Source organism: Pseudonaja textilis, chromosome 2, assembly GCF_049901715.1.
Source record: "Pseudonaja textilis isolate UNSWEBS1 chromosome 2, rPseTex1.2, whole genome shotgun sequence".
Classification (NCBI taxonomy): Eukaryota; Metazoa; Chordata; class Lepidosauria; order Squamata; family Elapidae; genus Pseudonaja; species Pseudonaja textilis.
Genome location: NC_141991.1, coordinates 6,757,500 through 6,887,943, shown reverse-complemented (window position 1 = coordinate 6,887,943; position 130,444 = coordinate 6,757,500). Strand labels below are relative to the sequence as shown.

At 40.3% G+C, this 130,444-nt stretch overlaps 4 protein-coding genes and 2 long non-coding RNA genes across 7 annotated transcripts; 3 read left to right on the top strand and 3 right to left on the bottom strand.

Moving 5' to 3' along the window:
* Positions 1-24,024: 24,024 nt before the first annotated feature.
* Positions 24,025-24,362, bottom strand: LOC148126631 (uncharacterized). Its single transcript, XR_015742489.1, has 2 exons — positions 24,246-24,362; positions 24,025-24,097 (listed from the first exon to the last, which is right to left on the bottom strand). It is a non-coding gene; the product is annotated as an uncharacterized LOC148126631 (long non-coding RNA).
* Positions 24,363-45,047: 20,685 nt separating this feature from the next.
* Positions 45,048-112,138, top strand: LOC148126628 (vomeronasal type-2 receptor 26-like). 2 transcript variants are annotated; one of them, XM_087928134.1, is made up of 5 exons: positions 45,048-45,302; positions 46,270-46,561; positions 51,770-51,982; positions 52,353-52,479; positions 110,971-112,138. In XM_087928134.1, the coding sequence occupies exons 1-5, from the start codon at positions 45,079-45,081 to the stop codon at positions 111,879-111,881; spliced, it is 1,767 nt and encodes a 588-aa protein (XP_087784260.1). In that variant the 5' UTR covers positions 45,048-45,078; the 3' UTR covers positions 111,882-112,138. The 2 variants fall into 2 exon arrangements, 1 of the variants encoding a protein (XP_087784260.1); XR_015742448.1 differs by lacking the exons at positions 51,770-51,982; positions 52,353-52,479; positions 110,971-112,138 and adding an exon at positions 49,201-49,292.
* On the top strand, positions 53,460-54,535 carry LOC113451939 (vomeronasal type-2 receptor 26-like). Its single transcript, XM_087927646.1, has 3 exons — positions 53,460-53,520; positions 53,605-53,804; positions 54,144-54,535. The coding sequence occupies exons 1-3, from the start codon at positions 53,460-53,462 to the stop codon at positions 54,513-54,515; spliced, it is 633 nt and encodes a 210-aa protein (XP_087783772.1). The 3' UTR covers positions 54,516-54,535.
* On the bottom strand, positions 68,990-78,849 carry LOC148126630 (uncharacterized). The gene is made up of 2 exons (XR_015742496.1): positions 78,787-78,849; positions 68,990-71,926 (listed from the first exon to the last, which is right to left on the bottom strand). It is a non-coding gene; the product is annotated as an uncharacterized LOC148126630 (long non-coding RNA).
* LOC113451937 (vomeronasal type-2 receptor 26-like) lies at positions 75,541-78,742 on the bottom strand (the record flags this gene model as incomplete). Its single annotated transcript, XM_026723328.2, has 2 exons — positions 75,541-77,751; positions 78,616-78,742. Coding segments are annotated over 2 exons (1,098 nt in total), but the record flags the coding sequence as incomplete, so codon positions are not given.
* Positions 93,434-96,351, top strand: LOC148126629 (vomeronasal type-2 receptor 26-like). The gene is made up of 3 exons (XM_087928336.1): positions 93,434-93,933; positions 94,566-94,851; positions 95,533-96,351. The coding sequence occupies exons 1-3, from the start codon at positions 93,722-93,724 to the stop codon at positions 96,346-96,348; spliced, it is 1,314 nt and encodes a 437-aa protein (XP_087784462.1). The 5' UTR covers positions 93,434-93,721; the 3' UTR covers positions 96,349-96,351.
* Positions 112,139-130,444: the final 18,306 nt, after the last annotated feature.

Genomic DNA, 130,444 nt, shown 5'->3' with positions numbered 1-130,444 from the left:
CAAAGCAGCGTCGTAGGGAGAAACGTGAGCAGCAATGTAGGAGGCGTGGGAGGGTCAGAGAGTGAGCTGAGTCATTGAGCCACACCCCACAGGGGGTAAAAGTGGGTGTGTTTTCTCCTTAAACTTTGTATGGGACAAAGTTTAAACTTACTTCAGATTTTCTTCATGAATGATTATTTTTGTGAACTGCCTTGTGATTTTCGGTGAGCAAAACTTTATTTGTTATCAGTTTGGACTTGGCGGGCAGGACATGTTGGAATGCCAAGAATACTATCAGTTCCAAAAAATTAAGTCTGTGAAGTCCGAGCCAGCTTGTCTGCCTGTGTTTGTGTGAGTGTATACTCTTTCATCTTTTGGAAAAGAGGAAAGGCGAGACAGAACATGAACAGTTGGATTATCCTCCTTCTTGAGTCCAACACTGCAAAGAACAACAACTACAGATAAACCATGATGCAACTAAAATAATGACATGTTTAGAGAGCCTCCACCAAATAGCTTTCTCTTTTTTTTTACATTTTTATTCTATTCAGAAGATTAAAATACAAAATACAAAAGAAAAAGAAATTAAAGACAGAATAAACAAAACTAGACAAAACATTAAAGGTATGAATTAAAATACAAAGGACATCCCTCTGGTTGAACCCTGACATATCTATGGCAACAGGAATAGCTTCCCTCACCCCTTGCAAGGCAGGTTCAAAACCTATAAGTGTCACCATTCCAGAAAACCTCAACTCCAATCAATAACTCCGAGACAGACAGCTTCTCAAAGGTTCTTTTTATTAGAGTCGTAAACTGGCATATCTGGGAAATCCCGAATCTGAAAGTTCTGGGATTCCCTTCAATAACTAAAACATTACAAATCCATCTCCTGCACCCTTCATTGCATCACATGCCCCAATCCCCATCTGTCCCAACTTGAGATGTCCCCTCAACAATTCCTCAGCCAGGTGCAGAAATGACTGGACCTTGATTTAAAAGAAGAATGCCATTATGTCTAACCATATACCCTCCAAGAAATTCCCCCTCCCATTTTCCCAGGCTCAAGAATGTGGCAGTGTGGAAGCGTCCAGTACTAATATGGCTTCCAAAGCTGACAATAAGCTTGTACAACTATTTACAATCCAACTGACCTTTCACACATTACATATATGAAAGAAAAACTAGTTAACAGGCTAAAGAACAGCAAAGTTAAGGTTCTTAATAAAACCTTTCCTTAGATTTTAATTGGGAACTTTCCTAACAATTGCCTCTCATTTTCAACGTTCATGCGTCTCTGCTGTAAATATCTCTGCTATGTTTTTGCCATATTAACAGGACTCTCGATGCCCAAGTGCCATAGGTTTCTAGGTTTGGCCTGTTGGAATATTGTTGAGACTTGAATTTCCTCTGTCAAATGTTTATATTTCTTCTGGTTGTAAGCTGCTCCTTTGTATTCAGATCTGGCCTCAGAAGGATAATGCAGCACTTGGGGATAAAGATACAGCCCAGCAGCCCAGCATTGGAGGCCAAAATGGAGAAGACCTGAACAGCCACCATATATTTCCCTTTGGTGCTCAGATAAGTGGGCACAAAAGTCACCCAAACACTGCAGAAGACAAGCATGCTGAAGGTGATCAGCTTGGCTTCGTTGAAGGCCCCAGGCAGTTTCCTTGCCAGGAAAGCTACTGTGAAGCAGATAGCAGCCAGGAAGCCCATGTAGCTGAGGGTGATGTAGAACATGACCACAGACCCTTCGTTGCATTGCAGGATAATCTCTCCAGGCTGGGAGTGGAAGACAGAGTCAGGGAATGGTGGAGAAACTCCCTGCCAGATGGAGCAGATGATAATTTGGACTGCAGAACAAAAAAGGATGATGGCATTGGCCAAGCTCTTCCCCAACCATCTCCTCACTCGATTGCCTGGTTTTGTGGCCATGAAAGCCAGCATCACAGTGATGCTTTTGGCCAAGAGAGCTGAAATGGCAACTGAGAAGATGAGGCTGAACACTGTTTGTCGCAGAAGGCAAGTAGTTTTCCTTGGTTGACCAATAAAGAGAAAAGGGAACAAGAGACCAAATAGGTGGGAGACCAGGAGAATGTAAGAGAGGTCCCGATTGTTGGCTTTGACAATGGGAGTTTCTCGATATTTAATGAATATGATTAAAAGAAGAGCTGTGGTTAGGAACAGAAATAGGGCAACAGAGACCAGGATGAATCCCAGATGTTCTTCATAGGACAAGAAGGTTAATCTTTTGGGGATACATTGGACTCGGTCCTCATTTGGATATTTATCATCTGGACATTTGGTGCATTCTTCCGTATCTGTTAAAACCAAAAACAATATTAATATAAGATTCTTGACTTTTACCTTTCAAGAAGTACTTCTTGTGAAAACAGCTGATACAGGGACCAAGAAAATCATTTTCTTAAAAGACACATAGCTAAGATCTATGAAATATGGGCTGAAAGATTTCCCATGTAATGTGCAAAACCTTCATAGCAACCTAGATTATTAAAGTAATTAATAAGTCAGTTAGTCTTTCTAGGCAAACATCCTGAATACTGCCACATGAAACTTTTTAATAAAGTGAACTCAGAGGATGTCTCTCTCATAAAATCCAGTTGGCTGACAGAGAAAGGTTTTAGCTAAGCTACTGGATCCTCTGCCTGCAAAATTCTTAATTGGAGAATCTGATTTATGACACATCCAGTGGGGAGTGGGGAAACAGTGTCACAGGTGAATGTAAATTACGGAGGCTAGAGTTGGCTTCATACAGGTTAATGCCAATCATGTTGCTCCTAATAATCTTTTGGTTTCTTTTGAAGCTTGGCTCCAGGCTGATGATTCAATTAGGGCAATCACCGGAATCCTGACACACATCCTGCTAATAATCTGGAATGGCTACTTGGACCTGTGGTAATATGGGTGTAATGAGGTACACCCGTATGTGTCCAAACCACTTCACAATGGACCAGTGATACCTTTCTAGTAATCCTTAAGAAAAGACTCATGTAGAATGCATTGCAATAATATTTTCAAGAGATCAACTTGAGACAGTTCCACAAATTTCAAAGTCCTCTAATGTTCCTAGGAAAGTAAATATAGAAGGGTCCATAAAAAAGTGAAAAACAGAGGAAATGTTTTCTCTGGCCGAGTTAAAGCTTGCCCATTCTGCCACAATTTCCCATCTCTTCCCAGCCCTGCTCTCAAGATCTTTTTGATAATTTCCCCATAGTTAAAAGAATTGGGCATTTTGATAATAGATAGGAGAACAGTTGAGCTTCAACACATCTTTTAACATGCGCTGTCATCAAAGTGCTTTGGATTAGTTCATTTCTACAAGGTTTCCAGTGTCACCCACCTTTCTGAGTGGAGATGGTTCCTTCTGGACAAGGAACACAATCATAGCAGCAAACTGGCTCTTCTTCTCGAGCCCTCTTGACAAATCCAGAATGACAATTTTGCACACATTTGGACTGAGGAACAGACTAAGCACAAAAATAAGGAACACCAGAGAAGATATATTGGGACTCACTACCCACAGAAAATTGAGGTAGACGAATCTTTGGGCTTCAGTGCAAAATACCACCCAACTGGATTGGCCCATATCACTTGCTGAAATTTTATAATTAAACTTATTTTAAAAGATTTATTAAATATTATTGCATTATATTTACTATAATAGAAAAAAATTGTGATGAAATGAGGAACTTCTTAGCAGTTAGGTTCTAGAGTAGTTTCTTTTAGACTATGTCATACATTGCCAAGCTGCTCTGCAGCAGTGAATCCACATCTAACAGCCTGGGCATATGCCAAAGCCTCACGTAGGCAAAGGAGTTTTGAAATATGCCAAGCCTCACGTAGACAAAGGAGTTTCGATACCTGCAAGACTTCACGTAGGCTGAAAGCAGGTATCAGGAACAAAAGGATGCTGCCCACCTTGGGCTACTGGCTGGACTGCAGGCACGGATTGGTTACTTTGTATCTCTTAAGCACTGTGATTGGGCGCTACAATGTATCCACTGAGACCCCCCACTCTTTTAACATGTAAAGTAGACTGTGTTAGTGTTTGGGGACAAACCCCCAAAAAACAGAATGTGCAGCAGCAGTCAAGCCAGGCAGCCAAATGAGAGAGGAAGGGCCCTAGGGTTTACACACACTGATGACAAACACTGTTTGTAGTTTAAATAGTTGTTTAATCCAATTCGAGTTTAAACATTGTCAATCAGTCCATATGTCATTCACAAATATATCCATTCAGTAACTTAGTCCATGTACTAGTCAGTTCTATATCCTTATCTGCTTGTAAAGATATCTTCTCCTCTGATACCTTTCCTTTTGAAGACAACGCTGAATATTCACAGGATATCAGCACATCAATGAAGTAGTCCTTTCGTTCAGGTATTCAAACAGTTGTAGCAAATAGTAGCAAACAAACAGTAGCAAGCAGAAATCAAGCAGAGATCAAGCAGAGAGATTACGTTTCTCTTACTGCCTTTTATTGCCGTTTGTAACCGCACCCTTAATTAGTTAATTACAAGCAGTTTGGTGCTTAAAGCTACAAGTTACAAACACCCAAACCTTGGTTTATATATTTATTCACCCAAACTTAGTTGGTGTATCATTGTTATACCCAACATTCTCCCCTTTTGGGTGATATAAATATATAATACCCTTACAATCTAAAACCATACTTTACACAACTCTCTTGGTGCTTAATGGCACCTTGGGCTTTAGTAAAGTTGTCAGCTATATTGTCCTCCGACATACAGCACTCCAGCTGTATCATATTACTTTTTACAGATTGTCTAACGTTTAAGTACCTTAAATCTGTATGCTTGCTCCTAGTTTTTACTGCAATATTTGTGGCCATTTGAATTGCTGCCTGATTATCTTCATGTACAATTATAGGATAATTTACAGTTAATCCCATGTCACTCATCATCTGCTTATACATGATTAATTCAGTACATAATAACGACAAACAGGAGAATTCTGCTTCCATAGTGGACAAACTTATATGCTGTTGTCTTATTGACTTCCAACCTATTAATGTTTTACCCAGCATTATGGCTGTTCCCGAAGTCGACTTTCTTGTGTCTCTTTCTGATGCAAAACTAGCATCTGCATAAGCACTTAGTATTAGATTACCTTTTGGTTCTAGATACAGTGCATGGTGTAATGTTCCTTTAAGATATCTCAAAATTCTCTTTAATGCTTTCCAATGACATTGTAGTGGATCATTATTATGTCGTGCCAGTTGATTAACACCATAAGCTATATCTGGCCTTGACCAATTGCTAATGTATGATAAGCTACCAATCAAAGATTGATATATTACCTTATCAAACTTGGGACTTTGAGCATCCATTTTGCAAATATCCTGACTCATTGGAGTCTTTGCAGTCTTACAAAGTTCCATCTTATAATCTATTAGCAATTTAGATATCTTATCCTCCTGAGATATCTTAAAACCTTTTTGTGTTTTCAGTATATTCAAACCTAGATATTTCTTTATCTCCCCTAATTGCTTGATTTTTATTTTCTTAGCTAATGATGCTATTATTTTATTAGCTTCATCATTAGTTTCTGTAATCAAAGCAATATCATCTGTAAATAATAGTAATAATGATATTTTCCCATTTGTCTCCCTTTTAAATAGACATGGATCGGCTAAACCAGCTTTAAACCCTATATTGTTTAGTTCCTTTACATTATACTGGTTCCATTCATAGCCTGATTGTTTAAGACCATAGAGGCTCTTTTTAAACAACCAATAATCATTATTATTTTCACCTTTAAATCCAATAGGTTTTTTCATGTATACAGTATGTCTTAGTGGAGCGTGCAAGTAAGCAGTTTCTACATCTAGATGGTTGACTATATATTTCTTACTTGCTGCCCACACTAAAGCTGCCCTTAATGTTGCTGCTTTAAGGCTAGGTGCAAATACCTCGTCATAGTCATTGGCATTTTGTCTAAAGCCTTGGGCTACTAATCGTGCCTTATAGATTATATTACCATCTTTTTCAGTTTTTATCTTAAAAATCCATTTGCAGCCAATGGGTTTTATATCAACAGGTAATCTCGCATTTTCATATACTTTCATATCCTTTAAGGATTTCAATTCCCTATTCATTGCTGCATACCAACTTTCCTTATCTTTAGTAGGATACATTTTTATTTCATCTACAGTATATGGAACTTTATTAATCTGGCACACTGTGTTAGCCTGGTATCTATCAGGCGGTCTAGATATTCGTGTAGTTCTTCTGGGAATTACAGGGCTTGTATGAGGACTTTTTGAATTACTACCTGTTCATGTTCCTCAGCTTGCTCAGCTATTGGTACTATTTCTTCCTTTATGGGCTCTATCTCTGCCTGTATTTCTCTCTTTACTTTATTCTTAAAGTTACAGGGATAATTAATGGGATTTCTATAGGATTCAATAATTACTTCTTTATTGTTATCCTGTTCTAACTTATCCCATCCTACGTGCTCTAGAAATTGGGCATTGGCACTGCATAACACCTTAGATGTGCCTTTCTCCCAAAATCTATATGCCCTATGGTTTGCTTGGTAACCAACGAAGAATAATTGTTTAGCTCTGTGTTGCCCTTTACGCCTGAGTTGTGTAGGGATATGCACCCATGCTGGTGCACCAAATGTGTGCAGGTAACTCAGATCAGGCTTCCTGCCATGCCACATGGTGAATGGTATTTCACCAGTAGTTGTGTTAACAACGTTGTTCAATATGTTATTAGCACACATTACAGCCTCCCCCCACAAAGAATCAGGTAATCCAGAATCAGTTAACATTGTTCTAACCATTGCCTGTAGTGTTTGGCCTCTTCTCTCAATAAATGCGTTGTGTTGTGGTCTGTATGGTGCAGATTTCTTGTGCTCTATTCCAGCTACCTTTAATCTATTCTGGAATTTGCTGTTAACAAATTCCATACCATTATCTGTCACTAGGGTTATCAATTGCCATTTAGTCTTTCTTTCTGCAAATTTTAACCAGTCGAAGAAATGTTGATATGTTTCAGTTTTGCTTTTCATTAGGTAGCAAAACCCATATCTAGAATAATGGTCCATAATGCTCAGTATATATCGAGCACCCCCATACTGGGTTTCTTTGGACCTATAATGTCTGCAAATACTACTTCTAAAGGTTCTTTAGTTTTGAAACCATTTAGCCTATTTGCAGGCAATATTTTACTCTTATCTTCACAGCAGACATTACAACGCAAATATTTATCACACGGTTTTAACCTTATTCCATCAGATAACTCTACTGTACGTTTTAGCATTTTAAAATTTACATGCCCCAAACGCCTATGCAATAAATGGATACATTCATTATGAGGCTTTATATTGTTAAATACAGTCTGTGCCTCCCCTTTCTTACTATCATGTAATACATACAATGTTCCATTTAAAGCTGCAGTTACCTTTTTGTTATCTTTTTCAATTATGCAATTATTATCCTTAAATGTAATTACATAACCTAGTTTGTCTAATACCCTTACAGAAAGCAAGTTCACCTTTAACTGTGGTACATACAACATTTTTATATCCTGGTTTAAGCATGGACAGTATGCAATACCTTCTCCCTTGGCCTTGAGGTTCCAGCCATTAGCAAGTGATATATGTTGAGAGCTTGTAAACATTTTTATAAATTTTGTCTTATCTCTCGTGATGCAGTGGGATGCACCACTGTCCACCACCCATAAATCATTCTTCACATCACAGTTGCTAAACATGGCTAGTTCAAAAGATTTCTTTGGCTTTTTTACATTCTGGCTTTTTTCTTTTCTGCAGAATCTTGCCAAATGTCCTCTGCCTCCACAATTAAAACACCTTTTAATTGTGTATGCCATCGAAGATAAATTCTCTTCTTCCGGGTGCTTTAATTTACTTAGTTGGTTTCTTTCAAGCTTTGAAGATAATTTCTCTTCTTTATTAGGTTTATCTTCTCTCAGCTGGTCACGTTCACACCTTCTTCTGGCTTCTTCTAATAGCCTGCCTGTAATCTCAGTTAATGATAAACTATCTTTTGGCAATACTTCTAAAGCAGTCACATAATCATCATAACTTGGATCTAATGAAGACAGTATGATGTATACTTGTTGCAACTCATTAAATATAAGCTCTTTTTCTTGTAATTCCTGAAAAATGCTCTTCATACAATTTAAATGAGTTAACATGTCTCCATTCTTCTGAAGATGTGTTCGAAATAGTTTGCGTGTAAGATATATATGAGCTCCTACACTGTCTCGAACATATATCTTCCTGAGGTTCTCCCAGCAGTTCGCAGCGTTTTCCTCTCCACAGATATGGATAAGTTGTGGTCAGAGAGAGACAGTCCTATGATGCATAAAGCCTGCTCATTCTTTCGTTTATAGTCTTGTATCTTTTTGTTATCCTCCTCAACATCAGGATCTAAGTTAGTCACATCTGGTGGGTTTGATATTATGTCCCACAAACCTTCTCTTCTCATGGTTTAGCTCCAACTAAAAAGGACCTCATAGCCCTTTTAAAGTACATCCACACGCAGTGTCCGGCTTATCTAGAAAAGGGGTCCTTAAAAGTCTCCACATGGCAACGTTTGGGTGACTTTTTTCATGATACTCGCAGGGCTCCGCCAAAGATTTTAACCACCTGGCGGATAATTATGGAATGTTTAAAAATTCACAGCTCAGCGCTGACTAACACTGGCACCCCCCCCCTTGCGGGAGGTCCCCCTCCCTATGCTGCTGAGACCAAAACCAAAGATGCTCTCCCACTGGAAGCCTCTCCCCCCACAGCTCCTGAACCCTCGGTTCCTCCTAAATTAAATCCTGCGGGGGATCAGACACCCATGGGAGCAGTTGCACAAGCCATGGCACAGGGGTGCAAGGAGGGCTCTCTTACCCTAGAGGAGCTCTCCCTCTGCCCCATAGAATATGTGGGGGATGGAGCTGGGAATATGGTGCCTAGGCTTGAACCCTTATCCATGAAATTAATTAGAGATTTAAAACAAGCTGTGGCCATGTATGGCATTCAGGCACCATATGTCAGAGGTCTCATTAACACCATCAGCACCTCCTTTTTTATGCTACCCCAAGATTGGAAAGACCTCTTCCAAATGATACTGACAGGACTGCAGTACGTTGTGTGGGAATCAGACTTTCATGCCGAAGCTGAGAAAGTTGCTCACGATCATGGCTCAAAAGCAGATCAAATTTTTGGCATGGGCCGATTCGCTGACTTAACATCCCAGACAACGATCCCACAGCGAGTTCTCGCCCTTGTCAGTATCATTGCTATCAAAGCCCTTGATAAGATCGATGATCCTGCCTCTGGGGCCATAGGCTCCTTTTCCAAAATTACCCAGGGATCACATCAGCTTTATGCTGAATTCATAGAGGAGCTCCAAAAGGCTGTCCAGAGGCAAATTTCAAATGGAGAGGCCCGCAGAGAGCTTCTGTTGAAATTAGCCTTTGAGAATGCAAATGAGGATTGCAAAAGGATTCTGCAGCCTCTGGCTGCCCGAGGGGGGCTTCCCTCTCGGACTATCTAAAGGCTTGCAGAATCATGGGGACTGTTTCCTACAATATGGAACACCTGGCAATGGCCCTGCAGCAAGCAAATTCTCAAAACAGGCCGGCTGGGAATTGCTTCAATTGTGGGAAACCAGGCCACTTCAAAGCACAATGTAGGGCTAGGGACAATCCACAAAACAACAACAAGCCAAAAACAATTTGCTCAAGGTGCAAAAAAGGGTACCACTGGGCAAACCAGTATCGCAGCAGCACCCCCCAACCGCAGGGAAACAAGAGGGGGGGCAGTCAGCCAGCCCCACTCCAAAGGCTGACACCATATCTTTCCAATTAGTTGCTTCTGAAGATATGGAAATTGACATCCCAGGCACTGTGTACTTTCTCCCCACATGTCTGAAAACCATCCCTCCTGCCATGACGCCCCTCATAATTTATCCCATCCAGGACCTCATGGCAAAAGAAATTATTGCATCTCCATTTCTGAGAGATTCCGATGACTTTTCCTCAGTTGCCATAGCAGTAATTGGAAATACTCCCACAAAATTTAGCAAGGGAGAACTAGTGGCAACTGCTGTTCCAGTACCTGTTAAAACTGAAGATGCCTGGGCATTCGCTGTCCATCAATCTATGGAACGAGCCAGGCCTGTATTACAATTCACAATCAACGATAAGGTCTTTTCGGGTCTCTTAGATACTGGAGCTGACGTTAGTGTCATCCGAACGGCTGAGTGGCCGGACGATTGGCCCCTGGAAACTGCCCCGGCCGTTCGGGGAGTGGGAGGAGTTCAGCACGCCCACCGTAGCAAACACTGGCTACCGGTGAGTTCATCTGACGTCTCTCGCACTGCCTACCTCCAACCCTTGGTGCTTCCACTACACACTAACCTGTGGGGCCGTGATCTCATGTCTCAATTTAATGCAAAACACATCATAGACTAATGGCATCTTCCACTGAAACCCCACTGCGGCTGCAACTAAAAACCACAGAGCCTGTTTGGGTGGATCAGTGGCCCCTCACTATAGACAAATTAGAAGCCTTGCAATCACTTGTCCAGGACCAAATTGTCAAAGGGCATGTTGAACCATCTGTCAGCCCATACAACACCCCCATTTTTGTTGTAAAGAAAAAAATCAGGGAAATGGAGGCTTTCACAGGATTTGAGGGCCTTGAACATGATTATAAAACCAATGGGGGCATTACAATGTGGTCTGCCAAATCCCAATATCATCCCTGAAAAATTTGATCTCATGGTTGTTGACCTAAAGGATTGTTTTTTTTTTCTATCCCACTGCATGAACTTGACCGCGCCTTGTTCGCCTTTACTCTGCCTTGCTTGAATAACTCCTCTCCCTCCTCTCGCTTTCAATGGAAAGTCCTACCTCAGGGCATGCTCAACAGCCCCACCATGTGTCAGCACTATGTAAATAAGGTCCTGTTACCCTATTGTTCTGCCTATCCACAATTTCTGGTGTATCATTACATGGATGACATCCTTGTTGCTGCTCCTGGACCCCCAGGTACAGTGTTTGCTTCGTTCTCTTTCTTGAAAGCCATCCTCGCAAAGGGAGGCTTGCACATAGCGCCTGAAAAGGTACAAGTGCTGACTCCCTATGCATATCTAGGCTATAAAATGCTCTCAACTACTGCCTATCCTTCATTCCCCTCACTCTCTCTGCCTCCTCAACCTACCCTGGTTCAGCTTCAACAATATCTGGGCACCATTAATTGGGCCCGACCTTTCCTGTCACTAACCACTGACACTCTTTGTCCACTGTTCGAAGCCCTTACTTGGGGAAAAGGGCCCGCTGACAAAATATCCTTGCAGCAACCTCAGCTTCAAGCACTGACCCATATAGAAGAGAACATATGTAGAATATGGGTGGATAGGGCCGCTGCCAATACTCCTCTAGATATGGTCATTCTAACCACCCCAAGGCTCATGACCGCGGCAGTGACCAAAAGCTCCACATCTTAGAGTGGATCCATCTCTCCCACATGCCCCGATGCTCCATCACTTCCAAACCAGCTCAATTGGCTCAATTAATCGTAAAGGGCAGGAGCCGCACAAAAGCACTCATGGGGATAGATGTCTCCACACTTTTTATCCCCTTCTCGCTGCAAATTTGGGAACCTCTTTTCCAAAACTCCCAGGAGCTTCAGTTGGCCTTATCCGACTGGCCTGGGCTAGTCTCCTGCCACCCACCCGCTGACCCACGTTTTCAGATCATTCAAACCATACCCATCTCCTTCTCCTCTCCCGTCAGCAAACAACCTTTGGTCAGTGCCCTGACTATATTTGCTGATGGCAGCAGGGAACGAGGGGCATGTGCTTGGCAAAAGAATGGAGCATGGCACACCAAAACCACCCCTGTGCAGACTTCACCGCAAAGGGCTGAGCTTGCTGCAACCATACTAGTCCTCCAAAATTTCAGCGAACCCCTCAACTTGATCTTGGACAGCCTGTATGTTACCCAAATAGTCTCTACCATCCATGACTCTTACCTCTCTCCCGCTATTGACAAGAACCTTCTCTCTCTTTTTGTTACACTGCAACAGCTTGTTGCGCAACGACAACACCCTCTCTTTGTAGCCCACATTCGCAGCCACCAGCCTTTCCCAGGAATTCTCCAGGAAGGCAATGACATGGCTGATCAAGCGGCTTCAGGTATTATGACCACGCACACCCTAACTCCCTGGGAAAGCCATTCTTACTTTCATCAAAATGCCAAAGCCCTCATGAAACATTTTAACCTTACCATGGCAGAAGCCTCAGCCATCAGACAGCAATGCCCCACCTGCAGTCAGCAAGCCAATTCCATCCCCTTAGGAGTAAATCCCCACGGGTTGAAAGCCTGTGAAATATGGCAAATGGACGTTACTCAGTTTCCTCCATTTGCCCCCTGGAAGTACCTGCATGTCACAATTGATACTTATTCAGGGTTCATAATGGCAACCCCGCAGAGAGGAGAAGCCTCTAAACATGTCATTAACCACTGCATTCGCACCTTTGCACGAAATAAAAACAGACAATGGTCCTGCATACACTAGTGCGGCTATGTCAGAATTTTGCTCTAAGTGGCAGGTCACCCACAAATTTGGGATCCCTTACAACAGCCAGGGACAAGCCCTGGCAGAGAGAGCCAATTTAACTTTAAAGACAGTGCTAGAACGACATCTGACCAAAGGGAAAAAAACCCTTGGCCTCCCGGCGATGCAAAACACCCTTAATCTTTGCCTTTATACGCTTAATTTCCTCAATCTCTCTGGCACCCCTGCTACGACAGCAGCGGAGCGACACTTTTCCTCCCCCCCCTCTCCTGATTCTCCCAAACCACAGGTATACTACCGCCAACTGCCAGACCCTGCTTGGAAGGGTCCTGCTGATCTCCTCACCTGGGGTCGTGGCTACGCAGCTATCCAGCTTCCAGATCGTGTCCTGTGGGTTCCTGGATGGCATGTCAGACCATACCACCCCAAGGTAGCAAAACCACCAGCTGCAGACATATCAACATGATCTGCCCTGCTGCTTCACTGACCCTCCTCCTCCTCCTCTTCCTCCTTGCTGCACACGCCTCCAAAGTTTCCATTCCATCCAGAGTAACATACTTCATGCCAGACACCCCCCTCCTGCTGACCTGCACTGCATCCTGGGACATTTTTCCCCCTTATCTCAGATGGTCAATGCTTCCTCAGCCATGGTCCTACATCTCCAGCAATGCCTCTTTCCGGGTCAACACCTTTGAACAACCCCCTCGAGCTACACTCCTCATATCCCATCCTACTGCAACCACCTACTATTGTTCAGGTCGACACCTCCATGATTCTACGCGCAACACCTACAGCTCCTGGACAATCCTCGGACCTCGCTCACCTCATCATCATCACAGACAATTCATGAATCAGCCTGACACTCATATTCAGAAGCCCACTTTGCTGCATAGGATTAAAAGATCACAAAAACCCACCAAACCAGATGACTGCACCCCCTGCTTGACCAAAACCACACAAGCAGACTTCACTCGACGGACTCTCATTTACCATACCCAGCAACCACAGAGATGCCTTTCTACTGGGAAAACTTGCCAGAATAACGGGACTATGTATCAGTTATGCAAAATGAACTCAAAAACTATTTGCTATGACCCCAAGATGGCTGTTCGCCTCAATGTTACTTTGTGGGCTGGACTTCCAAAAGCCTCTGGCAGAGCCGATCCTGAAGGGGAGGGAAAACTTTACTACCTAAATCACACCACTGTGCTTAAGGATGGTACTGACCCAATTGTCTTAACTTTTGATGTTTGCATTGCTTGTTCCAAACCAGGGGGATATCCTTGTGGGTCAGATGATTGGAAAACCAAATATGCTCATGATCATAAGTATTTGCGTCCCACGCCCATCAATTGGGCCATAGGAAACCCTAATCATTGGATCCCTTGCGGGGGCTCCATTGAATGCTTGGGTTGGTCTTGTGTCTGTGATTACACTGGGGGAGGGTACTCAGGCTGCAATCATCTGTCACATTTTAAACGAGTATCAGGGTCTACCAAGGACAACAAGGTAGAGATCACTATCTCCAGACAACACCCCACCATGGATACCTATGGTATAGGGATCGATGGCATAGGAGCAGATCCAAACACCTACATTACTATAAAAACAGAAGTGATATATGAGGGTAAGGAAACATCATTAGGCTGGTCGGTGTATAATAATTTAAGAAAGTTAGATAAAGCCCCTGATACCAGCATAATAGCAAAAAACCTATTCATGGACATGGCAGAAAAAATTGCAAAACAACTTGCAATAACCAATTGCTTTGTCTGTGGGGGAACCACCACAGGAGAACAGTGGCCATGGCAAGCCTTAGAAGCCTCGCCATCACTGTTCAACAACATGTCTTCTATAGGAAACATAACAGCCGGAACTGCCCCCGACCCCCTTATCTGGACAATTACTACCAATCTAATCGGTAGAAACTGCTTCTCCCGAAACGGGTCCATTCCGGTAGGACATCTCCTTTGTTTAGGTACGTGGGACATCTCCTACCGGAATTGGACAGCACCTGATAATGCTACTACCACACCCACAAAATTCAACACAACCCTCCTCCCTTATCTCAGGGACACTTCACCCTCCCAGAACTGGACTGCACCCAATGACATGTATTGGATCTGCGGCAACCTAGCCTACCCATCCCTCCCAGCAGATTGGCAAGGGTCATGTGTATTGGGATGGATAAGACCTTCCTTCTTCCTCCTTCCAATCTCAGTGAAGCAGGAACTAGGCATCCCTGTTTATGACATGTTGTCTCGCAAAAAAAGGGAAGCCGACAATGCTTTTGCAGGCTTCCCCTGCCAATCAGAATACACAGGGGACACCTGGACCTCAGAAAGAATAGTCTGCACCTATGGCATGGCTACTTGGGCCCAAGACGGGTCTTATGGGTACAGGACCCCCATATATATGCTTAATAGAATCATTCATTTGCAAGCTGTCTTAGATTTAGCAGGTCAATGAATAGATAAGGCTCTAAACACTCTTGCAACTGCTACAGACAAATTACGCACAGCTGTCTACCAAAATCGCTTGGCTTTGGATTATTTATTAGCCAAGGAAGGGGGGGTATGTGGGAGGTTTAATCTCACAAATTGCTGTCTTCAAATTGACAAGGTTGGCAAAGTCGTAGCGCAGTTAACTACTGAGATGCGACAATTAACCTACAATCTGGATCAAGTATGGCGAGGTATGGACCTCAAAAATATCTTTGGCTCCTGGCTCCCAAAACTGCCAGGATTACAAGCTATAGTAGCGCTCATAGGTATTATTGCTGCTGGGTGTGTCATTCTTCTATGTATATTACCAATCTTTGTTCACACCATCTCCAATAGTCTGTCACTGCTAGCAGAAAAATGCGCCATTGCACAGGTCAATGCCCTCTGGGAAAAAGAATCTCTGTACAAAGCTATACCCTCAGAGGACCCCGATGAGAACATGCGCACGGGCTTCTGTATGGGCTATAGCGAAGAACCAGAAGAAATCCCTCCGCGTAAAACTAAAACAGAGGAGATGCAGCAGCGAATCCACATCTAACAGCCTGGGCATATGCCAAAGCCTCACGTAGGCAAAGGCGTTTTGATATATGCCAAGCCTCACGTAGGCAAAGGAGTTTCGATACCTGCAAGACCTCACGTAGGCTGAAAGCAGGTATCAGGAACAAAAGGATGCTGCCCACCTTGGGCTACTGGCTGGACTGCAGGCGTGGATTGGTTACTTTGTATCCCTTAAGCACTGTGATTGGGCGCTACAATGTATCCACTGAGACCCCCCACTCTTTTAACATGTAAAGTAGACTGGACTTTCTCTTTTGTGACATTTAACAATGTGTGTTCAATAAAAGAGCTTCCCTGAGCGCGTGTTCGGGGCTGCTCATCCAAGACTGAACTGGCTTGGTCTCTTTCTTGATGCATTGGACTCAATGAGAAGCCCTCCTAATGCGGAGCAAAGCCGCAGATTGGGGGCTCCAAGGCTGCAGCCATGGCAGGTATGGGGAGCTAACAAACTTACAGAAGATTTTGAGAAGGAATCCAAAGGGGAACCATCTCAACAGATTTCTGCTACAAAAAGCCAACAGGTTTGGCCAATCTAATTGATTGGGAGAGAAATGTCCCAAAATGTGCACATTATGAGAAATAAATTTTGATATTATGCACTGCTAATTTTAAAATTGATGTGTCCTGAATGTATGATTTTGTTACAATATCATAGGATTTTACATTTTTATTTATTTATTTTATTAAATTTGTTTGTTTGCCACCCAATTTACCATAAGGTGACGCATTACAAATTTGAAGGTGACTTTGAGACCATGTAGTCCAAACCCTCCTCTTTGCAAGGATCCCAGTTAAAAATTCTCTGACAGATGACTCCATGATCTTGTTCTGACCTAGGCTTCCCTTTTACTGAGTTTAAATTCTTCTATATTTCACAATTACAGACCTTTATCAGGCTTGGAGAACTGCCAGGCCAATATCTTCCAAATGCCACTCTGTAGCAGACATTACTTGGCAATAAGTCAGGAACAGATGAATTGAACTAATGTCTCCTGCAAATACCACTCCCCTTTCGCTCATCTTTATTCCCTATGGGAGGGGCCATTCACCATCCACCTGTGGCTTTACTCCCGAATCGACCCTTGTTCCTTAGCTGTTCCCTTCTCCTGGCAGTTCTACACATATGCACACTAGGAACAGGCTCCAGCTGTTCTTCTGCCCCACTAATGTCCGGCTCCAAAGGCAGCTGATAACTGTCAGATGGCCCTGCCCCCATCTCTGCCTCTGACGCAGAGCACTCATCAGAGCCTTTCCCAAACTCCAGGACTGGCCCATGTTCCTCCCCAACCTCCTCACTGTCCAAATCTGCTGCCAGCTCTGTTGGCCACTGGTGGGTCACAACAGATCATTGCATTAAGACAATCAGGGAAGGAGAGTGTGAACTTCTATGATTCATTGGTTCAGTTCTAACATTCCTTTTCCTTTAGGGTGTATTTCCTTTAGCCAGAATCTCCTCTCTTGTGACTGAGCTCATTTTTCAATGTTTGATTATCTGCAATAACAATGAGCTGGTCTTAACCACCTGTGTAACCTTTGTAACCTTCTGTGTAGCCTTTCAATTGTTGGGAGAGTGCTGTATCTTTTCTTTTCCAACCAAGATATTGTGACGGTTGGGAAAGGTCCTTCCAGGCTCCTTCTGTCAACTCATAAAACAGTCCTATGCTTGTTTCTGAGTTGCTATAAGCAGGGGGTGGGAAAACCTGAAGGAGCAGATTGGCAAATAAAAATTACATCCCATGCTTATCTTAAAAAGATTGTAGCCTAGGCACCGGACCTTCTACCATGAAAATCATTCATTGGAGAATGTGATTGATGACACCCAGCCAGTGAATGTGCTTTGTTGGAAAATTTCATTGATGACACCTGGGGGGAGGGGAAAAACAGGATCACAGGTGACCGTAAATTACGTGTGTCAGAGTTGGCTTCATTTGGGATAATGTTGGACATGTTGCTACTAATACATCTTTTGATTTCTTTTGAAGTTTGGCTTGAAGCTCATGATTTCATTAGGGCAGTCACTGGAATCCTGACACCTTCTGTGCTTTGGCTCCAGTAGTCCAACCTGGCTCTTCTTGATAGTCTTTCTTCAAGGCTAATAGCAGCTCCTGAAATCATTTCCTTGGCTTCATTGCCCATCCCTAAACCTGATTCAGTTTCTGTGAAACGTCTTCTCCAAATGAGATGCCAACAGAAGGTTTTGGAGTGAGGGGAATTTGCAGCTGCATAACAAAAAGATCTTGACTGTGTATCAGAATGGTCAAACAAATGGCAACTTCAAATCTCAACAAATAAATGCTCTGTCTTACATATTGGCAAAAAAAATCCGAAAATAAAATACAAGCTGAATAGTCAAGATCTTGTTGATGATCCAAGCTCTGTAAAGGACCTTGGAATACTCACCTCTAATGGTCTAAGTGCTAGGGCCCACTGCAACTACATAGCCAAAAAGGCATTAAGAGTTGTTAACCTAATCTTACGTAGCTTTTTCTCTGATAATATCACACTACTAACTAGAGCATACAAAACATTTGCTAGACCAATACTCGAATACAGCTCATCAGTCTGGAACCCACATTACGTATCTGGTATTAGCACAATTGAGAAAGTCCAGAAATATTTCACAAGAAGAGTTCTCCACTCCTCTACTCATTGTAGAATGCCTTATGCCACCAGACTTGAAATTCTAGAACTAGAAAACCTTGAATTACGCCGTCTTCGGTCTGATTTAAGCATGGTATATAAAATCATACATTGCAATGTCCTACCTGTCAATGAATACTTCAGCTTCAACCATAACAACACAAGAGCACACAACAGATACAAACTCAAGGTTAACCGCACCAAGCTTGATTGCAGGAAATACGACTTCATCAACAGAGTGGTCAATGTCTGGAATACTCTACCCGACTCTGTAGTTTCTTCCCCAAACCCCAAAAACTTTAACCTTAGACTGTCTACTATTGACCTCACCCCTTTCCTAAGAGGTCTGTAGGGGGCGTGCATAAGTGCACCAACGTGCCTACCGTCCCTGTCCTATTGTTTCTTTTATTTTTCTTTTATTTTTCTTATATGTACCCATATCATGTATTCATAATTATGTATACACTTATACTTATTATCTTGTAAACAATTGACAAATAAATAAAATAAATAAATAAATAAACAGTCAGAGAAAGAAATCCAGAAAGGATCCTCACTATCTTTTCAGACTGTAAAAGTGTTGGTGGGAGATTTGTACTTTCAGACTTGAAGATTCTTTTAGTAAAGCTTTACAATTAAAGTGGAACTTGCTCAGATCGTAGTGATTCCAGCTTGGTTCATCTGGGAGGAAATGCCTGGAAACCTTCCACTTGACAAATTTATGCTTTCTGATAGTCATCATTTTGTTTTGTTTTTTAAAAAAGTCTATGAATAATCTATATATGATTGTTTGTCCAATGTATTTATATCAACATCAATCAGAATAGAGCTGGAAGGGACCTTGGAGGTCTTCTATTTCAACCCCCCGTTCAAGCAGGAAATCCTATACCATTTCAGACAAACGGCTGTCTAAACTTTTCTTGAAAGCTCCCAGTGATGAAGCATCCACAACTTCTGATGGCAAGCTGTTCCACTAGTTCAGGGGTAGGGAAACTTGGCTCTTTTATCACTTATGAACTTTAACTCCCAGAATTCCTGAGTGAGCCATAAAAGTTTCCCCATCCCTGGCCTACTGGTTTTTCAGTTGTGGAGGAAATTGTTTTTTTGACTTGAATGGGACTGTTTAATATACAAATGTAGGACATATTCTTTATATGTTCTGGGAGTTGAAGTCCATAAGTGATAAAAGAGCCAAGTTTCCCTACCCCTGCACTATTTGATTGTTCTCACTGTTAGAAAATTTCTTCTTAATTCTAGGTTATTTCCTTCCTTGCTTAGTTTCCGTCCATTGTTTCTTATCTTGCCTTCTGGTGCTTTGGAAAATAAATTGATCCCCTCTTCTTTGTGGCAGCCCCTCAAATACTGGAATACTGCTATCACGCCACCCTTTAGTCTCTCTTTTCTCTAGACTGGACATACCCTATTCCTGGACATTGGAGCTCTAGTGGATGATCACTTGAATATGAGCCAGCTGTGTGCAGCAGCAGCAGCAAAAAAACAAACAAACCCTAATACAATCCTTGGTTGTATAAACAGAGGCATAGAATCAAGATTACATTGGTACCACTTTATAAAACCTACACACCTGGAATACTGCATCCAGTTTTGGTCACCATATTACAAAATAGATGTTGAGACTTTGGAAAAGGTTCAGAGAAGAGCAACTGAGATGATCAAAGGCCTCTAGACTAAAACATATGAAGAACAGCTGCAGGATTTGGATTTGGCTAATCTAGAAAAAAAATAAGAATTAGGGGAGATACAATAACAGAATTCCAGTATTCGAGGGGCTGCCACAAGGAAGAGGGGGTCAAATTGTTTTCCAAAGCACCGAAATGCAGGACAAGAAACAATGGTTGGAAACTAACCAAGGAGAGAAGCAACCTGGAATTAAGGAGAAACTTTCAACAGTGAGAACAATTAACCAGTGGAACAGCTTGCTTCCAGAAATTGGGTGCTTCATCACTGGAGGTTTTTAAGAAGAGACTGGATAGTCACTTGTCTGAAATAATATGGTCCTCTTGCTTGAGCAGAAGGCTGGACTAGAAGACCTCCAAGGTCCCTTCTAGCTCATTTATTCATTCAATTCTATTCATATATTTTTGTCTCCTGGCTTTAATCATCTTGGTTGCTCTTCTCTGCATGTTTACAAAAGTCTCAATATCTTTTTTGTAATGTGATGATCCAAACTGGATGCAGTATTCCAGGTGTGGTCTTATTAAGGATTTATAAAGCGGCATTAATACTTCATGTGATTTTGATTCTATGCCTCTGTTTATACAACCAAGGATTGCATTAGCTTTTATTAGCTGCACACTGTTGACTTATATTCAAGTGATTGTCCACCGGGACTCCAAGGTCCCTCTCACCATTACTGTTTTTAAGCCAGGTTTCACCTAATGTGTACTTATATCCAGTTGGTTTTTTTGTGACCTTCTTTATAGTTCCCTAAAAATTGTAAATGTTGTAAATTATATTTTTTCAATATATGATCTACAAATTTTGCCGAATCTTTGTTTAGCACACAGAAAGATATGGTACCATGTGTCCACTCAATTCACAATGCTTGTAAGTAAGACAATCATAGAAGAAATATTCAAATGTGGAAAAAAACACCAAGGTTTCAGCTTTTAAAACTGCTGCATGTTTCTATTCTAGTTCCATCCCTTTCTGGAAAAGAATGAATTTTGCAATCTTTCCAAGGAGAAACTGTACTTGGAACAAATTAGAGGTGTAGCAGCAGACCTGAATGTCATGAGCTGGGTGATTCTCCCTGAGGATGATTTAATCGAAAAGAAATTGGGCAATTTTGAAAGAGAGAGACTTCTTATCAACCAAGATGCTCTCACATGGCTGAAGTTGCATAACAAGGTGTACAAAATATTGGTGTCTTTTCTCTGTTTTCCATAGCCTTAGGGCAAATTTGAAATGGATTAAGTTTAGTCACCTAAGTGGATGACTTTCTCTAATAATTAAATGAGGGGAGTAGAAACCTTATTGTGTTCTTAGACTGCTTGGGAGCTTCAGTGCTATTACAAAGGCCCAGACTCTCTCCTATTCAAATATTAGAATGAACTTCTAAAAACTGGGTATTTCAAAAGGAATTCTTTATTGAAAAGGAAGTTATCCAGGTAATAGTCAAAGCAGGCTCTAATACGCTTCCAGGCATGCAGCATAGATAAAGGGTGTTAGAACCCCTCCCAGTCTGATGTGGATTTTGTCAATACAAAGAAGCAACATGTTAATTTCCCCTCCCCCCGCTTTTTTTTCCTGGGAACGTAGTTGGGAAAAGTTTCCCAGGAAGTTTCTTTCAGAGCTGGAATTTTTATGGCCCCTTCTTCTCTTGCTATCTCTCCAAGAGGTGACAGGCATCTGGGCTCCAGACCCCAGTTGTATATCATGTGCAAGTTATACAGATCCAATACAAGACTTAAGATATTCAGGTTACATCAAAAAGGATTACTTATACCAACCTCCCCCCACTTCTTCTTTCATTGAAGAATAACAGATACACAGCTCTGACACAAGATGCCCATCAGATACTATAGTACACAATACTGTTTTAAGCTGATTCTGCATTGTCCAACATGGGATGCTGAGTGACTTCAGACACAGATCATGGTTTTTTTTGTGTCCTTTCTGCAATCTGGTATCTCCATAATACCTGTGAGAGAGGCCTTCAAGTGCTGGGGATTGTTGTGCTGGTAACTTCAGTTTCATATATTCCGAGGGATGGGCTGCTAGGGGTTCACAGGGGTTCAGAAGAGTCCCTAGCTAAGATTCTGTGCAGTTCAAAGAACCCACAAATCCCTCTCCTAGCTGGCTCCGCCCACCTCACCCCACCCTCACAGGAGTCCCCACGCAGCCTGTTTTGGATGCTGGGTATGCACGGAGGGTCGTGGAGGGTGAAAAATGGGTGTCCTGGAAGTTTGGGAAGGCTGGAAATGGGCCCGTTTCCAGCTTCCAGAAAGCCTCTGGAGCCTGGGGAGGCCATTTTTGCCTTCCCGGATGCTCCATAAAACCCTCCAGAGCCCAAGGAGGGCAAAAACACACACATCCCACCGTGATGCAGGAAGCCAGCTAGGCCATGCCCACCTTGGCCATGCCCACCCAGCAACCAGGCAGAGAATCCGTTGAAAAAAAAATTGAAGCCCACTCCTGCATGATCCTTCTCCTCAAAATAGCAAAAGAGAAGGCAATTCTGTTGAACAGTATCTGAGTTTAGATTTGGAATGAATCTGATGAAATTGAATCAAAACTGGAGGTGCTAGTCCTAGTGGGGGCGGGGGGGGGGACTTTGGAATTAGAAGTCACATTGTCCTGGTTTGGAATAGTGTCCCATGAAAGAGCAAGTCCATCATCTTGTGATGTTTTTAAATTGCTCAGAATTATCCCTGCCTCTCTTTTACTCCACTGGACAGTGCAATAGCATTTCTGCTTCTAGGAATGAGTTCCAAGTGTTTCAGTTCACATGAAATCTCAGTGACCAGTCTTCTATGAGATAGTGCCCTGAGCCAGAAGACTGAAGTACTGAGATATGATTTTGACCCAAAGAAAAGCCCTTCCTGATATCAGAAATCATGAAGGACAATTTGAAAGGAAATGCTACTTAGATTTGGCCTTTAGTTTGTAAGGAGGCACTTCATCTGGAAAAAAAAACCTCTGAATGCAATTTTTATCTCGACTCTTAGTTAGCTTAAGAATCTCTGGGCAAAAAGGAGGCTCCAGATATAACTAAATATAAATGTGGATCTGTCTTTCCATGCCAGTTGGTCTCCCCTAATTGTAGTCCCAAAACAGAAAAGAACCTTGTCTTGGATATCAACTGGGCCTTAGAAACAGGGCTCAATACTACTCATGTCACATCTGGTGTAGCAAAAGATGCCTGACTTACTCCAAAGGTGCTTTTTCAAAAGACTTCCTTTTGTTTGAAGACATTTCTTGAAGATATTTCTCTGCTTCAAGGAAAGCATCTTCAAGGAAAAACCAAGAAAGTCCAGTTGCCTTTTTAAAAAGCTCCTTTGGAACATAACCATGACCTGAATGGCTGAGAATCTCCATAGACATGGCTGGCTTTTTTTAAGGGACCTGGCTTCACCAGAAGGTGGTGATGGTGGCTCGCATTGTTTTCTGAGCTCTAGGCTCATGGGCTCAGAAAACAACGCAAGCCGAGGTGGCTTCGGCTCCATTTGGCTTTGTTTCCTCAGCCCCAGCTGCTTTCAGTCCACTCAGGAGGAGGAGGAGGGGGTGGTGGCGGCTCACATTGTTTTCTGAGCCCACGAGCCTAGAGCCTAGAGCTCAGAAAACAACGCGAGCCGCTGCCACCACCTCTCCCCCTCCCGAGTGGACTGAAAGCAGCTGGGGCTGAGGAAATGAAGCCAGGCGGAGCCGAAGCCACCTCGGCTCGCGTTGTTTTCTGAGCCCGTGAGCCCAGAGTCAGGGTGCTTCAGTGCACGACGTAACTTCTTTTCTCGGGAAACGCCGGGCGTTGTTGCTGCCCCCTGAGGGGAGGGCGATTCTGGGCTGCGCGAATGGGGGACTTCGTGGCTTTGGGTGGGTGGGTGGGTGGGAGCAAGGACAGACGGAGTCCGTGAAGTGGGGCTTGCCTGCCCTTGCTGGCTGCCTCTGTTTCCTTAGGGGTGGGGAAGGGGGCTCATCTGGACCAAGGGTGAGTCTCCCCCTCAGTTTCCCCTGAAGGATCTTCCGTCGCTTTTGCCTTCTCCCTATGTCTTCCCTCTGTTAAAATCCCCCCCACACACACACACACACTTATTTTCAGGCGGATAGATTTCGTGTCTGAGCATTCTCACATGACTGTGGGTCTTCCCCCCCAAAAAAAAACAGTTAAAAAAAGAAAAAACAATATATCCTCATGCAAGAACTTTTCTGCTTCTGATTACCCCCATGCTTACAAGTTGCAAAGGAAACACGGAAGCAGGGAAGCGGCTACCCAGCTCCGGAGCTCCACACCATTTTTTTTTCAGAGGGGAATCTCACTCGAGTATAAGCCGAGGGGAGTTTTTTCAGCACAAAAAATGTGCTGAAAAACTCGGCTTATACTCGAGTATATACGGTAACATAATGTAGTATTGAATAATTAAGATTGATAATTTAACAAAATATTACATGTTAGTATTAAATTTTAAAAGATTGTCAACTGTATTAAATATGAAGAATATTGTCATATTTGTACTAAAATGTAAGACACTCCGAAACCACATTGTTCACCCAATCAGAGATGGTATTCAGCAGGTTTTGACCAGTTCTGGAGAACCGGTAGCAAAAATTTTGAATAGTTTGGAGAACTGACAACTACCACATCTGACTGTCCCTGTCCCTATCTATTCTCTGCCTCCCAAGTCCCAGCTGATTGGCTGGGTTGCCTTCTTTGGTTGCCCTGCACAAGAGAACAGAGCTGGAAAGCAGGTTAGTGGGGTGGGGAAGGAATGGAGATTTTACAGTAACCTTCCCCTGCCATGCCCACCAAGCCAAGCCCACAGAACCAGTAGTAAAAACAACTGAGTCCCACCGCTGCACACAATGATATGATTGTTGAAATAAAAAATAAAAAATCTTTTGCAAAAAGAAAGAGAGAAAGAAAGAAAGAAAGAAAGAAAGAAAGATAGATAGAAAGACAGAAAGAAAGAAAGAAAGAAAGAAAGAAAGAAAGAAAGAAAGAAAGAAAGAAAGAAAGAAAGAAAAGAAAAGAAAAGAAAAGAAAAGAAAAGAAAAGAAAAGAACAAACACTGTTCCATTTCATGGGGATTATGGACTGAATATCAGAAAACGTAGCCTGCATTACCTCAGTCACTACCAAAGACTCTGTCCACATAGACTGAAGGAAACTGAGATAGCCCTTATGACCTTATCTGGTTCCTGAGGCCCAACAGGTTTAAGCTGTTATCAGATAATCTTATGTCTGGGACTTCCTTCAGATAATAGATAACAGATAATCAGAGTTGGAAGGGACCTTGTAGGTCATCTAGTCCAACCCCCTGCCCAAGTGAGAGACCCTACATCATTTCTGCCAAATGGCAGTCCAATCTCTTCTTTAAAGTCTCAAGTGATGGCATTCCCACAATTTCCGAGGGCAGCTACTGTTCCCTGGGTTGATTGTTCTCACTGTCAGTGAGTTTCTCCTTATTTCCAGGTTAAATTTCTTCTTGTTCAGTTTCCATCCATTATTCCTTGTCTGGCCTTTGGGTGCTTTAGAAAATAGCTTGATCCCCTTCCTCCTCTCTATGGCAGCCCCTCAAATATTAGAAGACTGTTATCCTGTCTCCCCTGGTCCTTCTCTTTGCTAGACTATCTGGGCCTAGTTCCTGCAACCACTCATCATGTTTTAGTCTCCAGTCTCCTAATCAAAATCCAAGAAAGAAATACTCAGACTCCATGGTTCAGAGCAAAGTTCTTCTTTTACTGGAAGATGAAAAAGAAGCTACAAATGGAATTCCGAAAGTGAGAATTTGGCGCGCAGATCACACATACAAAGAAATGGAATTGTTCCCACCCCCCAAAGTTCAGAAGTCTCTGCCAATTAAAAGTTCCGAATATGATCATGTGAGCATCTTCAGGTAGTGATGAGGCCTCTGTCCGTTGACCTTGACATATTTTGATAAGACCTCGCTGCGCAAAAAGGATAGAGGCTAGGAAAGAAATGGAAAATTGGAAAGAAGAAATCCCCCCTTCTTCTGCCCACAATAAAAGAATGCAAAACACCTCCAGCTCTCTTCCCCCCACAATTACCCCTCCCCCGTTGCTAATGACAGCCGAAAGAAGTAAGCCTAGTAGTAGAGATACTAAGGGAGAAATAAAGGATGATAGTTGGGGTACCCGAAGAGATCTTGAGGCTGACATTCGACCCCCTAGAAAAAGGACATTAGTCCCTGTAAGAGAGAATAAAAGGATATGTTAAGCATTGCATACATTCTTATGGTTTATCAGGATACTTAGTATAAAATTTCTTTAGCAGGTCAGGAGCCCTAACGTCTTTTTCGCTCACCCACTCAGCATGAGAGGGGGGAAATGTTTCCAGGCTACAAGATATTGTAGGCGACCCCTCCTTTTTCGAGAGTCTAAAATCTCTTTAACTTCAAAATGTTGTTCACCCTCAATCAACAATGGGACGGGGGATCAGTCTGGGTCGGTCTCAATGTACAGGTGTGTTCGGGTTTTAGCAGGCTGACATGGAAAACAGGATGAATGCGACGAAGAGTCTTTGGTAGCGTCAATTGAACTGTCACGGGATTCACACCGCTCAATAGGAAGGGCCCCACATACTTAGGGCCTAACTTCTTTGATCTCTGAGTGGTTTGCAGATATTTGGTTGAGAGGAATACTTTGTCGCCTACTTGATACGACTGTTGTGGGGCTCTTTTCTTGTCTGCAAACTTCTTATGGGATTGATGCGCTTCGTCCAGAGCTTTGCGAGCGACTGGCCAATTGAGTTGTAGTTGAGATATCCAGTCATCCAATGACTGGATATTGGGTTTCTCGCGAGGAAGTTCAGGTATGGGTACAAAATCTTGTCCCGTGGCCACTTTGAACGGGGTAAAACCAGTGCTGCTGTGAACGGAGTTGTTATACGCTACTTCGGCAAAAGGTAGCAGGTCCACCCAGTTGTCTTGCTGATAATTTATGTAACATCGGAGATATTGCTCTAGCACCCGCTTAGTCCTCTCGCAGGCCCCATTAGTTTGGGGGTGGTGGGCGGAGCTTAACCCTTGGGTGGAGCCTATCAACTTCAAAATTCCTCCAGAAGTTCGAGGTAAATTGAACTCCTCGATCTGATATTATACGCTCAGGAACACCATGCAGTCTGTAGACGTGTATAATGAACAGTTTGGCTAACGACTTCACGAGGGAATCTTGGTGCAAGGTATGAAATGTGCCTGTTTGGAAAACAAGTCGGTCACCACCCAGATCACCGTGTGCCCAGCACTCTCAGGTAAATCTACTATAAAGTCCATAGAGATTTCCTTCCAAGGGGCAGTTGGCCTGGCCACATTTTGCAACAGACCTGGCGGCTTACCGGAGGTCTCTTAGCTGAGGCGCAAACTGGGCAGCTTGCTACATAAGTTTCAATGTCTTTTTCAAAGAGGGCCACCAGAACTGCCGCTTTCACTAGGTGTAAGGTCTTCACGAAACCAAAGTGACCCGCTGCCTTGGAATCATGAGTTTGTTGTAATACTTGGCTCCTCAGTGTTTTAGGTACATACAGCTTCGCTCCCATCCAGGCTAACCCATCTCTAACAGTGCAGTTATTTGCATTTGCCTGGAACCATTCATCTGTTTTCAAAGCTTCTTTAAATTGTTCGATCAAATCATTGGACAGATCTGCCTCTTGTTTCTTCTTTTTCGCCCTGGTGACCACTGGTGCTGCCAGCTGTGTGGTGGGCACAATCGGACTTATCACTTCTTTTCGAACACTGTTGTATTGTGGCATCCTAGATAAAGCATCCGCCATAAAATTCTTTCCTCCTGGGATGTACTTCAGAAAGAAATTGAATCGCTTGAAGTACTGGGCCCACCTAACTTGCTTAGGAGATAGTTTCCAGGCGTTTTTAAGGCCTCCAGGTTTTTATGATCAGTCCAAACCTCAAATGGGTACCTCGCGCTTCCAGAAAATGCCTCCAGGTCATTAGAGCCCAGCAGACTGCAAAAGCTTCTTTCTCCCAGATAGCCCATCTACGTTCAGTGTCAGTTAATTTACGGGATGTGTAGGCACACGGTTGTAGTGTCCCCTTCTCGTTTAATTGAAGTAAGACCGCTCCTACCGCTACATCACTTGCATCAGCTTGATCACGAAGGGGACATCCATGTCCGGATGCTTTAGCACTGGCTCGGCAGCAAATAGTCTTTTAGCTTCTCAAAAGCGGCTTGGCACTCCATAGACCAATTCAACGGCTGGCTAGGCTTTGGCTTCGCTTCTCCCTTTGTTTTTAGGAGGTTGGTGATAGGCATGGCTATTTTAGCAAAACATGGGATGAATTGCCGGTAAAAGTTAGCAAATCCAAGGAAACTTTGAAGTTGTTTTCGGGTTCTTGGTGGGGCCCACTCTAATACGGCTCGTACCTTCTCCGGGTCCATCTCAAGACCTCGGGTGAGATACTGATATCCCAGGTAGTCAATCTTTTCTTGATGGAACTCACATTTGGACAATTTGGCGTACAATTTGGCAGCGCGCAATTTGTGCAGCACGGACCGCATTCAGTTTCACATGTTGGTCTCTGGTCTCCGAGTAGATAAGATATCGTCAAGGTAGACCAAAACCCCTTGTATAAATGTTCGTGGAGCACTTGGTTGATCAATTGCATGAAGACAGCTGGTGCCCCTGTAGGCCAAACGGGAGAACATTGAATTGGAAGCAACCTATTGGGCAATTGAATGCAGTTTTCCACTGCCTCCTCTTTAATTCGGATTCGGTAATAGGCCTCCTCAAGTCCAGTTTCGTGAAGATCTTCCCCTTGGCCAGGTGAGCCAACATGTCCTTCATTAGAGGGAGGGGGTACACATTTTCCACGGATACCGCTTCAAATTTCGGTAGTCCACCACCAAGCGCTTGGAGCCATCTTTCTTCTCGCGAACATCACAGGGGCCGCCACTCGAGGTCTGGCAGGTTGGATGAACCCTCGTTTCAAATTCTTGTCGATAAACGATCTCAATTCCTCTAACTCCTTTGGGGTCATCGAATACATCTTTGGTTTCGTAGTGTCACCCCCGTAGAAATTCAATGCTGCAATCGGTTGACCGATGGGGGGGAGCTCATCGGAGGCCTCTTCGCTAAAAACTTCTCTTAGGTCCCAGTACTCTTTCGGGATTTTCTCCTCCCCTTCTATGCTCGGCCCTGTGGAAGCTGTCTCAGCAGGGGTTTGGGGCTTGGGATGGGGATTCTCCCCTGGTTTAAGGGGGTTTGCTCCTCCCTCCCTGGAGGTTGGTCAGTACGAATCCGTATCCACCCCTTTCTCCAGTTTACTTGGGGATTCCATTTCAAGCCAGGGCAATCCCAAGATTAGGAGTGTTCCATCCCGGGAGCCACAATAAAGCACAAGGTCTCGCTGTGGGTTCCCATGGTCATCTCTAAGGGCTCCGTTATAAACCGTGCAGGGCAACCCCGCTTCAGACCCATCTAATTGGTAAAAGGATATGGGCGTTTTCAAATTTCTCAGTCCAATGCCCATGCCTTTAACTACTTTCATGCTAATTAGGCACCTCGTGCACCCCGAGTCCAATAAGGCCAGCATTTCCCTCAGTACCCGAGGTGGGCACCCTTAATTTAATTGGAATGGTAAGGGGGCCCGGTTAGGACTTACCGAGACGTCATCTTCCGAGTCGGTCTCACTCTCATCGGGAGGAGTCGGGGTCCCAGCTCTTTTCCGCTGGGGAGTGACTTCACAACCTCCCCTATTGTTAGCCCGGTTTCGCGAGGCCTGGTTGGGGAGGATTCGGCTTCCTTCCAGGGCCCCGTCCCTTTTTGGATCTGGTTTGACTCGACAATCCGCACTTCGGTGGCCTTCCTTCCCACAACGGAAACAGGCAGTGGATTTGGCCCTTGTCATCACCCCTCCCTTCCGGGGCTTAGGGATCTCTCGGAGCCGAGGAGGGAGCATGGTGCTCCATGCGGAGCCTCCTCTGCGTCTACTTCGGCTAGATCTATTTCCACCTCTTCCGCTAACAGGTACCACAACTGCAAGTCATGGGGATCCCTTCTGGAGATGCACATGTGGTATACCTCTTCATTTAGGCCATCTTTGTAGGCTTCTATTAGAGCTTCCTGGGACCAGCCTCGAATGCGATATGCCAGCTGTCTGAACTCTTGGGTGTAGTCAGCAACTGATCTTCCCCTTGAGTTATGGTTTTCATCCTGATCCTGGCCCTTCTCTCTGCCAGAGGGTCTTCAAACCTCCTCCTCAAGGCAGTCATAAAAACATCAAGGCTTCGCAGTTGGGGGAGTTATCATTATACAGAGTCACCACCCAGTCAGCTGCCATCCCCCAGGGTTCTGGTAACACATCTTACTTTGGCTGCTTCAGAGGTGAACTCCCTTTCATATTCTGCCATATAGCTTCCAACCTGCACCAGGAAAAACCCCAAGTCCTTGGGATTTCCTCCAAACTTCACATCTAAGGAGGGCGGGTGGCGTCTTCTAGGCATTACCCCGCTGCTGGGGCTCCCAGACGGGAGCTGGTGGTTGCGCCGGCGTGATGGGCCAGGGGGTGGCAGCCCGACTTCCCCAGGCTGAACTCGCTCTCTTCCCCTCATATGTTGGAGCCCTGCCGGGTTTCTCAGAAGCATCCTTAAAGCTTTTCCCGGCTTGATCCAGCCTGCATTCCATCTCCTCCCCCTGCCACAGCCGCCCTCGCACCTCTTCGACTTACAGTGATTCCAGGAGGGGGGTCTTCCGGATTTTCCATCCAACTCCTAACGACCATCTGGGCATCTCGGTTGGAGTTTCTTCCAGTGTAAGGTCAGCTAACAAATCGGTGGCTGGCATCTCTGGTAACAGCATTTGCTGCCCCCCACAGCTCCTGCTCATCCTCCTCGCTGGCTGGAGATGACATGATGTGAAAACCCCTCGGAAGAAAAATTGGTGTTTTCTCCGGGTGGGCTGATGGGGTCTTTCGAATAATGTCGGTATGTGCTCCTTTCAAAATCCAAGAAAGAAATACTCAGACTCCATGGTTCAGAGCAAAGTTCTTCTTTACTGGAAGATGAAAAAGAAGCTACAAATGGAATTCGAAGTGAGAATTTGGCCAGTAGATCACACATACAAAGAAATGGAATTGTTCCCACCCCCCAAAGTTCAGAAGTCTCTGCCAATTAAAAGTTCCGAATATGATCATGTGAGCATCTTCAGGTAGTGATGAGGCCTCTGTCCGTTGACCTTGACATATTTTGATAAGACCTCGCAGCTGCGCAAAAAGGATAGAGGCTAGGAAAGAAATGGAAAATTGGAAAGAAGAAATCCCCCCTTCTTCTGCCCACAATAAAAGAATGCAAAACACCTCCAGCTCTCTCTCCCCCCACAATTACCCTCCCCCCCGTTGCTAATGACAGCCGAAAGAAGTAAGCCTAGTAGTAGAGATACTAAGGGAGAAATAAAGGATGATAGTTGGGGTACCCGAAGAGATCTTGAGGCTGACATCCTTGCTCTTCTCTGCACTCTTTCTAGAGTCTCAACATCTTTTTTGTAATGTGGTGACCAAAACTGAATACAGTACTCTAGTTGTGGTCTTACTAAGGCTTTATAGAGTGGTATTATCATCACAGCAAGAGAGCTGGATATCATCAGCATAAGGAGCCTGGGGACACAGTGGTTAGAGTGCAGTACTGGAAGCTACTCCTACTGCAATTTGGCAGATCGAATCTCAGCAGGCTCAAGCTTGACTCGGCCTTCTATCCTTCCAAGGTGAGTAAAATGAGGACCCAGATTGTTGAGGGCAATATGCTGACTCTGTAAACCATTTTGAGATGGCAGTAAAGCACTATAAAGCAGTATATAAGTTTAAATGCTATTGCTATATACTGGTAGTAGTACCAAAAATCAAGCATGGGAGACGAACTTTCCCAGTGGTCTCTGTTAATGTCAACAAGTATAAAAGGGAAGTTACCATCCAGAAAGACATAAGAAGTCTTTCACCTGATGGTTGACCTCTTCACCTCCAATATTAATTTCCTAACATAGCCCAGTAGAAAGGGCCAGAAGCACTACAGAACAGTGACCCAGGGGTGTACCTGTGATTTTTCACTAACATGCTTAACTCCAGCTACTTCTCTGCACATGGAGTCCTGGAAGAAGTTCAGATCCCCAGGTGAAAAGTTGCTTCACATTCTAATTATCAGCATCACGCTCTTTGAGACCTCTTCTTCTCCAGTGACTTGATGTAAACATCAGATTGAAGAAATATGGCAGGGATATTGCCTGAGAAAAAGATAAATGCTTCTAGTCATGCTCTGTCTTTTGAGTAAGATTTAGGTCAGACAGGGGGCATGTTGTTGAATGTGCCTTTCCTTTCCATGTGAAGCTCATTAAGTCTCTGGCATTCCCCTTTTGTGAGACTGATCTGAATTCTTTTAACTTCTTGTGGTTTAGAAAAAGAGAACTTATTCAGGTCAAGGAGGAATGGACTTTGTATTTCCTGCTTCTAATGCTGCTGCTTGGGCTCAACGGGAGAAACTCTGGGAGGGTCAGACCCAAATGCCCCCCATCTTTGAAGCAGAAAGACAGAGAAAATCCACAGAACTATTACTGGCCAAGAGACCATCTCATTAGTGTGGTTGTCACTGCAACAAAAACTTCATTCAGCCATTACAATTCAATAGGTCTCATTATGTCATTTAGTGTGTTGGAGCTGCATTCTCTCTATTATATTTTTAACAGTTTTCTTCCTTTTTTTTCTTTTTCTCTTTATTCCTAAATTGTAGGACATGTGTAATCTATTGGATCTTTTTGATTTATAGGGCTCTTATCTTGTCTTTATCTTGTGCAAGAGACTCAAATCCAAAGATGGGGCAGAATGAAACCCAAAAGAAGCTGAAAAAGAGGGAGAGAGAAATCGAGAGGAACTTCCCCTCCTCTTTCTGAGTTCAATCCTTAAATAATAATTTTTATTTCATATAGTGTTAAAAGGGTAGTAACTGTCTTCCTATAAGCATGGTGACATTTTTATAATTGCTTAGGGGGCTCCCTTATTGCTCCATGTTTTTGCTTTTATGGTGGTTCACCTGAATTTTATCTGGTCATTTTATCTGATCATTGTACAAACAATGATCTATTTGCAATTTTAACAATAGTAGAGAACTATCACCATCCCATCTTCTCAATATAAAAATTAAGTAGTGATGAGTAGCATTTGCCTCTGGTTTTGGATCAGTATTAACTTTTTGAAGAAAATTCTTTGATCCTCATTTGTTTCAAAATGAAAGGGTAGAGATAGAATAGAATTGGTCATCAATAATTGAGAGGTTTGAAAGCTCCATCTTTTAAATTGGCCCCAGAGGAAATACATAGCACCTGTGACTGAAGAAGAAGAAATCTGACATTTGTTGTCATATATATTGTGCTTCAGCACTAACTTTCAAAATAATTAAAATATTGCTTTCAACTCAGTAGGAAGCTATTTCAGTTCAGTGACATGTTCAGACATTGAGTAATCCCCAGGGTTTTCTCTTTAACTGCTATGACAACAAATGTCAGATTTCTTTTTCTTCAGTCACAGGTGTTGTGTATTCCCTCTGGGACCAATTTAAAAGATGAAGTTTTCAAACCTCTCAATTCTTGATGACCAGTTTCATGCTATCTCTACCCTATCATTTTGAAACATATGGGGATTATTTCCCTTCCCTTTCTCTCCAGAGAAATCCCTAACAAACTTTGAATCCAAGAACTAACTGAATTTCTCAGTGATCTCTCATGAGATGAAGAATTATCCTCAAAGTTTTAGCTCTGGTCTTTGGTCGAATCCTCCAAGGAGACTTGGAGGAGACAGATGGAGTCAGCTGCAGTTCACTTCTCAACACTGACCTGTTGAGAAATTAAAAATTAGAAAGGGGATAAATAATGGAAGATTATGACTCAGTATAAATTGGTGAATTATTATTGGAATCACATAAATCTGTTAAGCACTACAAATATGATTAATAATATTCTTCTTGTAGCAAAGGAGGGATATTTAGAATATGGAGATTGAGACAAAAATAAGATATTGAAATGGTGAATAATCAAAGAATATCTGTATTAACATAAAACTTTATAAGACTGTCAACTGTATTGAATATGAACAATATTGTCATGTTTGTTTTAAAATGTAAGACACCCTGGTACCACACTGTCCACACAGTGATATGTTTGTAAATAAGAAAAAAATAAAAAATACCCCCCACCCCCACAAAAACCCACTGACCTGGAAAGCCTTAAATGGAAATCTTTCCAGATGTAGAACTCGGCTTTAGGCAAAAAAGGTCAGTGGATGATTTCAGACTTTGGACTTCTCTCCACACTGAAGATCAGAGCTTTCTATATTCCTTCACATCAAAGTGTGCCAGCCTGGGGAAAATAAGAGCTGAATGCAAATGCAGCCATGTTCCTTCCTGCTGGGGTCACTCCCCACACATACACCTTTGCCATCTCCTTTCCCCAAATGGAAGCTCTTTCTTTAGTGGGTGCAAGTCTCTACTTTCTTGTGCCCTGTTAGGGATACACCCTAGCAGAATCTGCACGGCAGGCAGGCAGGCAAAATATGTGAGATAAACGTTTTTGTAGCTTACACTCAGTAAAACAGATATACCATGCTAGTTAAATAGTTTATTCCAGTAAGAGTTTTAGCATAGTCAAACAGTCCATATATCATTCACTAATTCAGTCTGTCCAGGGATTATTCAGTTGCAAATTCCAGTGTCGAAAAAGAGGTCAGTAAACTTACAAATATCAGTCCAGGAATATATCTCCTCGCAGTAGAGATATGAAGAAGTCAAAACTCCTCTTCCTTCAGCAACTCAGCAGTAGGGAAAACACGCAGTTAACAAACCATCAATTCATCAAACCAGTCAATCGTCAGGAATCGTCAGGAATCAGTAGGTTCTCTTGCTCCCTCTTATGGCGGTTTCACACCGTACCCAAAATTACATGCTTTGCAGTTTAAAGTGACACACATTTAAACTTACAATCATAGTTTATATATATTATTTTACCCAAACTACGTTAGGTAACCTATGTTATTTCTAACATGCCCCCACCAAGTCCTCTTTATGGTACAGAAGTATTGGGGGGATCCTGTGGCCTTCCAGATGTGATTTGGTGACATCTTTCCCTCTGGCTGGAAGCCTCTCCTTCTTCGTGTCAAGCCCAAAATTGATATATGTGTAGCCATTTTTTTTAGCCTTTTTTATATATTCCTTTTCTTTCTTTCTCTTTGCTGGCTATGGCAGGAAGGGTTTCGGGCTTGCACATTCCTAAGGAGGGAGGAGTGGAGATAGAGAAAGTTATTTAGGCTAAGAGGTGTTTCTTCCCGTGGGAACGAAAGCTGACCTTGCTGAGACCTGGCGGTGGAGATTGATGACACCAGGCTACATTGATTTACTTTTATTGGAGAATGTGACTTTTAGGGGTTGTTTCTAACTTCCAATATTATGTGGTGTAATTCTGGGTTGTGTCAGATCCGGAATTACAACAGACTTTGCCAATTTGATGTTATTCTAAATAAAAGAAATTATTAGGGAAGATGGACTTTGTTCTTTTCTTTTTGAATGGATTTCATCACTTAGAAACCTGACACTTTGATCTTGCCCCGATGACATCTTGCAGTGCTTCATGCCTCCTGGAAGTTGCCACTATTTTCAATCCACTGACAAGTATTTGTTGACATGGTGGCTGCTTTTGAAGCTTTCTATCTTGACCATCAGGCTGATGGCATTCAGCTGGTTCTGACCAGTTCTGGGGAACCAGTAGCAGAAATTTTGAGTAATTTGGAGAACCGGCAAATACCACCTCTCACTGCCCCTGCCCCCATCTATTCTCTGCCTCCTGAGTCCCAGCTGATCAGCTGGGTCTTCTTTGTTTGCCCTGCACAAGAGAATGGAGCTGGAAAGCAGGTTAGTGGAGTGGGGAGGGAATGGGGATTTTGCTGTATCCTTCCCCTGGAGTGGGGTGGGAATGAAGATTTCCATAAGAGCTGTGGTGGCACAGTGGTTAGAATGCAGTTTTGCAGGCTAATTCTGCTGACTCCCAGGGATTCAATCCTCACTAGCTCAGGGTTGACTCAGTCTTCCATCCTTCTAGGGCAATGATGGCAAACCTATGGCATGCAGTGCATGCAGAGCCATTTGTGCCAGCACGCGAGGCAAACTTACCTCACTGTGCATGTGTGTGCCTCTGAGCTGATTTTGGGCTGTCTTGAGGCCTTTTTTGGCCTCCCAGAGACTTGAAAAAAGCCTGTGCAGGCTAAATAGGCCCATTTCGTTATTTCCTGTAATACCGGAAATGACGAAACAGGCCTATTTGGCCTTCAAGCTTCTGGGAGGCCGAAAATGGCCTCAAACCAGCCAAAAATCAGCTGTGAGGTGCAGTGCAGGTAAGGGGGTGGTGGGGTGTGTGTGGCAGGGGGATTGCGTGCCCATGTGCAGGGGTCATGAGGGGTGCACATTGCCTCCTGGGTGCTGGCACGCAAGCACGCAAGTGCGCAAGCGCCATCGTGCACACAATTTTTGGCACAGGAGCCCAAAAAGGTTAGCCACCAGTGTTCTAGGGTCAGTAAAATGAGGATCCAGATTGTTGGGGGCAATATGATGATGGCTTAGAGAGGGCTGTAAAGCACTGTGAAGTGGTATATAAGTCTAAGTCAATGGTCTTCAGACTTGGCAAGTTCAAGACTTGTGGACTTCAACTCCCAGAATTCCTGAGCTAACATGACTGGAGGAGGAATTCTGGGAATTGAAGTCCACAAGTCTTAAAGCTGTCAAGTTTGAAGACCACTGGTCTAAGTGCTATTGCTATTGTTATTTCAGACAGATGGTTGGCCAATCACTTCTTTAAAACCTCCAGTGTTGGAGCTCCCATAACTTCTGGATAATGAATTGTCCACTGATTAATTGTTCTCACTATCAGGAAATTTATCCTTAGTTCTAGGTTGGTTCAAAATCTGTAAATTACTTACTTTGACTCCACTGAGTCAAAGAAAGGGGTGGGATTTGCCCAGTTCAGACCGGTTTGGGTGAATCCTTAGCTGCGATTATCAGCTGGCTCTAAACCGGTTCGATCCACTGATCATGTGGGCCTGCCTGCCCACTCCTGCACTGTACTCACCTATATCTGCTCAGAGGATTCACACAGCAGAACAGATTGCCATGCCTCAGCTGTGTTACTTTCCTGAAGTAACATCAAAGGCAGGGGTGGGATTCAAATTTTTTAACAACTGGTTCTATGGGTGTGGCTTAGGTGGTGGGTGTGGCTTGGTGGTCATATGACTGGGTGGACATGGCTTGGGGGTCATGTTTTTGGCTGGGTGTGGATAACTCAACATCACTTACATCGAGGCACGCATCTCCTTGCAACAGTCGTAAGTGTGAAAAATGGTCATAAGTCACTTTTTTCAGTGCCATTGTAACTTTGAATGGTCACTCCACACAAGTAAAGTACCAGCAAAGGAGGGGAAAAAACTGCAGAGGAGTTCCTGAGACAGGAAGTTTAGTCCTGCCAAGAATGTAATAAGGGTTAACGGAGAGGCAGTTTCTGTAAGCAACACCAGAATGTTTCCTTCCTGCCTTCCTTACAGGATTAGGCCAGTAATTTCTTCTAACAACCAGTTCTCCGAACTGCTTAGATTAGACCTTAATCCACTTGTGAAATAACCAATTGCAATTCCAAATAAAAATGGTAGAAAAAAAGAAACCAAATAGTAATAATAATAATAATAATAAAATTTCTTCAGGTTCTTGTATACCTTAATCCCATTGATTGGCCAGATAGCATTAAAAACTAAAAAATGGTAGAAAAAAGCATAAACACACACACAAAAGAAAAAAAATGGTTAAATCCTGAAAAAGGCAGAAAAGTAAAAGGTAAAAAACTAATAAGGAGAAAAAAAAGTTCTTCAGGTTCTTCAACACCTTAATCCAATTAAGAGGTCTCAGGTATAAAAGGATGCATAAAAAAAAAGAAAGCCACAAAAATAAAAATAAAAACACAATATGTAAGGTAAATAGAGAAAAAAAATACAGGGGAGGGAGAGAGAGAGGGGGGAAAAAGACTACTCCCTTAAAAAAAAGGAAAGAAATCATTAATAGTAAAGTTTTTCTTTTAAAATAAAATGCAAACATAAAAATTTAAACTAGTAAGGAGGGGGTTTGTTAAGGTAGGAAATAGCACAGCTTAAAAAAAAAATAAAAAGAGCACACTGCACCTTGTTTGATTGTCCAAGGCTTTTGTTAAAATTTATAACTCTCTTCTCCGGAGTCTTATCACCTTTTTTTTCCTATAAGCTTTGACACCAGACTCCAGCTGTTGATAGAAATCCAGAAGAGCACCTACAATAGTACTCTCTCATGCTCTTCCCTCTATCTTATCAAACAGGCAATGTCCTTGAAAAGAAGTCTCAGTTCTTTCTCAGCTTTGTCTGGTCAAGAAAAAAAAATATTTCCAAGCCTCTAGTTGGCAGTGTTACAAAGTTTCTTTTGCTTTCACTTTCCCCCTCCTTTTCCAAACAAAATATAATGAAAATTAATTAAAAAGGGGAAAAGATATTTAAAAAGATGACTAAAAGGGAGTCTCTAGCCTAAAATATTACAAAGTCAGAAAGGAGAGAAAGAATAGGTGGAAGAAGAAAAGAAAAGACCAGTCCAGTTTCAAAATATAAAATCATGTATAGAAAATCCAGCAACGAGAAAATAAAAATAAAAATATTACTTTGACATTCCTTTAAAATTGCCACTTAATCACTTCTGTCAAAACTTTTACAGATTATTTCTTTTCCTTAGGGGGTCCTTTCAAATCTTAAAATAAAGAAAAAGTTCTCATCAAACTGGCACACTTTCTCTCCGTTCTCTTTGGTTTCGGAGCTGTCCCAACTTCAGCAGCTTTAATGGCTGCCTCTTTGCCACTGGCACAAAGAGCTTCTCCTGGATCTACCAGGGACTTTGTGGTATCCCTGGGATCAACAGGATGCGCTCTTTACATTCACCGTCTCTTCGGGACAGTTTAGATCCAATTGGACCGTACAGGAGCAAAGATATTGGCAGCGATCTCAGACCTCCAAGATCACATTGTCATGACGCCAGCTCCACCCTCCCAATATTCTAATTTTACACGGGAAAAGACCCGAACACACCTAGACATACATACATACATACATACATACATACATACATACATACACATATATGGCATTCAGCCAGTCATTGTAGTTGTGCTTTTAAAGTTGTAGCAACATTTCGGCAGAATCTCATCTGCCATCATCAGGGTTCTATATAGTGTTCATCTGTGAGTCAGGCTTTTACAGTGGTTTCAGATTTAAATTTGGGGCAGCCTATTGCTGTGCCAGAAAGGTTTTTTCTTCACCCTGATTGGTTGGGAGTCTTGGTCTGTGTTTATTGGTCTTGGAGTTCGCTGTGTTCTGCTTGATTGGTGTTTCTAATATCTTCTGTCTGTTTTTTTGGCTCTTTTTGTATCTTGATTGGCTGGGAACATTGTGTTACTTTATTGGAGGCCTTTAGTGCAGCTTGGCTCCGGGTAAATGGACGGCTCTCATTAGTTAGGAAGCTAGGTTTCATCTGGGTGCCTGGTTGGGGTGTGTTTGAGATGGAGGTATCGGGGGGATCTGTTTGTGCCCAGGTGTTTGCCTGGCTTGTGGTGTAGAGATTTTTTTGTTTGTGAGTGCAGGCTTCCAAATGATTGACAGTCTGGTGGAATCATCTCTTCTATTCATGCTTTCTGGTCTTTTTTCAATCTCTCTGGCTTCTCTGATGATTCTGTGGCTAGGGTTTTCTATAGTGGCTAGGGTTTTGGTGCAGTTGAAGTTGTTGCTATGACCTGTGGCTTCCATGTGTTGGACTAGTGAGGAAGTGTGTTCCAGCTTTTTGACTGCATTTTTGTGTTCATCCAGGCGGGTACTTATTCTTCTATTGGTCTGTCCAATGTATGTGGCCAGGCATGATGCACAGGGGACTTTGTATATGCCTTGGTTTTCCAGGTCAATTTTATCTTTGGGGTTTCTAAGGATGGCTGCTATTTTTCTGTCTGTTTTGAAGGCAGTCTTGATGTGATGTCTGTGCAGTATCTTACTAATTTTGTCTGTAGTACCTCTTATGTAGGGCAGGACAGCTGTTCCATAGGTCTGTTCATCTTCTGGGTCTCTATTATGTCTCAGTGTGTTTTTGTGGATCAAGCCAATGATTTTGCTTTTGTGGAAGCTGTTGGCTGTGAGTACCTTAGTAAGGGTGCATAGTTCAGTCTTAATGTGTGTCTTGTCTGCCAGGCGTTTGGTTCTAGTAATTAGTGTTTTAGCCACGGAGTTTATCTGTGCTGGGTGGTGGTGGGATTGGGCGTTGAGGTAGCGGTTAGTGTGTTTTCTTCTGGTATACATTGTGTCCTAGTGTGCCATCTGTTTTTTTGTAGATTAGTACATCTTGGAATGGTAGTTGTTTGTGTGTTTCTGTTTCCATGGTGAACTTGATTTTGGGGTGTGTGCTGTTTAGGTGTGTTAGGAAATTGTTTAGGTTTTCTTTTCCATGGGGCCAAATCACAAATGTGTCATCGATGTATCTTAACCATAGTTTGGGTTTGTGGATGGCATTGGCTCTGGATTCGAATTCTTCCATGAACAGCTGAATGCCATACGTGTGTGTGTGTGTATATATACACACACATACATATACATACATACATACATGTTTTCTTAAGTTTTCGCGGGTACTTACATGTATGGTATTCAGCTTTGTTCAGGTATTTTCCCACGTCATTATAGTTGTGCTTTTAAAGTTGTAGCAACGATTCGGCAGAATCTCATCTACCATCATCAGGCTTATGTATTGTGTTCAAACAATACTCCCCAATACCTCCAGCTCAAACACACCCCAACCTGGCACCCAGATGAAACCTAGCTTCCTAATAAATGTTAGCCATCTGTTTACTTGGAGCCAAGCCACACTAAAAGGCTCCAATACAGGAAACACAATGTTGCCAGCCAATCAAGACAAAAAAAGCTACAAAACAGACAGAAGATATTAGAAACACCAATCAAGCAGAACACAGCAAACTCCAAGACCAATAAACACAGACCAAGACTCCCAACCAATCAGGATGAAGAAAAAACCATTCTGTCACAGCAGATGGCTAGCACCAAATTTAAAACAGAAATTGAGATTGCTTGGAAAGATGGTTTAATGGTGGAAAGTAGGCCCTTATGATTTGAAATCCTGGGCAAAAAGACACAACCTCTGTTGGGCTTTGAACTTGCTTCCTGATCCTGTGGCAAGGAATGTATCCTGATTGGTTGTCAGATTCCCATGGGCCCCATGGGCCATGGAGAGGTAACTTTGTAGGTTGTCTTTGAGTCCCAAGCTTGGTTGAATCTTGCTGGGTGATGTAATGAAGGGGCTTTGGGCAATTCCTATTATAGCTTAATGTCTTTGTCCTTGTTTGGATCTGAGTGAGGGCTAATCCTATCACCCTGGAGCTAAAGGCCTTTTGTGTTGTAGATAAGATGTCTTTTGTCTTTCTGGGGATATTAACAAAGATGGGGGCTGCTTTCCAAGAGCATGTTTCTCCTTTTCTTATCCAGGGAGGTATAATATTCTGACTTTTTAATATTTCCTAGAATATTACAGGATATTTCTTCCAACAATAGGGACTTCCACCCACACCTACCAACTATCTGGCAATATTTGGGGGAGGGTTTACACACAGTTTCAGAGATGGGAAGATCAAGAAGGCCCTCCTCCATCAACTGTGTCCACAGAAAGAGGGACAATTAGGTTCCCCCAAATCAGTTATTGGGTGAGTGTGGTAAGAAATCAGGTTGCATTGTACATGATGCTGTGGGTACTGCCACTGTCACAGCTGCAGACATCGCTGCCCATATTTACATTTGGTAAAATATGAAACTTCAAAGTATAAAGCTACATGATTTACATGAATGCAGAGTATCATGTAAGTATCAAGGGGAAAAAAAATCTATCCATTTTCTCCCCATTCACCCAACAGTACATTCCACAGGCTGCCATTTCGTCTCTCTTCACTCTCATCCACGAATTGATATTGCTAGAATAGATAGAAAGGAGATTTCACATGAGGCCAATGAATTTTCAAACCGCATCCAATTTAGGATTGACATATGAAAATTTAAGAAAAATATAAATATAAAATTATAAAAATATATTAAAAAGTCATATTCTGAACCTTAGAGTGGGTTCAAGATACTGATTATCTCCTTTAGTGTTAAAAGACAGCCTATCAGGATTCTAAGTAATACACTCATAGCAAACAGAACTCTGAGGCAGGTAGGTTCCTCAAAGATTCGTTTTATTGGACATATATTGGCACAGGCTGGTGAAAACCATCTCTGAATATTCCCACAGCTTTCACCTAATTAAAAGTAAAAGATTTTCCCCTTTCCCAAACAATCAGTCACAAAACCTTTGCTAGACCAATACTCGAATACAACTCATCTGCCTGCAATCTGCACTGTATATCAGACATTAATACAATTGAGTGAGTCCAGAAGTATTTCATGAGAAGACTACTACACTCCTCTGCTCTCAACAGAATACCCTATATCACCAGGCTTGAAATTTTGGGCTTGGACAACCTTGAACTACACCGCCTATGGTTGGACTAACCCTAACCCTAACCCTAACCCTATCCCTAACCGTAACTCTAACCAAAGCTAATGCTAACACAAACCCTAACCCTAACCCTAACCCTAACCTTAACCCTAACCCTAACCCTAACCCTAACCCCAACCCCAACCCCAACCCCAACCCTAACCCTAACCCTAACCCTAATCCTAACCATAACTCTAACCAAGGCTAATGCTAAGGCAAACCCTAACCCTAACAGTAACCCTAACCCTAACCCTAACCCCAACCCCAACCCCAACCCCTAACCATAACCCTATCCCTAACTCTAACCCTAACTCTAACCCTAATACTAACGCAAACCCTAACCCTATCCCTAACCCTAACTCTAACCAACGCTAATGTTAATGCTAACGCAAACTCTAACCCTAACCCTAACCCTAACCCCAATCCAAATGCTAACCCTAACCCTAACCCCAACCCCAACCCTAACCCTAACCCCAACCCTAACCCTAACCCTAACCCTAGGGCTAGCCCTAGCCCTAACCCTAACCTCTAACCAACTTCAACCCTAACCCCAACCCCAACCCTAACCCTATGGTTGCATAGTACATAAAATTATCTGCTACAATGTCCTACCAGTCAATGACTACTTCAGCTTCAACCTCAACGATACAAGAGAACACAACAGATACAAACTCAATGTAAACTGCTCCAAACTTGATTGCAGAAAGTACAACTTCAGCAACAGAGTGGTCAATGCTTGGAAAGCACTACCTGACTCTATAGTTACATCCTCTATCCCCCACTCCTTTCACCTCAAACTTTCCACTATTGACCTCACCCCATTCCTAAGAGGTCTGTAAGGGGCATGCATAAGTGCACCATCATGCCTACCATCAATAGAACCTAGAGAGTCAGCAAACCTCATAGCTCTAGGTGGCCTGATCAGGGGTGGGATTCTACCAGTTTGCACCTATTCGCTAGAACGGGTTGTTAACATTGTAAGCAGTTTGAAGAACCGGTTGTGAGAAGAAATTACTGGCCTAAGCTTGTAAGGAAGGCAGGAAGGAAACATTCTGGTGTAGCTTTACAGAAACTGCCTCTCCGTTAACCCTTATTACATTCTTGGCAAGACTAGACTTCCTGTCTCAGGAACTTCTCTGGAGTTTTTTTTTCCCCTCCTTTGGTGGTACTTTGCTTGTGTGGAGTGACCATTCAAAGTTACAGTGGCACTGAAAAAAGTGATCTATGACTGTTTTTCACATTTACGACTGTTGCAGCATCCTCACAGTCATGAGAGGCCAGGTGAGGAGATGCGTGCCTCAATGTGAGTGATGTTGAGTTGGCCACGCCCAGCCAGTCACATGACCACCAAGCCATGCCCATCAACTAAGCCCCGCCCACAGAACTGGTTGTTTAAAAATTTGAATCCCACCGCTGGGTCTGATCCAACAATCTAAAAGGATATTTAATATAATATATAACTTAATATAATGTGGTGGATTAAGGCTCACTGATGCCCTAAGCACTGACAAATCTTGGTGCCCCCCTTCTTTGTACATACTGTGCAAATGAAACCAAGCTACATAAAAGTTTTTGTGGTGCCCCCTTTGGGCCTGGTGTCCTAAGCACCTGCTTAGTTTGCTTGATAACAGATAACAGATTAATCAGAGTTGGAAGGGACCTTGTAGGTAATCTAGTCCAACCCCCCACCCAAGCGGGAGACCTGACACCATTTCTGACAAATGGCAGTCCAATCGGTTATTGAAAGTCTCAAGCGATGGCGCTTCCACAAATTTCTAGGGCTAAGTTGTTCCATTGGTTGATTGTTCTCACTTTCAGAAAGTTTCTCCCTATTTCCAGGTTAAATCTCTCCTTGTTCATTTTCCATCCATTATTCCTTGACTGGCCTTCAGTTGCTTTAGAAAATAGCTTGCCCCTTTCCTCTTTGTGGCAGCTCCTCAAATGATTGATACATTGAATGATAATGGTTAATATACTATTGGATAAAACACCATGCTGAAGTACAGCAGAACTTAGTTCCCTGAATATTGAACTATCTTTCTCCAGCATGATTTTCTAGACATGTCCTGACAGGACAGGACATATCTCTGATTTATCACTAATATGCTCTTCTCCAGCCTCCCCTTTGCACATGGAGCCAAGGTTTAACCTCAAGTTCCTCAGGGAAAAAGTTACTTTCACTATAATTATCACCATTCCTGTTATTGAGTCACTTTGGGGTGATTTTCTTGGATGTCAGCAAAGACTGAAGCAACATGGAAGGGATCTGGCATCAGAAAAGATGCAGTAAAAAAAAAGGATAAATTCCTCAGGCGACGTTCAGTATAGCACAGATTTTGGATTAGGCAGGGTCTGTGCTCTCAAATGGGCCTTTCTCTCCTTTCAAACGAAGCATTATTTTTTTCTGTGTCTAAATCAGAAAAGCTTAAGTGGTTTGAATTTCTTGCTGTTGTTTAGAAACAGGAAGAGGATTGATTCAGCTCTGTAAGTTATGCATTTCTTCTTGCTTCTGACACTGCTGTTATCTCAGCCAATTTCTGGGACATTTAAAATGAAGTGCCCGCTAGGTTTCATGAACCCGAATGGAAAAAATCCATGGAGCTTTTACAAGCCAGGAGACCATGTCCTTAGTATAGTCATCACTGAAACAAAAATACCATCTTTATCTACCTATCACCTATCTTTCAACGAGGCTCCTTATACTTATTCTTACTCGTAAGTCATTGAATGTAATGGAGTTGCATTCCCTCCATTTGCAGTTCTAACTGTCTTCTTCATTTTTCCTTATTTCCCTTTCCGATATATTTCTACTTAGATACATACTTATGTACATACTTATGACTGTATGACTGTATGACTGTAACCTTGTTGCTTGTATCCTAATGATTTTTATTGACTGTGTCCTAGTATGATTGAATTGCTTATTGTACTCTGTGACTATTATTAAGTGTTGTACCTTATGATTCTTGACTCTTGACGAATGTATATTTTCTTTTATGTACACTGAGAGCATATTCACCAAGACAAATTCCTTGTGTGTCCAATCACACTTGGCCAATAAAGAATTCTATTCTATATTGCAGTACCTGTCTAATTTCTTCGATCGTTTTGATTTTCATTGCTTCCCTCATTTGTCTTATTTTGTGAAAGAGAAAAAATTCCAAAGATGAGGCAAAATGAAGGCAGAAAAAAGTCCAAATTATTTTCTTCTCCCCATCCAATTTGGAGTTCAGCACTTAAATAATGATTTTTTTTATAGTAATTATTGAATAGATTGTAGTTGCCTCTGCCCAGCTCAGTTCAATACTTTGTAAAGGCTCGTTGATATTCAATGCCTGATTCGTATTAAAAAAAAAAAAAGACTTGTTTTTAGAATGGCTTTTTTGGACCACTTATGAAAAATCCTCTTTCTTTTATGGTGGTTTTACTTTAGTGATTGAATAATTTTGAATCCTGATTAAAACTAGAACTGCTACAAATAATGATCTATGTGGATAGATATCCATTTCATTTTCTTAATTGTCATAAAATTAAATGCTGGTTGGTGGCTATTATTTGCTTCTGGCTTTGGATCGGAAGTGCTTAAGACTCTTTAGCTTGTGGAGACAAGGAGAATTAAATTGAAACAAGTATTTTGCTATTTCTATTGTTGATGATAATAACGTGAATTTTTTTTTTACAGAAGAACACATACAAATCATTTTAAACTGCTAATCCTGATTTTTGCCATTCAAGCAGTCAACAACAATCTCCAGCTCCTGCACAATCTCACATTAGGTTACAGCATCCATGACAACTATATCAACACACTTGCAACTTCTGATGCTGTGCTTGACATGCTGTCTACTGGAGAAGTCAATGTTCCCAACTACAGCTGTGGAAAGAAGGACAACCTTTTGGCTATTGTTGATGGAGCTGAAAGGGACATCTCCATCCAGATATCTTCACTAGTGGCCACCTATAAAGTCCCTCAAGTAAGTGTGTATGTTACTCTACCTATAGTGAGTGAAGTAGTTGTGGGTGAGTGATAGATCTAACTATATTTTGTCTATGGAATAGAAGAGCTGATATTCACCATGATCAGTCATTGTTGGTATCCTGGCTAGGGATTAGGATTTATAATGGGGAGGGGGCATGGACAAAGCACAAATATCCTCTTATGACACCCTCCTCATTGCTTTGGGGGTGTCTGCTGAACAATTGCCACCAATGAAAGGGTCTTCTGTACAAAGGATGCAGCTGTGATGATAATTTTTCTGGATAATCTTAATGAATAATGATATTTATAATGGTGAACAAATGTGATTTGTGAAAAGAATCCCAATGATCGTCTTATCTATATTTGATAAAACATATATGTTTTATTGACTTGTTGGGACTAATCACTTTATTTTTTAAAAAAATCAAAACACTACAAGTGCATTAGACAACATGTCAGCTACTTTTCACCCTAATGTATTCATGATCAAATTCATCCTAAAAGTCCTGAAGAGAAATGGAACCCCAGAAGAGGACATTTTTGACACAGTAAATATATTATGGAGGAAACTGATAGTATTTAAAATGGAGGCCAGACTTTTGACCAGGGTCAAAGCCTTTTTAAAACTCACTTGCATGACAGTGCTCTTTGGGTTCAATGGAGCCATAAGAAGTAGGATCTATTATCACCAAGGGGAAAACAAAATTTGAACTATTGTAATCCTGTCTACATATAAATGAATTACCAGGACTAATTAACAATTCTGAAGTCTATATGTCTAAGAAGCTAAATATCTATTGTGTCACCATCTTTTATTGTATAATAATACACTGCTCAAAAAAATAAAGGGAACACTTAAACAACACAATCTAACTCCAAGTCAATCACACTTCTGTGAAATCAAACTGTCCACTTAGGCAGTAACACTGATTGACAATCAATTTCACATGCTGTTGTGCAAATGGAACAGACAACAGGTGGAAAGCATAGGCAGTTAGCAAGAAATCCCCAATAAAGGAGTGGTTCTGCAGATGGTGACCACAGACCACTTCTCAGTTCTTATGCTTTCTGGCTGATGGTTTGGTCACTTTTGAATGCTAGCAGTGCTTTGACTCTAGTGGTAGCATGAGACGGAGTCTACAACCCACACAAGTGGCTCAGGTAGTGCAGCTCATCCAGGATGGCACATCAATGCGAGCTGTGGCAAGAAGGTTTGCTGTGTCTGTCAGTGTAGTGTCAAGAGAATGGAGGTGCTACCAGGAGACAGGCCAGTACATCAGGAGACATGGAGGAGATTGTAGGAGGGCAACAACCCAGCATCAGGACCTCTACCTCCACCTTTATGCAAGGAGGGACAGGAGGAGCACTGCCAGAGCCCTGCAAAATGATTTCCAGTGGGCCACAAATGTGCATGTGGCTGCTCAAATGGTCAGAAACAGACTCCATGAAGGTGGTATGGGGGCCCGACGTCCACAGATGGGGGTTGTACTTACAGCCCAACACTGTGCAGGACGTTTGGCATTTGCCAGAGAACACCAAGATTGGCCAATTCACCACTGGCACCCTGTGCTCTTCACAGATGAAAGCAGGTTCACACTGAGTACATGTGACAGGCATGACTGGGTCTGGAGATGCCATGGAGAATGTTCTGCTGCCTGCAACATCCTCCAGCATGGCCGGTTTGGCAGTGGGTCAGTAATGGTGTGGGGTGGCATTTCTTTAGGGGGCCGCACAGCCCTCCATGTGCTCACTAGAGGTAGCCTGACTGCCATTAGGTACTGAGATGAGATCCTCAGACCCCTTCTGAGACCATATGCTGGTGCAGTTGGCCCTGGGTTCCTCCTAATGCACAACAGTGCTAGACCTCATGTGGCTGGAGTGTGTCAGCAATTCCTGCAAGATGAAGGCATTGATGCTATGGACTGGCCCACCCATTCCCCACATCTCAATCCAATTGAGCACATCTGGGACATCATGTTTAGCTCCATCAACCAATGCCATATTGCACCACAGACTGTCCAGGAGTTGGGGGATGCTTTAGTCCAGGTGTGGGAGGAGATCCCTCAGGAGACTATCTGCCACCTTATCAGGAGCATGCCCAGGCATTGTAGGGAGGTCATACAGGCACGGGGAGGCCACACACACTGCTGAGATGTACAAACACAATATGAACACAATACAGAAGCCTGATGATGGCAGATGAGATTCTGCTGAAACGTTGCTACAACTTTAAAAGCACAACTATAATGACATTCTTTCAATGAGTCATTGAGGCCACCTGGAGTTTATCTTTGTCCTCAGGGTCACCTGAGTGGTGCAAATTCTTCTTGTAACTGTTGAAAGAACTGTGTTGTAGATTGGAGATAGATGATGTCAAATCATCTGCCTACCAGCAAAGATGGGCAAGAAAAATAACAAAAACACAAGGAAGTGCTCAGAATGTGTGGCTATCCCAAGTGGGCTTTCAAAGTAAAACATCTTCAAAGAGAAACCAGAAAGTCCAGTTGCTTCTTGAAAAAACACCATTGGTATAAACTATTCTGCTTATGAGAACCAAATTGTATTGATTCAATGCTAACATTTTGGACTTGATCTGACTCCAAATATAACATGGCATTCTTCACTGTTTTTCAGGTCAAAGATGTAACAGTTTCAGAGATTCTGACTGATAAAAGGCAGTTCCCTTTTTTCCATCAGATGCTCCCCAAAGAAGGGATCATCTACCCACATATTGTCCAACTGCTCCTCCATTTCAGATGGTTCTTGATTGGTCTCTTTACTTCAGACACAGAGAATGGAGAGAATTTCATGAGAACTTTTACTCCAATGCTTGTCAGGAATGGAATTTGTGTCGTTATATCACAACAATTCTCAACAACTGGACATACAGCCTCCCTCGGAAATGCCCTCTCCAAGTGGAGACAAGTCAATGTCTTTGTGCACTACATAGAATATATTAATGTTTGGGACAGAATCCATACTTTCCAATTAACATTTGAAGGTATGCCAGGACCTATTGAAGAAAAAGTCTGGATTGTGGCAACCATCGAGTATTTGATATTAAAACGTGAGAGTCTTTATAAATATGTACATAGTATTTGGACCTTTGCATTTCAGGGTAAAAAAAGTCCACAGGATAATGCCCTTGAACGCACTACCTTCGTGAACTCTCTATATGAATATAGGTCTTTTCAGTGTTCTCTTGCAAAAGAGGTCTTTTCTGTCAAAGGCCGGAAAAGATGCATCCAGAAAGTGCCACTGAAGACTGGGGAGGAAAGGAGAAGAATTTGGATCCCTTTTCACCTCCGTTTGAACAGTATCATTAAGGCTCTGGCTCACACCTTGAATGCCGCATATTCCTCCAGATCCAGGAGAAGAAGAAAGGAGGGCAAATCAAATTTAGAGGCTCCAAAGCTGCAGCCCTGGCAGGTAGGAGATCCTAACAAGGATCCATCAAACTTAGCTCCTGTTGAATGGGACTGAACTGGTACCATACTACCACTGGTAGGGATCCAAACAAGATGGATGTGGGTCATCTCAACTTCCTTGTATTACAAAAGGCCAACAGGTTGTCTCAATCTAATCTGTTGGGGCATAATATTCCAGAGCAGCCACCGTGATAGGTATATTTTGATATTAAACACAACTAATGATAAAGTGACATATGCATTTTTAAATAAATTCCAGTATGTGTGTGTATTCTGTGCATTCTGATCAGCATCATAGAATTTTACATTCACATATTTGAAGAACACAGTGAAGCCATCTAGCCTAACTCTGCAAGAAATTTCTCTGACTGATGGCTTCTTGGTTTCCTTTTTTTTTTTATTTCTTTGAGCCCAGTTTGATAAATCATCAAGATGTGTTTTCAGTTTTGTATCTGGTTCTTGGTTATACATGACGAGATAATATGAGAAACATTGCAAATCAAATCTTACATTTACGCATTTTATTAGTTCATCAAAATATGAAATACAAAGGAAAATAAAAGGTAATGGAAAGCTAGGAAAAGGCAAAAGAGAAGAAGGAAAGGAAAGGAAAGGAAAGGAAAGGAAAGGAAAGGAAAGGAAAGGAAAGGAAAGGAAAGGAAAGGAAAGGAAAGGAAAGGAAAGGAAAGGAAAAATGTGTTGATTTCTAACTCTTTTTAACACTGTAGAAGATAACAAATTACAACCTCAACATTTTACTTTTGCATAATAGTATGTACTAGCCAGTGGGAGATCATGAGTTCAAGTCCCACCTTAACTATAAAGGCCAGCTTGGGGACTTTGGGCTGTTGGAAGAAATATCCTTCTGGGTTCAGTTCCAAGTGGGGAAAAAGACACTGGAAACATGAAGGCTGTTTGGAAGGTGTAATATCAGGACCACATGGCCTGGAGCGCCAGAGTGAAAAGGAAGACATCAAAAAAGGACTGAGGTGCTGAGAGTGCCTGGGTTTTATACCCTCTGTTGGGATTTGAATTTGAGCTTGTATTCTGATTGGTTGTCAGATTCCCATGGGCAACTCTGTAGGCTGTCCTGAGTTCTAGGCTTGGTTGAGCCTTGCTGGATGATTTTGCCCTTAAAAGGGCTTTTGAGCAATTACTATAGCTTTACCTAGAGATCCTTGTTATGTAAAGTATTCTGGCCCAGGCCTTAATGGGCTATCCATTAGCAAAGGTGCGGGTGAGTTTCTGCTTCTGAGTTTCTACCCTTTTTAGAGGAAATATTCTGCCTTTTTAATATTACTTAGGATATTTCAATTTTCTAGGAGAGGGGTGGGTGCTAACTACCTAAAGGGCTAAGTAGGCATTCTCAGCCAAGTTTCCCATCTGGCCTACCCGAGAGAAGATTAGCCTGGCAACTTTCTTTTTGACAAATCCACTCTTACTGGAAATCACCCTGTGTTTTTTTTCCAACATGTTTATGAATAATGCCTTAATTTGCTTCTTCCTTCAATGTATTTGTGGTCTATTGTTAGTTCCCTTTAATAGACAAATTTGGTCAGTTGTATTTTGTTAATGCAGACTTTTTTTTGCAATATATGATTGACAGATTTATCTGAATCTTTTTCACTTTTGAAGACAGTCATAACATTTGTTCTCCCAGTTCTCAATATTTGGAAGTTAGACAACAGTAGGAAAAAGATTCAAAAATGAAAAGATCACCTGGAGTAAGAAACCAAGGTTTTTGCTTTTAAAATTCCTGGGTGTTTTTGTTCTAGTTCCATCCATCTCTGGAGAAGAATGAGTTTTGCAATATTTCACATTGGAAATTGTACTTGGACCAAAATGGAGATGTAGCAGCAGATTTGAATGCCATAAGCTGGGTGCTTCTTCCCAAGTGGAATCCCATCGACAAGCAAATGGGGAGTTTTGAAAGGCAGAGACTTATTATCAATCAAGATACCCTGTCTTGGCTAAGGTTATGGAACAAGGTGGGAGAAATGTTGGTGTTTTTCCACCATCACCAAAAGTCATAGTACCCATTTCATGTTGGCTAAGCCTAATCATTGATTGACTTTCACCTTAATGAGCCTTGATGGTGCAGTGGTTAAGAGTGCAGCACTGCAGGCTACTTCTGCTGACTGCTGACTGCCTGCAATTTGGCAGTTCAAATCTCACCAGGCTCAGGGTAATCTGCCAATAGCTCTATCTCTTACAAATGTTTGGAACTAATTCGAGATTTCATATTTATCTAAGTGAAACTCAGAGACTACTTGATTAATATTCATTTCTATATTCATTATTCATGAATGATTAGTCCTGATGTATTGTATTTTCTTTGGCATTCCTTTTTCTCCTTAGTCTCTGCCTCAGTCCAAATGTGTGAGAAATTGTCATCCTGGATTTGTCAAGTGGGCTAGGGAAGGAGAGCCAGTTTGCTGCTATGACTGTGTTCCTTGTCCAGAGGGGACCATCTCCACTCAGGAAGGTGGGTGATACCAAAGAAAAGGGCAGGCCTTGTGGGAGTAGATTCATACAGACCATTTTCACAAGAGTGCAAATTAAAGGACACATTGAAACTCAACTGTATTCCTTGTTCATTTTCAAACTGCACAATTCTTATTTCAAAGGAGGAATAGCAAAATGGGGTGATGGAGGAGCTAAGAAGACATAGGAAGATGAGGCACACCAGGAAAGCTTTACTACTGCAAGTGAAAATATCTGTTGTTTTTTGTTTGAATGTCCCCTTCTACACTTACCATTCTAGGAACCTCTGAATTCCTTGAAACTAGAGCAATTATCTTAGGTCCACCTTCTGAGCCACGGTGGTGCAGTGGTTAGAGTGCAGTACTGCAGACTACTTCTGCTGGCTGCTGGCTGCTGGCTGACTGCAATTTGGCAGTTCAAATCTCACCAGGCTCAAGGTTGACTCAGCCTTCCATCCTTCCGAGGTCAGTAAATAAAGACCCAAATTGTTGGGGGCAATATGCTGACTCTGTAAACTGCTTACAGAGGGCTGTAAAGCACTAGAATGTGTTATAGAAGTGTAAGTGCTATTGCTATTCTGGAAAGATTATTGCAATACTTTCAATATGGGCCTCCCCTTGTGGATCACTGGGAAAGTATAGCTAGTTTATAGTCAGCTAATGTGGACAGTTATGAATACACCTCATACACACATATTACTACTGTTCCCAGTAACCAGTCCAGATTATTTGCAAGAGCAGTTTTCTTTGCCAGCCAATTAGATATCAGAAAGTAGACATCATGTGAGTCCAGTATATTAAGAAGTGCTATTTAATAGGATTCATGAAATTAGCCTAGAAAGATTAACTGATCAATTATTTACTTCTAGTCTTATAGGTTGCTGTGGAGGATTGGCATATTTTGCTGTAAATCTTTCAGGAAAGAGGACTTCCCCAATTTCATAAGAAAAAATGATATTCTTACCTTTTTTCATAGGAAAAAATGATATTCTTACCTTCTCTTTGTGGAGATGTTAAGAAATGTATCTTAAAAAATGCTGCTGGTATCAGCTGTTATCCTAGCAATGTATTCCTTTAAATATAAAAGGACACAAAAATTAAGAAATGTTGTATTTTGGTTTTCTCAGATACAGAAAAATGCACCAAATGTCCAGATGATAAATATCCAAATGAGGACCAAGTTGAATGCATTCCGAAAGTAATCTCCTTTTTGTCTTATAAAGACTATCTGGGCATCATCCTGGTCTCTTTTACCCTATTCCTGTTCCTAATCGCAGGCCTTGTTTTAATCATATTCATTCAATACCTAGACACTCCCATTGTCAAAGCCAACAACCGGGACCTCTCTTACATCCTCCTGGTCTCCCTTCAGCTTTGCTTCTTATCTTCTTTTCTCTTCATTGGTCAACCAAGGAAAGTCACCTGCCTTCTCCAACAAACTATTTTTAGCATCATCTTTTCCATTGCCATTTCTTCTCTTTTGGCCAAAACAAATACAGTGGTCCTGGCTTTCTTGGCCACAAAACCAGGAAACCGAGTGAAGAGATGGTTGGGGAGGAGCTTGGCCAACTCCATCATCCTTTCTTGCTCTGCTGTCCAAATTATCTTCTGTTCCATCTGGCTGGGAGTTTCTCCTCCATTCCCTGACTCTGACTTCCACTCTCAGCCTGGAGTGATCATCCTGCAATGCAACGAAGGCTCTGTTGTCATGTTCTACATCACTCTCAGCTACATGGGTTTCTTAGCTGCCATTTGCTTCACAGTGGCTTTTCTGGCCAGGAATCTTCCTGGGGCCTTCAATGAAGCCAAGTTGATCACCTTCAGCATGCTGGTCTTCTGTAGTGTCTGGGTAAGTTTTGTGCCTACCTACTTGAGCACAAAAGGAAAATACATGGTGGCTGTTCAGGTCTTCTCCATCTTGTCCTCCATTGCTGGACTGTTGGGTTGCATCTTCTTCCCCAAATGCTACATTATAATCCTAAGGCCAGACCTGAATACAAAGGAGCAGCTTACAACTAAAAGAAATATAGAAATGTGAACCTTAAGAATGTTGACTTCAGAAATCATGTTTATTAAGAAATTTTGCCAGAATAAGTCAACACAAGCTTAGTAAAAGGAGAAAACAGTATGAAAAAATAATAGTAAAAAAAGGAAACAGCTCTTAATTTTCTTTACAGTAATTATAAATGTGTGTAAATATATATTTATCATAAATCACACATTCTTTTTTTTATTTTTAAGCAAAAATTACAAATAGTTTCCAGTCACTAACGATTATCGTTATCTTTTTCTTGGTATTCCTTGGACCCAATATGTGGATGAGATCTACAATGAAATGCCTTCATTCCCTTCCCAACCACTTTAGGATAGAAAGACAATATAGGTGTACATGTTGTGATGGGTAGCTAATTCATATCTCATTACTCACCACCACCACCCCAAACAGAAAAACACTTTAAGGAAATTCAATGTACAGAAAAGTAAGATTTTACACTTAGGCAAGAAAAACCAAATATGCAAGCAATAGAACAAAGTCTCACTTAGATTCTTGGACTTTAAGAGAACTGATTTCAATAAAGAACCTAGAGACAGCTTGAGAAAGATTGCATGGATCAGAATCCTCAAAGGGAAACAAACTAAGAAGCTTAGGAAATTTTGAAAAGAGATTATAAAAGCCCAGTCTAGCACAATTCCAGTGAAGAAGAAAAATAAGAGAGCTCAAAAGAAGAGATGACTGCCAACAATCTTTCTGAAAGATTGAAATACAAAAAGGACAAGAATAAAAAGTGAAAAAGGGGCTACATAACTAATAGAAAATAGAATAGAATTCTTTATTGGCCAAGTGTGATTGGACACACCGGGAATTTTTCTCGGTGCAAATGCTCTGTCAGCCTCAAGATCTCTTCGGCTACCCTAGCTGCTATCTATCTCATTTATCTCTCTCATATCCTATCTGCTGTATCTTCTCTACTGCCAGGCTTAATTCTTTCAGCTGTCATTAGCAACTGGGGGGGTGATTGAGGGGGGAAGAGAGCTGGAGGTGTTTTGCATTCCTTTACTGTGGGTAAGCAAGAGGGGGGTGTATGAATTCTTCTCTTCAACTTTCCATTTCCTTGCTAGCTTCTATCCCCTTTTGCGCAGCTGCGAAGTTTTATCAAAATATGTCAAGGTCAACAGACAGAGGCCTCATCACCACCTGAAGATGCCCACATGATCATATTCAGAACTTTTAATTGAAAGAGTCTTTTGGACTTTGGGGGGTGGGAACAATTCCATTCCTTTATATATGTGATCTGCACGCCAATTTCTCAGATTCGGAATTCCATCTGTAGCTTCCACTTTAATTTCCAGTAAAAAGATAACTTTGCTCTGATCTATGGAGTCTGAGTATTTCTTTCTTGGATTTTGAAGGGAGCACACACTGACATGCTCACAGTATACATAAAAGAAAAGATACATTCGACAAGAGTCAAGAATCATAAGGTACCACACTTAATGATAGTTATAAGGTACAATAAGCAATCAAATCATACTAGGAAACAATCAGTATAAATCGTGATACAAGCAACAAACTTACAGTCATACAGTCACAAGTGGGAGGGGAGCAAATAACCTGAGTCTGGAAAGATAAAGTCAGGAAAGCAATGTTTCAGAATGAACTAAAGCTTGCTACAAAAATCAAAAATAACAAATAAAGTTTATTTCAATATGTAAAAACACAAGAAAAAAGTCAAGGAAACAATGAGTCCATTAATGGGAGAGAATGGTAAGAAGGTGATGAGCAACAGGGAGATAACAGAACTGTTTAACTCATTTTTTTATGTCTGTCTTTGCACAAAAGGAAAAAACAGTCCAACTTTTCAAAAGTAGTACCATTATAAGCAGATCAGGAATACAAGTTAAAATAGGTAAGAAATGGTAAGAGAGCACTTGTCCACTTTAGATGAGTTCAAATCACCAGGATCAGATGGATTGCACCTCAAGGTTCTGAAGGAACTGGCAGGTGATCTCAGAACCACTGAATCATATACTGTATTTCAAAGATCCTGGAGTACCATGAAACTACTGTACAAGAGGACTGGAAGAAGCAAAGAAAGTCATAACCAAAAGCCAACATGGGGTTTTTTTTTCCCCAAAAGCAGATCATGCTAGACAAATTTTATTGCATTCTTTGACAAAGTGACACAATTGGTGGACCAGAGGAATGCTGTCAATATAATCTACTTGGACTTCAGTAAAGCATTTGATACAGTAGTCCACAACTTACTACTTCATAAAATACAGTAGAAAAATGTAGGTTAGACAGCATCACCTCCAGATGGATTCATAACTGCCTAACCAACTGTGCTCAATGTGTGGTCCTCAGTGGAATTGCATCTACATGAAGAGAAGTATGCAGTGGGATACCCCAAGACTCTGTCTTGGTCCCAGTACTACTCAATATCTTCATCAATGATTTAGATGAGGGATAGATGGGAAACTCATCAAATTTGCAGATGACACCAAGCCTGGCAGGAAGCTGAACCTCAATCTGTTTTTTCTTTTTAAACTCAGGGTAGTTAAGAAGTGATTTGGCAATGGAAGACATGAATATCAGTCTGTTGAGAAATGGATAGATTGTTCTTGGGCAATCCTTTCATTTCACTGGAGCCATATCTCTCTGTAGGAATGCAGTGCCTATTTTTCAGGCATGAACAATCGGGTCCACACACAAAGGGGTCAAAATTACTGATTTACTCTTCAGGCCTATATATATCTTCTCAGACTGACAAGTGTTTTTTCTCTGGTGGGACTGGTCTATCAGGGCAACCTGGTCTAGCCAATTATGGGACGGAGCATACTCCTTCTGCTTTCACTTTTCAGCCCCAATCCAGCAGCTTTGGCAGGCAGTCACTTTTGCGACAAACTATTTTTGTGTTAAATTTATGTTTTACAAGAGAAAGAAATAAAGGGAGACTAATGTAGATCTAGTTCAAGCTATTTACCTCTTATCAGCTAGCCATATCCTTCTGGATTTGAACCCGGGCTACTTACATATTAGATAGATGTATCAATCTCTAAGTGGAAGCAGTATGCTCCATCCCATAATTGGCTAGATCAGGTTGCCCTGAGAGTTCTTAGGTAGACTAGGTTGTCCCACCAGAGAAAAAACACTTAATCTTTCCCCTGGTATAACTGACAAAGCGAGGAGAGCCCATGGCTTAGAGGTTTATACATCTACCTAATATATAAATAGTCTGAGTTTGAATCCCAGATGGGTATGGCTAGCTGATGAGAGCTAAATAGCTTGAAATAGATCCATGCTAGTCTCCCTTTATTTCTTTCTTGGTAAAACATAAATTTAACACATTTCAGACTAACAGTTTGCACTTGGGAAACCTAGTTAAGGGTCAACTGCATTCAAGGGGAATTGGACTTTCTTGTGACTACGTAGAAACTCCAAACTCATTTCCCGCTTGACTCCTCCCCCTGGCCCTGCCACTCTCCTACACTATTTGACTGAATTCATGGAAATCTCTTTAGCAATATTTATTTATATGAAATGGAATGGAGTTCAACGAACTCAATCTTTCAACCATTCCCTAGTTAGAAACATGTCTTTTCTTAGAATAGCAATGGAATACTTGGATTATTAGTTTAGCTTCTTCTTGGATGAGAAGTGAAATATTTTCAAAGAAAAAAATGCAAGAAAGTCCAGTTGCCTTTTGGAAAAAACACTTTTGGGTTGACTAGGAACTTGATGATTTGAGAATCTCCATAGCATACAGTTGTGACCTTTTCACATTCATTTCCTCAAAAGTCTTTCTGCCAAAGAGTGGTGGAACTGTAAAAGTTGGAAGCTTGGATACTGAGGACTAGAAACCTCATGCAGTGTTAGGAATATAAGTCACCTAACAGCTATTTGGGTTGGAAATATATAAACCATGATAAACATTTTAAAACTGTCTCTTTAAGATAATCATAAAAGTGTAATTGGGAATGGTTTCTCAAACGGCCATAAGATGGAGCCAGAAACCTCTGTTGTTTTTGTCTTAGTCTCAGAAGAAGTCTCAGTGAGTCTCTGTTTCCTTCTGTTGGAGAGTTTTGCCGTTCTTTCTAATTGACTGCTGTTTTTGGATTTGATGTAAGTCTGATACTGAACTGTTTCTGACACTGGATTTTGTTAGTGGATTATCCCTGGACTGAAAACTGATTGATTTACCTGTGAATAACTTTGGACTGCTTGTTTTGAACTTTGCTTAAACCTTTCTGGAAGTAAAAACCTACATTTACCGTACAGTGTATCTGTGTGCTGTGTGTGTATTATTCAAACATTGCTCTCAAATACGTCTCCCTGTATGCGCTCATTCTCCTAACAGAGAATTACCTCAACAGGTTGAAAATAAGGTCCCACAAACTGTCGAGGAAGAAACTGTTTTTAATTGTTTTCTGATCTTTCTTTCTACTTTTCTTTCTTTGTTTCTTTTTTTCTCTTTCATATTTATATATGTGTTGTTTATCTGTTTTAATTGTAAAATTAATAAAGTTTATTTTTTTTAAAAAAGGCTAGAGATATTATTAAAACTATTGCAGTCAGTTCAGCAAAGGCAGAAAGGGGCTTCTTACAGATGAACATAATATGTTCAGAAAGCAGAAGTCACCTTACAGTTTCCAATATTTCAAACCTCCTGGCCATCAGTCTAATTGGCTTACCTCTGCAAGAATGGGACCCTGTTCCTATTGTAAAGAAGTGGTTACAGGCACATCATCATACAGCTGGTGATGCTCGTGTAAAACACAAGGAAACTGTAACTTGGGATGATAATAGAAAAGCAGTTTGGAAGTACTTTAAATTAGTTTTATTGTTTTTTGTACAGTTTTGTTATGTAATAGATTTTGATTAATATTTTAAAATGTTGTAACAATATAGTTTTGTGTACCTTTTTATTATTTAAGCATTAAAGACATGACATAATAAACTACCTTTTGTTTTGGTATATCTTTTTTAATATAGTCATTAGGGCAAAGAAGTGATGTTGAGTTGGACTTGCCCAGCCCTCTGCAGCCCTCCCCATAGCTCCCCAGCCCTTGCCCACCCCTCCTCGTAGCTCCTCATAGTTGCCTGAGCCTTGCCTTGCCCTCCCCATAGCTCCTCGTAGCTGCCTGAGCCTCACCTTGCCCTTTTGAGAGTTCCCCAGGCCTTAGAAACTGGCAAAAAACACTTGCTAAGCAACTGGCCATTAAGCGCAGACCTGGCCATTAAGCAAGGACCACTTAAATTTGGTTTGCCAGTCACATGGCCACCTGCCCAGGCCTTCCCAGGCTCCCCAGGCCTTGGAAATTGGCAAAAAAATGTTGCTAAGCAATTGGCCACTAAGCAAGGACCTGGCCATTAAGCAAGGACCACTTAAATGTGGTTTGCCAGTCACATAGCCACCTGCCTGGGCCTCTCCAGTCACATGACCACCTAGCTATGCCCAGTCAGCAAGCCACTCCCACCCCCCAGTCACATGACCACCAAGCCACACCCACAAATTAGGTCATGCCTACAGAACCGGTTGTTAGGAAATTTGAATCCCACCCCTGGACAAGTTACCATCTTGAAGGACATCAGAAGTCAATCCTCCATCTTCCAGCATCACTTTTTGGACATGTCCCAACAGGAAGGACCACAACTGCTGCAGAATTCTTCCTCCTTCCCCGCCGTTCTGTCTGGGGTTTTCACAAACATTTTTTTTTCTCTAGGTACATCTTTGATTATGGAACCCCAGCAGAAGTTCAGGCCTTCCCAGAGGACCTGTTGCTTCTCCCTGTAATCATCACCATCTTGATCTTTGCAACCTTTTCTGCTACTGGTCTGGTGGGTTACCTTTGATGTAAACATCAGACCAGGCCAACATGGAAGGGATCCAGCATCAGAAAAGAATAAATGCTTCTGATCAGGTTGCAGGTTCAGTATTAGCTTTGGGACAGACAGGGGCTAAGCTCTTTCTCACATTTGCAGGTAAAGCTTGGTTGGGCTTTGTCTGCATTAGGAAAACTACCGTGCTTCCATGGTTAAGAGAACCCTTTAAATTTTTCTAACTCTTCTTCCTGTCATTTAGTGGTGATAGATTCGGCTCAGAGAAGGATGGCTCTCCTGCTTCTACTCCTCATGCTGCTCTTGTTGCCCCAGATAATTGCCGAGAAGCTCAGAAGCAAATGTCCTCTGACTTTGGACCAGCAGAGTGGGGTAAAGCCATGGAGCCATTACCAGTCAGGAGACCATCTGATTAGTGTGCTTCTCACTGCAACATCTGCTCTGTATGACCCATTCAACTTCAGCAAGACTCCTTTCCTTCAATACAGCGTGTAAGTAATTCAACCCGTGATGCACAAGCATTCCCTCTATTTGAATTTCTGGCTCTTTTTCATTCATTCTTATTATATTGATTAGTGTAATTTCTTGGCTTGTTTTGATTTCCATCAGTCTCCTTTTTTTTCCCTTTGTATCTTTTCTTTTATGTACACTGAGAGCATTTGCACCAAGACAAATTCCTTGTGTGCCCAATCACACTTGGCCAATAAAGAATTCTATTCCATTCTATTTTTGTCTCCTTTTTTTGTACAAGATACTCAAATGGGGTAGAAAAAAATCCTGAAAGAATTTGGGAAAGAAAGACACTGAAGTCTTAAGTCCAGATGATCTTCCCTTCCTCTTACAATGCTGATTCAATCACTTATACTCTCATTTAGCAGAAGCAACTCTATTTTTCCCATCACTTTTTAGTTAGTTAGTTATTTCATTTAGACAGTAGGATAGACCAGGCATTTTATGAATATTGAATTTTTTTTATTTTACTACTTGAAACCCTGTGGTTCCTCTGTCTAGCCCAGTTCCATATTTTCAAAATAGGTTATAGATATTAAATGCCTTCTCCTTATAGAAAGAGAAGAGGAAGGTATGTTTTTACCATTGCTTTTCTGGGGTCATTAATCAATTCCATGCTCTTCTTTATTCATTTCGACTTGAATGGTATGGTTTAATTATTTTGAAATAAGCAATTGAAATAATAATGAATAGCTCTTTAAGTGATTGAATACATTCTCTTAGAGATCTCATAGATAAATTTTTGCAATGGCAATCTGTTCCTAACCTGATGTTTCAGGTTTTTCATTGGTTCATCTTTTGCTGCATTAACAGTCCATCCACCTTGTTGCTGGTGAGTCTCTTCTCTTTTCCCAGCATTACTGCCTTCTCTAGAGAACTAGGACTTCTCACAAAGTGTCCAAACTAGGAAAATTTGAGGCTGGTCATTTGTGGCTCAAGTGAGAATTTTGGGTTGATTTATTGTATGATTCATTGGGGTTTTTTTTTTACTTGTCCAGTTTTTTAAGAGTCTTCACCAACACCAAAGTTCAAAGCATCAGTGCTCATACAGTCGCTGGTTTTTGTGATTCTGGCATTTGTAAGTTTGGACACACCGCAGCATTTGTGTATCTTTTCTGAGCCCTTCATGGCTGCTCTTCCAAATGCTAATCTGCAACACTTTCCTTTCCTTTACTATTTGTTGATGGTTGATCCTAAAAGGCAGAAGCTCTCCAATACTTCCATGTCTTCACTGCCAAATTTGTCTTCTTCGTATTTAATTAGTCCCATTTTTCTCATACTGTTTCTTGGCTTTTATTACTAGGCTTACTGGTCCTTTGCATTTTTGGTTTTCAGGGTAGTGTCAGGCTGTTGATGTTTTTCCCCCCTTTCAGTTTTAAACCATGTGATTTTCTTCCAATCCATTTTATTTTAATATAGAGAGTCACTATATAGGCTATATAAATAAAGGAAAGCATTAGTCCTCATTGCACTCTTTTTGCCATCCTGGAGCCAATCTGTTTTACTATAGTGTGGCTTCCTGAATTCCTCAGGAGAAGAAGATGTTTCCGAATTCCCACTTTTGTCAGGACATCCCATAGGTTGATGTGATCAACACAATAAGCAATATTTCTAGAATGAAAAGCATTGTGAGTTCTCTTTGGTATCTTTGGCTTTCTCAATTATTCAGCATGTATTATTCAGGAGTACTATTTCATGATCTGTGGCCTTTTTGGAAGCCAAGTTGGACATATGGCATCTGTTTTTCCATGTAGGGCTTCAATACTTATTGGATGATTCTAATCATCATTTGCTACCATTTGAAATTCAGGATATTGTATGATATTTTGTTCAATTCATTAAGCCTTTTTTTTATCTTGGAAAGTAGATTGACCTCTTCCCATTAGTTGGCCATTGTGCCATTCTCCAGATTCCCTGACAGATTCTTTTTCTGTTGCTTGGCATAACTCTGTGGATATTCCATCAGTTCCTGTAGCATTATGAGTTGGGTGAGACTGAAGTGATGATCTAACTTCATCAGCTAGTACTAGAGCTTCTTACAATATCTTCTAACTATCTTGGATATTGACATCTCTACTGTACAGTACTTCACATTCCTTCCATCATTGTTTGATCTCCTTTGTATAGGTTACTCTCTATTGGTATCTTTTAGCATATTAGTTCAAACTCCAGAGATTCTGACCAAATAAAAATTAGTTATACTACTTAATACTATTACTAATAGCAATATATTTGTTATTATTAAACTGGTGGAGGAATATCTCTATTCTACCTTCTCAATGGTCATAAAAATTAAATGCTGATCAGTTCATATAATTTGCCTTTGGTTTTGGATCAGCCCTGGTTTAAGACTGAAAAGTTTTATGAAATCAAATAAGAAAAAATTCAATATAGATTGATGATGATGATGAGCACATCTGATTACAGCAAAGAAAACACTGATTATTCGAAAATCCTACCCTTCATTTTGATCATTCAAGAAGTCAACAAGAAGCACCAGCTCTTGCTCAATCTCACTCTTGGCTACAACATCCATGACAACTATATGAACACCATTGTGACTTCAAGTGCCTTGCTGGATATGGTCTCTACTGGAGAAGCCAATGTTCCCAACTTCAACTGTGGAAGGAAAGACAACCTTTTGGCTCTTCTTGATAAAAGTGATGATGACATCTCTATGCAGATATCCACTGTGGTAGGAACCTACAAAATCCCACAGGTTTGTGTGAGAGTGTATTCCTCTCTTAAGTGTATCCATCTGAGAGTGTATATGACTTGGTAGTGAGTGAGAGATAACTACAGATTCATCTTCTCCATGAAATTCCAGAACTGTTTTTCATTATGGTCATTGTAGGTGTCATGGCTATAGATTGGAGCTCCACAGTGGAAAAAGGAAAAGGATCAAAGCAGCCTTAGGTTAGCCCCCATGACAGCATTCCCATATATTGTGGAGCTTCTACTGCAACTTCATGAACAGGCAAGAGATGAAAATAATGAGGAGAGGCTGAACTATGACACATATTAAATCATATTATAAATGGCTATATTATCCTGTTACCATTTATTAAACAAATTTAAGATTTCTGGAAATAATTATAAGATCAAGTTAGAGTCATTCAAGTGTAATATTTTGGTCTTGAACTGAATCCAAATAAAAGACAACATTTTGTTTTCTTTTACAGATCATTTTCAAAATGTTTCAGACACTCTGAGTGGTAAAAGTCAATTCCCCTTTTTCCACCACATGGTCCCCAAAGAAGGAATCCAGTACCAAGCGATTGTCCAACTGCTCCTCCATTTCAAATGGACCTTGGCTGGTGTCTTTACTATAGACACAGAGAAGGGAGAGATTTTCATGAGGACTTTGATTCCTATGCTTGTTGGGAATGGAATTTGTGTTGTTATGTCACATAAGTTCTCAATGGTTCCAAGTAGAATCTTGCATTTCATTGATGGCCTAAGTGGAGACAAGTCAATGTCTTTATTTACTTTATAGAAAGGGTTTGGCTCAAACATGGAATGATCACTGTACATGAGACACTTCAACACCTGCCAGAACCCATTGAAGGGAAAGTCTGGATCACCACAGCCTTATGGGAAATTGAAGGTGGATGGCAACATATTGAACAATGTTTACAGTACACCCACAGTATTTGGTCCTTCCTTATCCAGAAAAAACAAAGGCAGAAATATGATTCTTTTCAAAGCATTTACTTTTTTAACCGAGATTTCAAAGAAAAGGGGTTTAACTGTTCTTTTTCCAAGCATGTTTTTTCTGTCAAAGGCCGGAGAAGATGCACTGAGAAAGCACCATTGGACACACTACAGGAAAGGAAAGGGATCCTGATTGTAAAAGAACACCATAGCTACAGTGTCGTTAAGACTGTGGCACATGCCTTGAATGCTGCATATTCCTCCAGATCTGGGAGGAGAAGGAACAAGGGCCAAGAGAGTTTGGTGGCTCCAATGCTGCAGCCATGGCAGGTATGGGACTTTGACAAGGATCCGTTAAACTTAGTTCCTTCTGAGTGGGAATCCAAAGAAAGAGGGAGGGGCCAATTCTCGACCCCCTTCTTTTCTCCCATCTTCTGCTCCTTCTTTTGACCCACTGCTTCCTTGTCCAATTCTTTTCTACTCAATGGTCATGAGTCAAGTCTGCAGAGTTTAAGGGTTGAGAAGGAGAGCATTAAACATCCTTTTGGGTTTTGCTGATTGTGCCACTGTTTTCAGCAACTGCAGATAGTTTTGCTTGTTTGTGTCTGGTAGGCATATATTGTGATGCTCAATACTGTGAATTTTAAAAAAAAGATATGTCCATTTTTAAAAATATTCTGGACCAATGTATGTGTCAACCCATAAAATATTTCTATGGTCTTTTTAGAATTGACAACAGAAAGGGAGGGAGGAGCAGTGCAACAGCTTGGAAAGTGAAAGTGCATTCCATAAATAGTTTTCAAAGATAGTAACTGGGTGCCTGAGGTTTCTGCCATGCACAATTCTAACTGGAGAACACGATTGATGACTCTTGGCTATGGATGTGTTTCATTGGAGAATATGAATTATGATATACCCAGAGAGTGGGGGAAAACCAGGGTCAAGAGTGACAATGAATTATGTGTCTCAGAGTGGGCTACACCCAGGCAGTGCTGAACATATTAACTCCCAATAAATCTTTTGAAGTTTTGGAAGTTTGGCTCAAGACTCATAATTTAATTGGGGTAATTGCTGGAATCCTGACAGTATGTAATAGACATGATACAATTTTAAAATGATTTTGCATTAATAAAGTTTATATAGCTCCTGGGGTCACCTAGCTTCACCCCCTCCATGCTTCAGGAACCCCAGTTAAACTCTTGTTGACTGATGGTCTTTCATGAAGCCCTCCAGTGAAGGGGAGATTGAACTTCTCTGTTTCACCATCAAATTGCTCTTCCTTCTGATATGTTTTTCCTATTATTTAGTCAGAATCTGCCTTCTTGTAATTAAGCTCATTTTCCCATATCTTATACTCTGTTGTTGTTGCTTATAAATTTTATTAAGATTGTTTTGTACAGTAAAAGTTAAATCTAAAAAAGAGAAAAAGAAAAATGCGAGAAGCAAAAGTAAGACAGATGTAAAAAAAAAACAGAAAACAAGAATAAATTCTATCCAACCTTCCTTTTAATAAACATTTACATGCTTATTAACTAACTTCTCTCTTAGATGTTATATAAATCCCTTCAACACCTTATTCAATCCACATCTTCTTCAATCACCAAATCCATAAATCATCATTTCGTTTGTTTCTTCTTTCAGCAAAGAGTTCATGTAATGTTTCCAATCATTTAAAAAAGTTTTTTTTTCTCTGACCAAAAGGAACATTGCCATTTCTACGAATTCTGACAATTTCACAATCAATTCTTCAATTTGGAGGAATTTCAATATTCTTCCACCACTTGTGTAAGTTAGTATTTCAGATATCCTAAATGAGCCAATTTTCCATAGGTCTTTGCTAGTTCATTTGATACATAATAATATAAAATGCCAACAATACCAGATACCAATGATACATAATTTAATTTAATTTAATTTAATTTAATTTAAAATTTATCTTAACTCACAGTGTGAATTCAATACAAGTTACATTCTCTCTCATTTATCCATCTGAATATTGTGATGAAAAATAGCAGTCCATTTCATCATGCAATCCTTAACCTGTTCTTCAGTTTCAAATTTTAACAAAAAGCTATACATTTTTGCTCTTACATATTGATAATTTGTATATAATTCTGTTTCAAATTCTGTTTTGTTTTTCTATTCTAAAAAAAATTGGAAACTATATCCTATTCCTCCCCCCAAACTGAAGGTTCTCTCACGAGGCTAGTATTAATTTTTCTATTGAATTGAAGATCTCTATTTAATATAAATTCTTTCTCAAAGAACTGTGCTTTGGACAGTAGGCTTGGTGAATCCGGAGTCAGTAAACAGTCTTCATCTGAGTTTTGGAGCTGGCTGATCTCTAAAGTTGTCAGCACTCTAAAGAGAAGCTGACATGATTCCAATGCATCCCTCAAGGAACAGCCTTTTGGAGCATAGATGGGCCATCTCAAAAGCTTTCTCCTTGCGCAGAGAAGTGCCTTTGGCTTCAGCATAAGACTAGCTTTCTCCTCTGCATTGTTTCCCAGGCTGACTACCAATTTTGCAAAAATCAAGATGTGTTTTATCAATAGAATTCCCATAATCTATTAAGAAAATGATCTAATTAAAAAATTGGAAGATTAACCTCATGAACTTTGACCTCTCAAATTCTTAGTTTTTAGCAATTACTTCACTGTCTTCATTTTTAAAAGTGATTCATTTAAGATCTGCTCTAGAATTTTCACATAAATTGATATTGGATTGAGAATTTGCAGATGATACTAAGCTGGCAGGAATAGCTAACACCCAAGAAGATAGGCTCAAGATGCAGATGGATCTTGACAGACTAGAACACTGGGCTATATCTAATAAAATGAAATTCAATATAGAGAAAAGTGAAGTCCTACACTTAGGCAAGAAAAACTAAAAGTATACATATAGACTGGGTGAAACCAGGCTCAATAGCAGTAACTGTGAGAGGGAACTTGGAGTCTTAGTGGACAACCAGCTAAATATGAGCCAGCAGTGTGCAGCAGCTGCCCAAAAAGCCAATGCAATTCGAAGTTGTATTTACAGAGGGATACAGTCAAGGTCAAGGGAAGTACTAATACCGCTCTATAAAGCCTTAGTAAGACCACACCTAGAGTACTGCATCCAGTTTTGGTCACCACATTAAAAAAAGATGTTGAGGCTCTAGAAGAAGTACAGAGAAGAGCAACCAGGATGATTAGGGGACTGGAAAACACACAACGAATGGTTGCAGGAAATGGGCTTGGCTAGTCAAGTAAAGAGAAGGACCAGGGGACACTTGATAGCAGTCTTCCAATATTTGAGGGGCTGCCACAGGGAGGAAGGGGTCAAGATATTTTCTAAAGCTCCTGTAGGCCAGACAAGGAATAATGGATGGAAACTGAATAAGGAGAGATTTAACCTGGAAACAAGGAGAAACTTTCTGACAGTGAGAGCAATCAACCAATGGAACAGGTTGCCCTCAGAAGTTGTGGGAGCACCATCACTTAAGACTTTCAAGAAGAGATTGGACTGCCATTTGTCAGAAATGGTATAGGGTCTCGCGCTTGGGGAGGGTGGACTAGATGACCTACAAGGTCCCTTCCAACTCTGATTATCTGTATCTGAGAAGTCTGTGATTTTCTAAATCTGTTGTTGTTGTTGTTGCTTTTGAAGATAGGGCAATAGTTTCTCATTTAAGAATATTTGCAACTTAGACAACAGTGGAAAATTTAAATATCTAAAGACCAAGTGGGATTAGAAAACTAGTTTTTCTTTTTCTTTTTTTGGAATTACTGGATTTTTCCATTCTAGTTGCATCATTTCTTGGACAAGAATGTGTTTTACAATATTTCCTGGGAAAAACTTTATCTGGACCCAAATGGAGATCTAGCAGCTGACCTGGATGTCATAAGTTTGGTGATTATCCCAGATGACCCCTTCATCGAAGAGCAACTGGGGACTTTTGAAAGGCAGAAACTTACTATCAACCCAAATACTCTATCACAGCTGAAGTTACTCGGGAAGGTTTGGAAACTACTATCTTCTTTTCTCTGTTTACAGTTTTAAGACCAGACCCATTTCAAGTACACTGAGCCTAATCACCAATGTGGATGATCTACATTCAGAACTGAATATGGGGAAGAAAGCTACATTCACACCAGTTTGAATAGCAATAGGCCTTCTGTTCCTAGGAAGGAGGTCCAAGGGTTTCAGTTCACATGAAATAATTATAGTTAAACATCATGATTTGACTTGAAAAAGAACCCTCACTCAGAAAATTGAAGACTTGAAACATAACTTTGACCCAAAGGAAATAATGTTAGACAGTTTGAAGGAAAATGCTAGTTTGATTTGGCCTTTGGCTTGTAAGAGGAATTACAATTGAAGCCCCCTTGAATGAAAGTGTCCCTCTAAAGCAGGGGTGGGTTTCTACCAGTTCTGTCCACCTCTGAAAAACTGATAGCTCTGAAGAGCAGTAGACATAGAACCGGTTCTATGTCTGCTGATGTTTTTGCCCACCCTCCCACCTGGGCTCTTACCTGACCATTATTTCCAGATTTGTTCATTTCAGCTGCCGTGTGAGGCACAGCTGCAGTTTAAAAAGCAGGAAAAAAGGGCTTTTTGAAAAGCTGCTTCTCTGCACGCAGCATGCTGATGATGATTTACAGGCGCACAGTTCACAGTGTGCAGGAAAGCTCGTAAATCCCAAACCAATAGTTAACCCTGTTGTATCCCACCCCTGCTCTAAAGAACTCCATTGGCCTCCTTTGATTAGATTTGTATTGATTTTATCTATACTATTATCTACCTTAAGTCACTTCTAGGCAAAAGAAAGCTCTAAATTCAACTAGCTATAAATATAGGACAATCAGTATAAATATATACTGATTGGTGTCGCCTAACTAGTTCTTGATCTGAAAGGACTTTGAGCTATCAAGCAGTGCCTTTGAAATAGATCTTTCCAAAGCAAGGCTCCTTCTTGTGTCCCAATTCCTGCAGCACAAAGGAATGCAGTCAGCTTTAGTCTTCATTACTTTACCAAGGTAACAGCCATAAAAATTGAAAGAATAGAATAGAATAAAATCTTATCTAAGACTGATCACGCTAACTTATAAGGACTTTTTCTTTTTCATCTTAACTAGAGTACCTCATGGGAGAAGGATTGTGTTGTATGACTTCAAAAGAGGAAGTCATTGCAATGTTTTATGTAATCTGCAAGGTATATATGAAGATACTCTCCTTATAGAATAGAATTCTTTATTGGCCAAGAGTGATTGGACCCACAAGGAATTTGTCCTTGATGCAAATGCTCTCAGTGTACGTAAAAAGAAAAGATACATTCATCAAGAATCATAAGGTAGAATAGAATAGAACAGAACAGAACAGAATAGAATAGAATACTTTATTGGCCAAGTGTGATTGGACACACAAGGAATTTGTCTTTGGTGCATAGGCTCTCAATGTACATAAAAGAAAAGATACATTCGTCAAGAGTCAAGAATCATAAGGTACAACACTTAATAATAGTCATAGGGTACAATAAGCAATCAAATCATACTAGGAAACAGTCAACATAAATCATAAGGATACAAGCAAAGTTACAGTCATAAGTAGGAAGAGATAGGTAATAGTAAAGAATAATAGAAATGCTTAAATCTTTTTCATTTTGTCCCTGAAAACTTTACAAAGCACAACAATATGTCATTGCCATGAGAAATATGAGAAATATGCAGAGGATACACACATAACTGTTTGAAGCTCTTGGATACTTTTAGCTGAGGTTAGAAATATTCACCTCAGTGAGTCCTAAGATATTAACTTTGGCTTCTTTCTATTTCTGCTTAGTCTCTGCCTCAGTCCAAATGTGTGGAAAATTGCCGTCCTGGATTTGTCAAGCAGAAGCGAGAAGGAGAGCCAGTTTGCTGCTATGGTTGTCCAGAAGATACCATCTCCACTCAGGAAGGTGAGTAACACCAGAGAAAAGGTGGGTCTTGTTGAAATGGATTTATCCAGAGCATTTGGATTAAAAGTCACATTGAAGCTCAATTGTTTTCTTGTTTATTTTCAAACTGCATAATTTCCTATCTAAAGGGAAGAATGCAAAACTTGAAGAAAGATCTGGGAAGAAATAGATGTGGCAGATTGGGCGGCTTTACAACTGCCTGAGAAAAATATCTCTTCCACCAATTTGTTTGGCTGTTTCTTTCCATGTTTACCTTTTAGGAACTTCTCGGTTCTTTGAAACTTGAGGAATTGTCTTAGATTCATTGTGTTTCATCACTTGAACTAGACATAGGTAAAAGTAAAGGTTTCCCATGTCCAGTCATGTCCAACTCTAGTGGATGTTGTTCATCTCAATTTCTTGGCCAAGGGAGCCAATGTTGTCTGAATATAGTTTCATTGTTATATAACTTTTTTTTGATATCAAAATGCTAAGATTTACATCTTGGGAAATGTTCAAGGTATCAGCTGTTGTCCCAAGGAGCTACAATTTGATTGATTAATTGATTAAGAAATTTATTTCTCACCCATCTAGTATTCAGTGACTCTTGAACTTTGAAAGAAGAAATTATTTTTTTTTAAAAAAAATCCTTTTTGTTTTCTCAGATACAGAAAAATGCACCAAGTGCCCAGATGATCAATACTCAAATAAGAAGAGAGTCCAATGTATTCCAAAAGTTATAACCTTTCTGACTTATGAAGAATATCTGGGCATCATTCTGGCTTCTTTTGCTCTACTATTATTCCTAATCACGGGATTTATTTCAATCATATTCATTAAATACCGAGAAACTCCCATTGTCAAAGCCAACAACCGGGATCTCTCTTATATCCTGCTTGTCTCCCTCCTGCTTTGCTTCTTGTCTTCTTTCCTCTTCATTGGTCAACCAGGAAAAGTCACCTGCCTTCTCCGACAAACAGTATTCAGCATTGTCTTCTCAGTAGCCGTATCTTCTGTGTTGGCAAAAACTATCATGGTGGTACTGGCTTTCCTGGCCACAAAACCAGGAAACCGAATGAAGAGGTGGTTAGGGAAAAGTTTGGCCAATTCCATCATCTTTTCTTGTTCTGTTGTCCAAGTTATCATTTGCTCCATCTGGCTGGGAATTTCTCCCCCATTCCCTGACTCCGACTTCCACTCCAAGCCTGGAGAGATCATCTTGCAATGCAATGAAGGGTCTGTTGCCATGTTCTACATCACCCTCAGCTACATGAGCTTCCTGGCTGTCATCTGCTTCACAGTGGCTTTCCTGGCCAGGAACCTGCCTGGGGCCTTCAATGAAGCCAAGCTGATCAACTTCAGCATGCTGGTCTTCTGTAGTGTCTGGGTGACTTTTGTCCCCACCTATCTGAGCACCAAGGGGAAATATATGGTGGCTGTTCAGGTCTTCTCCATCTTGACCTCCAGTGCTAGTCTTCTTGGTTGTATCTTTATCCCCAAGTGCTACATTATCCTTCTCAGGCCAGACCTGAACACAAAGAAACAACTTACTGGCAGAATAAATGTAGAAATATGAACCATAAACCATTATAATATTGGAAGAACTGGAAAGTTATTTAGGTGAAGATATTTATTATGTCTATTATGTACACAGGAATCAAAGATAATACATTAGGCACAAGCAATTCATGAACCACTCATGAACAGGATCAAATAGAAGTGCTATTGTTAGTTCCCCATGTTACAAGAATCTCTCCAGACTTACTGTATTCCCTTAGGAATGATCGGATAAATGGTCAAGGACACTGAGGGAGGTCAGTCCTGTGCCATTTTCTGCAGTGCAAGGGCTCCAAATTTCATCAATTATTCCCATTTACAATTACTGTCTATGTATGTATGTGTTAGGAATAACAAGGTTACCTAACGTAGTTTGGGTAAAATAATATATATAAACTATGATAGTAAGTTTAAGTGTGTGTCACTTTAAACTGCAAAGCATGTAATTTTGGGTGCGGTTGTAAAACTGCCATAAGAGGGAGCAAGAGAACCTGCTGGATTGCTGACGATTGATGGTTTGATGGATTGATGGTTTGCTAACTGCGTGTTCCCTACTGCTGAGTTGCTGAACGTCGAAGGAAAAAAGGAGGTTTGACTTCTTCATATCTCTACTGCGAGGAGATATATTACTGGACTGATATTTGTAAGTTTACTGACCTCTTTTTCAACACTGGACTTTGCAACGGAATAATCCCTGGATGGACTGAATCAGTGAATGATATATGGACTGTTTTTGACTATGCTAAAACTCTTACTGGAATAAGCTATTTTAACTAGCACAGTGTATCTGTCTTACTGAGTGTAAGCTACAAACAACGTTTATCTCACATATTTTGCCTGCCTGACTGCTGTGCACATTCTGCTAGGGTGTATCCCTTCTGCAGTGCAAGGGCTCCAAATTTCATCAATTATTCCCATTTACAATGACTGTCTATGTATGTATGCATGTATGCATATATTGTAAGGGGAAAATAATGGGGACCCCCTTCCAGCACAGTAAAGTTCAGGGGGCCTGAGATGGGTTTGATATTAATATTAATTGCCTGGTGCAAGTTTAAAGGAAATTTTGTAATCCGCATGTGCATCTGATGAAATAGTAGCTAACATGAAGACTGTTGTTCCCTATAGGCTGAAATGATTGGGGCTGAGGCTGTTGGAAAAGAGGAAGTGTATGCTTAAAGCACATGTAGAGATAATCATGTTGTAACATTGAGGTTAAAGGAATGGAAAAGTGCCCCTGTTGCTAGGACAGTGTGGACAGATCTGGAAAGTCACATGATGTTGTTTTAAGGTAAAAAAGGACAAAGGTGAGTAATAGGAAGTTGCAAATCAGCCTCAAGCTGTCCCATTTAACTGCTTGTCTGATTGGCCCTCATTGCAATGTGATTAATGTAAGTGAATTTATGTTTGTTGTGCTTTAAATTCTAATAAACCTCTGAATCCTAAAAGTGAGACTTTTTTAGGTGTGCTGTTTTTTCAATTGTTGTTAAGTGCAGCTATACTCATAATCCAATTATTCCCCCGACAATATGTATGTATGTATGTATGTATGTATGTACCCAGTGGTGGGATCCAGATTTCTTAATAACCAGTTCTGTGGGCATGGCCTAATTTATGGGTGTGGCTTGGTGGTCATGTGACTGGGTGGGCATGGTTTGGTGGTCACATGACTGGCTGGGCGTGGCCAGGTGGCCATGTGACTGGCAAATCAAATACAAGTGGTCCCCACTTAATAGAGGGTTGCTGACCTCCCGAGAGCTACTTGACCTGTTTTTAAGAGTTTTGACAGCCATTCACACACACACACACACACACACACATACACACACACACACACACACACACCCCTTCTAACCCTGCTATTCTATGATTCTGTAATGATCTCCTGCTGGAGGGGGGGTTGGACTAGATAGAAGATGACCTCCGAGATCCCTTCTAGCCCTAGATTGCCATGCTATTTCAGAGACTTCTGAAGCCAGGGTTTGTGTTCTTCCTTCCTCTCCTTTTTTTCTTCCTCCCTCCCTCCATCCATGTATCTATCCATACATACATACATACATTTCATTCACTATCTCCTCCCTCCATCCCTCTCTTTCTTTCTTTTTCTTTCTTTGTCCCTCCCTTCCGTCTCTCCCTTTCTTTATCTATCCCTTTTCTTCCTTTCACTTCCTTTCTCTTTTTCTTCTTTCTCTATTCTCTTTCTTTCCTTTCTTGACTCATTCTCTTTCTCTTTCCCTCTCTCATTCCCTCTTCTCTCACTTTCCCTCTCTTTTTCTTTCTCTTTCCCTCTCCCCCTCTCTCTCTGTGCCTCTCTATGGCTCTCCCCTCTGTATCTCTTTCTGTGTCTCTCTCTCTCTCTGCCCCTCCATATTTTCCCCTCTCTCCCCCCCTCTCTCTGTCTCTGTGTGTGTCTCTCTCTCTCTCAAGCCAGCTGAGCCAAGCCAGCAAACTCTCCTTGGCACTCTTTGCTACTTCTTTCATTTCTTCTTTTTGGAATCCAGATTGGCTGAACAACAATCATCAACCATGGTGGAAGTTTCCCTTTGGGTGACCCTTCTCCTCCTCCTCCTCTTGCAACTGGCAGCTGTGGTGGGGCCAGGAGAATACACACACACGGGGAGACCCTCCTCAAGTGATCAGCCACCTGCCCCATGCCTGGTTTTGCTGTGCTTTGGCACTTGCTTGAGGAGCATCTCCCTGCAGGTGTGACCTTCCCAGCTCCACTACAGCTGCTGGTCAAAAAAGGAGAAGGAGGCGGAGGAGGCAGAGGAGGCGGCGGAGGAGGTGGAGGAGGAGGAAAAGGGTCACCCAAAGGGATGCTTCCACTGCAGCTGGCAATCGTTGTTCAGCCAGTCTGGATTCCAAAAAGAAGAAATGAAAGAAGTAGTGAAGAGTGCCAAGGAGAGCTTGCTGGCTTGGCCCAGCCATGGCTTTGAGAGAAAGACAGAGAGAAAGAGACACAGAGAGACAGAGAGACAGAAACAGAGATGGGGAGAGAGGGGGGAAGATAGGGACTCAGCTGCTTTGCTATTCCCTGCTGTTGCCCTTACCTTCTCAGGCTAGGTGAGGGCAGGGAGGGTGAGCGGCAAGGCCAGCTGCTTTAGGCAAGATGAAGAGGTGGCGATCAAGCATGGGCTAGTAGAAGCCTGGGGATGGCAGCTCCCAATTCAGCCAGCCTGACAGGCTTTGAGGTCGGAGGACCTGCAGCAGCCAAGATCTGAGTGAGCATGGCACCATGGCATCCGCCCACGGGTTCTCCTGGACACCCACTTCTTTGGTGTTGGCTTTACAGAGCTATGGAATGAAGCCTGGGCTGATGTGCAGCACCTTTAGCTGTGCTCACTTGTAAATGTCCAAATAATCTGGAGAAGACACCAGAACAGTTGATCAGGTAGTTCTCCCCCCTCCACAGTGCTCCTCCTGCAGAAAATGGTTGTTCCCTGAGCTAAGAAGGCAAGGAGCTGCGGCTTGGCTCACCTAATTCCAAGGGCTATCCTGAATGGTCCCAATTCAGCACTGAGAGGGCGGATCCCCCTGGCAATCCCCATTGCTTCTTGTCTTGCCTTCTGTTTCATGGGAAAATAAGTTGACCCCCTTTTCTTTGTGGCAGCCCCTCAAATATTGGAATACTGCTATCATGTCACCTTTAATCCTTCTTTTCACTAGAAAATATTAGACCAATTTGTTCTGACCCAAACCTGGTTCCATAAGAGTAAAGACAAAACAAAGGTACCAGCACAACCTTTTACTTGTTCATGAATCCTGTTTCTTCACAGATAAAAAGCTGCTTCCAACTAATTAGTTCAGATAAGAAAGAGCCTTGCCAAGTTTTTGCAAGTCTGCCAAGAACAACAGATAAAGTTCCTAAACAATAAATCAAAGAGTCCCTGAACACCAACTCAGATATTCTAATGTCCACCAGGCTCAAGTATCAAACTTCTTTGCCTTCTGCAAAGAACTGCAATTTCTCAGCTGGCTTTTATCTTCTCAGGGAAGGGCCCTTACCTTCCAGCCTTACTCCTGAGTCGCCCATGCTGCTGCAGCTGCTCTTTCCTTCAAGCAGCCCTGTGTTCATGTGTGTTGGGCACAAGCTTCTCGAGGGCCTCTTCCTCACTGCTGCCAGCCTCCACAATCTCCGAAGGCAGCATTTCACTCCCTGATGGTCCTGGCCTCATCCCTGCGTCACACACAGACCCTTCATCTGAGTCCTCACTCTCCAAGACCTCAGCCATCCACACCTGCTGGCAGAGAACCACAACACAATTCCTGAAGTCCTGGTGGCACAGTGGTTAGAATGCAGGTAACTCTGGACTTCAGAAATTGATCTAATCTATTGTAGTGAGAAAAAGGAGTCCTTCCTCCTTCCTAAGGAGTTTGATCATGACTGCCCCAAGATTGACTCAGCTTCCCATCATTCTGAGGGAGTAAAATGAGGGGCCAGACTGCTTGAGGCAATCTACCCTGATCCCCACCCCCAAATATGACTATGTCACAAAGGTGTCAGTGGTTGTATCTCTTACAATCATTTGCAAATAGTTAAAGATTTCATATTTTTCAAAGGTAATGTGCTAGTCATTTATTGCTCGAGGTGCTCATCTCTGTTTCAAAGCTGAAGAGCCAGCACTGTCCAAAGCCATCTTCATGGTCATATGGCTTGCATGAGTAAATGCCGAAGGTGCACAGAACACTGTTACCTTCCCACCAAAATCGTCCCTATTTTTCTACTTGCATTTTTACATGCTTTCAAACTGCTAGGTTGGCAGAAGCTGGAACAAGTAACTTTATCAAAGATTAGCTGGCAAATGTTCATGTCAAATTCCAGCCATTAACATACTTTTGGGGAAAATTCTTTCTTTTTCTGCTTAGTCTCTACCTCAGTCAAAATGTGCACTTCTGCATTTCTTCTAGATGTAAAATGCTCCTTTATATTGAGGTCTGGCCTCAGGATGATAATGTAGCACTTGGGGATGAAGATGCAGAACAGCAGACCAGCATTTGATGACAATATAGAGAAGACCTGAACAGCCACCATGTATTTTCCTTTGATGCTCAAGTAGGCAGGCACAAAACTTGCCCAGACACTACAGAAGACAAGCATGCTGAAGGTGATCAACTTGGCTTCATTGAAGGCCCCAGGGAGATTCCTGGCTAGGAAAGCTAATGTGAAGCAGATAGCAGCCAAGATGCCCAGGTAGCTGAGGGTGATGTAGAACATGACAACAGAGCCTTCATTGCATTGCAGGATGATCTCTCCAGGCTGGGAGTGGAGGTCAGAGTCAGGGAATGGGGGAGAAACTCCCATCCAGATGGAGCAAATGATAACTTGGACAGCAGAACAAGAAAGGATGATGGAGTTGGCCAAGCTCTTCCCCAACCATCTCTTCATTCGGTTTCCTGGTTTTGTGGCCAGGAAAGCCAGCACCACCGTGATTGTCTTAGCCAAGAGAGAAGAAATGGCAACTGAGAAGATGATGCCAAACACCATTTGTTGGAGAAGACAGGTGGCATTTCTTGGTTGACCAATGAAGAGAAGAGGAGACAAGAAGCAGAGCAGGAGGGAGACAAGGAGGATGTAAGAGAGGTCCCGGTTGTTGGCTTTGACAATGGGAGTTTGTAGGTATTTAATGAATATGGTCAACACAAAGACTGTAATTAGGAAGAAGAGTAGGATAAAAGAAACCAGGATGATGCCCAGATGGTCTTCATAAGACAGGAACGTTATGATTTTGGGAATACAATGAACTTGGTCTTCATTTGGGTATTTATCATCTGGACATTTGGTGCATTTTTCTGTATCTGAGAAAGTCAAAAAGCAATATTTCTTGTAGGTTCTATCCTTTTACATTTTAAGTTTTACAGGACAAGAATTCATACCAGGAGCATTTTCCAAGGTGCATTTCTTTACATCTCCACAAAAGAAAAGTAAGAATTATAACATTTCTATAAAAAATATATGGCAAACATCTATGAAATAAGGGAAAGTTCTAGGATTTGAATGATTTCCTGTGAAATGTGCAGAAACTACATAGAAGCCTATGTTATTATAGGCAAATAATGAATCAGTTAATCTTCCTATGCAAATCTTGTAGTTTCCGCAAGATGACATTTCTTAATATAATGGATTCATAGTATGCCTATCTTGTGAAATCTAATTAGCTGACAGAGGAAACGAGACCTGCAAATAATCTGGAATGGCAATTGGGAGAAGAGCTAATACAGTTATATTGAGGTCCACCCATAAGTGTCCACACGACCTCATTGTGGATCAGTGGTACCTTCTCAGTGATCCTCAAGGGAAGATCCATATAGAGTATGTTGCAATAATCCTTCCAGGAAGTGGACCTAAGACAATTCCTTAAGTTTCAGATAACTCAGATATTGCTAGAAAAATAAATATGGAAGGATAGAGCCAAAATAAAAAGCAGAAGAGATATTTTCTCTGGCAGTGGTAAAGTTTGCACAATTGTTCACAACACTTCCCCAGCCCCTCCTTCAAGGTCTTTAAGCTATTCATTCTTTTAAATAAGAAATTGTGAATTTTGAAAATAAGTAAGAAAACAGATGACGTTCAGTCTGTCTTTTAACCTGCACTTTCATGAAAATGCTGTACATGAAACCACTTCCACAGGGCCTGTCTCTTTTTCTTTTGGTGGCACTCACCTTCCTGAGTAGAGATGGTCCCTTTTGGACAAGGAATGCAGTTGTAGCAGCAAACTGGCTCCCCTTCCCGAGCTCTCTTGGCAAAACCAGGACGACAATTTTCTACACATTTGGATTGAGGCAGAGACTAAGCAGAAAATTAAAAAGTGCCAAAAATATATTAGGACTCACCATGCATGGAAAATGGATATAAACATTAGCCAAGTAGTCTCTGGGCTCCACTTAGGTAAATAGGAAAACTATTTCTAAACTGTTGAAATACAAATATTGACAAATCCCACTCCCCTTTGAAAGTAATCCAAAACCAACTCCCAGTTAAGACACAAACAAAACATTACTTACAAATTAGGACTGTCCATTTTAAAGGAGCTCTTTGTTTTTTGTATAATTTATTGGTTAAATTTTAAACATTTGTCATGCACTTGATTTAAAAATTTCTACTCGGTTTTAGAATTACGTTAGATGAGATGGAAGTGAGATCATGAGAGCCTGTCCCTCCAAAAGTCAGGCATCTTTTTCTGTAGCACATGGGAAAATGAATATGAGCACTGATTCAGAAAAAGATATTTCTAAGGCCCAGCCAATTGTCCAAGAAAAGGTCTTTTCTGTTGAAGAACTACAATCAACTGTCACCAACTGGTGTGGAAAGAAAGACCTACGGTTATTCATAGGTAAATTTGGATCCTCCTTTTTTTCCAGGGACTTGAGACAGCTAACAATCAAGATAACCAATTGCATTCTAGGGGTTTTCTTATGAAATATCCTGTTACAAGCCAAAGGTCAAACCTAAATGGCATTTCCTTTCAAACTGTATCTCATTACTTCAGGTATTAGGAAGGGCTTTTCTTTGAACCAATGTCATGCTTCAGTTCTTCAGTTATTTCACGTGAGACCCAGTGATGGGATTCAAAAGTTTTTACTACTGGTTCTGTGGTCATGGCTTGGTGGGCGTGGTAGGGGAAGGATACTGTAAAATCTCCAGCCAGAGGTGGTTCTCCAAACTACTCAGAATTTCCACTACTGATTCTCCAGAACTGGTCGGAACCTGCTGAATACCACCTCTGGTGAGACCAATCATTACGATTCCTCATAAACTGAAAACCTGGACCCAGGACTGAGATTCTCCTGGTCTAACATCCAGTTCGCTAATTACATGCTATCACAATTACTTACCTTCAGTGTTCCTTCAGGGAAATAACACAGCTGAGGTGCGATAATCTGCTCTGCTGTGTTAATCACCTGAGCAGATATAGGTGAGTACATTGCAGGGGTGAGCAGGCAGGCCTACATGATCATCGGATCGAACCAGTTTGGAGCCAGCTGATCATTGCAGCTAAGGGGTCACCCGAATTGGTACCAATTGGGAAAATCCCACCCCTGCCTGGATCTCCTTCTTAGAAGCACAAGACCTATTGTACTATCCCAGTGGGCTGAAAGATTGGAATGAATAACTCTAGCCAATTCTGGGTTGCTTAAAAACATCTTAATGTGCCCTTTCATATAACACTGACCTGATAGGAAAAAAAAACTATCCTGCAATCTGCAACACTTATACTGCAAAAACATATAGACTACATAACTCGATCAGGGCAAAGCAATAGACACAATCTACATAGACTTCTGTAAAGGCTTTGATTCAGGGGTACATGACAAACTACTCCTAAAACTAAAATCTTACGGTATCTCTGGACACCTGAATAACTGGATAGAAGCATTCCTGTCAAACAGACAACAAATGATCAAAATTGGGAGTGTCCTATCAAATTTTGTACCTGTCAACAGTGGTGTCCCCCAAGGCAGTGTTCTAGGACTAACTCTCTTCATACTCTACATAAATGACCTCTGTGATCATATTAAGAGCAACTGTGTTCTCTTCACTGATGATGTAAAGCTATTCAACACCACAGACAATACTGCTACCCTTCAAAAAGACCTCAACTATGTATCAAAATGGCCAAACAAATGGCAACTTCAAATCTCAACAAATAAATGTTCTGTCTTACAAATTGGCAAAAAAAAAAATCAGAAAATAAAATACAGGCTGAATGGTCAAGACCTTGTTGATGATCCAAACTCTGTCAAGGATTTTGGACTACTTATCTCTAATGATCTAAGTGTTAGAGCCCATTGTAACTACATAGCCAAAAAGGCATTAAGAGTTGTTAATCTAATCTTACATAGCTTTTTCTCTGGTAATATTACACTACTAATTAGAGCATACAAACTATTTGCTAGACCAATAGTTGAATACAGCTCATCAGTCTGGAACCCACATTATGTATCTGAACCCACATTATGTATTTGATATTAACACAGTTGAGAAAATCCAGAAATATTTCACAAGAAGAGTTCTACACTCCTGTACTTGTTGCAGAATACCTTATGCCACCAGACTTGAAATTCTAGACCTAGAAAAGCTAGAACTATGCCGTCTTCGGTCCAATCTTAGTATAGTGTGTAAAATCATATATTGCAATGTCCTGCCTGTCAATGAATACTTCAGCTTCAACCATAACAGTACAAGAGCAAACAATAGATACAAACTCAAGGTTAATCGCACCAAACTTGATTACAGGAAATACGACTTTAGCAACAGAGTGGTCAATGTCTGGAATACTCTACCTGACTCTGTGGGTTCTTCCCCAAACCCCAAAAACTTTAACCTTAGACTTTCTACTATTGACCTCACCCATTTCCTAAGAGGTCTGTAGGGGGCGTGCATAAGCACACCAACATGCCTACAATCCTTGTCCTATTGTTTCTTTTATTTTTCTTATATGAATCCATGTATTCATAACTATGTCTTTACTTATACCCATTATCTTGTAAGCAATTGACAAATCAAATAAAATAAAAAAATAAAATAAACTGGGACAAGTTAAATCCTGATTTTAAATCCTATTTCCCACTGTGACCAAAAGGACTTCAGTAAGAGGGCTGTGAAAGTATTTACAGACCCTTCACATCCTGGACATTGTTTTAACTCCTACCCTCAAAATGATGCTATAGAGCACTGCACACCAGAACACCATCACTCTGCTAAACAAATAATTCCCTCAGCACTGTCAGACTATGTACAAAGTTTGCATTATTATCACTATTAATCTTCTCATCACACCTTATCACCCACCCCCTCCCATTTGTAACTGAATGTTTGTAACTTTGTTGCTTGTATCCTAACGATTTATATTGACTGTTTCCTAGTATGATTTGATTGCTTATTGTACCCTATGACTATATTAAGTGTTGTACCTGATGATTCTTGATTCTTGATGAATGTATCTTTTCTTTTATGTATACTGAGAGTATTTGCACCAAGACAAATTCCTTGTGTGTCCAATCACACTTGTCCAATAAAAGAATTTTATTCTATTCATTGGTTTCAGTCCAAATCTGAGCTTTGACATGGGTCAACAAAATTGCCTTTTTCTTTGCTCTTTGAGAACAAGGAACAAATGAACCTGAGGCTATCAGCACCACAATCCCTATCACTTACTTTTTTCATGTGGCTTTTACATTCCAATCCTAAGCCCTGGTGCAATGTTTTATCACAGTTGAAATGAGTCATAGGTCTTTGTCAAATAGAGAAAAGAGAATAGAAAATAGAGAAAAGAAAATATTTCTCCCACCTTGTTGAGGAACTTTAGCCGAGACAGAGTATCAGGGTTGATGATAACTCTTTTTCTCTCATAACTCCCCAGTTGCTCTGGCATTAGTTCCTTATTGGGGAAAACCATTGAACTAATGATGACCAGATCAGCTTCTAAATCTCCATTTTCGTCAAAGTACAGTTTCATCCTGGAAATATTCCAAAATTCATTCTTCTCCAGAAAGGGATGGAACTTGAATGGAACATAGAGGAATTTATTAACTTGGTTTCTTATCCCATTTTGTCTAGTCAACCTTGAGCAGCAAAACGAAGGCAAATTCTGCAATGCTAATCACAAACTCATATACAGGAATTTATTTAAAAGTTCATATAACTTTTTTAAACAGGTGTTTTTACTAAACCTGTGATATTTTTCACACTTGTGAACATTATCTCATTAACATTATAGGATCCAAAAAGATCTTGACAGGCTTGAACAATGGGGCCTATCCAACAAAAAAAAAAATGGGGCCTATTTCCTTAGGCAGGAAAAAACAAAAAAGATCTTGAGACTTTGGAAAAAGTCCAAAGAGCAGCAATTAAGATGATTAAGGCCTTGGAGACAAAAAAAAAACCATGAATAACGGTTGCAAGAATTGAGTATGACCACTCTAGAGAGAAGAAGTAGGGGTGACATGTTAGCAGTATTTCAGTATTTGAGGGGCTGCCACAAAGAAGAGTTCAACTTATTTTCCAAAGCACCAAAAGGCAAGACAAGAAACAAAAGATGTGAATAAAGAAGAAACGCAACCTGGAATTAAGGAGAAACTTCCTAACAGTGAGGATAATTAACCAGTGGAATAGCTTGCCATCAGAAATTGTGGGTGCTTCATCACTGGAGCTTTTTCAGAAAAGACTGGGCAACCACCTATATGAAATGGTATAGAGCAGCGGTTGTAACCAGTGGGCCATGGCTGAGAAAAAATTTGGTGGTCCACAGAGAAATGTCACCCTCAGAGCACCCCTCAAAGCAATTAATCCAAGCTACACGGGAACACAAAGCTGCGCCGCCTACATGGCCTTCGGGAACCCTCCCTGCCCATTTGCTCCTTACCTGGCAAACTTGCCAAGTTGCTATTTTTCCTTTCTTTTTTTTTTGACCATCAGCTGTTCTGCTGTGCCAGGAAATTTAGATTAGCTAGAAAGCAGGATATTGTTGGATTTGTTGCTTTCTAACTAGTTTTTAGATCTTTGGCTCTGCTTTTAAGCCTGCCTGCTTTGTCTGATTTTGGGTAAACGTTGCTCTTTTTTTATTAAAAAAAATCAATATTTACATAAATATTTATAATATTTGCATACAAGCCATGCCCAGCCAGTCACATGACCACCAAGCCACACCCACAAATTAGGCCATGCCCACAGAACAGGTTGTTAAGAAATTTGAATCTCACCCCTGCCTCTGTGTGTTGGGGGGGAGGGGGGAGAGAGAGAGGTTAGATCAGATGTCCCTCCCTCCCTCCCTCCCTCCCTCTCTCTCCCTCCCTCTCTCTCTCTCTCTGTCCCTCTCCCACCAACATCAGCAAGGCACCATCAATCAAAATTCAAAATTCATATAAGTGGTCCCCAAGATTTAAAATTATGAGTTTGGTGGTCCCTGAGGTTCAAAAGACTGGTGACCCCTGGTATAGGGTCTCCTGCAGGGGGTTGAATTAGAAGACCTCCAATGTCACTTCCATCTCTATTCTGATTGCTAGCCTGAGGGTTTAGATTTGCCAAACATGTTACCCTCTCATAGTGCAAGTAGGTTGAGATGGTTCCCCTCCTTTTCTGTTGAAGTAAGATTGATGGATCTTTGTAGGACTCTCTACCTGCCATGGTTGTAGCCTTGGAGCCCAAAGTATCTTGTTGCCCTCTGTCCTTCTCCTCCTGGATCTGCAGGAATATGTAGCATTCAGAGCACGGGCCAGAGTCTTAATGACACTGTAAAAGTAGTGGATATTTTGGACTTTGATCTTGCTTCTTTTTTCTTGGGTCTCAAGTGGTGCTTTCTCAGTACATCTTCTTCTGCCCTTGGCAGAAAATACATTCTTTGAAAAAGAACAGTGAAATGTTTGATCTTCAAATGATGGTTCCACAAAGAAACTGGGTTCAAATGCATCCTTTACTTGCCATTCTTTTCCCTTAAAATAAAAAGTCCAGATACTATGCACATATTTGAGAAGCCTGTAATTTTTAATTGGACTTATTAGGACATAGGTCGTGATCCAAACTTTCCCTTCAATTGATCCTGACAAGCCTTCAAGTGTTAAATGGAAAGGAAGGATTCTGTCTGTAAGGGGAACATATTCTATGAAGTGAACAAAAACATTAACTTGCCTCCACTTAGAGAGGGCAGCCCTGAGGGGAGCTATATGTCCAGTTGTTGAGAATTGTTGTGATATAACAACACAAATTCCATTCCTCACAAGCAGAGGAGTGAAAGTCCTCATAAAATTATCTCCATTTTCAGTGTCTGAAGCAAAGAGACCAACCAAGGTCCATCTGAAATGCAGAAGCAATTGGACAAAGGCTGGATAGAGGAATTCTTTTTTGGGGAAAAGCCGATGGTAAAAAGGCAATTGACTTTTATCATTCAGTGACTCTGAAAATAATTGAAAACTGATCTGAGAAAGCAATGAAGAATGCTGTGTTATATTTGGATTCAGATTAGTTCAAAAATATTAGCTTTAAAGAGATCCAATTTGTTCTCATAAACATATTTAAATAGTTTACTGTTTGTTAGTCATTAAGTAAATCCAGATACAGAATAAAAATATGTAACATTATAAAACATTATACAACAATAGTATAAAATAAATTAATTTGAAAAGAAAAAGAATAAAGAATGCAAATCACATTTCTGTATCACACCTACTATTGACCACAATCAGACCTACACTTGCAAATCTCAATAAATGTTTGTTCAACCAAAGAGCTGTATTCAATTTCTTTTTTTTTAATTTGACCATACAGGAAATATGTCATTTTAACACAAGGATTCCAAAAGCTCATTCATCTAATATGTAGTTCAAGATACTGAACTCTCCTTGTCTTACACAATTGACATTAAAAAATAGATATGTTAACTCTTCTGTCTCTGGAGCTCTGCTAGTACAAGTCTTTTCATTATAAGGGTCTTCCATATTTAATTATCGGGTCCAAGTGCTGAAATCTTGCTTGAGTAAATAGTGTGCTCAGATGTTTTTTTTATTTCTTTGTTGGTATATCTGAAATTTTGAAAGTATGTTTGTAATGGCTAATACCTTTCAATGAACCAATATTACTGAGGATGGCTACATCTTTCTCTGCTTGGATTCTTTGTGCAACAATCTTTTTAGTTTTTTCCCCAGTTGTACCAGAAACCACAGCTCCTAATATGATTTGTCAGTTGTAGAATCCAAGAGTCTTCACCTGATTTGTTTTTCTGTTCAAAAATCAGAAATTTGGATGTCTATCTGTTTCTATAGCTTTAAGGTTTCTGTCTTTATATTGGACATGAATACAATTGAGAGAGTCCAGAGATATTTCACAAGAGTCCTCCACTCTTCTGCTCACAACAGAATACCTTATACCAATCAGACTTGAAATTTTGGGATTAGACAACCTAGAACTATGCCACCTTCGGTCTGACCTAAGCGTAGTACATAAAATTATCTATTGCAATGTCCTACCCATAATGACTCCTTCAGCTTCAACCATAACAATACAGAAGCACACAATATATACAAACTCAAGATAAACCACTCCAAATTCGATTGCTTTAGTACTGCATTCTAACGACTGCACCCCCTATTATAGGGGTCTTCAAACTTGACAGGTTTAAGACTTGTGGACTTCATCTCCCAGAATTCTAGTCATGTTAGCTCAGGAATTCAGGGAGTTGAAGTCCAAAAGTCTTAAACTTGCCAAGTTTGAAGACCCTTGTCCTATTATATATTTATCTCCTTTTGCATTTGTATGTAAGGATCCTTGAACCAAAACTCCCTCTAAAACAAGCACAAGTAGAAGCTGTGTTTTTTATTATTATGGATTTCATCATGAAAATTGTAGGGTAAAAATAATTGACATATGGGCTCATGAGCTTCTTTTTTTTTTTAAAAAATGTTACTTAATGCAAGTGGTTTCTACAAGTTCATAATACATATGGTAAGATAGCTTCTTGTCATGAATTTGGGATTTGTTTACCATAGAAATAATCATTATTTTGATGAATATTAGTACAAAACATGAGTTTCCCATCACTGCTGCATCTTCCTTTTGTACAGAAGATTCTTTATTTGACACAGAGCCTCTCCTAATCTTCAGTTCTGTGCAGCAGGAACCTCCAAAGCAATGGGGATGGTGTCTTGAGATTATATAGCAATAGCAATAACATTTAGACTGGTTTTTTTAAGTGGTTTTACAGAGTCAGCCTATCGCCCCCAACAATCTGGGTCCTCATTTTACCCACCTTGGAAAGGATGGAAGGCTGAATCAACCTTGACTTTGGTGGGATTTGAACTGCCAAATTGCAGGCAGCAGAAGTGTCTGGGGTGACAGCACTCTAACCACTGTGCCACTGAGGCTCCTGCTATAACTACTTTGATAATTGTTTAATCCACAATTTGGATCAATCCCCAGCCATGAGACTTATAATGGCCATGGTGAAAAGCAGCTCTTCCATTCCCAAAAAGAAGATAAATTTGGATCTATCACTTGCCACCATGCCTCCACGCACTTTACCTATAGAAAAACACAGATACACACCTGTGGGATTTTGTAGATGCTTCCTAATGTTGACATTTGGATGGAGATGTCCTTTTTAGATCCATCAAGAAGAACTAAAATGTTGTCTTTCCTTCCACAGCTGTAGTTAGGAACATTGGCTTCTCCAGTAGAAAGCATATCCAGCAAGGCATCTGATGTCCCAAGTGTGCTCACATAGTTGTCATGGATATTGTAGCCAAGAGTGAGATTTCTCAAGATCCAGGCATCCTTGTTGACCACTTGAATATTAAAAATGTAGCGTGGTATTCTTAGTGTATCATAAGGTATACTAATGTAAAAAATGTTCATGTTATCATTGTCATAATCAATAGTAATAGTAAAATAATTTTTCAATTTAATCCCCCTAAGAGCCGTGGTGGTGCAGTGGTTAGAATACAGTACTGCAGGCTACTTCTGCTGACTGCTGGCTGCCTGCAATTCAAATCAAACCAGGCTCAAGGTTGACCCAGCTTTCCATCCTTCTGAGATTGGTAAAATGAGGACTCAGATTGTTGGGGGCAATATTCTGAATCTATAAACTGCTTAGAGAGAACTGTAAAGCATGGTGAAGCTGTATATGTCTAAGTGCTATTGCTTTGTATCCATAAGTCTTCTGTTTCTTACGCCAATACTGATCTGTAGCTAAAGGTAAATGATAGTCCACTCATCACCATTTCATTTTTATGAATGTTGGGAAAATGAGATGGGGGTAAAAACCTCCTTCATGGATAATAATCAGAAATATACCATCATCCATCCATCCATCTATTCTTTCACTGAATTTCATTCAAGGACCCATCTCAGTCAATGACTCTGGGAAGCTTACAACTCAGGAAATATATTACAACTTTAAATTAAGGAAAACATGTTAAAATAATAAAAACAGTAAAACCAGTAAAAACATTACAAATATCTCAATTCAACATACACAAGAGCAGGATATTTGGATAGTTCGATAAAGCCAGGAACCCTTGACACATTCAACATCCCAGGTTTGTGAACAATACTAACTAGGACTCAAAATCATTCAATCGTTAAAGTAGAGCCATCTTAATAGGAAGACACTGTTTCACCCAGAAAAGCATTTCTAATAGCAATTTATGATCCTTTCAATTGCTACTTTAAACTAAAGTCAGTATTCTGACTTTAATCCTCTCATCCTTCCTTTCACCCATCTCCTCCCACTTCTGACTGTATGGCTGTAATCTTGTTGCTTTTATCCTAATGATTTTTATTGACTGTTTCCTAGCATGATTTGATTGCTTATTGTACTCTTTGACTATCATTAGGTGTTGTACCTTATGATTCTTGACTCTTGATGAATGTATCTTTTCTTTTATGTACACTGAGAGTATTTGCACCAAGACAAATTCCTTGTATGTCCAATCACACTTGGCCAATAAAGAATTCTATTCTATTCTACCTTGATTCTTAATGAATGTATCTTTTCTTTTACGTACACTGAGAGCACTTGCTCCAAGACAAATTCCTTGTGTGTCCAATCACATTTGGCCAATATATAATTCTATCTGTCTGTCTGTCTGTCTATTCAAGTGATAACTCAGGATTGAATTGGGAGAGTATGTATTCTGCATTTCTTTCAAGTATTTTTCCTCTCATCTTTGTATTTCAGTCTCGTACAAAATAAATCAAAAGAGAGAAAGCAAGGATGTCCTCACAATTCAAGAAACTAGATATGCCCTGAAATGTAGGAATGAGTGAAATAAGAAGGAAAAAAAGGAGAGCGTTAGAACTGCAAATGGAAGGAATGCAACTCAATCACACTTCATGACTTACAAGTGAAACTGACTAGAAGGAGCCATGTTGAAAGGCAATGTGGCATGTGATATTGTTGTTGCAGTGACAACTATACTGATGAAATGGTCTCCTGGCTTGTAATAGCTCCATGGTCGTTTTCCATCCTGGTGTTCCAAACTCAGTGGGCACTTCATACCAAGCTTCCCAGAGACTGGCTGGCACAGCATCAGCACGAGAAGGAGAAGTAGGAAGCTCATAATTCATAGGGCTAAACTAATCTTCTTCCTATTTCTAAACAAGTTTAACAAGTAGACTAAAAAGAATCGAAAGAATTCTCACAAGATGGACATGTCAGTGATCCTTCTGATTCAGAGAGAGATAAACAGAGCTTCCCATGGAAAGGAGAGACAGGCATATTCAAGAGCACAGACCCTGTCTGTCCCAAAACATGGCACAGGGAGCATGAGCAGAGGCTTTTATCCTTTTCTGATGCATCATCTCTTCCATGTTGGTTTTAACACCAAAGGCAGTCATTGGAGAAATAGCAAGAGATAGTCTCAAAGACCTGGATGGTCATAATTACAATTTATGAGTATGTTCTCTCTCTATCACAAACAATCTTTGAGTATCAAGAAGGGTAATTGGAGGAAAGCATGTTAGTGAAAAATCACAGAAATACCCCTGGGCGTGCTATTCTGTAGTGGTTGTGATTCGTCCTATCCAGACATGTCCAGAAAGTGATGTGAGAATTAGATAGTTCAACACCCAGTTCATTGACTCTCGATGTGATATCTTTTCTCCAGAGACCGCAGTGGAAAGTCACTCAAGAGCTATGGAGTTTGGTGTCACTCTGGGTTGATGATTTGTTAACTCTAGTGCTTCCTGTCTTTTAATGACAAGAAAGCAATCAGTAACCTTAAATCCTCCTAATCTGAAGTGTTGAACCTGTTTGTGATTTTCATATCTATTAGATCTCCAAATGTAAATGTAACAGTCTTTGTAAATAGCAATGGCTAATGCCCAATATTTCCTACTTGTACCACAAATAATTACAACGATCTAATGAACATTGATTTCACAGAAGATGTTGAAAAGGCACTACACAATCTAAAACCATCTGTATCCATTGGACCTGATAGACTATGTGCCTACTTCTTAAATAAGCTTTCCACTGCTATAGCAGAACCTCTAAGCATAATTTTTGAAACATCACATTTGGCCAATAAAGAATTATATTGTATTGTATTGTATTGTATTGTATTGTATTGTATTGTATTGTATTGTATTGTATTGTATTCTATTCTATTCTATTCTATTCTATTCTATTCTCTGGAACATCAACCCTCTGGAATTAGACTGGTCTCCAATTTGACACTGTTTTGGAAGATCCTGAAGATATGGTTCTGCCAGCAGGCCTGGGAAACCCAGAGTGGGGTGGAGTCTATTAAATCGCTGGTATGAATGTGTGTTGTCACTGGCAAGAGATAGTCTTTCCACTGAGGTGGAAAGGGTGGTGGGATATTATTTTAATATTTTAAAATTTTGAAGGAAAAAGAATTTATTAAAAATATGGAAAAAGAACTGGCTTTTTTCTTTAAAGAAAATAATAAGGAGGAAACTTCATTACAAAATGTATGAGGCACTATGAAGGCCTATATCAGAGGTCTGATTATAACTTATATAAGAAGAAGGAATATTAAAAAAAAGACAAGCACAACAGATCTTAGAAGAGGACTATTAAAAATTGGAGAAAGAACTACAAAAATATCCACATAGAAAGAATCTTAAAAGTCAAATGGAAATAATTAAGCATTAAATGGGGCTGATGGAAAAAAAGAAGAATTGGCACACACAAAATCAGGTGAACTAAACAGAACTTTTTAAAAAATGCAAATAAACCAGGTAGATGGTTAACATAAAAATTGAAAAAGGAGAGAGAATTGAAAAGGATAACACAATTAATAGATGACCATGGAATGGTTTGTTATGGGAATAAAGAAAAAAGAAATAGTACAAAAGTATTATGAGAAATTATATGATCAAGAGAATATTGAAGAAGGAAAAGTAAAACAATATTTGCAAAAAACAAAATTACCCAAAATACCTGAGGAAATCAAGATAATGTTAGAAGGGAAAATAACAATGATGAAACTGACAGAGGTGATAAATAGACAAAATATTGGAAAAGCACCGGAGCCAGATGGGCTACCAGCAGAACTTTACAAGACATTGGAGGAATCTCTCAGCACTACAATGTTGAAGTAATGAATGAGGTTTGGACAAAAACTAAAGTACCTAACTCATGGACAGAGGCATGTATTACTCTTATACCAAAAGAAGATATTGATCTACAACAGATAAAAAAACTATAGACCCATATCCCCGCTGAATGCAGATTACAAAATATTGGTCTCAATAATGGCAGAAAGACTTAAAAGATATTTGAACTATTTTATACATACAGATCAAAATGGATTTTTGCCTAAGAGGCAAATAAAAGACAACATGAGAATAATATTGAATAGATTGGAATACTATGAAGCACACCCAGAGAAGCAAATGGTCTTGGTGTTTTTAGATGCACAGAAAGCTTTTGACAATGTAAAATGGCAATTTATGTTGCTGCAAATGGAAGAGATGGGTTTTGGAGAAAGATTTATTAAAACAATCATGGCAATATATTATAAACAATCAGCAAAAGTAAAGATAAATGGAGATTTGACAGATAATATCAATATTAAAAAAGGAACTAGGCAAGAATGTCCTCTGTCACCATTGTTATTTGTATTGACTTTGGAAGTATTAAATAGAAATATTAGGAAAGATAAAGAAATAAATGGAATGAAAATAAAAAAGGAGGAGAATAAGTTACAGGGATTTGCCAATGATCTGGTCTTTATATTAGAAAAACCATTGGAGACAGCTTCTAAACTGATAGAGAAGATAGAAAAATATGGAGAAGTTGCAGGACTAAAAATAAATAAAGAAAAAACTAAGATTTTAGTGAAGAACATAACAGAGAAACAAAGGAAAGTATTAATGGACAGTCTAAACATCCGGATCATAAAAACGTGAAATACCTGGGAATATAATTGACAGCAAGATGTGGAACATTTAAGGAAGACAATTATTATAAACTAAAACAACAGATTGCAACAGACTTGGAAAAATTTACAACTATCTTTAACAGGGAGAATATCTACAATTAAAATGAATATATTACCAAGGATAGTATACTTATTTCAGTGATTCCAATAAAATTAGGGAAAGAATACTTTGAGGATTTAAATAAAATGATGTTGAAATATATATGGCAGGGAAAGAAGACAGGAATCAAACTAAAACTACTACAGGACACTAGAATGAAAGGAGGTTTGGATTACCCAATTGGGAATTATATCATCAGGCAGTAATATTGATGTAGATGAAAGAATGGATTGTTTTGAGAAATACCAGATTGTTAATATTGGAAGGTCATGATCTGCAATTAGGGTGGCATGCATTTTTATGGTATAAGGAAAGTAAAGCTCATGGATATTTTCAGAGACATTATATTCAAGATGCTTTACTATCAACATGGGAGAACATAAGGGAACAATATTATTTGAAAATACCCTTCTGGTTATCAATAATAGAGGCATTTGCATATGCAAATGTATTTAAAATGAAACATATTGTTGGATATACTGAAATTTTAAATGAAAAGGGTGAACTCAAAACAAAGCAAGAACTAGATGAACAAGGGATAAAGATGAATTGGTATTCATATATGCAAATACATTCTAGATATGAAAAAGATAGTAAGATAGATGGGTTTTACAAAGAATTGACTGAATTAGATAAAAAATTTAACAGGTACTGAATAGAGGATGATTTAAAAAAAATTATGGTTATTTATTATTAGTTCCTATTTCTTATATTTAAACTTATATTTATTCTTATTTTATTGTCTTGTAAGCTTTTGACAAAATAAATAAATATATAAAATAAAAATAAATAAAATATTAGGAGTAAAATTAGAAGAACAAGTTAAAGAAATGATTATTGCCTGGGGGAAAAATTTTGGATATGGAATAGATTTGGAAAAATGGCAGAAATTATGGACTAGAAACTATACATTAACAATGTCAACAGCTTATAAAGAGAATTTGTATAAGATGTTTTACAGGTGGCATTTACCCCCTGGAAAGAATACCAAAGATGTTTAAGGACAAATTGGCAAAATGTTGGAAATGTCATCAGATACCTGGATCATACCTGGATCATATGTGGTGGACATGTGCAGAAGCTAAAAGATATTGGACTAAAATACACACATGGTTGGAAAAAATGATAAAACATCATATAGACTTAAAACCAGAGATATTTTTATTGGGGATTTTATCTGAAGGTTATAGTAAAGAAATAACATATCTGATTATTAATGTTTTAACTGCAGCGAGAATTGTATTTGCTCTGGGTGAGCTCCCACAGCAATCTCTGGGCACGGTCACCATAATGAAGGGCAGCAAAAGTCAATTACCTAGATGTTGAATTATTTTCCTCCAACATCCCTTTCTGGACATGTCCAGACAGAAAGGACCGCAACAACTCCAGGGGTGTATTTGTGACTTTTCACTTACTTGCTATTCTGCACTTGGAGTCTGAGAAGATCTTCAGGATTCCCAGAGGAAAAGTTGTTTCTCGCTGTGATGATCACCAACATGCTCTTTTGAGACATCTTCTGCCACAGTGACTGCCTTTGATGTTAACATCAGGCTGAAACAACAAGAAAGGGATCTTGCATCAGAAAAGGATAAATGCCACAATTTTGGGACAGGCAGTTATTGTGCTCTTGAATGTACCTTTCTCTCATTTCCAGGTGAAGGTTGGTTTGTCTCTGCAGAATCAGGAAAGCCAGAGTGCGATGAATTGTCCCACTTCTTCTTGTTCTTGTTTAGAAATAGGAAGGGGATTGATTCAGTCCTATAAATTATGGATATTCTGCTTCTGATGCTGCTGGTGTCTCAGGCAGTTTCTATGAAGCTTAGAATGAAATGCCCACTTAATTTTGAGAATCAGGACGGAAAGAAACCATGGAACTATTACAAGCCAGGAGACCATTTCATTGGTATAGTCACCACTGAAACAACACCATCACCTAGAACGTTGCCTTTCAACATGGCTCCATCTACTGAGTCTCGCTCGTAAGTTACTCAGTGTGATGGAGTTGCATTCCTACCATTTGCAGTTCATTTGCTTTCCTCTTTTGACTCAGATCCAACCATGCGGCAAATAAAACCTGAAACAAGTCTAAATTGTTTATCCATTCCTGTCCAATACTATGTTCATCACTTGGATACAGAGTTTGGTTTCAAGCAGTGATTGAAAGGGTTGTAGATGCCTCTGCCCAACACATTTCCATAATTAAAGTCGTTGATATTCAGTGCCTGATCCTTAGAGGGATGACTTCTTTTCACAGTTGCTTTTCTGGGTCACTTATGGAATATTCTCTTCTTTTTATAATGGTGTTTCTATAGTTAGGCTTATATGGTTATACTTTAATGATTGAATTTTGAATACAAATTACAGGGCAGATGAAAATTAGGACTTCTACAAATAATGGTGTATTTGTTATTCTTAACTGTGGTGGAAGACTATCTCCAGCCCATCTTCTCAATGCTCATAAAAAATTACCTGCTATCATTTGCCTTGGACTTTGGTTCTGTATTGGCTTAAGACACAGTAGGCTTGTGGAGGCAAAGTTGATTAAATTGAAAAAAATCATTATGTTGTTTTTATGGATGATGATGGTCATAACATGAAATTTTTTTTACAGTAAGACAAATTATTTTAAACAACTAATCTTGATTTTTGCCATTCAAATGGTCAATAAGACTCCCCAGTTTCTTGGAAATCTCACCCTTGGCTACAACATCCATGACAACTATGTCAGCACCCTTGCTACTTCAGATGCTTTGCTGGACATTCTCTCTACTGGAGAAGCCAATGTCCCCAACTACAGCTGTGGAAGGAAGGAGAACCTTTTGGCTCTTGTTGATGGAGCTAAGAGAGAAACCTCCATTCAGATGTCAACATTAGTAAGCACCTACAAAGTCCCACAGGTTGGTTTGGTTGTTTCTGTGTCTGGCAAAGTGAGTGGAACTATGGTAAATGAATGATAAATCCAACACACACACACACACACACACACACACAAGAGCCTCTGTGGTGCAGTGATTAGAGTGCAATTCTGCAAGCTACTTCTGCTGCAGCCAGATGCCTGCATAAGGGGTGTGCATAAGCTCACAATCATGCCTACCATCCCTGTCCTATTGTCTCCAATTATCAGTTCCTATTTCTTGTATTTAAACTTATGTTTATTTTTGTTTCTGTTATATTGTAAGCTTTCAACAAATACATTAAATAAATAAGTAAATAAATAAATAAATATATTTGGCACTTCGAATCTCACCAGGCTCAAGGTTGACAGCCTTCCATCCTTCTGAGGTGGGTAAAATGAGGAACCAAATTGTTGGGGGCAATAATCTGGCTCTGTAAACCACTTAGAGAGGGTTGTATATATGTCATGTGTTGTCAAAATTAAAGAAATAGAGAATTTATTTGGACAATAAAGTTTAGTTGAGATGTGCACATATGGCTCTTATTGTGGTAAACAGGTGGAGTGTATCTGAAGTATAATTTGCATTCTTTATTCTTATTCTTTTTAACATATTTTTTTGTTTTATTTTTATATACGATCTAGTTAATGTTCTGTACTGTATATTTTGTAACATCTTTTTCAGATCAGTGATGAAATTGTTTCAGAGGCTCTGAATGATAAAACTGATTTCCCTTTTTTCCACCGGATTCTTCCCCAAAAAGGGATTCAGTATCCAGGAATTGTCCAACTGCTCCTCCATTTCAGATGGACCTTGATTGGGCTCTTTACTTCAGACACAGAGGAGGGAGAGAATTTCATGAGGATTTTTACTCCTATGCTGGTCAGGAATGGAATTTGTGTGGTTATATCACAACGATTCTCAGTGACTGGACATACAACACCCCTCCGGGATGCCATCTCTAAGTGGAGACAAGTCAACGTCTTTGTGAACTACATAGAAACGGTTAATGTCTGGGACAGAATCCATACTTTGCAGTTAACATTTGAAGGTGTTCCAGGACGTGTTGAAGGGAAAGTCTGGATATTAGAAAGCATTGAACATTTGGTAGTGGGACGAGAGAGCCTTTACAAATACGTCCATAGTATTTGGAGCTTTGCTTTTCAGGAAAAAACAAGGCTGAAAAAAGATCCTTTTGAAACCAAACTTTATGTGCAATTGAAAGAGCTGTATTTCCACTGTTCTTTTTCAAAACACATTTCTTCTGCCAAAGGTCGGAAAAGATGCACCCAGAGAGCCCCGCTGGAGGCTGAAGAGGAATGGAGGGAGATATGGATCCCTTTTCATCTTCATTTGCACAGTGTTATTAAAACTTTGGCTTATGCTTTGAAAGCTGCCTATTCTTCCAGATCCAGGAGGAGAAGCAAGAAGGGTGAAGAGAGTTCGGGGACTCCAAGGTTGCAGCCATGGCAGGTAGGGAGTCCCTACCAGGATCGATGAAACTCCTAAGAGAGATAGAGGAACCTTCTCAATCTTCTTGTGCTACAAAAGGCTAACAGTTTGGCTAATTTAATTATACAGGGAGTAATATTGTGCGGATGGGGGACAAGATGTTTTGGCTGAACTTTAGCAAGACCAAATGGCTTCTACTGCATGGATCTTCAAGATCTGGAATTTAGCATCTTATTTATTTATTTATTTTGTCAAAAGCTTACAACACATAGAAATAAGAATAAACATAAGTTTAAATAGAAGAAATAGGAACTAATAATTGGGGAAAATAGGGCAGGGATGGTAGGCACGATTGTGTGCTTATACACACCCCTTACAGACCTCTTAGGAATGGGATGAGGTCAATAGAGGTTAGTTTGAGGGTAAAGGAGTGGGGGTTAGAGGATGTAACAACAGAGTCAGATAGTGCATTCCAGGCATTGACCACTCTGTTGCTGAAATCATACTTCCTGCAATTGAGTTTGGAGCGGTTAACATTGAGTTTGTTATCTGTTGTGTGCTTTTATATTGTTGTGGTTAAAGCTGAAATATTCATTAACTGGTAAGACATTGTAACATATGATTTTATGAACTTTAGTTCTAGAAGGGGGTTGCCCTACCCCTGAAAGATATGGTCTACAACTTTAGGGTTCTCCTGAATTTTCAAACTCCTATTCAAAGAGCAGGTGGCAGTCACAGCTCTGATTTACTTTGCACAATTTTGTGTTGTGTGCCAGTTGCATTTTTCTGGATCAAGAGTCCCTGTGCTCAGTCACTCAAGCCCGAGTCACTCAAGCCCCAGTCATCTCTTGCTTGGGCTATTGCAATGCACTCTACATGGGGCTACTCTTAAAGAGCATCCAGATGCTACAACTGGTGCAGAAGGCAGTTGAGCAGGAAGTTCTTGGTGTCCCTAGTATGACCCTAATTCAGTGGTGGGATTCATTTTTTTTTACCACCGGTTCTGTAGGCGTGACTTGGTGGGCATGGCAGGGGAAGGATACTGTAAAATCTCCAGTCAGAGGTGGTATTTACCAGTTCTCCAAGCCACTCAAAATTTCTGCTACCAGTTCTCCAGAATACCCACCTCTGCACTAGTTACATCACCACTCTGCAAGCTGCACTGGCTACTGGTTTGCTTCTGGGGGAAATTCAAGGTGTTAGTTATCACCTTTAAAGCCCTGCATAGCATGGTTCAGGCTGTCTGAAGAAGTATCTCACCCCAATAAGATTGGCCCAGCTCAACCATGCCATCAGAAGAGGCATTCTGTGGGGCCCATCAGTCTGGAATTTTGGCTGGTGGGGTTCAGGAAAAGATTATTTTCTGACATAGTTCCTGCTCTTTGGAACATCCATCCCACTGAGGTGAGATCAGCATCCACCCCTCAGACACGTCTTAATGGCCTGAGGTCATGGTTTTGCCAAATGGTTTGCAGTTCTCATGAGGATGTGTCACACTGGAAGTGGTTGATAGCTTAAGAGAAGTTCCCACCTCTCTGGTGGAATAGAATAGAAGAGATGATTCCACCATACTGTCAATTATTTGGAAGCCTGCACTCACAAACAAAATTCTCCACACCACAAGCCAGGCAAACACCTGGGCACAAACAGATCCCCCCTGATACCTCCATCTCAAACACACCCCAGCCAGGCACCCAGATGAAACCTAGCTTCCTAATAAATGATAGCCATCCATTTACTCAGAGCCAAGCTGCACTAAAAGCCTCCAATACATGAACACAATGTTGCCAGCCAATCAAGACAAAAAAAGCCACAAAACAGAGAGAAGATATTAGAAACACCAATCAAGCAGAACACAGCAAACTCCAAGACCAATAAACACAGGCCAAGACTCCCAACCAATCAGGATGAAGAAAAAAATATTCTGGTACAGCAGTAGGCTAGCCCCAAATTTAAAACAGAAACGGCTGTGAAAGTCTGACTCACAGATGAACACAATACAGAAGCCTGATGATGGCAGATGAGATTCTGCCGAAACGTTGCTACAACTTTAAAAGCACAATTATAATGACGTGGGAAAATACCCAAACAAAACTGAATACTATATATAGATCATTTTGGAAAACCTTTAAGAAATAGTATGAAAAAAAAATACAAATATGTTGATAGGAGATTTGTACTATAAGACTTGTAAGAGTCTCTTAATATATTCTTTACAATGGGAGACTTCCGGTGACAAGATATGGGCGAACGGAGGTGCTGAAGCTCGCTTTGGGTTTCATGCTATCTCCTCTTGCTGTTAGAGTGACCCTTAGGGATGCACGCATCTTGTAGAGAAGTGTGCCAGTGTGGGGAGACTCAAGTTGTGGTGTGGAAAAGGCGATTCTCATTGCGACGTAGAGAAACCCTGTGGAGACCGATAACAAGAGACCGTCAGCAATGGCGGTCCTAAAGCCTTGATCATTGCATACAAGAGGAAGCGAGTGAGTGACAGACTGTGGTGAATGAAGAGTGCGAGTGAAAGAATTTGCGATCCTGATTGAGCATTGAATATTGGAGTATCTTAGTCGGAGAGAAGCCCGAAAACAGCGGCCAAAGCAGATACGAGCAGCAGTGAAAGTGAAAGGGCTCATGAGACAGAAGAGGGTAAAGACACAAGCAATTGGACAGAGAAGATAAGAGAATCGGAGGGATCTGAGAGACTGATGATAATTGGGGGAGAGAAAAAGAAGAAGAAAGAACAATACTTTAATTTAAGTCAGGGGTGTCCAACCTTTCACCTTCCCTGGGCCACATTAGAAGATGAAAATTTGGTTTGGGTCGCACATAAAATAAAATAACAGTAACGATACCCGATCATCCCAAAAAACCATAGAAAACATAGTTAACATATTAAATTTATTTGGAAATAAAGTTAGTGAGATGTTTTTATTATTTATTATTAGTTATTTATTAAAAATTATTTATTTTTTATCACGTTTTTTTTATCACAGTTTTTCTATCACAGTTTATTTTCCGGCCACATTTTGCAGGGGCGGGAGGGGGGGAGAAAGCTCGCCTGCCTCATGCCTACCTCTCCTCCTGCAAATAGCCCGGCTGGATGAGGCAGGACTGGAAGGCAGAAGCAGCAGCAGCAGCAGCGGGGCAGAAGCCTTCCCCACCGCTGCTTCTGCCCCGCCGCCGCCGCTGCCCGCGCTGCTGCTTCTGCCCCCACCACCTGCTTCTTCCCCCACCACCGCTGCTGCTTCTGCCCGTGCTGCCGCTGCCCCCGCCGCTTCTGCCCCGCCACCGCTGCTGCTTCTGCCCCCGCTGCCCCCGCCACCGCTTCTGCCCCGCAACCGCTTCTGCCCCTGGCACCGCTGCTGCTTCTGCCCCGCCGCCGCCGCGCTTCTTCCCCTGCCACCGCTGCTGCTTCTCCACCGCTGCTTCTCTTCCTGCCCGCCACCATTCCACATCGCTTCTTCCCCACCGTGGGGCAGCGGCGGCGGGGCAGAAGCAGCAGCGGTGGCAGGGGCAGAAGCGATGGCGGCAGAAGCGGGGGTGGCGGCGGGAGAAGAAGCGGTGGCGGCGGAGAAGAAGCGGTGGCGGCGGGGCAGAAGCGGCGAGGGTGGCGGCAGGAGAAGAAGCGGCGGCGGCGGGGGCAGCAGCAGCGGTGGGGGCAGAAACAGCAGCAGTGGCAGGGCAGAAGCGGCAGGGGTGGCGGCGGGGCAGAAGCGGCGGTGGCGGGGGCAGAAGCGGCGGGGGTGGCACCGGGAGAAGAAGCGGCGGTGGCGGGGGCAGCAGCAGCGGTGGGGGCAGAAGCAGCAGTGGTGGCAGGGGCAGAAGCGGTGGTGGTGCCGGCGGCGGCAATAGCAGGAGGTGGCACTCTGATGGCGCCTGCCTTTTCTCTTGCTGCTTGGCCTGGCGCTCGCTTCGCTTCACCCCGCCTCACCCCGCCTCGCGCCTGCCTCTCCTCCTCCTTCTCGCTGGCTGTGGCACGATGGTTGGGGTGGGCACTGGGCCGCATTACGAGGCAACCTGGGCCGCATGAGGCCCGTGGGCCGCAGGTTGGACAAGCCTGATTTAAGTGAACTTTGAAGGATTTGAATTGTGGACTTTGGGGGAAATTGGAAGGATGAACTTGAGATGTGGGGAGACTTGAAGTAAGGAATTAAACTACAACTTTAAATATTCCACAAATGAAATTGAATAATTTACTAGTCTCCTTTTGGATTATTGGACTGGAGCTGTAGTCAGTGGAGACGATTTATTAAAGAAAGAGACTATTTGAATCTAAAAATTGACTTGTTAAACTTTACAATGAAAGGAGAAACGACTACAGTGGAATGTGTGGTGAAATAGTGAAATCAGAGACACTACTCAGCAACTGTGTACTTCTGGTGCGCTCGGTGAAGGAATCCTGAAGAACTGAACAATTATAATAAGACAGTTTAAGCATTTAAATTTGCAGATTGCAACAATTATTTCTTGACCGCAACTTAACTGATTTTTGAATGTGGTAAATGTAATTTATATATATTTAATTGATACATTAGCAATATTGTAGTTTATATTTGGTAAAAACACACATAAAAAGGGGAGGTGATAATTAATTAATTATTTAGATATAGATATTTGATTATAGGCATTGAGTAGATTGAATTAAATAATTAATTGTGATTATTATAGATTAACTAATTAATTATTGTATAGTAAGGTTGATATATCTATATTTAGATTTGTAAATATTTGAAATATTATTTTACAACACTATTTTGAGATTTGGGATTCTATAGTATTTATAGATATACAGGTTAATATTATTTAAATTTAAATAGAGGAATTTGATATATTATTAAGAATTACAAATCCAGATATTTGATTTAGAAATTAGCTGTAAAAGTGTTCTGGAAAATATATATATATACTGATAAGAGAGGTTAATCCTGTAACATATCATATTATTTAGCGTAGTGGCTATTTATAGTTGATATTTCTTAATAGTGAATGTTAATTTGGTACAACATATTATATTAAATACAAAAGCAAAAATAAATTTTACAAGAAATGACTTCCGTCACTAATACACTTAAAACTGGAAAGAAGACTTCTTCAATACAAACAACTTCAATGCCATCAACCTCAGTGACGGCACAAAAGACAATTGAAGAAACTTTATCTGGAGAAAAACCACCTATCAACACAAATGCCAATATTCAATTGACCCTTTTTACTTTACAAGAGTCCATGCTGAAGCTTCAGGAAATAGTGGTAAAAAATCATATCAAATCAAGAGCTGACACAAATGAACTAAAAGAAGAGATGGGAAACTTAAAGGCAGAAATGAAACTAGACATTCTAAAGCTGGGTCAAAAAATTGAAACAATACAGCAAGCACTAGAAAGGAATGAATCAACAATAAAGGAGGTTGAGAAAAGAATGGAAAAAACAGAAAAGAAGCTGGAAATGGTTGGTCAGCAATTAAAAAATGTGAGTAAAGAAATGGACAACTCCTTGGTATATTTGGAAATGGATAAGGCCGCAGCATATCTAAGATTCCAAAATATAATGGAATCTAAAGAAGAGGACTTAGAACAAGTGATGGCAGGAATATTAGCAGACCTATTGGAAAAAGATAAGGACAATATTCTGAAAGAGCTAGACGAAGTATACAGAGTGAGCACAAATTATGCAAGACGACATAAACATCCAAAAGAGGTCCATGTGAGATTTGCCAGAAGGAAAGTTCGAAATATTATATATAAAACTTCTAGAGAAGAAACAATTACATACAAAGGGAGAGAAATCCCAAGAAGAGTGAGAGAGCAGAGGCAAGATTATAAATTCTTGGTGAACCAATTAAACCAAAAAGTTATCATATTTAGATGGCTAATCCCAGAGGGAATGCTAATCACTTGGGAAGAAAGAAAAATTAAAGTAGATTCCGTGGAAAAAGCCCAAGATTTCTATGAACGATTGATAGGCCATGAAGAATCGAGTAGTAGAGATGAGTTAGAAATGAATTCGCAAGACGACCAAGACGACCAAAAAAATAAAGATGGGAATTGTAGGAATTTAAAAAATAAACAACATTAAGAGAGAGAAGAACTGAAGATGCACAATCAGCCACAAAGAGAGAGAGGAGTAACTACAAGACAAAGAGCAAGAGTCAATTAGGTGATGGAGGAAGAAAAAAAATACTATCAATTAACATAAATGGCCTAAACTCTAGGATAAAAAGGAAAATAATATTAACCAAATTAATTAAACAAAATGCAGATATAATATGTTTACAGGAAACTCATATGAGGAAGGAAGAAGAAAAATATTTAGAATGCCCCAAGCTAGGGAATTTGTATATGTCGCCAGCAGATTTTAGGAAAAAGAAAGGGATAGCAGTATATGTGAAAGACGATATGAAAGCAGAGCCAATTTGGATAGACCCCAATGGAAGAATTCTGATGTTACAAATTTGGATTAAATCAATTCTAATTCTACTAGTGGTAATCTATGCCCCTAACAATAACCAAAAGGAATTTTTGAAACAATTACACAAGAAATTAGTGGAATTAGCTAAAAGGAATATTTGTATCTTGGGAGATTTCAATGCTATTGTGGACCACCAGAAAGATCATAGTAGTGCGGCGGGGGGGGGAGAAAAAAAGAGAACTACCAAAAACATGTGAAGAAATGATGATTGAACTAAATTTGATAGACATGTGGAGGAAATTAAACCTTGAGAAAAAGTAATTTACATTTTACTCCAACCCTCACCAATCATGGACACGAATTGATATGGTGTGGATGAATGGTGAATTAGTAAATGAATTAAAAGAAATTGAAATCTTACCAAACGAATGGGCAGATCATTACCCGATCCAGATAGTGTGGAAAGGCAGAAAGAAACCAGGGAAAAGGTGGACCTTAAATACACAGTTAATTAAAGAGAAAGAATTTATGAATAAACATGACAAGGAATTAGACTATTTTTTAAAAGAAAATAATAATGAGGCAACTATAAAACAGAATATTTGGGATACAATGAAGGCAGTAATAAGAGGCATAACGATATCATACACTGCTAAAAGAAATAAAAAAAAATATGCCCAACAAAATAAATTAGAACAAAACACCCCAAAAGATTGCAAATTGAAAAAACAGATGATAATAACTAAACATAAATTAAATTTAATCAAACAAGAAAGAATGGTCTCAAAGTTAAATCCATCCAGACAGAAACTTTTTGAACAGGCCAATAAACCAGGAAGGTGGTTGGCCTATAAACTTAAAAAAGAAAAACAAAAAAGATTGATCTACCAATTCATAGATGAGAACAGGGATGCCCAACAAGGGATAGAACAGAAAAAAGAAATTGCATGTAAATTTTTTGAAGATCTTTATAAAAAGAAGGAGGTAAATGAGGATATGATAAGAAACTATTTGGGTATTACTAAAGATAAAATAATTAAGGAGGAGATGAAGAAAATGTTTATTAGAGATATTACGTGGCCTGAGTTAAAAGCAGCAATAGAAAACCAAAATAACAATAAAACCCCAGGACCCGATGGGATACCAGGGGAACTTTATTAAAAAATAGGAGAACAAATAAGACCTCTCATGGTGGAAGTATATAATGAGGTCCGACTAGTAGCAAGAATGCCGGATTCATGGAAGGAGACATTGATATCGTTGATTCCGAAAGAAGATTCAGATTCACGACATATACAAAACTAAAGAGCAATTTTCCTGTTAAATACTGATTATAAAATATTTACTACAATTATAGCAAATAGATTGAAAAAAATATTGAATGAATATATACATAAAGATCAAAACAGATTTCTTCCTAATAGACAAATCAGGAATAATTTAAGGATAGTATTAAATGTTTTGGAATACTACGAAGCCCACCCAGAAAAACAAATAGCCCTTGTATTCTTGGATGCACAGAAGGCCTTTGACAATTTAAATTGGCAATTCCTAATTCAACAAATTTACAATATAAATCTAGGCACTAAGTTTGAAAACATCGTGACTACAATTTATGATTCACAAAAGGTGAATATTATAATTAATGGAGAGCGCACGTGCTCAATAAAAATAGAGAAAGGAGTCAGGCAGGGATGTCCATTATCCCCCTGCTCTTCATATTATCTTTGGAAACATTGCTTACACGAATTAGACAGAACCCAGGAATAAAAGGACTAAGAATTAAAAAAGAATATAAACTCCAGTCATTTGCAGATGATATGGTATTTTTCATAGAGGAACCAATTGAAACAGGTCAAGAATTACTGAAAGAGTTAGATCAATTTGGGGAAGTTGCAGGACTTAAAATTAATAGGGAAAAAATGAAATTAATAACTAAAAATTTAACAGAAAAACAAAAACTAAAATTGGAAAGGATAATAGTAAAAAAAGTTAAATACCAAGGAATTTGGTTGATGGCTCAATGCAAAACTCTAATGGAAAATAATTATAATAAATTATTACAGCAAGTTAAAAAAGATTTAGAGATATGGGTTAAATTGCAAATTTCCTTATTAGGGAGGATTGCCACTATAAAAATGAATATTCGGCCCAAATTTATTTACTTATTCCAAACAATACCAATAAAAATAAATAAAAATTACTTCATGGAACTTAACAAGATAATCACCAAATTTATCTGGCAAGGGAAAAACCCGAAGATAAACCTAAAGGCAATGCAAGATATGAAGAGCAGGGGAGGTATGGCACTCCCAAATTGGGAATTATATTATAGTGCAGCCTCCTTACTCTGGTTGAAAGAGTGGGTAAATCTGTCGAATAAAAGAATCTTATTTTTAGAAGGCCATGATTTACAGAGGGGATGGCATGCATTTTTATGGGACATTGGGAAAATAAAGCAGAAGTATTTCCACAGACTTATAATTAGAGATTCCTTATTTGCTAATTGGAACAAAAATTTTTAAAAATTATTTAAAAATCCCAATTTGGATCTCAATGATGGAGGCAATGATACATCCAAACAATCTAGATCTTAATAAAATGATAAAATACAAAGACCTTCTTGATGCACAAGGAACTTTAAAATCATGGCAAGATCTCCAAGAACAAGGGCTACAAGGCTTACTTGCAAATTCAAAATAGATATAGCCAGGACAAGAAAAAAATTGGAATTTATACTAAGGCACAACAAATAGATAAAATTGTATTAGGTCCAGATTAAAAAATATATAACTAAATTTTATAATTATTTACTAGAGACGGAATTAGAAGAGGAAGTAGTCAAAGGCAACATGATAGCTTGGAGCAGAAACATAGGACGTAACATTACATTATTATAATGGGAAAAGATTTGGACAAGGAATAATAAAATTACAAGATCAGCAGCATATAAAGAAAATGCCTATAAAATGTTTTATAGATGGCATCTCCCACCCTTGAGAATCACGACAATGTCTCCTAACATGAATCCGAATTGCTGGAAATGTAAAAAGAAACAGGGAACATTTTTTCATATGTGATGGTCCTGCACTGAAGCCCAAAGATACTGGCATAGAATAAAAAAATGGTTAGAGGAAATAACGACGGAGCAAAAAACAGAATTCTTCCTATTGGGGATATTTAATAGACAAATTCCTAAAAATGTTAAATATATAATACTGCATATTCTTACTGCAGCCAGAATAACCTTTGCACAGTGTTGGAAACAAACAGAAATTCCAACAGAGGAGATGGTTATACAGAAGATAACAGCCTGTGCAGAGATGGACAAGTTAACCTTAGCACTTAAGGAAAAAGAAACATCAGAATATTATAGAAGCTGGGAATGCTGGTATGATTGGATAGAACAAAAATAGAAAATATATTAGTAAATAACATAAAATGTAAATCATAATTATATATTCTCAATAAGATGTATTTGTAAATGTATCACCAATATTGATAACAAACAAGGAACCATAGACTGTCAATAGTAGAATTGTTAGTTTTTTAATCATTTTCTTTTTTTAATTTCTTTTCTTTCTTCTTCTGTGTGTTGTGTTTGTTTGATATTTTGGTTTTGTAATCAATAAAGTTTAATATATATACACATACACACACACACACACACACACATATATATATATTTGTTTTCTGAGGTTCTCGCGGGTATTTGTATGTGGATCTTTGGTTGTTCGGGTTTTCTCCCACGTAAGATTCGAAGTATCTAGGCAACGTTTCGATGAAGTCTCATTCATCATCTTCAGGCTTCTGTCTTCGGCTCTGTGCTTCTCAGAGTGATGTGAGATTGCAGCTGCTTCTTCCTTTTAACTGCTAGTGGGGGTGTGACTTGATTGGGTGGGGGCTTGGCTGTGTTCTGATTGGGTGGGGGGGTGCTCATTGGTAGGGGGTTTGGCTGTGTTCTGATTGGTTGGGGGGTTGGCCGTGTTCTGATTGGCTGGAGGCGTGTTCTGTTCAGGTGGGGGCTTGGTTGTGCTCAGGTTAGTCTTAGTTGCTGGGGGATTTGAGTTGGTGAGCTGTGATCTTGCTGTTTGGCTTCATGTATGCTTCAAACCCCTCTGAGCCATACATGAAGCAAACCGACACCCACTATGAAGATGCAGCACGACCACGAACTCGAAGCCAAACAGCAAGATCGCAGCTCACCAACTCAAATCCCCCAGCAACTAAGACTAACCTGAGCACAACCAAGCCCCCACCTGAACAGAACACGCCTCCAGAATTAGCTCTTGTGGTTCTGATCTGATCTATTTGGGAGAAGATTAGCCTGGCAACTTTTTTCTTGAGAACTCCATGTTGTTCCTCCAACCCCCACAGCATTTAGGAATAATCTTGCTGTTTGCTTCTTTGTTCAATTTATTTCTGATGTGTTCTAAAATCTTCCCTTTAATAGGCAAATTTGGACAATTATATTTTGACAATGCATAGGTTTTTTATCAATATATGATTGACCAATTTATCTGAGCCTTTTTCTCTTTTGAAGAAAGTGGTAACACTTGTTCTCCCAACTCATTATATTTACCACTTTGACAATGCTAGATGAAAGTTTCAAAAGTGAAAAGACTACCTGGGATAAGAAACCAAGGTTTCTGCTTTTAAAATTCTTGGATGTTTCTTTTCTAGTTCCATCCTTTTCTGGAGAAGAATGAATTTTGCAATATTTCCCATCGGAAATTGTACTTAGACCAAAATGGAGATGTAACAGCAGATCTGAATGTCATAAAATGGGTTTTTATTCCCTGGTTGGATCCTGTTGATGAGCAACTGGGAAGTTTTGAAAGGGAGAGATTTACAGTCAATAAAGATACTCTGTTGTTGCTAAAGCTTCGCAACCAGGTGAGAGAAATATTGGTATCCATTCTCTATCTATCCAAAGCCTGAGCACCCATTTCAAGTTGGCTTAGCCTAATCAACAAGATGGCTGACCTTCACTTGAATTTGGGAATTGAATGTAGAGAGTAGAAATCTCACAGGGTTTTTTTTTAGACTGGTTGAAAAGCAGGTGTCCTTTCCATGCCAAAATATGGAATACTGTGTGATGACCTGGGGCATGGCACAAAGGCAACACAATCAAATGAGCAATAATAGTCCCTTTATTATCTCCAACTTTGCCACCAGGTTACCTCTGATCCAAAAATTCAGTCCAAAACAAGGTACACACAAAAAGTAACTTAAAATCCAAACAAACGAAACTGAAGTAATTAATTAGACAGGGCAGGAGAAGGAATGTCAGACTTGAAAACATGGCAAAACTCACAGCTGGGAAAACACCAGGAACACAGATAAACCATGGCGATACAAGATAAATGCACATTTGCTCCCAACAGCTTGCTGCGTACAGCTTCCCTTTTTTTAAAAAAAATTATTTTAACAACAAAACAACATAGACATACCACATAAAACATAAAAATATCATCCTTCTTCATAAATTTACAAACAGTGCATCGGTTGGTTTACCACTTTTTGTGTGTGCATCCATTTCCTAGTCACTAATATAATTATATTACATAATAGCTCATATTATCAATCAATAATTGTATAACCTAATATCATCACTAAAAAAATCATTTATCTATAATTTTGTTAATTCATATTTTAATGAGATAATTATAGTTTACCTAGTTTATTTTGCAATAAATCATAAGCTTCCCTTTTTAATACACTGTGTTCCCAGCTGCAGCTTATGAAGGGAATCAGGGCCCTTTCCTCCCCCGTAAGCCACGAAACCCATGTTGCTCTCTTCTCCCTTCCTCCCTGTGTGCCCTAGGTTGAAGAGCGGGTGGGCCTGGGTCTTCCTCTGAATTTCATCTCCCTTGCTCTACCTCTGCTCTGCTCTGCTCTGCCCAGCTGGACTTTGCCCCTCCCCAGTTTCTTCCACAGACAATGGAGCCACATTCCCACTCCCTGTCAGCTGTTCAGCTTCCTCCTTTGACTCAGCTTCCGACAGGGGCATGACATATTATTTAAAAGCTTATTCTGCACTGTCGATCATAGGATGCTGGGTGACAAATTTTGGGGACACAGATCATGGCTTTTGTGCATCCTATACAATCTGATGCAGGTAATCTTTGACTTACAACAGTTCATTTAGTGACCATTCAAAGTTACAACGGCATTGAAAAACTTAACAAATGTGGTGAGAAAAGTTGTAAAATGGGGCAAAACTCATTTAACAAATTTCTCAATGAAATAGTCCAAAATCAAAAGGAATGAACTAAATCAAATATCTGTAATTGTATCTCCGGCAACTATTTGAAACTAATTATTAGAGAGTTCAGACTTATCTAATTAAAGACCAGAGTGTCTTTGGTTAATATTCATTTTAACCTTTATTTTCCATGGACGGTAAGCGCTAACATATTTTCTTTGGTTTTTCTGCTTAGTCTCTGCCTCGGTCCCAGTGTGTGGAAAACTGCCATCCTGGATTTGTCAAGCAGAAGCGAGAAGGGGAGCCAGTTTGCTGCTACAACTGTATTCCTTGTCCAGAGGGGACCATCTCCACTCAAGAAGGTGGGTCACCTCAAAGAAAAAGGCAGGCTTTGTGGAACTGGATTCTTCTGCAGCAGTTTCATAAAAGTACAGGTTAAAAAATAGAGCTTGATTGAAGCTCAACTGTTTTCTTGTTTATCTTCTACCTGCTCAATTTATTATCTAAGGGGAGAGATAGCAGAAAGAACTTGAAAGGGGAGCTAGTTAGAGATAGTAGGGTTTGACAGATTGGGCAAGCTTTACTACTGCCAGTTTTAAAATTTGTATTTATCTGCTGAACAGAGCAGAACAACAGAGTTGGAAGTGATCTTGGAAGTCTTCCAGTCCAACCCCCTGTTCAAAGAGGAAACCCTATACCATTCCAGAAAAATGGTTGCCCAGTCTCCTATTAAAGGTCTCCAGTGATGGAGTACCCACAACTTCTGAAGGCAAGCCATTCCACTGGTTAATTGTTCTCACTCTTAGGAAATTTCTTCTTAGTTCTAGGTTATTTCTTTCCTTGAGTCTTGTCTTGCCTTTGGATGCTTTGAAAAATAGGTTGACTCCTCTTCTTTGTGGCAGCCCCTCAAATATTGGAATATGAAGTACTACACACTGTGGTTTGTCAGCCAGTTATAGTTTCTTTGTATATTTTGACATCATCATCATCGCCATCGCCATAGCCATAGCCAAAGCCATAGCCATAGCCATAACTATAACATTAATAACAACAACAACAACAACAACAACAACAACAACAATAATAATAATATGTCAAGCATGTATTAGATTACAGATATAATTAGAACATGATTATGATTACATGAAATGAATATGAATAAAAAGGAAACAATAGGACAGGGACAGTAGGCACATTGGTGTGCTTATGCACACCCCTTACTGACCTCTTAGGAAATGGGTGAGATCAATAGTAGACTGTCTAAGGTTAAAGTTTTTGGGGTTTGGGGAAGAAATCACAGAGTCAGGAAGTGCATTCCAGGCATTGACCACTCTGTTGCTGAAGTCATATTTCCTGCAATCAAGTTTGGTGCGATTAACCTTGAGTTTGTATCTATTATGTGCTCATGTGTTGTTATGATTGAAGCTGAAGTAGTCATTGACAGGGAGGACATTTTAGCCAATAATTTTATGTACTACATTTAGGTCAGACTAAAGACTTCACTTGAGAAATTATATTAGGATAATTATTGGAAGGATTATTGCAATATATTCATTTATGGGACCAGTGGGAAGGTATCACTGATCCACAATTTGGTACTGAATTAAATTATGGGAAGCCCTCATTTCATCCATAATACTAATGCTTCTATGAGCCATTCCAGATTATTTGCAGGATAGATTTCTCTGCTATCTTCCTAAGATAGATATCTTCTGATTCCAGTATATTAAGAGTTGTCATCCTGCAGGATTCGGGAAATTTATCTAGAAAGATTAATTGATTCATACTTAAGCTCTAACCATGTACGCTCCTATGGAGGTCTTGCACATTAAACATGAAATCTTTCGGTTCGTAAGATTTCCTCAAATTACATAGACCTTAGCAATATAATCATATATTAGAAAATGGTATTCTTATTAACTGTATTCTGATAAGATATTAAAACATGCATTTTGAAAAATGTTTCTGGTGCCAGCTGTTGTCCCAAGAAGCTTCTTCTTAAAATGTGAATGGAGAGTTTGTTTAAAAAAAAATAAACCTTTTGGTATTCTCAGATACAGAAAAATGCACCAAGTGTCCATATGATCAATATCCAAATGAGGAACGAGTCCAATGTATCCCCAAAATAATAAACTTCCTGTCTTATGAAGAAAATCTTGGCATCATCCTTGTGTCTTTTGCCCTATTCTTGTTCTTAACCACAGCCCTTATTTTAATCATATTCATTAAATACCGAGAAACTCCCATTGTCAAAGCCAACAACCGGGACCTCTCTTACATCCTCCTGGTTTCCCTTCTGCTTTGCTTCTTGTCTCCTTTACTCTTCATTGGTCAACAAAGGAAAGCCACCTGCCTTCTTCGACAAGCAGTGTTCAGCATTGTCTTCTCAGTTGCCATTTCTTCTCTTTTGGCCAAAACACTCACAGTGGTTCTGGCTTTCCTAGCAACAAAACCAGGAAACCAAGTGAAGAAATGGTTGGGGAAGAGCTTGGCCAATTCCATTATCCTTTCTTGTTCTATTATCCAAATTATCATCTGCTCCATCTGGCTGGGAGTTTCTCCCCCATTCCCTGACTCCGACTTCCACTCCAAGCCTGGAGAGATCATCCTGCAATGCAATGAAGGGGCTGTTTTCATGTTCTACATCACCCTCAGCTACATGGGCTTCCTGGCTGGCATCTGCTTCACAATGGCTTTCCTGGCCAGGAATCTGCCTGGGGCCTTCAACGAAGCCAAGCTGATCACCTTCAGCATGCTGGTCTTCTGCAGTGTGTGGGTGACATTTGTCCCCACCTACCTGAGCACTAAAGGGAAATATATGGTGACTGTGCAGGTCTTCTCCATCTTATCCTCCAGTGCTGGGCTCCTGGGCTGCATCTTCTTCCCCAAGTCCTACATTATTATCCTGAGACCAGACCTGAATACAAAGGAGCAACTTACAACCAGAAGAAATATAGAAAGTTGAGATAGAGGAATTTTAAGTCTCAATAGTTTGCATCATTCCACACTAAGAAGATGATCCAAGCTCCTCTCCAAACATAAGAGGACCCAACGATTTTGCTTGAAATAATTAAAGGGTGTTTGGAAGATAATAACCCAATATTAAAATTCTAAAATGTCTACTAAGCTTTTTTGAATTCTCAAGGCAGCATATCTGTCTTATGCCCTTAGTCAACTGAGGCCTAAGATGCCACATCCTGCTTTTTATAACTTGACACTTGTACAATGGGAATTTTTTTTTTTTTTTTTGCATATAAATTTTATTGAATTTACAATTAAAAAAATAACATAACAACATTACATAAGAAACAGAGAGAGAAAAAGAAGAAAGAAAGAAGAGAAAGAGAGAGGAAGAAAAAAACGCTCGGTCTTATGCACCGAAAAAGGAGAAAAAGGAGTATAAACGAGAGAGAAAAAAACAAAAAAAAAAAGAAACGGAAGAAAAAGAAAATACGTTAAAACCAGACAAATATTCTTTTTGACAGTCTACAAGATCCAATTCTCCAATTCTTCTCTTACTTTAAATATACACATCTTATCGCTATTTATGGATATTTATGCTTATTTATGCTCATTGAACAGTTTATCTCTGATATAACCAATTATACCATGCATTCCAATTATTATCAAATGCTGAAGACTCTTTATTTTTAAGAGCTATGGTTAAATTGTCCATTTCTGCGCAGTCACATATTTTCTGAATGACCAATTGATCTGTAGGTAAACGGGATGATTTCCAGCACTGAGCAAATGCTAATCTGGCCGCAGTTAGAATATGAATTATTATATATTTCGTCTTTTTAGGAAAATGTTTATCAGAAATCCTAGTAGGAAGAACTCTGGTTTATATTCAATTTGATCTTTGGTTATCTCCTCCAGCCATTTTCTAATTTTTGCCAGTATTTCTGGGCTTCTTTACAGGTCCACCACATATGAAAGTAGGTTCCCTCTATGTTTTTACATTTCCAACATTTTGGACTAGAGTTTGGGTTCATTTTCGCTAACCTCGAAGGGGGTAAGTGCCATCTATATAACATTTTATACATATTTTCTTTGTACGCCGCAGATTTCGTAATCTTACTGATTCTATTCCAGATCTTTTTCCCATTCTGTTAATGTAATGCTTCTTCCAATATTCCTACTCCACATTATCATGTTCCCTTTCACTATCTCTTGCTCTAATTCTACCTCCAATAGATATTTATAAAATTTAGAGATATTCTTTTATTTTTGATCCTAATAAGATTTTATCTAAGTGTTGTAATTTGCTATAGATTCCAAACTCTTTGATATCTTGTTTGTATCTACTATGGTTTCTATATATATAACCACTGATCAATTTTAAATCCCTGTTCCTGTAAGTCCTGTCGAGTTCTTAATTTTCCTAAAGGATCTAATAAATCTTTATATTTAGTCGTTTTGTTATATCCAAATTATTGGGATGAACCATTGCCTCCATTGTTGAAAGCCAAATCGGAATTTTTTAAATAATGTTTTTACATATTTTTTCCAATTAGTTAATAGTGAATCTCTAATAAGATGTCTATGAAAGTACGCCTGTTTAGTTTTCCCCACATCCCATAGAAATGCGTGCCATCCTCTCTGAAGGTCGTGCCCTTCCAAGGCTAGAGTTCTTTTATTCCGTAAATTGACCCAGTCTTTTAACCATAGTAAGTTAGCTGCCCAATAATATAATTCCCAGTTTGGAAGCGCTAGCCCACCTCTACTTTTTGCATCTTGTAAGGCCTTAATACTGATTCTAGCTTTTTCCCTTGCCAAATAAATTTAAGAGTTACCTTATTTATATCATCAAAAAAATTTTTGATAATTTTATTGGGATTGTCTGGAATAAGTAAAGGAGTTTTGGTAAAATGTTCATTTTGATTGTGGCAATCCTGCCCAGTAAAGAAAGCTGCAACTTATTCCAAGATTCTAGATCTTTCTTAATTTGCTGTAACAGTTTATCATAATTATTCTCTTTGAGTGATTTACTATGTGGTGTTAACCATATGCCTAAATATTTGACCTTTTTGTTGCCTGTATCCCCATGGTTTTTTCTAATTCTTTCCTCTGGTTCTCTGTTAGATTTTTAGTCAGTAATTTCGTCTTATTTCTGTTGATCTTTAATCCTGCTACTGAACCATATTGTTCTAGTTCTTTTATTAGATTATGTCCTTTTTCCATGGGATCCTCTAGGAAGAAAACCATATCGTCTGCAAACGCCTGTAATTTATATTCCTCTGCCTTGACCCTAACCCCTTGGATTTCAGGATTTTGTCTTATCCGCGTTAACAATGATTCTAAAGCAAATATAAATAAGAGGGGTGAGAGAGGGCAACCCTGTCTAACACTTTTCAATGCTTAGTGGGCCTGTTTGTTCACCATTAATTAGTATATTGGCTTGTTGGGTATTGTAAATTGTTGTGATAATATTCTCGAATTTAGTGCCCAGATTCATGTTATAGATTTTTGTATTAAAAAGTGCCAATGTAAGTTATCGAATGCTTTCTCCGCATCTAGAAACAAGAGTGTAAATTGTTTCTCTGGATGAGCTTCATAATATTCTAAGACGTCAATAACGGTTCTTAAATTGTTTTTAATTTGGCGGAATGGAAGGAAACCATTTTGGTCTTCATGAATGTATAAATTTAAAACTTGTTTTACTCTATTCGCAATAATTGAGGTAAATAATTTATAATCGGCGTTTAAAAGTGAGATTGGTCTATAATTGTTGATATATCTGGCATCCACATCCTCCTTCGAATTAACGCAATCAACGCCTCCCTCCATGAGTCTGGCATTTTGGCAGCCAAAGTACTTCGTTAAACACTTCCAGCATCAGAGGCCCTACTAAATCTATTGTGGCTTTATACAATTCTACTGGAATCCCATCTGGACCAGGGGATTTATTATTACATTGATTTTCCATTGCAGATTTTAACTCAGACCATGTAATATCCTTATTTAGTAATTCTTTGTCTCCTTCCCTATTGTTTTATCATTCGTATTCTCCAGATAAGTTCTTATTTTATCCTCATTGATTTCTTCTTTTTTATATAATCTTTGGAAATAGTTTAATATAATATCCTTTTTCTTCTCAATCTCATGTTGTGGGATGCCTTCCTCGTCTATTAATTGGTGTATCAATCTCTTTTCTTTTTCTTTTTAAGTTTATAAGATAGCCATCTTCCTGGTTTATTGGCGTGTTCAAAATAATTTTGTTTGGACCTTCTCAAGCTAACTTCTATTTTATCTTGTTCAATTAAATTCAGCTTATGTTTGGCTAGTATTAACTGATTTTGTAGTCCTTGGGTCTTAGGGGTTTTTGTAATTGTGTTTCTAAGTCTTGGATTTGTTGTTGTAACGCGTTTTGTTGGGCATAAATTCTCTTGTTTCTCATAGCATTATAGGAAATTGTTGTGCCTCTTATAAATGCTTTCATAGTATCCCAAATGTTCTGTTTTGAAGTTGTTTCATTATTATTATCTTTTAGAAAATAGTTTAGCTCCTCTTTCAGTTTATTAATATACTCTTCTTCGTTTACAATTTGGTTATTTAGTGTCCATCTTTTTTTTATTCGTCTCCTATCCCTCCAAATTAGCTGTATTGGGTTATGATCAGCCCATTCATTCGGTAGAATTTTGATTTCTTTTATTTCATTAGCCAATATGCTAAAAAATGCATTTGAAATAAGAAAAAGGAAATGCTTTATATAATAGAAATGGAAAGTGCCTGAACATCATTGAGATTGTAATTGAGATTGCATCCCAGGTAGAGGTTAAGAAAAGTTGGAGATCCTGATTGATTTCAGGCCTAAAGAAATTAGAGATCTTTCCAGTAGTAGGTGAATTCTCTATTGGGGCATCATGCATTCATCCTTCATTTTGACCAATGGATGCCAGTGGGGACCACTGGTGGTCCACAAGAAAATTTTGGTGGTCTGCACAGAAATGTCATGCCCAAAGCACCCCCCAAAGCAATTAATCCAGGTTCTGCAGGAACACAAGGCTGTGACGCCCACATGGCATGTGGGAACACAAGGCTTGTGTCGTTTGCATTGTGAACAACATAAGGTAATGAGGGGAGGGGGGGAAAGGCCAGGGGACAACTTACCACACATGCCTTGCCTGGCCACCGTGCTGCTTCTTTCCACTTCTTTCTTCTTCTGCTTTTGACTGCACACAAGCAAAAACAGCAAATGTTTTTCTTTCTCTCCCTCAAACTCCACCAGAAGTGAGTCTTTGGGACCCTGAAAGGCATTCTGCTCCAAGAGGCTGTGCCAGCAAAGACTCATTTCTGACAAAATTTGGGGGAGAGAAAGAAAGACTTCTGCTGCATCTGCTGCTTTTCTTGCATGAAGCCAAAAGTCTCTCTCTCTCTTTCTCTGAGAATGAAGCTGGAGACGGTATCCTGCCATCCTAAATAAAGAATGGTCAATTGGAAGGAAAATGGGGTGGGGAATTTTCCTGCAGATTTTTAGGGGGATTTTCCCAGAGTCTCTGGTCTGCGGGATTTAAAATTATGAGTTTGGTGGTCCCTGAGGTCCAAAAGATTGATGACCCCTGATTTAGACCAAAGGCCTGCAGGGTTGTCCTGGTCTACCCAATGCAGAAAAGAATTATTGGGCCAGCCTAGCTTCAGCCCGGTCTACCCAATATGAAGAGGAAACATGCCGGCGGTTTGGAGAGTGGTGTCAAGCTGTCCATGCTCACAGTTGGCCACACCCACCCAGTTGGCCACACCCATGTCAGCTACTCCTGGCCAGCCCCCCAAGGTCAACCACAGCCTTGATGTGGCCTTCAATGAAATTGAGTTTGACAACCCTGATTTAGATCATATAACTGGTTTCAGTCATTATAAATTGTTTACATTAATTTTGGCTGAGAGATTAAAAATATTTTTCAAGAGTTTATTCATGAAGGTAAATGCCTATTGTTACATAAAAGACAAAAGGTGATGCAAGAATTGTATTCAACGTAATAGAATATGTACACACAATGTAATGAAAAACAAGCTGTGTTAATCTTAGATGCAGAGAAAGCTTTTGATAATTTATACTGATATTTTCACTTAAAGTCTAGAAGAATAGAAGGTGATAGGTAGATAGATAGATAGATAGATAGATAGATAGATAGATAGAGAGATAGAGAGATAGAGAGATAGAGAGATAGAGAGATAGAGAGATAGAGAGATAGAGAGATAGATATTATCCCTGTGCATGAATTTCACACTTGAACGTTAGACTCTTGGACTCAGCTGCCTCTAGTCTCTTGGTCTTCCACCTGGAAAAAGCAGCCAGGACTCACAGTTTGGAGCAATCTTCACCTTATTCCAGCAACCAAAACAATGCAACAGCAAATAAGGATATTTCCAAATAAATGAGAGGCAGAATGGCCACTGCCTGTCAGCACTTTAAATACTCACCTATCTGCAGCTTCTTTCACCTGTGTGCTTACTATCCTTCCTTATTATCATATGATTGTGCCCAGATAACCCACCACCATAGCCATTCTCCTCCGAATGTCAGCCACCATTCGTCTCTCTTTCAGTCCCGGATTCAATAGCTGCCACCCATTCCCAGCCTGCTGCAATCTCCTTATCGCCTCCTGATGACATCATCCCAGTCTCTCCATAGGGGTGGCTGGGGCGGCTGGGGCGGCTGGGACAGTGACGGGGTAAATAGCACTTCCTCCCACCGTCCGACATCGTTGTCAGGCTCTGGCATGTGTTGTGGTGTGTCCAGAGCCTGACATTTGGACTGGCTGACAACCCTGACTCTGCTCTTGAGCCTTGCCCCAATTTCACATGACTCCTTTCCATGCTCCTCTTTCAAAAACACACTTTGCAGAATGAAGTTGCCCTGAATGACAAATTTCAGGATGGGTTGGCAGATGAGATTTTTAACAAGTCAGCAGAAAGTGAATGTCTGAGAACAGTGCAGTAATTAATTCAGTTGTGTTTGAAGATAGATTGGCACCTAAAGGCCAAAGTCCACAGTACCAAGCCTGTTGTCATGCCTGCAATTTATCAGCCAATGTTTAGTACTGGGGGGGAAAAAACTTCCATTGGGAAGCCAAGGCAGATTGGGGGTGCATGGTATAGTTTGATGCTGAGAAGGCACTAGGGCAGATGCGGGGGAGGCTTTGTTGCATTGTGGTGGTTAGGGAAATATGGCAGCAAACTACTCTGCCAAGAAATCCATTTGGGAAATGGGCTACCAAACTGAGGACAAGTTCTGGCAAACAAAGACCAAAGACCATCTCCCATGCCATGAAAACACCAAGAGGTTTCAGTGCCATTGCAGATAGCAGGGAAACCTATTTTGAAAAGCCTGACCATGTTTGATTTCGGAGCTAACTTCATGGACTTCCAGTTTGTAGCAGGTGATATTATTCATACATACTGTCCAATCATTCCTAGTGGTTAAATCAATTGATGGCCACCCACTATGATCTGGTACTGCTGAACTACAATTTCATTGAAAATTTCTTTCCTTTGCTGCTCATTTTGAACAGAACAGAACAGAATTCTTTATTGACTAAGTGTGATTGGACACACAAGGAATTTGTCTTGGTGCAAATGCTCTCTATATACATAAAAGAAAAGATACATTCATTGAGAGTCAAGAATAATTAGGTACAGCACTTAATAATAGTCATAGGGTACAATAGGCAATCAAATCATATTCCCAGAACACTTCCAAAATACTTTATCAAGCTGACTTTAGGGGTGCTTCTATTATGTTCAATGTACCAAATGTCCTTTAACTCTGGAGTGGGATGGAGGAGAACCATTGCAAGTCAGAAGGCCATCTTAGTGGTTATGAGGAAAGGAATGGGACAGTCCCTTTGTGATGAGAGGCCAACTGAAGGGTGAAAGCCATCCAATTAGACAATAGCAGAATGGTGGTTGATGGATTGAGGCTCTAACATGGTAGTATAGGACAGTTGTATGCATTGGTGTATGTGAGGTATATAAGGTTGGATGTCAAAGGTCCAACGGAATGGTGTTTAACAGTGGACCTGGATGATTAGATTGTTGAGGATGTGAAGGTTCCATGCTGGCTGAAAACTAGAGGGGGTTGATCTACCCAGGCAGGTGTGGACAGGGATAGTTATATCCCTTTAGTGTTTGGCCAAGGGAGGTAAAGTGGAGTGTATTGGGTGGGTTGATATAGGCCAAGGTGCCCCTATTCTGAATTGCATTGTGTATCCAGGTGGCTGAATTGCTGGAGAACATGGCCTCAAGATGTTGATGGTTAATGCCAGGTTTGGTTGCAAACAGACTATGTTGCTCTAGATCTTGGTATGGATGATGCAATGGACCAAGCATAGGTTACTGAAATCAGAATGGGTAAAGATGGTAATGTTACCTTATCTACAGACTGGATAAGGGTAGCTTTAATCATAATACCTGTTGACTCATCTTACCAAGGAGACCAGATGGAAAACATGACCAGATAAATGAATTCAACTTCATTGTAAAACTGTGACTCCCGGATTCATCTTGATTCAGAATCAGGGCTGCCACAGTAGGGGATGGGCAAGCATTGGGAATGGGAGAGCATTGAAGATAGTGAGAGTATGATGACCCGTAGTCTCTCAAAATAATTCAAAACCCAAAACATACATTAAAGTCTGGTAAGGCCTTCAACTTAACTTCACTGTTTTATTAGGCACAGTTTAAAGTCATGAAAGTAAATAATGAGGCAAAAAGAAAACCAAACAAGCCGCATTGATGAGAGTTCCAAAGCAAGCCAAGATAACTTATCATAAACTCCAGGAAAATAATTATGAGAAGCATGCCAGCAAAGATAAGCCTCTTTCAAGGAACACTAAATTGGCTCCTGCAAATTCTAACTGCACAGTTGCAAACTTATATACATAGTTCCCACCTGCAAGCCATGAGGAGGATCATGGGTATCTCCTCCTGAGTAGACCTCGCTTTTCCCTGATCCTCTCCTCCCTGTGTGACCTAGGATGGATAGGGGATGGGCCTGGATCCTCTTCTGACTGCTCAGCCAGCCTCTGCCCTTCCCCAGACTCCTCCACCACCTCTGGAGCCACACTCCCACTCCCTGTTGGCTGTTCCTCCTCTTCCTCAGAGTCAGTCTCCACCAGGGGGATGACAGAGAGAAACATATTATAGGTTACTCTTTTATAATATGATTTTACATAGTTTAAGTGTGGTTAAGTTAAAAGATTGTTCTTTACTCTCTCTGTTACATATAAAAACCCAAAATGTGTTGAGTTACAAGTTCATGATGAATTGTTACAATCTTCTTGGAAAACAGGAAAATCTGCCCTGGGCTACACAATGAATAAATAAGATAAGGGACATCCTCCCAAGGTAAAGCTCAGCAGTGAAACAAGATAAGACACCGAGGCACAGAAAACAATGTCATGTTGACCCTTAAGCCTATAGTTTAGCTCCTCTTAGAATGTAAGAAAATAAGAGGGTGTGGAGAGTGCCTCTTAGGTGTGGCATGTTCTGTGCAGGGGTATAAATGTATTGTTTGAATATGGAATTTTGCTCTCCTTATACTCAATCCACTTGGGAAGGGTCTGGGAGGCCACGCTTGCAACCGCTTTTTCTTTTCTTCAATAAACCTTTGAAATTGTGCACCAGACTTGTCTTTGTATTGTGAGTATAAATTTATTGGGGGGAGGGGTCTTATATCTCACAGTCATCACACCAGGTGTGTGTACCAATATATTAGTCAGTGCTATAAATACAAACTGAGGATCATGCTGATATGACAGCTGCCTGGCTACCTGGCAGTATCCTTTCACAGTTTGCTGGAACTGGTTCCTGCTGGGATCCTTCATAAAATATTTGATAAGGACAGGAGTTCAGGGCTTCCTTGGCAACCATGGGCTTCTCTTAGGAAATATCAGGCCAGACTCATGCAAACAGTCATACATTACACCCAGGGGTGGGATTCAAATTGTTTTGCCACCTATTCGGTGGGTATGGCTTGGTGGGCGTGCTTTGCATGCATGCACACTTTGCACAGGCCCAGAGGAGTTTGTGCAGGTGCAGAGGTGTTCCACCTCACCGTCTGCAAGCCTGCACTCTCCCGATCGCTTCAGCAGCTGCTACGTGGCACTCTACCATGCCATGCAAAGCAGCTGCACTTCAAAAACAGAGGATAAAGGTTGAGTATGGGAGCCTGAGCGGGCAAGTGGGTCAAACAGCAGACCAGAATCTCATCATAGCAAACTGCTTCAGTGGCAGCTGCTCTTTGGGGCTTTAGAACCAGGCTGAACCAGTACCATCCCACCCCTGATTAGACCTCTTCTTTATCCCAAAGCAGATGTCGTAATCCAGAGTTGAAGGGGATTTCCACCACCATGTTGAGTATGGTGTGATCATACCCAGATTAAGTTGCAAGTACAAAGCACCTTGGACCAGACTCTTCCCACTTATATTTGAACCCTTTTGATGGAATGCAGGACTCTCAAGCTGGGGTGTTCTTTAAACCAAAGTTGACCAAAGTGGAATTAACTGTGAGAGGGATCTTGGAGTCTTACTGGACAACCAGCTAAATATGAGCCAGCAGTGTGCAGCAGCAGCCAAAAAAGCCAATGCAATCCTAAGTTGCATTAACAGAGGGATACAATTGAGATCAAGTGAGGTACTGATACCACTCTATAAATCCTTAGTAAGGCTACACCTAGAGTACTGCATCCAGTTTTGGTCACCGCACTATAAAAAAGATGTTGAGACTCTAGAAAAAGTACAGAGAAGAGCAACCAGGATGATTAGGGGACTGGAAGCTAAAACATACAATGAATGGTTGCAGGAACTGGGCTTGGCTAGTTTAGTAAAGAGAAGGACCAGGGGAGACATGACAATGGTCTTCCAATAATTGAGGGGCTGCCACAGAGAGGAAGGGGTCAAGTTATTTTCTAAAGCACCTGTAGGCCAGACAAGGAATAATGGATGGAAACTGAACAAGGAGAGATTTAACCTGGAAATAAGTAGAAATGTTCTGACAGTGAGAACAATCAACCAATGGAACAGCTCGCCCTGGGAAGTTGTGGGAGCTTCATCACTTGAGACTTTTGAGAAGAGATTGGACTGCTACTTGTCAGAAATGGTGTAGGGTCTCCCGCTTGGGCAGGGGGTTGGACTAGATGACCTAAAAGGTCCCTGCCAACTCTGATTATCTGTTAAATTAGAGGTGACTAGATAGGTCATTAGTGTTTTATTCAGTCTGCTGAACGGATGGGCAAAGCACTAGGTTGAGACTCAATTCATTTGTGTCTTGTAACCTGGCTCAGAGATGTTGAGAAGCATTATTATTTATTCACATACTTTTCTAGAGACTTGATTTCAAAAAGAAAAAAGGAAACCATATACAGTATATTATATAGTAATGCTCTTTCTCGACCTTGACATGGACTTGCTGGTGGGGTTTTTTTTGGGGGGGGGGGTGCCTCATTAAAATGCAAAGGTTGTTTGTCATAATAATTAATTTATTTTGGAACATAACTACCCAAAAGTCATATTTCTATTTTATTTTGAAATCAAGTGTTCTTTTGTATTTAGATCTGGTCTTAAAAAAATAATGTAACACTTGGGAGGAAGATGCAGCAAAGTAGGCCAGTACTGGAAGTTAAGATGGAGAAGACCTGCACAGCCACCATGTATTTCCCTTTTGTGCTCAGGTAGGTAGGCATGAAGGATATCCAGACACTGCAGAAGACCAGCATGCTGAAGGTGATCAGCTTGGCTTCATTGAAGGCCCCAGGCAGGTTCCTGGCCAGGAAAGCTACAGTGAAGCAGATGGCAGCCAAGAAGCCCATGTAGCAAAGGGCACCATAGAACATGGTGACAGAACCTTCATTGCACTGTAGAATAATTTCTCCAGATTGTGAATGTATGTCTGACACAGGGAAAGGGGGGAAAGCAGCCAGCCAGATGCTGCAGAAGACAACTTGGAAGCCACTGCAAGAGAGGATAATGAAATTGGCCAAACCCTTTCCCAGCCATCTCTGAACATTATTCCCTGGTTTTGTGGCCCAGAAGGCCAACACCACTGTGATGGTTTTGGCCAAGACAGAAGAAATGGCAGCAGAGAAGACAATGCTGAAGGCCATTTGTCATAGAAGGCAGGTGACTCTCCTTGGCTGACCAATGAACAAGAAGGGGGTGAAGAAGGAAAGCAGGAGACAAACCAGAAGGATGTAAGAGAGGTCCCGATTGTTGGCTTTGACTATGGGAGTTTCTTGGAATTTAATGAAGGTTCCCAAGATAAAGCCTGTGATTGAAGAGAGAAACAGGGAAACTGAAGTCAGGATGAACCCCAATTTTTCTTGATAGGATAGGAAAGTCTTAATCTTAGGAATACATTGAGTTTGGTGGTTGTTTGGATGTTGATCTGCTGGACATTTACTGCATTCCTCTGTGTCTGAAAAAGGGCAAGAGTAACATCTACTTTAAAGCTTGTCCTTTTTTATAATGCTAAAATCCTCTCTTCAAGTGTTGTCTTGTGTCAATTTATAAAACATTCCTATGCCTGTTTTAGTAGTTGCCATAGGGAAGGAGGGGAAGAAGGAAATCTGGAAGAGCAGTTGAAAGCCAAAATACATTCCAACTCTTATCTTTAAAAGATTGTAACTAAACTACCAGAGCTTTTGCCCGTGAATATATTTAATTGGAGAACATGAATTATGACACCCAGCCTGTGAATGTGCTCAATTGGAGAATCTGGTTTATGAGACACCCAGGGGGGAGGGGGGAAACAGGGTCACAGATGACTGTAAATTACGTATGCCAGAGTTGGCTGCATACAGGGCAGTGCCAGTATGTCGCCTCTAATGAATCCTTTGAAGCTTTTTGAAGTTTGGCTTGAGAATCATGATTTAATTAAAGTGATTGCTGGAATCCTGTTATAACTTAATTTGGCTTCCTGAAATGAGCAAAGGATTGGACATGGCCTTAATGGTCCCTTTCAAGTCTGATTGTTCTGAAAGGGCATCTATTTCTGTGATTAAACCAGCCACTTGTCTGCCATATATAGACAACTTGTTGGTGAAGGCTGGTTTTAAAAATGCATTTCCAGATTTAATCCTGGAGCTGCAATTTTACTGTCTGGTCTGTGATTATCCCTTTTTGTATCTTCCTCTACTTCTTTGTCCCTATCACTCATGCCTCATCATATATATACACCAGATAAGAGATTTTTCCCTTTCTTTTAGTGCCACCCACCTTCGATGGTGGAGATGGTTCCACCATCGATGGGAAGATAGTTGTAGCAGCAGACGGGTTTCCCTTCCTGAGCCACCTTAATGAATCTTTCCACACACCTGGATGGAGGTAGGGGCTGAAAAACAGGAGGTCAATCCAGAAAATGAGTTGTGATTTTATTTCCAGAAAGGGACAAAAGAGAAATGGGTTGAAGATTCCCAGTATAAGGCTTGGTTTTGTTAAATTTGAAGCATATATAAAGCAATAGCAATAGCAGACTATATACTGCTCCGTTATGCTTTACAGCACTCTCTGAACAGTTTACAAAGTCAGCCTATTGCCCCCCACCTCCAACAGTCTGGGTCCTCATTTTACCAACCTCAGAAGGATGGAAGTCTGAGTCAATCTTGAGTCAGACTGCTGGCGGTTGGCAGAATTAGCCTGCAATACTGTATTCTAATCACTGGCCACAAGGGCTTTTTAAAGACCTCAACAATCTGCTTGCTTACAAGCTGCTTTCCTTTTCTTCTTTCTACTGTAATTTTGTACTTTTTAGTTTAGGTTCTAAATTTACATGTTAAAATCAAGGTAAAGTTTAATATTTTTATCCTTTTGGGAAATGAACTCAAAGCTATCCTGGCTGAAATGTATCTCTCTTCACAGAAGACTAGTGAATAATTTCCATAAATGGTTGAGTATATATTTCTCATAAACAGCTTGATACCTAACCAAATAATTTGCTGTCTCTCCTACAGGTGAGTTTCAAAACCAGTCTCTGTCCCAAGGAAGCAATTTAGATTTAGATTTATTTGATTTGTCAATCACTTTCAAGATAATAGGTAAAAGTATAAACATAGTTATGAATACATGAAATGAATACATATAAGAAAAATTATCTTAGTAAGAGATTCACCAAGACTGAAATGAAGATTTTTCCTACCTTATTCATCTTATCCATCTCTGCCATACCCTTTGGATTGACCATAAATTTAAAAACCAGGAATCTCTGTTTTTTTAAACTTCCCATCATCACTTTGGTAATAGATCTGTTGTGCTGCAGCCAGTTGACAATTTCTAGGTTCGCTGTGAGCTCTCCCTTCTCATCCAGTGACACTCCATCTATGGATTTATTCTAAAATTTAGATTTTTCAAGGAATGGGTGAAACTGGAATGAAAGAGAAAATAGGAATCTTTATACAGGATATCCAAACTTCTGTTTTAAGATCCCTTTATCTGATGAGAAAGAAATGAAAGTTTCACATTCACTTTTGCTATTCAGGAGATAATCTATCAACATTTGAATCATAACAGTAACCTTGTATGTATGTATGTATGTATGTATGTACTGTGTATGCACATACTATTTTATATATGTATATGTATACACACAGAGAGACACACAGACACACACACTGTATATATACACACAATCCCTGATGGGACCGATGGCAACCCACTCCCCATCCCTGGGCATGTGGGTTGGTCCTATGAAGGCACAGCCAGGCCTGTCCAAATACAGAGGAGCCTGGCACAGCTGTCTCAAGTTGGCTAATAAAGAATTCTATTCTATTCTATTCTATTCTATTCTATTCAAAAGCACCTTGGTGCTTCTGACAAAAGTGCAAAACCATGGGACAGCAGTGCTCTCAAGATGTTGCATTTCATACAGAGATCCAGAGAACTTCAGCATTCTATTGCAATACGATGTAAAGTTTGTGGAATATTTGCACACATAGAATGATCAACCATTTATATTTCCAAGTTTGGCACCTGCCATGGTTAATTCAGATCTGGTTGAGCACTGTCCAGATTTTCCTTAAGCTTCAGAACTGTCTTCTTTTAATAAGAGCTAAATGTGCAACCTGGGTAGAACAGAAAAACAGAGTCAGAAGGGATGTTGTGGGTCATCTAGTCCACTCTCCTTCCCAAGCAGGAAACCCTACACTGTTTCTGACAGATGGCAGTCCCGTCTCTTCTTTAAAGCCTCCAGTGATGAAGCTCCCACAACTTTTGAAGGCAACTTCTGTTCCATTGGTTGATTGTTCTCAGTGCCAGAAAATTTATCCTTATTTCTAGTTATGGCATCACTGTGACCTGTATTACTTATCACCTATAATGTTCCACACAGTATAGGGCCAGTTTGCTTGTTAAACTGCTTTTCCCAAGAAAATCTGCCCACACTGCACACTCTTGGAAAGAAGACATGCTGCAAATTCCCCAGATTGTCAACTTATCACTTTAGGAAGCCTACCTTGTTGGTGGTGGGCTGTCTTCTCTACCTCAATCTGTTAAAGAGATGAGATAAATTAAATGACTTTTGATCAAACGAGGGAAAGGATGGCTAAAAAGTGAGACCAATTTAAAAGAGAATAATATGTTGCAAAAGATGGGGAAGGAGTGAAGGGAATGCAAAATCGAGAGGAATGGAAAGTTGGAATTTGTTTCTCTTTAGAATGAATGACTTTTTCAAATAGCTGCCCAATTCTTATAATTACAAAAGACATTCTTGGCTGCAGGAGAGATGCATGGAATAGCAAAGAAATACCTGCCAAGCCTTCAGCCTTGGAGTCTCCAAGCTCTTATCATCTCCCACCTTTCTCCTCTTGGATCTGGACACATGGGCTGCATGTAAGGTCCATGCCACAGCCCAGATGGTGTTGTAAATGAAATAATTGTCTATGCAAAGGATCTGATCCTTCATCTTTTGAGAAATAGCTTTTGGTTCTTGTCTTTCAATGCAGCGTCTCCAGACTTTCACAGAAAAGGAATTTTGGGTGTAGGAGCACATAAAGGATATTTTGACAAAGTGTCTCATGTAAGAATAAAACTGCTTATGGCTGTCACATTTCGACATTTGATTTGTCTTCAAAACAAAGGCAACAATGCTTTGAATGAATTCCAAGGGGAATCCTTGCTCTGTGAATACCATTTTAAAATCCCAGAATACTGGTGTCACCAGGACTTTTCCTGCAGCAGATTCCTTAATCCTTTTGTGCACGAGATGTAGAATTGCTAATCCTGCACTGATCGAATCAATCTTTGCAGCATAAAGAAAGACAGACACTTGTCTCAATTGGTGATATGCATGATAATCTATGAAGACATTTTGTAGAGCTGGTGAAAAGTCCTGTGATATAACTGGACAAATGCCACTCCTGATCAGAATGGAAGTCACTGTTGTTATGAATTTCTGTCCCTGGTCAGTGTCTGGAGCAAGCAGACCAACCAAAGTCCACCTGAAATGAAGGAGCAGCTTGACCATCCCTGAATACTGGAATCCTTCAGCAGGAAGCATTGGGTAGAAGAAAGGATAGTCAGTTTTATCCCTCAGAATCTGGGAAACAAAATTGTAACTTATCTGAAAAAGAAGTAAAAAGGGAAATAAACCATGAGAACCTACCTCTAATGAGGGCTGAGTTTCACTCCTTGCATTGAAAACTTCTTTAATCATGTCAGACTTGGAAGCCATATTAGCAACAGAAGCTTCCATGCTGCCACATTCCTGTGCCTGGGAAATTGGGAGGGGGGATTTCATAGAGTGTACGTAGTTAGACAAAATAACATTTTTCTTTTCAGTGAAGGTCATGTCATCCTGCACCTGGTTGAAGGAGTGTTTAAAGCAAGGGCCTTCAAACTTGGCAAGTTTAAGACTTGTGGACTTCAACTCCCAGAATTCCTGAGCTAACATGACTGGAGGAGGAATTCTGGCAGTTGAAGTCCAGAAGTCTTAAAGCTGTCAAGTTTGAAGACCCCTGGTTTAGAGAATGGTCTCCAGTTGGGACGGATGGCAGGACGGATGGCCATGTGATGAACAGAGAGGTGAAAAGGATGGGACTTTGACTTTCACTTATTGAGGGAAAACCCAGAAGTCTCCAATTCGGGTTTTCCCAGATGTGACAGTACAACAACTCAAAGAAAATGGAACTTTGAGAAAATGCTTGTCTTGGACTTTGGTATTGGAGTTTGGTTTTTCTGGAACGCTGTCAAATCACCTATTGTTTCACGCATTGTTTTCACCCCATGTTCTCGAGAGGAGATTTTTTTTATCCCAAGAAACGTTTCCCGAATCTGGACTGGGGAAATAAGTTTGCTTTACACCTGCCCTCCCTTTGCATAATCAAACCATCATCTTAAAGGCAAATAATTTCCATAATAAGACTTTTGTTTTTTATTTATAAAGGAGTATCTCTGACTGAAAGCTGCATGATTAAAAATGGTCTTCCCAGCAAAGACTCACCTGTGGGATTTTGTAGGTGCCCAACATGGATGATAGCTGGATGGAGAAGCCAGTCTCAGCCCCTTCAAGAACAGCCAGTGTGTTTCTCTGCCTCCCACAACTGGGGACATTGGCATCTCCATCTGAGAGCAGGTCTAGCAAAGCATCCAAAGTCTTTCTTGGACTGAAATAATATTCATAGATATTGTAGCCAGAGTGATGTTGGGCAAGAAACGGGAATCCTGGTTTATCTCCTGGATGGCAAAAAGGAAGGATAGGATTTTCCAGTATTGTGTTGCTTTTACCCTGCAAGGATAACGTATTAAACATATTTTAATAAATGAGATATTGTTTTGTTTAATCTCTGTTTACAATGATATTTCTAACCTGTCTTAAAGAATTCCTCACAATGGACTATAGTTATGCTGAAAAAAATAACATTAAAAATAATAAAAAATCAATTGTTTTTGTTAGCCGCAAAGTCATGTCCAACCCATAGCAACCCCATGGATAACGTTCTTCCAGGTCTTCCCATCCTCTATCATCCACTGGAGTCCATTTAAGCTAAAAGCAGTAACCTATATCAATAAAAGATATCTGATATTTCAAAAGCACTAACCAAGTCTGTGACAACTGAACAGCTTTTAAGCAGTTGAGGACATATTTAGATGGATCAGTTCGTCTATCCTAAGAAAGCTAAGAGATCTCCAATATTTGAGGGGCTGCCACAGAATGGAAGGGGTCAAGCTATTTTCTAAAGCACCCGGACAAGGAATAATGGATGGAAATTGATCAAGGAGAATTTCAACCTGGAAATAAGGAAAAGTTTTCTGACAGTGAGAGCAATCAACTGATGAAACAGCTTTGCCTTCAGAAATTGTGGGAGCTTCATTTTTCAAGAAGAAACTGGACTGTGATCTGTCAAAAATGGTGTAGGGTCTGTTTGGGTGGGTGGGTGGGTGTTGGATTTCGTGACCCACAAGATCCCTTCCAACTCTGTTAATCTGTATCTATCTGAAACCCTGGGATTCATTCAATTTATATGTCATTTTCATATACTAAGAGCAACTTAGGTCTAAAGGAATGTATTATTAGCATTGGCTTATTCATGAGGCTGTAGGTATCTTTGCGTTTGGTCTAAGATTTCAGATTGACTTTAAATATTTTCTGTTTTTCTATTCAGGTTCTGCAGTATTTAATATTGGAATTGTTCTTGATATTAAATATAGAATCATTAAGTGTACACTCAGATACAAACCCACACAAAGAAAGAGGAGCTGTGCTCCTTAACAGTAACTTATTGATTCCTGCAATTTCTATTTTGAATGTCCACTGTCAAGCATCTTTGACTAGGGATGTTTAATTTAAGTTTAAATCATTACAGGATTTGGAATCAGTTCAAATGGGAAACATAGAGATAGAAATTCAATGAAATTATAAATTCTAAGCTGGGATCCTTTTATATGATCAGTGAACACAAGAACTAAAAGGGGGAAATTATTGCATTTTCAGTATAGGAAAAAAAAATACAGCATTCCTGCTTTTTTGTGTTGATGTTCACCTCTTAATGGCAAAAGGGAGGAGGAGAAGGGAGGATACTATCCAGATATTGTAAGTGTAGGGGAAAATATAGTATCCCTACATTGTGCATCCAAGTTCAGCCTTTGTAGGGATAAAGAGGAAGGGGGGATGCAACTTCTCTCTATTCACAGTCCAGCTTGCTTTCAGGATGACAAGGACATTGGTTATTTCTTCTTCAAAGTCAGGAAAAACAGAAGTTCTCTGCTAAATGATACTGCTTGAGAATTCCAAAAGAGGCTTATCAGCTGCAGAATCCAAAACAGATCCCCAAAGATGAAATGCCATGATGCCTGGCTGGAATTGTTTCAATAATTCCAAAATAAAGTTGCTCTAATGCAGCAATTGAAGACTGACTTACACAAATACTGGAGTCACAGGAGATTTTTTGAACTCTTTTGTTTCAAACATAGCCTGAGTTGCAGAAATGATACCACCAATGGAAAGGTCTCTTGGCCTGTAATGGTGTCTTGGGTCTACCTCATCCCTCTGCAGAGTCAGGGAGCACTTGGCTTTGAGAACCCCCAGACTTTCTGGGG

What these genes read in the sequence shown, in the direction of transcription:
- LOC148126628 (XM_087928134.1), top strand. Translation starts at nt 45,079, where the DNA reads ATGCATTTCTTCTTGCTTCTGACACTGCTGTTATCTCAGCCAATTTCT. An exon ending in CCTTATACTTATTCTTACTC is followed by an intron (nt 45,303 to 46,269) that starts GTAAGTCATTGA and finishes TTTTTTTTACAG; the next exon opens with AAGAACACATACAAATCATT. An exon ending in GGCTAAGGTTATGGAACAAG is followed by an intron (nt 51,983 to 52,352) that starts GTGGGAGAAATG and finishes TTTTCTCCTTAG; the next exon opens with TCTCTGCCTCAGTCCAAATG.
- LOC113451939 (XM_087927646.1), top strand. Translation starts at nt 53,460, where the DNA reads ATGATATTCTTACCTTCTCTTTGTGGAGATGTTAAGAAATGTATCTTA. An exon ending in TATCTTAAAAAATGCTGCTG is followed by an intron (nt 53,521 to 53,604) that starts GTATCAGCTGTT and finishes TGGTTTTCTCAG; the next exon opens with ATACAGAAAAATGCACCAAA. An exon ending in TAGACACTCCCATTGTCAAA is followed by an intron (nt 53,805 to 54,143) that starts GCCAACAACCGG and finishes TTCCACTCTCAG; the next exon opens with CCTGGAGTGATCATCCTGCA.
- LOC148126629 (XM_087928336.1), top strand. Translation starts at nt 93,722, where the DNA reads ATGGATATTCTGCTTCTGATGCTGCTGGTGTCTCAGGCAGTTTCTATG. An exon ending in CCATCTACTGAGTCTCGCTC is followed by an intron (nt 93,934 to 94,565) that starts GTAAGTTACTCA and finishes TTTTTTTTACAG; the next exon opens with TAAGACAAATTATTTTAAAC. An exon ending in GCACCTACAAAGTCCCACAG is followed by an intron (nt 94,852 to 95,532) that starts GTTGGTTTGGTT and finishes CATCTTTTTCAG; the next exon opens with ATCAGTGATGAAATTGTTTC.